General features: G+C 48.1%; 1 protein-coding gene across 2 annotated transcripts; it reads left to right on the top strand.

Annotated features, from left to right (window-relative positions):
- Positions 1-218: 218 nt before the first annotated feature.
- SCARA3 (scavenger receptor class A member 3) lies at positions 219-57,451 on the top strand. Of its 2 annotated transcripts, none has more exons than XM_075341308.1 (6): positions 219-576; positions 19,926-19,982; positions 20,619-20,738; positions 23,897-23,995; positions 31,956-32,999; positions 52,713-57,451. In XM_075341308.1, exons 1-6 carry the CDS (start codon positions 570-572, stop codon positions 53,165-53,167), a joined length of 1,782 nt encoding a protein of 593 aa, XP_075197423.1. In that variant the 5' UTR covers positions 219-569; the 3' UTR covers positions 53,168-57,451. The 2 variants fall into 2 exon arrangements, with proteins under 2 accessions (XP_075197423.1, XP_075197422.1); XM_075341307.1 differs by having other exon boundaries at positions 19,908-19,982.
- Positions 57,452-121,896: the final 64,445 nt, after the last annotated feature.

Below are 121,896 nucleotides of genomic sequence, written 5' to 3'. Positions count from 1 at the left end.
TAATGCACACAGCGATGTCACAGTACAGGGGTAATACACACAGTGATGTCACAGTACAGGGATAATACACACAGTGATGTCATAACCTCCTTCTGGCTGTACAGCATAGATATAATGTCGCACAGAGGGACCATCTCTCTGGACCACCCCTTTAAGTACCTGTCACTTTTCTACAGTGACGTCACTGGCCTCCTCCCCTCCCCCTCCAGGACCCTACATTTGTTTGCCATTAGTTGGGTGGGAGCAGCGGGTCCCTGTTCTGGGTCACATTTCTCCTCGCTGCAGTGGAAAACATCCCATCTCTCTGCAGAGCCGGGAAGTATCGGAGGCGGCGGAGCCGGGAAGTATCGGAGGAGGCAGAGCCGGGAAGTATCGGAGGCGGCGGAGCTCGGGGCTCTCACTCCGGCACTGACTGTCGCGATGAGCTGCTCGGCGCTTCCTGTCGGGACTGATCCCCTGAAGACGTGATTGTGGGAGCGATCGTCTGCAGAGCGGATGAGAAGAGGAGACTGAGGCGCCTCCGTCCTACAGAAGCGCCCGATCTGTGCGGAGCTGTGCGGCCGGGAACAATGAGAGGTAGGATCGGCCGCTGATCGACCGCCGACTTCTGCAGAGAGGGAGCCGGCATCGGGTAGTGAACCGCTGCAGCCGGTCTGCCTGGGGGGGGACAGGGGGTGTGCTCTGTTATCAGCCATTACAGGCTAGGAAGGGGCTGTTATTAGTATGGGAACTACATCTATTGCTCTCTGTTATCAGCCATTACAGGCTAGGAAGGGGCTGTTATTAGTATGGGGAACTACAGCTATTGCTCTCTGTTATCAGCCTTTACAGGCTAGGAAGGGGCTGTTATTAGTATGGGAACTACATCTATTGCTCTCTGTTATCAGCCATTACAGGCTAGGAAGGGGCTGTTATTAGTATGGGAACTACATCTATTGCTCTCTGTTATCAGCCATTACAGGCTAGGAAGGGGCTGTTATTAGTATGGGGAACTACAGCTATTGCTCTCTGTTATCAGCCTTTACAGGCTAGGAAGGGGCTGTTATTAGTATGGGGAACTACATCTATTGCTCTCTGTTATCAGCTATTACAGGCTAGGAAGGGGCTGTTATTAGAATGGGGAACTACATCTATTGCTCTCTGTTATCAGCCTTAACAGGCTAGGAAGGGGCTGTTATTAGTATGGGGAACTACATCTATTGCTCTCTGTTATCAGCCATTACAGGCTAGGAAGGGGCTGTTAATATAGGGAACTACATCTATTGCTCTCTGTTATCAGTCTTTACAGGCTAGGAAGTGGCTGTTATTAGTATGGGGAACTACATCTATTGCTCTCTGTTATCAGCCATTACAGGCTAGGAAGGGGCTGTTAATATAGGGAACTACATCTATTGCTCTCTGTTATCAGTCTTTACAGGCTAGGAAGTGGCTGTTATTAGTATGGGGAACTACATCTATTGCTCTCTGTTATCAGTCTTTACAGGCTAGGAAGTGGCTGTTATTAGTATGGGGAACTACATCTATTGCTCTCTGTTATCAGTCTTTACAGGCTAGGAAGTGGCTGTTATTAGTATGGGGAACTACATCTATTGCTCTCTGTTATCAGCCTTTACAGACTAGGAAGTGGCTGTTTGTAGTATAGGGAACTATATCTATTGTTCTTTTTTTTGTATCAGCCATTACAGATTAGGAAGGTGCTGTTATTGGTATGGGGGTTACTACAGTGGCTGTTATTAGTATAGGGAAGTACATCTATTGCTCTCTGTTATCAGCCATTACAGGTTGGAAAGTGGCTGTTATTAGTATGGGGAACTACATTTATTGCTCTCTGTTATCAGCCATGACAGGCTAGGAAGGGGCTGTTATTATTATGGGGAACGACATCTATTAATCTCTGTTAACAGCCCCTTCCTAGCCTGTAATGGCTGATATTAGTATGAGGAACTATGTCTATTGCTCTCTGTTATCAGCCTTTACAGGCTAGGAAGTGGCTGTTATTAGTATAGGGAACTACATCTATTGCTCTCTGTTATCAGTCTTTACAGGCTAGGAAGTGGCTGTTATTAGTATAGGGAACTACATCTATTGCTCTCTGTTATCACCCTTTACAGGCTAGGAAGTGGCTGTTATTAGTGTAGGGAACTATATCTATTGTTCTTTTTTTTTTTATCAGCCATTACAGATTTGAAAGGTGCTGTTATGGGGGTTACTACAGTGGCTGTTATTAGTATAGGGAACTACATCTATTGCTCTCTGTTATCAGCCAGTACAGGATAAGAGGGACTTTTATTAGTATGGGAACTATGACTATTGTTCTCTCTTACCAGCCATTACAGGTTGAAAAGTGGCTTTTATTAGTATGGTGAACTACATCTATTGTTCTCTGTTATCAGCCATTACAGGTTGGAAAGTGGCTGTCTGTAGAACAAGTGAGCTCATTGTGTTCTCTGTTATTAGCCATTTCTAATAATCTATATTCAGTATCTATTATATGGAAGGGGGTGTAACGTTATTCTCTGTTACTAGCCCTTTAAGGATGGAAGAAAAGTCAATTTATTCTCTTGTCCCTGTTATCAGCCATTACAGACCAGATAGAAAGTGACTGCCTGTAGGGCAGGTGAACGTAATCTATTGCTCCCTGTTATCAGTCTTTTCAGAGCAGAACATAATCTTTAAATCTAAAAAAAAAGTACATTCTTCTCTGTTATCAGCCATCAGGGTAGAGAGCCGCAGATTTCCTGTGGTGGTCTGTCCACAGGTAACCTTCAGCAATGTTTCCTTTATCACTAATGCAGATTAAGAAATGGTGAACTCAGTAGATTGTTCTCTGTTATCAGCTGCTTGAGGGCAGGTAATAACTACAATATATTGCTCTCTGCTATCAGCCATATGACAGCATGACAAATGGATACAATATATTGTCTTCTGTTAAGGTACCTTCACACATAACGACATACCTGCGATCCCGAAAACGATGCGACCTGATAGGGATCGCAGGTAAGTCGCCGGGAGGTCGCAGGTGAGATGTCACACAGTGAGATCTTACCAGCGATGCCGGAACAATACAGGTCGCAGTAGCGGGGCCTTTAAGTCTCTATTGTTTTCTGTTATCAGCCAATACCTCTATGTGCATAATGAGACGTCCTGTGTCTTCATAGCCCGACTGAGTGTGAACACTGCCGGAGGCGGAGATCCCCATAGACATAACAGGGGAAGGCTTGTTACATTGTGTCCAGTTTACACCGTTGTCTTTTAGGTGAAGTCAGACTGATACATTGTAACAAACCATCAGAGCAGGAAAGATACTTGTGCTGCCCATGGGCTCAGGTGAAAAATACATCGCATAACCCCCCCCCCCCTCCTCTCCCTCCCCCACTGTGAGGATCACCAAATTCTGAATGTAAATACAGACAGCTGACACCAGAGAACAATGCCTGCACCTGGATCCTGGCAGGTTCTACTCTGTCCTGGGAGGAGGCAGCGCCACAATCAGCACTCGCCCCTGTACGAGGCAATATCTGCTGCAATTCATAGTAGAGCTACCGGGGCGAACAGAGCGGAATAAAGAAATAGCAGAGCAATAAACAGATGTAGCAGAGCAAAAAACATGTAGCAGAGCTGGAAACAGCTTGTAGCAGAGCAATAAACAGATGTAGCAGAGTGAAAAGCTAACGTAGCAGAGCAAGAAACATGCAGCAGAGCAATAAACAGATGTAGCAGAGCAAAAAACATGTAGCAGAGCTGGAAACAGCTTGTAGCAGAGCAATAAACAGATGTAGCAGAGTGAAAAGCTAACGTAGCAGAGCAAGAAACATGCAGCAGAGCAATAAACAGATGTAGCAGAGCAAAAAACATGTAGCAGAGCTGGAAACAGCTTGTAGCAGAGCAATAAACAGATGTAGCAGAGTGAAAAGCTAACGTAGCAGAGCAAGAAACATGCAGCAGAGCAAAAAACATGTAGCAGAGCTGGAAACAGCTTGTAGCAGAGCAGTAAACAGATGTAACAGAGCAGAAAACAAATGTAGCAGAGCAAGAAACGTAGCAGAGTGAAAAACAAACGTAGCAGAGCAAGAAACATGCAGCAGAGCAATAAACAGATGTAGCAGAGCTGGAAACAGCTTGTAGCAGAGCAGTAAACAGATGTAACAGAGCAGAAAACAAATGTAGCAGAGCAAGAAACATGTAGCAGAGTGAAAAACAAACGTAGCAGAGCAAGAAACATGTAGCAGAGCTGGAAACAGCTTGTAGCAGAGCAATAAACAGATGTAGCAGAGTGAAAAGCTAACGTAGCAGAGCAAGAAACATGCAGCAGAGCAATAAACAGATGTAGCAGAGCAAAAAACATGTAGCAGAGCTGGAAACAGCTTGTAGCAGAGCAATAAACAGATGTAGCAGAGTGAAAAACTAATGTAGCAGAGCAAGAAACATGCAGCAGAGCAATAAACAGATGTAGCAGAGCTGGAAACAGCTTGTAGCAGAGCAATAAACAGATGTAGCAGAGTGAAAAACTAATGTAGCAGAGCAAGAAACATGCAGCAGAGCAATAAACAGATGTAGCAGAGCTGGAAACAGCTTGTAGCAGAGCAATAAACAGATGTAGCAGAGTGAAAAACTAATGTAGCAGAGCAAGAAACATGCAGCAGAGCAATAAACAGATGTAGCAGAGTGAAAAACTAATGTAGCAGAGCAAGAAACATGCAGCAGAGCAATAAACAGATGTAGCAGAGCTGGAAACAGCTTGTAGCAGAGCAGTAAACAGATGTAACAGAGCAGAAAACAAATGTAGCAGAGCAAGAAACATGTAGCAGAGTGAAAAACAAACGTAGCAGAGCAAGAAACATGTAGCAGAGCTGGAAACAGCGTGTAGCAGAGCAATGAACAGATGTAGTGGAGCAAGAAACAAATGTAGCAGAGCAAGAAACATGTAGCAGAGCTGGAAACAGCTTGTAGCAGAGCAATAAACAGATGTAACAGAGCAGAAAACAAACGTAGCAGAGCAAGAAACATGTAGCAGAGCTGGAAACAGCTTGTAGCAGAGCAATAAACATATGTAACAGAGCAGAAAACAAACATAGCAGAGCAAGAAACATGTAGCAGAGCAAAAAACAAATGTAGCAGAGCTGGAAACAGATGTAGCAGAGCCAAAGACAAATGCAGCAGAGCAAGAAACATGCAGCAGAGTGAAAACAGATGTAGCGGATAAAGAAACATGTAGCAGAGTGAAAAACAAATATAGCAGAGCTGGAAACAGATGTAGCAGAGCAAAAAACAAATGTAGCAGAGCAAGAAACATGTAGCAGAGCAATAAAGACATGTAGCAGAGTGAAAAACAAATGTAGTGGAGCTGGAAACAGATGTAGTAAAGCAAAAAACAAATGTAGCAGAGGTGGAAATAGATGTAGCAGAGCAAGACACAGAAGTAGCAGAGCAACAAACAGATGTAGTAGAGTGAAAAACAAATGTAATGGAGCTGTAAGCAGATATAGCAGAGCAAAAAACAAATGTAACAGAGCAATAAACGGATGTAGAGCAATAAAGACATATAGCAAAGTTGAAAGCAGATTATAGAGGCACTGGAAACAGATGTAGGAGAGCTAAAAAAAAAATGTAGCGGAGTTGGAAACAGTTTTAGTGCAGCAAGAAATGGATGTAGCAGAGCAAGACACAGATGTAGCAGAGCTAAAACCGCTTTTTGGCTTTTTTAAATATAATACATTGTGGTCCAGCTCTTTAAAGGTGCGGCTCACAATGAAATTTATTAAAGGTGCGGCTCACAATTCAGTTTATTAAAGGGACGGTTCACAATTCAGTTTATTAAAGGTGCGGCTCACAATTCAGTTTATTAAAGGGACGGTTCACAATTCAGTTTATTAAAGGGACGGTTCGCAATTTAGTTTATTAAAGGGATGTCTCACATGTCAGTTTATTAAAGGGACAGCTCACATTTCAGTTTATTAAAGGGACGGCTCACAGTTCAGTTTATTAAAGGGACGGCTCACAATTCAGTTTATTAAAGGGACGGTTCACAATTTAGTTTATTAAAGGGACGGCTCACAATTAAGTTTATTAAAGAGACGGTTCGCAATTTAGTTTATTAAAGGGACGGCTCAGATTTCAGTTTATTAAAGGGACATCTCACAATTCAGTTTATTAAAGGGATGGCTCACAATTCAGTTTATTAAAGGGACGGCTCACAATCCGGCTCATTCATCCTCTGCTGTCTCATCATCGCGGGCTTCTCGACTCCACTTTTCCTTTACTGACCACAAACTGTAGAAAAACAAGACACAAACAGCTGGAGGCCTGAAGAGAGGCTTCACCGCCTCCTCCGAACAGGAACTGGCTGCCTCCAGGCAGCTGCGAGCCCCGCCGGCCACATGGCCCGATGATGGGGGCCGCAGAAATATTTATCACGGTGGTCGTCAGCTGGAAAATCCATCTTACCATCAGAATGCAGGTTATTCTGGATCCTGGGTATTCTCCTATCGGGAGGGCCCAGAGTGCAGTGTTTTGTTCCCTGTTATCAGCCCCTGTAGGCTAGAAAGTGGGATTACCATAATCTATTGTTCTCTGTTATCAGCCATTTCATGCTGGGAAGAAATTGTGAATACAAAGTAGTTTGTTAATATCAATCATATACCAGGTATTCTCTGTTATCAGCCATTACTGACTGGCTGCCTGAGGACTGATGACCTTACCATGATACGGTGCCAGTCAGCAGAGCCGTACAGGGAGCTGCCCCCAATAACTGCGACTTATATCAGGAAAACACTAATAACACATGGTATACCGGTAATATATACTGAAAAAGGATGTGAAAGCAGTGGCCATATACATCAGTGTAAAGCAATACTGTCATATAATAGCTAAATAAATACCGCCATACAGTGCTCAAATAAAACAGAGATACACTGTTCTGCTCCAGCACTATGCTTCATTGTCGTGCCCAAATAATACACAAAGTGACCACATAAAATGGAATAATGCGGCTGTACAGTCCCTGGCGGTCTGGGGTAAACTGTAATATATAATGTACTTTAGGGGTTAATATAACATAAGTATAGGGGAATGCAAAAGGGGGTTAGGAAGTAAATATCTTTTGGATCTGACGTGGTAAAGAGGGTTATATGCCTGATAGTCTACGGAGTATAAAGTGTTAGTATCCCTGATAGTCTACGGAGTATAAAGTGTTAGTATCCCTGATAGTCTATGGAGCTAAAAGTGTTAGTATCCCTGGTAGTCTACGGAGCATAAAGTGTTAGTATCCCTGGTAGTCTACAGAGTATAAAGTGTTAGTATCCCTGGTAGTCTACGGAGTATAAAGTGTTAGTATCCCTGATAGTCTATGGAGCTAAAAGTGTTAGTATCCCTGGAAGTCTACGGAGCTAAAAGTGTTAGTATCCCTGGTAGTCTACGGAGCATAAAGTGTTAGTATCCCTGGTAGTCTACGGAGCATAAAGTGTTAGTATCCCTGGTAGTCTACAGAGTATAAAGTGTTAGTATCCCTGGAAGTCTACGGAGTATAAAGTGTTAGTATCCCTGGTAGTCTACGGAGTATAAAGTGTTAGTATCCCTGGTAGTCTACGGAGTATAAAGTGTTAGTATCCCTGGTGGTCTACGGAGTATAAAGTGTTAGTATCCCTGGAAGTCTACGGAGCTAAAAGTGTTAGTATCCCTGGTAGTCTACGGAATTAAAAGTGTTAGTATCCCTGGTAGTCTACGGAGTATAAAGTGTTACTATCTCTGGTAGTCTACGGAGCTAAAAGTGTTAGTATCCTTGGTAGTCTAGGCAACTAAAAGTGTTAGTATCCCTGGTAGTCTAGGGCGCTAAAAGTGTTAGTATCCCTGGTAGTCTAGGCAACTAAAAGTGTTAGTATCCCTGGTAGTCTAGGCAACTAAAAGTGTTAGTATCCCTAGTAGTCTAGGCAACTAAAAGTGTTAGTATCCATGGTAGTCTAGGCAACTAAAAGTGTTAGTATCCATGGTAGTCTAGGCAACTAAAAGTGTTAGTATCCCTGGTAGTCTAGGCAACTAAAAGTGTTAGTATCCCTGGTAGTCTAGGCAACTAAAAGTGTTAGTATCCATGGTAGTCTAGGCAACTAAAAGTGTTAGTATCCCTGGTAGTCTAGGCAACTAAAAGTGTTAGTATCCCTGGTAGTCTAGGCAACTAAAAGTGTTAGTATCCCTGGTAGTCTAGGCAACTAAAAGTGTTAGTATCCCTGGTAGTCTAGGCAACTAAAAGTGTTAGTATCCCTGGTAGTCTAGGCAACTAAAAGTGTTAGTATCCCTGGTAGTCTAGGCAACTAAAAGTGTTAGTATCCCTGGTAGTCTAGAGAGCTAAAAGTGTTAGTATCCCTGGTAGTCTAGGGAGCTAAAAGTGTTAGTATCCCTGGTAGTCTAGGTAACTAAAAGTGTTAGTATCCCTGGTAGTCTAGGCAACTAAAAGTGTTAGTATCCCTGGTAGTCTAGGCAACTAAAAGTGTTAGTATCCCTGGTAGTCTAGGCAACTAAAAGTGTTAGTATCCCTGGTAGTCTAGAGAGCTAAAAGTGTTAGTATCCCTGGTAGTCTAGGGAGCTAAAAGTGTTAGTATCCCTGGTAGTCTAGGTAACTAAAAGTGTTAGTATCCCTGGTAGTCTAGGCAACTAAAAGTGTTAGTATCCCTGGTAGTCTAGGCAACTAAAAGTGTTAGTATCCCTGGTAGTCTATGGAGCTAAAAGTGTTAGTATCCCTGGAAGTCTACGGAGCTAAAAGTCTTAGTATCCCTGGTAGTCTAGGCAACTAAAAGTCTTAGTATCCCTGGTAGTCTAGGCAACTAAAAGTGTTAGTATCCCTGGTAGTCTATGGAGCTAAAAGTGTTAGTATCCCTGGAAGTCTAGGCAACTAAAAGTGTTAGTATCCCTGGTAGTCTAGGCAACTAAAAGTGTTAGTATCCCTGGTGGTCTAGGGAGCTAAAAGTGTTAGTATCCCTGGTAGTCTAGGCAACTAAAAGAGTTAGTATCCCTGGTAGTCTAGGCAACTAAAAGTGTTAGTATCCCTGGTGGTCTAGGGAGCTAAAAGTGTTAGTATCCCTGGTAGTCTAGGCAACTAAAAGTGTTAGTATCCCTGGTAGTCTTGGGAGCTAAAAGTGTAAACGCTCCCATTTGAGGCCTCAGATAAAGCCTATGTGGATTTGTCACACAATGACTCCATCCTGATCATGATCCAGGAGGAATCCATCTGACCACTCACTAAATACGGTAGTTTAAATCCAATAACCCTGTAATGGAAATCACTCTGTGGTATGACTCTCGCAGGTATCACCCACCATCTGAGGGCAGCCTAGAAGCTTGTTGGGGTCTGGGGTCTTCCTCTGTTCAGTCCAATAGGGAGAAACATCTACATAGACTTCAGATTATAGCCCAACTTCATATGAGCCATCTCGTTCTTGACTTTGACCACCACATTCTGATCCAAAAATCTAAGGGGGGGTAATAAGTGGCCACTATGAGGGCCAGGAAGAAGGTTACGTGAAGTAAACAGACCAAGCTCCACCAGAAACAGTGGGTCATTCTGAGCCTCACAGGAACCTTTTGAATCTCCATGAGTGTGGTCTTTTGGTTGACCACGATGACCTTCCAAGAATCCGGGATCTCAAGAGCTCAGGTGAAGGAATCAAGGCCATGGATAGGACTTGTGGTAACTGAAGGTGCTTATAATAAGTGGTTCTAAGGTGATTTGAGGCTGGTTGCCAGGAACTTGGCAGCTATCACGATAGGTAAGGAGTCCAGGACCTACTTGAACCACAGACTAAAGCCTGCTTTAAATGGTACGATCGATTGTGCGATTTCACAATCGATCGTACCCGCCCCCGTCCTTTCTGCGTCACGGGCAAATCGCTGCCCGTGTCGCACAAAGTCAGTAACCCCCGTCACACATACTTACCTCTCGTGCGACCTCGCTGTGGGCGGCGAACGTCCACTTCCTGAAGTGGGAGGGACGTTTGGCGTCACAGTGACGTCACACGGCCGCCGGCCAATAGAAGCGGAGGGGCGGAGATGAGCAGGATGTAAACATCCCGCCCACCTCCTTCCTTCCACATAGAGCCGGCGGCGGCCGCGGGAGGCAGGTGAGCTGGTCATCGTTCCCGTGGTGTCACACGGAGTGGCGTGTGCTACCACGGAAACGATGATCAACCAAATTAAACGATATTATGGAACCTAACGAGCAGTACCCGACTCACGATTTGTGAGCGATACTGCGTCGCTAGGAGGTGTCACACAGGCCGCCATCGCCAGCGATGCCGGATGTGCGTCACAAAAACAGTGACCCCGACGATCTATCGCACGATAGATTGTCTGGTGTAAAGCAGCCTTAAGAAGCAAGAACCTGCAAATGCATGGCGTTTGGCCATATAGACCACATTTACCACCTTGCATATGATGTAGAGATCCAGATGGACCTGGGTCTGAATTACTGGAAAGAAGAATTATATTGGTGGTAAAAAAGTGACGTCATTGACAACCACCAAGAAATGTGGAGTGAAAGGTACAAGAGATCCACCAGATCAGGCCCAGTACAATGGGTCATTCTAAACCTCACTTATCTTGGAGGGTCCTTGACTTCTCCATGAGTGTGGTTTTTAGGTTGACAATCTGGGTTCTCACGTGCAGGAACCGAGGCCAATGAGTGGACTGGTGGTAACTGGAGGAGCCTCTAATAAGCCATTCCAAGATGAGCCGTGGGGGAGTTGTCAGGACATTGGCAGCTATCACAGTGTTATGTCGTAGACACAGATGGTAAAGACCTTAGTTGAGCTTGAACTACAAAATATGAAGTAAGAACCTATAAAATGTGTGATGCAAGACAAGGTTGTCCATATAGACCCACATTTACCACCTCAAAATGTGGACGTAGACATCGAGATGGACTTGGGACTGAATTACCCCAAGGAAGGAGAAAGTGACAGTGACATTGATGGCCACCACAAGGACTATAAAAAATGGTCCGGGGAGTGAAAGCGCCATCAGATCAGAGCTAGTACAATGGGTCACTCTAAGCCTTATTGACTTTGAAAGGTCCTTGACATCACCACAAGTGTGGTCTCTGTTGACAGTGTGAGATCTCACGTGCAGGAAACTAGGCCAAGGAGTGGACTGGTAGTAATTGCAGGAGCCTATAATAAGCCAGTCCAAGATGGGCCGAGGGGGATTGTCAGGACCTTGGCAGCTGTCATGGTATTATGTAATAGAAATAGATGGTAAGGACCTTCTTGGTTGAGCTTCAACCACAAGATATGAAGTAAGAACTTATAAAACCTGTGGTGGAAGAGAAGGTTGTCCATATAGACCATCATTTACCACCTCAAAATGTGGACGAAGAGATCAACATGGACCTGGAACTGAATTATCTAAAGAAAGAGGAATGTGACATTGATGGTCACCATAAGGAATACGAAAAAGGGTCCAGGGAGTGAAAGCTCCATCAGATCAGAGCAAGTACAATGGGTCACTCTGAACCTCACTGACCTTGGAAGGTCCTTGACATCTCCATGAGTGTGGTCTTTTGGTTGGCAATATGGGATCTCACGTGCAGGAACTGAGGCCAATGAGTGGACTGGTGGTAACTGCAGGAGCCTATAATAAGCCATTCCAAGATGAGCTGTAGAGGAATGTCAGGAACTTGGCAGCTATCGCAGTATTATTTCATAAACACAGATGGTAAAGACCTTTTTGGTTGAGCTGCAGCCACAAAATATGAAGTAAGAACCTATAAAACAAGTGGTGGAAGACAAGATTGTCTATATAGACCCATATTTACCACCTCAAAATGTGGACGAAGAAATCAAGATGAACCTGGAACTGAATTACCCCAAGGAAGAGCACATGCGGATTGATGGTCATCATTAGGACTATGAAAAAGGGTCCGGGGAGGGAAAGGTCCATCAGATCAGAACCAGTACAATGGGTCACTCTGAGCTTCACCCATAAAATATGAAGAACCTATAAAACGAGAATAGAATACAAGGTTGTCCATATAGACCTACATTTGCCACCTCAAGATGTGGACGAAGAGATCGAGCTGGACCTGGAACTGAATTACCCCAAGAAAGAAGACATTGACATTGAGGGTCATCATTAGGGCTACGAAAAAGGGTCCGGGGAGGGAAAGGTCCATCAGATCAGAACCAGTACGATGGGTCACTCTGAGCTTCAACCATAAAATATGAAGAACCTATAAAACGAGAATAGAATACAAGGTTGTCAATATAGACTGAGTTAGAGATCGATATGGACCTGAATTACGCCATGGAGAATTGAGTGAAAAAAATAAAAATGACATTGATGGCCACCCCGAGGGTCAGGAATCGGGTAAGTCCTACGCATTTCACCTACAGCATCACTTACTTTGTTCAGCATCTTGGAACCCTTAGCAGCACTTAAGGAAAAGGGGTGCTGTAGTCATCAAAATGAGTCAAAAACATACAAAAATGAGAGTAGAATCTTAGTTCTAAGTCTTTTTGGGGATAGTCATGAGCCCAGTGCAGTACAGAGGATCATACAAATGCTGAAGAAACCTAATCGGCCACTTGGCGGGATAAGTGTATCACACATGGGCTCTTCTGGCCCCATGCGTTTGTCAGCTATTTGGCTGATATCACCCTGTTATGTAATTTGCACAGAAATTCCACACAACCCATGAAACGCGTGGTGAAAAACAAATTTGTCCATGTTAGCCCATATGTGACAGAATGTTGGCCGGTGTCAGGGCATTATGTAATATACACAAACGTTACAGGCCCATTTATGGATGGCTTATAGCCAAACACTAGGGAACTGTGCCGGAAGAACCTGAGAAATGTGTGGAGAAACCACCATAGATCGCCTCGGAGGGGATCAGTTTCTGCCTTTCTCCTCGTTTAGCGTAAGAGCATCAGATTATTGAATAATGCAGGGAGCGCGGTTACATCTAATCCTCAATTCCCAGTTGTCACACTTGCTGGAAAAGAATCCCACCCTGCAGAACAGATGATGTCACCCGCTATTCCTGGCCGCAAGTCTCCATCATGTTATCCCGCACCTCTGCCAGAAAAATGATGTCGACAAGTGAAAAATAATATTGGCCTAAAAATTAACTATTAGTTAGAAATCTAAAAATGTCACGTGTAAAGTTATTTAATGGATTGGGAGAAAATTTCCCATAGTCTCCAAGTCCTGGTGTTTGACCATGGGGTCGAAGAGATAGAGACCCTTGGTGGATTTTCCTCAAAACGCACATGATATTACGTGCAAGCGAGATAACCAAGACAGATCTTTATTGTAGCCAAAAAATATTCCTTTTCTCTTGTAGAAGACTGCAGATTTTTTCCATGAAGCGTCCAGCAGTCGTCCCCATCATGTTCACCTTACATCTATCCTGGTATTGTCGTTAGTTGTTGATCTTCTCTGTGAAGCTTCCAGTAGCTGTCCCCCATCATGTTCACCTTCCATCTATCTTAGTATTGTTGTCGGTTGTGGATCTGCTCTGTGAAGCATCCAGTAGTCGCCCCCCCATCATGTTCACCTTCCTTCTATCTTGGTAATGTTGTTGGTTGCGGATCTTCTCTGTGAAGCCTCCAGCAGTCGTTCCCCATCATCTTCACCATCCATCTATCTTGGTATCATCGTTGGTTTCAGATCTTCTCTGTGAAGCCTCCAGCAGTCGTCCCCCATCATGTTCACCTTCCATGTACCTTGATATCGTCGTTGGCTGCGGATATTCTCTGTGAAGCCTCCAGCAGTCAACCCCCATCATGTTCACCTTCCTTCTATCTTGGTATCGTCGTTGGTTGCAGATCTTCTCTGTGAAGCATCTAGCAGTTGTCCCCCATGATCATGTTCACTTTCTATCTATCTTGGTAATGTTGTTGGCTGTGAATCTTCTCTGTGAAGCCTCCAGCAGTCGTCCCGCATCATGTTCACCTTCTATCTTTGGTTTCGTCATTGGTTGCAGATCTTCTCTGTGAAGCCTTCAGCAGTCGTCTCCCATTATGTTAGCCTTCTATTTACGGTATGTTAGTATCGTCGTTGGTTGCGGATCTTCTCTTTGAAGCCTCCAGCAGTCGTCCCCCATCATGTTCACCTTCCATCTATCTTAGTATTGTCGTTGGCTGGAGAGCTTCTCTGTGAAGTCTCCAGTAGTCGTCCCCCATCATGTTCACCTTCTATCTTAGTTTCGTCGTTGGTTTTTGCAGATATTCTCTGTGAAGCCTCCAGCTGTAGTCCCCCATCATCTTGGTATTGTTATTCCATCACTTTGAAATCTTTCTCTTTACGCTTCACCAACAGCACCGAGGTTTATCCGGACCCACAAATATGCCTTCCTTCAGTTTTGCTTAGGACAGTCCCTGAAACTTGGTACTTAAAAGTCTCTCCTTCTATCGGTAGAGCTTCATCAGTCCAAGCTTAATGTGAAGTGGTGGCAGGAGAATTTTAGTGGGAGCAACTCAACTATGTTCTTGAGTCCAGGTTGCAAAAATGTTCTCGGCCAACTTTTTGGCTCCAGTCATGAGTCCTATCCCGCTGCCCTGTTCACACAAAAACCATGAGTACATCGTGTATCATCCTTGTTGCCCAAGGAGCAGAGAGAACTTTGAGGTCACCACATATTGACCATCCTTGATCCTTGTAGTTAAGTTTGTTGAGAATAAAGTCTCATAGCGTTCCTTCAACTCCATTGGACGCGTTGCCATTGTTCAGAGTTTTTTTGGATGAATCAAGAGTCTCCACATTGTTCTCAGTGTTACATTTTCCCATCAGCCCATGAACATCACTGCAACACACCAGAGCACCGTCTTGGCAAAACTATGGAAGGAATTTCTTTCGGAACCCCATGGAATTCTGTTCTTTCGGAAGCCTTTGGAGTCAGTGTTTGTGAAAAACCTATATGTGATGGAATTTTTTGATATTTTACGGAGTTCGGATATCAAAGGTGTACAAAAATCACATCCTACTTTTCAAACACTTTTAGCCTTGCAAACTCTAGGACTTCTTCTGCTGAGTTTGATGATGTCATCACACAAATGCTAAGATTCTATGATGTCATAGGTGATACATTAGGTGAGGACTTCAGGGCAGACTGGGCGCATCTGTACAATGACCAATCCAATTTCTGAATCATCTTCTACTGTTCTCATCAAGGGTTTTCCACCATTTTCTTCTTGTAAAAAAGTTTGTAGCAAAATTTTGTAACGTTCTACAATTTTAAACGACTCTAGACATTTTTTTTTTTTTATAAAAGAGTTACCGTATCTGGCTTGGCTTAGAAAATATGGAAATGAGGTTTAAAGGGGATTTGTCACCAGATCAAGCATGGCCAGTTTTTGCCATTATTCCATTCCCGCTGTTCCCTTGAGAATAATGGCTTTTGTTTTTTTAAAATCCGCCATACGGTTCCAGAGATATGAATCCTTCTATTTAGAGCTGCCATTTATGGTCTTTACTAAAGAGGCGTGGCTACATGGTAATTATGCAGAGCAGTCTTTAGACACGCCCCCCAGAAAACACACCCCATTCTGGTAGACCATAAGAATCTGCACTAAATAAAAAGGCCCATATCTCTGGCATCGTATGGTGGATTAAAAAAAAATAAAAAGAGGAATGCTCAGGAGAATGACAGGAATGAAATAAGAAGAAAAACTGGTCATGTTTGATCTGATGGCATGTCCCCTTTAAGATTTGTGAATTGCAACTTTTTAAAAAAGTTTCCAAAAAATCTCAAAAATTTCATAAAGCTGTTTTATAATGGTAGGGGGCATATGAGAGGGGGGTCTCACGTTATTAGGCTATGTGCGCACGTTGCGTTCTATTACGCAGTGTAAATAGTCACTGCATGTGCGTCTCAGAACGCAGCCGAAAAGCTGCGTTCTGAGACGCATTCGGCAGAATGCAACGTGCGCACATTCCTGCCGAATTCATGCGTTCTGGATGCTTGCTCTGCCATGGGAAAAGCATCCAGAGCGCACATTTTTGACAGTGCGGTCCCACTCGGCTCTGCAGCATCCCCATATACTTGCAGCAGAGCCGACTGGGACCGGAATGTCAAAAAGAGCACATGGCTGGCTGTGGGAGACAGCAACGCAATCAGGATGAACTCGGATCACCTGCCTTCATTGTGATCGCGCGGCTCTGTGCGTGTGCCGTGGCTTGATTTGCGGTCACAGGTGAAGGACTTACCTGTGACCGCAAATCTGAGTGACTGAAGTGAGCCGCGCGATCACCGGTGCCGTCACTCAGGTTACCGCGGCCAGCTCGAGTGCTCCACCCGAGACCTGTGGCCGCGGGTAACCTGAGAGACGTCTCTGCTGACAGTGCGGCTCACTTCAGTTTCTGCGTGGAGCGGACAGGAGAGGCGGTGTTGTACAGCCGCTCCTGTCAGCTTCATGTAGCAGAGCTGGATGCGTCGCGGCACCTCGTGGATTACGCCGGACCTGGAGGGGTGTTTGGGGATTTTAATAAAGTGGTGAAAGAGGGTGTTTTTTGTCTTTTATTTCAAATAAAGGATTTTTCGGGTGTATGTGTTTATTTACTTTCACTTACAGGTTAATCATTAGGGGTGTCTCATAGATGCCTGCAATGATTAACCTAGGACTTAGTAGCAGCTATGGGCTGCCATTAACTCCTTATTACCCAGATTGCCACCGCACCAGGGCAGTTCTGGATGAGCCGGGTAGAGTCCCGGGACTGTTGCATCTAATCCATGCGACAGTTCCGGGCATCTGCTGGCTGATATTGTTATGCTGGGGGGCTCCCCATAACGTGTGGCTCCCCATCCTGAGAATACCAGCCTGCAGCCGTGTGGCTTTACCCTGGATGGTATCAAAATTGGGGGGGACCACATGCCGTTTTTTTTTTAATTATTTATTTATTTATTTTACTGCATCACATAGACCCACCCACCGGCGGCTGTGATTAGTTGCAGTGAGACAGCTGTCACTCAGCATGGGGGCGTGTCTGACTGCAACCAATCATAGGCGCCGGTGGGCGTGGGAAGCAGGGATTACAAGATTGAATAAGGGGCGGCCGGCATTTTCAAAAGCAGGAGAAGCCGCCGGAGCAGTGTGACAGATGTGCAGCGCCGCGCCCGTGATCGGTCAGTGATCGGTGAGTATGAGAGAGGGGGGAGAGGGATAAACCGTCAGAGAGAGAGAGACCGATAGACAGAAAGAGAGAGAGACCGACATTACGCACAAAAGAAGGGACATGTTGCTTTTTAGAACGCAGAGATTTGGCAGCAGCCGAAACGCTGCGTTCTACTACGCAACGTGGGCATGGATTATGCACAATATTCATAGATTGTGCTGGGGACGCAGGACGCATGCAGTTACGCTGCAGTGCAATACGCAGCGTAACTGCATGAAAATACGCAACGTGCGCACATAGCCTTAGGGGCATTTTTAAAGTCACTTTTCCGTTTGGCCGCCATTATTTGCATTCAATTTATCAAGCTGTCAGATGAAGTTTGATGAATTTGGTGCATCTTAAGATCTTGAAAATGAATGACCCTGTTTTTTATTACATTTAGGCTTATTCTTTGTTCTACTTTTTCCTGTTTTGCGCCAAATTCTTCTATTAGGTCTATTTTCTATTTGTTCGTCCGTGGACGTGGTTTTCAGGATCTGATTTGTTATCTCCTTCCCAGAGTGACTTTTTTGGGTCAGAAATTTGGATGCAAATGTGCGACATTTTAACAGGACATAAACTAAAATACGTGCTCCTAAAAGGTTAAAAAACATAAAAGACAAAAAAAAAACAAAAACATTTTTTATTTTGTGACACATTTCATAAATGTGAATCCACCATTATTCTATGTCCGCACACTGCAGTACCATAAAACTGCACCCTATGCGTTTTTGTTTTGTTTTTTTTTTGTTTTTTTTATTCAGTGAGTGAAAAATAGTGACCTGGACTGTAACCCCGTGGGTTTAAAGGTAACCGAGTGCCGGGTAAAAAAAAAGCAAAGAAAAAATTAATAAAGCTATACTTACTGAGTCACCAGCGCGCCTGTAACTGCTTCCTTAGCCGCTCATTACCTTTATTGCATATGCACTGCTTCCCCCGCCCACCGATGTCTGTGATTGGGTGCAGTCAGACGTGTCCCCACACTGAGTGACAGCCTGTCTGACACTTCCAATCACAGACCCGGTCTGCGAGTCTATCATACAGTAAAAATAAATAATTAATTAAAAAAAATAATTAAAAAAATTGACATTGGGTCCCACATATTATGCACAGATAAAGCTCATGGCTACAGGCTGCAGCCCCCAGCCCTGCGCTCACCTTGGCTGTGTATCAAAATAAGAGGAACCACATGCAACAAAAAAAGCGGCATGTGGACCCCCCAAATTTAGATATCCAGCCAAGATAAAGCCTGACAGCTCGGGGCTGGAATTCTCAGGCTGGGGAAACCTATGCTTACTGGATCACCCCAGCCTAAAATAGCAGCCTACAGCCTCCCAGGATTGTTGTATCCATTAGATGCGACAATCCCAGCACTTACCCGGCTCTTCCCGATGGCAATCCGGGTAATAAGGGGTTAATAGCAGCTCACAGCTACCACTAAGCCCTAGATTAGTAATAGGAATCATCTACGAGACACCCCCATTATTAATTTGTAAGTGAAAGTAAATAAACACAAACACCCAAAAAATACTTTATTTGAAATAAAAGACAAAAAAGCCCCCTCTTTCACCACTTTATTAACCCCAATAACATCCCTGCATGTCCGACATAATCCACACAAAAACCAACAACGATTCCAACTCTGCTACATCTGAAGCTCCCAGCGAGTGACATAGAACATGACCGCCCGCTGTGTACTTCAGGTAGAGAATTAATGAGCCGTGCGATCAGCGGTGACGTCACTAAGGTTAGCCGCGGTCACAGCTGGAGGTTCCCACGGTCATCCACCTGTCACCACAGGTAACTTGACCTCAGGTGACTTTAGTGGCCTCACCTGAGGTGAGGTCACTAGTTCTTTGAGGTCCCCTGAGGTTAGGTTACCTGTGGTCACAGATGGAGGGTCATGGGAAAGTACAGCACCCTGGAGAAAGTGCGGTTCCTGGGAGAAAGTGCGGCTCCTGGGAGAATGTGCTGGGTTAAGCTTATAGCCCACGCTGATTGTTCTGTGAGTGGTGACTACAATTGCTCAGGACTCCCCGAAGAAATAAAGTTTTATTTCTCCCGGGTGCCGCACTTTCAGTACAGTGGTCAGGCACCTTCATAATACTATTAACCTACAGATTAACACTATATATGCAGGTTAATAGCATTATCCGACCTTAGAGGTTCCCTTTATTTTTCACTTTAGAAAGATAAGAGAACTGGTCTAAAAATCGCAAAACACAGCTTTTTTGACACCAGAAAATTGGGAAGAAAGCCTTAATAAATGTCGTCCAAAGTTATTTTTCTCACCATCTCAATGGACAAGCTTCAAGTACTGGAGCTATGGGGGATTTTGTGTTACCAGAGAGGCGCTCTGATGTTCTTCTTACTTATTACAGATGATGCAGACATCCATGAATCTAAGGACTGCAATGCATGGACTGTATGGGGGTCTCCTAACCCAAGATTGTAAGCCTCATGGTCATATATGAGGCTGTTGAGTTTTGGTGAGGAGACCCTCATAGAATCTGGGCATTGTGGTCCATGCTTGGACCAAGTTTCACGGACACCTGCATTAGCCCTAATAGGTAAGGAGAACATCAGAGCGTCACAGAGCTGGAGGGCCTGGCACATCCATGCGTGCCCATCGATTGTATTGAGAGCAGTACAAAGTGTCGTCATTTTCCCTGTGGTCCTCCTAAAGATTGGGAATTGCTTAGACAATCTAGAATCAACGTTTTATATGCAACCGATGAGACTTCATATTGATTTGCTATAAACGGAGGCAGACTTCTTTTGTCTTTCAGACGAGGAGCTCCTACAAGAGGAGGATGACATGCCCTCGTCTAGACACAGGCAGAATGGTAAGGACACAACCGATTGTCTTCTCCTTCTTCCAAAGGCTAGCCACAGACACAGGTCTACCTCTGATCCTAGAAACCAGTCCAACTCTTGTTGTGCTCCATGATGTGGGATAGCTTGAAGTTCACACTTATTGAGTAAACCAGTGTGTGAACCATTACTGGTGCCAAATGGCACATTGATGTCTTATAGCAATCTGAGTCTAGTTTGGGCTGGTACTTGGCTACAAATAGCTCAAAATCAGCCCCATTGCTTGCACTGTCATAGTCCTTTAGGCAGCGATACCGAATTCCTTACCTACCTCATTCGGATTGCGGTACGGACTTCCTGGTCAGTGGTCTCTGAACTTCAGATGTCTCGTCTAATCTTCCTCATACTTAGGCTGCTCTTCAGAGAAAGCATTATGATCCGGCTCAGCTCCATTGCCAAACCACAGCAGGAGGTTGGAGTAAGAGCAGATGCTGAGCTGAGCCGGCAAACGAGGCGGCAGAAACAAAACTATCAACAATCAAGGGTTTCAGGCGTCTGATCGGCAACGTTTTCTTAAAGGGAAATTTTCATCCTCAAATGACCCATCATTAAAGTCATGCTTTTGTTTTAAATATATATCAGCCGTGTCTGTGATCTCTATATTGTAGGCAGGGCCAGGACCAACTGTGCCAAGTGTCAGAAGAACCTGTCCCTCCAGAACTCGGTGAGAGTTCTCTACGTCTTTGTGGTGATCCTCATCATCGCTGTCATCGTGTTAGCGTCGTTGGGTGAGTATCTCAACATCTACTTAGTGATATTAATACTAGCAATGATATATTAAAGGGGTTATCCACTTAGCATGACCCTGTCCAAATAAGTCATAAAGGGTCCATCTACCCATCTACTCTTTGGGTTTCCCTACGTAGGGACACCAGATGAGCGTCTCAGGTTATGGTGGACACCTCACGCATGGATGTCAACGGGAGCTACATAACGAATACTTTGTGCCTGCTTCCACCAGTGAGGTCAGCTCATCTGGACAAGGAATGCCCAAAGTGGACAACCCCTTTAAGACAACATCCCTAAATCTTAGTGTGTTGCAGTGCATGTACAGATCTGTGTAAAGATCACATTGGATCCTCCATCAGTTTTGAGATGTATTGTTTGCCTCTTACATCTTTTCCATGACCTTCGCCTTAAGACCCACCTCTAACAATAATGCTGTCCTTGCATCAAAAGGGCTGGAGACAACTAAGACTGGAGCCTTCTCTTCTGTATGGGCTGCCTCTATATTGTGTGTGACCATGAGCGTGTTCACGAGAGATGCTGCACAGGAGACTTGGTTCCCATGTTGCACAGACTTGTTTTACTAGCCTTCAACTTAAAAATTAGTGGGATATGATCAGGATTAGGGGGACACCACCTGGACTGGGGAGGTGAGATCGGGGTCTTGTTGAGGTCGGGATTGAGTGGGTGTGACAAGTTATGGGATCTTTCTGCAGACCTATTTTGAAGCCCCCAATTTAGCAGGAACCCCAAGTATCATATGCCATGTATGATACTGGTGTCTTCTTACGTGCAATATGGATCTTTGGGCCTCCCTTAGTCGTTAAGACCTGGGTATGACTTCTACGTCTGCATCACCTAGAACTAGAGAAGCTTACTATTTGGTTCCCAGTTCTCCTGCCAATCAACCCAATGATGGGCCGTGCAGCACAGCAGGCACCGCGTCCCTCTCCTCGTTTATGTAGAAACAGCACCATGAATGAGGCTGTGGTCGTTTCGGGACCATCCACTCAGTTCCATCACTGGAAATGTTTGCAATGACGTTGTTTCCGCCCAGACGTGAGGTTATGGGACCAGACAGAACGTAATAAACGCCGTAGCTTATGACCTCCGCCTAATCAAGCCCAGTGATGGGAAACACCAAATCTGTCCAACCGGTCAGAGGCCGATGTGGAGACACGGGAGTCAGTGGGTGCTCTCGTCCGCTGGCCCGGCCACCTTTAGAAAGACAGCATGGCCCAGGGCTCATCCCAACTCAACGCCCAACCTCCTTAACCGTTGGCGGAACACTACTCAGACAACACAGGATGAGGGAATCACAATATTCAGACTTTGTTGGATCACCAAAATATTAACGGCTCATAACCAGCAAAACACACAAATGTAACAGGCAACAGAGTCTCCCCCTTCCGCTGGCTCACCAGGGATTAGAATGTCCATGCCTCAGAGCTTCCAGGGCTACCTACTCCATTCGAGCAGCAACCCGCTTTCGGTGGGCAACTATCGAGAATGGAATAACGCCAGATTTAGGAAGCTGGCTGAGGTCTGCAAAGCCTGTAGTCAGGTGACTGGATTGTCCCAAGCTGGATTCCTTCCTTATGTAGTCCTTGATATCAAAGCCAAATCCTTGCATTCGATGCTGAAGTCCATATAGTATTATAATCCAGGTTTGGTTATGGCTTGCCAATCAGATCCGTAGATCCTAGATTGGTAGCATGTAGCAAGAGTCTCTTGTGTGATGATCTAATCCTGGCAGCTGGAGTCGAAATCCCTATACTGTGGATATGGTCTCCAATTGGAATCAAAGTCCCTATATGTAGCCAAGTGAGCCTGTAGTCAGAGCCAAAGTCCCTAGACCGAGAAGGTCCGTGCCTCAGAGCTTCCAGGGCTGCTTACTCCAATCCAGCAGCACCCCGCTTTCGGCGTGCAGCCACCGAGACTGGAATAACGCCAGATTTAGGAAGCTGGCTGAGGTCTGTAAAGTCTGTAGACAGGTGATCAAATTGTCCCAACCTGGGTTTCTTCCTTAAGTAGTCTCTGGTATGATGATATAATCCTGGCAGCCGGAATCAAAATCCATAGACTGTGGTATGGTCTCCAATCGGAATCGAAGTCCCTAGACTGTGGTATGGTCTCCAATCAGAATCGAAGTCCCTAGATTGAAGCCATGAAGCCAAGTGATCCTCTAGTCGGAGCCAAAGTCCCTAGACCGAGTCCACAAGGCATCCTGGTTCTGATCCCCTAGCCAGCTCCTAAGAGCTTAGATTGGATCATGCAACATCCATCAACATCTGGTGACTCCAAGAAGTCCCCTTTTATAGCCATAACCTTCCCTTAGGATAAACTGTGCCCTTATCGAATTGGTTGTACAAGGTTGCTTCTCTTATTGGATGAATTTCAAGCTATATTCAAATATCCAGAGACAAGGGTGAGACAGGTAAGTTACATCACATCTAGCAATTCACTTAGCAATACAATGGAAAGTTCGCATAATTGAGTTATCTGTGTGTCTGGCCTTCAGTGGCCAAAACAATTACACGAGTCAACAAAAACTTCAATACTAAACTCCCAAGAGTCTTGTAGAACAATGAGGGATTATCCCCCATCTATAAACAAACTGTCTTCATGTCTGGCTGAATGTTAAGAAAGTTAACACATGAGAGGCACTCAGAGTCCATGTCGTCACAGCCGACAACTGAGAAATGGCGAATATGGTCCATTGTAGGCTGAGAGGAAAGGAGGACGTCCAATATATCTGTATGATCTGTCCTCCTAAATTCCAAAATAGCAGGGCTGAACTCGGCACACACTCCTTTAGGGTGGAAAGCTTTGTGCTTGGGGCCTATTTACAAATCCTGAGTCTCTAGGATTCTACATCATTGTATCTACGGCACTTCGGGTGTCAGTTTTCTTCTAGTTATCATTATATTCATGAAGCAGGCAGCTTAGGATGAGCAGAGACATATTGCACAACTAATTCCATGAGCTCGAAACTTTGTGCAATAATCGTGGGATTGTGCGAAGAAAAACAAAAATTCCATCCCATAAAGCTGTACTGGCCCTTTAAATGAAGTTGTCGCAGATACATTTTTAGCCGGGTAAATAGGGATGACGACATTGGACGTCTGGCGATGAGTAAATTTCCTTCTCTTATTTACAGTTTTCAGGAAAGTCAATTCCCTGTACGATGACTTCAGCTCTGCAAAGTCCGGATATGAGAAGAAGATTGTCTCCGTCCAAGTGGATCTTCAGGAGCTTGGTAAATATGGGGATTTTCTACTCTCGTATGAACAGTTGGGTTCCTTTGCTTCCATCCGCCAAAACTCTGAGCACACGGCCATATTACGTCTTAGTACAAACAGAATTATAATGTGACACCTGTCAGAGTCTATAAGTCTGCACTGTGCAAGAACGAGAGTCTACAAGTCCGTGCTGTTCCTCTACTAGAGTCTACAAGCCCGTGCTGCACCTCTATGAGAATCTACAAGCACGTTCTGTACCTCTACGAGAGTCTATGAGCTCATACTGTACCTCTAAGAGAGTCTATGAGCCCGTTCTGTACCTCCTACAAGAGTCTACAAGTCCGTACTGTACCTCTACAAGCCCATTCTGTACCTCTACGAGAGTCTACATGTCTGTGCCGTACCTCTACGAGAGTATTTGAACTCATTCTCTACCTCTACAAGAGTCTATGAGCTCATACTGTACCTCTAAGAGAGTCTATGAGCCCGTTCTATACCTCCTACAAGAGTCTACAAGTCCGTGCTGCACCTCTATGAGAGTCTACAAGCCCGTGCTCTGCCTCTACAAGAGTGTACAAGCTCATGCTGTACTTCAATGAGAGTCTACAAGCCCGTGCTGTACTTCTACAAGCCCATTCTGTACCTCTACGAGAGTCTACAAGCCTGGGCTGTATCTCTACAAGAGTCTACAAGCCTGTGCTGTATCTCTACAAGAGTCTACAAACCTGTGCTGTACCTCTACGAGAGTCTATGAACTAGTTCTCTACCTCTACGAGAGTCTGTGAGCTCATACTGTACCTCTATGAGAGTCTGTAAGCCCGTTCTGTACCTCATATGAGAGTCTACAAGCCCGTGTTGTACCTCTACGAGAGTCTGAGCTCATACAGTGCCTCTACAAGAGTCTATAAGCCCATGCTGTACCTCCTACGAGAGTCTATGTAGTAGTTCTCTACGAGAGTCTATGAGCTCATACTGTACCTCTACGAGAGTCTATAAGCCCATTCTGTACCTCTACAAGATTCTATAAGCCCATTCTGTAACTCTACGAGAGTCTACAAGCCCATGTGGTACCGCTACGAGAGTCTGAGCACATACTGTACCTCTACTAGAGTCTGCAAGCCTGTGCTGTACCTCTACGAGAGTCTATGAACTAGTTCTCTACCTCTACAAGAGTCTGAGCTCATACTGTACCTCTACAAGAGTCTATAAGCCCGTGTAGTACCTCTACGAGAGTCTGAGCACATACTGTACCTCTATGAGAGTCTATAAGCCTGTGCTGTATCTATATGAAAGTCTATAAGTCCGTGTTGTACCTCAACATGAGTCTAAAAGTACTGTACCTTTATAAGTCCATGCTGTACCTCTACGAGAGCCTACGAGTCAGTGCTATACCTCTACGAGAGCCTACGAGCCAGTGCTGTACCTCTACGAGAGCCTACGAGCCAGTGCTGTACCTCTACGAGAGCCTACGAGCCAGTCCTGTACCTTTACGAGAGCCTACGAGCCAGTCCTGTACCTCTACGAGAGCCTACGAGCCAGTCCTGTACCTCTACGAGAGCCTACGAGCCAGTGCTGTACCTCTACGAGAGCCTACGAGCCAGTGCTGTACCTCTACGAGAGTCTACGAGCCTGTGCTGTACCTCTACGAGCCAGTGCTGTACCTCTACAAGAGTCTACGAGCCAGTGCTGTACCTCTACGAGAGTCTACGAGCCAGTGCTGTACCTCTACGAGAGCCTACGAGCCAGTGCTGTACCTCTACGAGAGCCTTCGAGCCAGTGCTGTACCTCTACGAGGGCCCCAAACCCCAGGATACCCCAGGGAGATAAAAATAGTATTGTAATGGCCATGCCTTCATAAACTAAAAAGCTAACGTCCATTGTGTTGTTCATCCTTATAGTACCTGCTATTGAACGTGGCAGTGGATCTGCCCCTTGGTGCTCCCCCTCCCTTCTGGGATGTCACATTGTTACCAGAAGCCAGGAGCAGGCCATTCCCCCTGATCTGTGATGTGACATCCCAGAAGGGAGTAGGAGCACCAAGGAGCAGATTTACCAACACATTGAATGCCAGGTACTGTTATGATTACAAACAAAACTATGGACTTTTGCTTTATAGTTTTTGAAGGCATGGCCATTACAATATTTTTTTCATCAGATTACCCCTATGAGCAAGAAAAGAAATGATTAAAGTAGGACATTGGATATAGTGTTGCTAGAATTAGATTTAAAGTTAGTAAGGGTAAATTGTGATCTTTTAAAGGTCCCTGTCTTCACTTTTTGTTTTTAAAGGACCTTTCACGTGCCACAAATATTGCATATGGTGGAAATGTCGCTGTTCTCCCGAGTCCGGTGCTATTTTTCCTTTGTTTCTACGCCTCTCCATTCCTGAGATATGGCCTCCTTTTCCAGATATGCAAGTCTGGTCTTAATAAACAAGTGGGCGTGGTCCTCAGCCCTTCTCAGTAGATGTCTACTTGGGGACCACGCCCACTTGAAAAACAAGACAAGATTTATACAAAGGGCCATATCTCAGGAACCGTGTGGCGCAGGAACAAAAGAAAAACGGCTGCGGATTCAGGAGAACAGCGGCTTTTACACCAGGTTAAAAGAAAAAAGAAATGGCATATGATTGGTTCGTAGCCAGTCTTTAATAAGTGCAGGATAAACATTTGTAATAATTAGTAAACAGTAGATTGTAAACAAGGTGTTAATCCTCCATGTGTGACATCGCGATCGCACATCTGGCGGCTCTCGGTTACTCATTATCATCTGCGGTGAACAGTAAATCAGCGGCCGTGTAATCGCCGCGCTGCGTTCTCGCTCTGTTTCCAGGCAGGGTCAGCTGTGTGTTGTTTTGCACATTTTATGGGGATTTGAAAGTTTCTCCAAAATCTGTTTTCACTTAAGGTCCTCCGTTTCCGGGAGAAAGGACCTCAGCGGTGAGATAAGCGTCAATATAAGAGCCGGAGTCCTCCCCTCCTGTTACATTGTTAATGGTTGAGTCTAAACAGTTAAATCCTCGGCACATTTGCCGTGCAGGACTATGGAAAAGTTGGTCGACCAAACGTATGGCGACTGTGCGCAGCATGGGACCGGCTCCAGGGCTGAGGACTGACCCTTCGGTCACTTCCAAGGTTCAGCCCTCACATCCTGTTCCCCGAGTTATTTATGAGCTGCGGGGATTCATGAGGCTCGTTAACAAATTACAGGAAAATACCCAATTATACGGCTACGGTCAACAGATACCACAAGGGACAAAACCGCTGCGAGTCCAGCAGAAAGGGGGTTTCTAACACACAACATTGAGTGAAAATGTCCTAAAACGTCCTCTGGTTTACCACAATTCATTTTACTAGACCCCAATTTATCATTTGTATTTTTTTGGAATTTTTCATTTTTGTCCCTTTTTTTGTCCCAATTTCTGCAAAATGGTCCCCCCCGGTCCATGACGTTTGCACAATGTCAAAATTGTTGTTTGTTTATTGTGACTTTTTTTTAGCAGAAAATATTGCAAAAATGTCATAAAAAATAAAATATTCTGCTTTACATAAAAGCACTCCGGTGAGAGGAGGACCGGAGTACATTTGGGGAAAAATGTTTTGACTTTTCGAAAAAAAAGTTCAAAGTGATGAATCAGGCGTAAACATCTGAAATTCCTAAACCCCACCCATAATGGCGAACTAGAAAAACAAACACATGAACACATAAAAAAGTGACTTTATGCATTTCTTTAAAGGAAAAGATGGCACATATGGAGGAAATGAAAAACAGGCGAAAGAAATAAATAATCAAATGCAATATTGTGATCTGAGGTCTCTCCAGGCCCCAGAATGTAATACAGATGGGTTAAAATTCTGTATACTCAGCTGCCCCCAACAGACAACAAGGCATCTTCTTTGGTCCAGTTATTGGTGCAGTCGGCATTGGGCCATCTTCAGCATCTCCTGCTCCAACTTTGTAGAAATGTTACAATGTAATGCGATAGGAGATACCAGACATGCCGGTAGAGACTGAAGATGGCCCAGTGAAGACTGCACTGAGAGACAGGAAAATTGCCAATGACAAACTACTATTTTGCTAGATTTGTGCTGATAAAATCTTCTTTGGTCCAGTTATTGGTGCAGTCAGCACTGGGTTATCTTCAGCATCTCCTGCTCCAACTTTATAAAGAAGTTACAATGTATTGAGAAAGGAGATGCCAAACATGCCGAATGTCAGAAGAGACTGAAGATGGCCCTATTTTTCATGATTTACGCAGATGAAATCTTCTATAGTCCAGTCATTTGTGCAGTCGGCATTGGGCCATCTTCAGCATCTCCTGCTCTAACTTTGTAGAGAAGTTACAATGTATTGAGAAAGGAGATACCAGACATGCTGGATGCCAGAAGAGACTGAAGATGACCCTATCCCTATTTTGCTGGATTTGTGCTGATTAAATCTTCTTTGTCCCAGTCATTGGTGCAGTCAGCATTGGGCCATCTTCAGCATCTCCTGCTCCAACTTTGTAGAGAAGTTACAATGTATTGAGAAAGAAGATACCAGACATACCGGATGCCAGCAGAGACTGAAGATGGCCCTATTTTGCTGGATTTGTGCTGATAAAATCTTCTTTGGTGCAGTCATTGGTGCAGTCGGCATTGGGCCATCTTCAGCACCTCCTGCTCCAACTTTGTAGAGAAGTTACAATGTATTGAGAAAGTAAATACCAGACATGCCTAACGCCAGAAGAGACTGAAGATGGCTCTATTTTGCTGGATTTGTGCTGATAAAATCTTATTTGGCCCAGTCATTGGTGCAGTCAGCATTGGGTCATATTCAGCATCTCCTGCTCCAACTTTGTAGAGAAGTTACAATATATTGAGATAGGTGATACCATACATGTCGGACACTGGTAGAGACTGAAGATGGCCCAGTGAGGACCACACTAAGGAAGACAGGACAATAGCAAATGACAAACTACTATTTTGCTGGATTTGTGCTGATAAAATTTTCTTTGGTCCAGTCATCGGTGCAGTCGGCATTGGGCCATCTTCCTACAACTTTGTAGAGAAGTTACAATGTATTGAGATAGGTGATACCAGACATGTCGGACACTGGTAGAGACTGAAGATGGCCCAGTAAAGACTGCACTGAGGAAGACAGGAAGATAGCAAATGACAAGCTACTATTCTGCTGGATTTGTGCTGATAAAATTTTTAAAATATTTTTTTTTGTGAAGTTCGAGATGAATTGGATTTGCCTCGGTCGATTTGCATTACATGGTCCCTAGTAAAATCAATGAACCCAGGTCAGAGAGTCCAGAGTTGAAGTTGCTCTTTGTTTCCGCTCTTTGCCTAGAACAGTAGCTAAATGGTTCTCAATGGGAGGTGTCATTAAGTTATAGACCAGGATTTGTAAAAAATAAAAAATTGAGGCATTTCACCAACTTTTTATTTATCAATTTTTACCAAGAATTATAGACATTACCTGGCACATGTGGGAAGATCATGAAAAATGTCCAGGAACACCCCTCAACACTTCCATCTTGGGGCACAACTGAAAGCTCTGCGGCAGGGCCCTCCATCCATCACATGCTGTTCATAATACTAATATTTTCTTATGTGGCTTAGGGCCCTGCAGACGCCAGGTCATATGTTTGTCCAATGCCTTTGCCCAAATCCCATATATTGGTAATAGACATGTTTCAAACCTATGGAAATAGAATGTACAAATATTATATGTGACCGTAACCATAGCAACCAAACGTCTGACGAGAAACCCTAAATCAATACCTACCCCTAGACCTCAAATCCAAAACCCCTTAAATACAGACACCCAGGCTACACTTCTACATACAGACCCCAGACCAAACCCCCTAAATACAGACCCCCCATACCAATCCCCTAACTACAAACCTACAAAACATACCACATAAACACAGATTTCCTAGACCACACCCCCTAAATTTAGACTCCCAGTAAACTCCCCTAAATGCAGACTCCCCCAGACCACACCCCTAAATACAGGACCCCCCCCAGACCACACTGCCTAAATACAGACCTAAAAAAAGAGAGAGAGGGTGCTCCTGTGTGGGATCTTAATGTACCGAGGTATGTACAATGTGAGGTGCACACTCACCTGATACTGTTGTACGTCAGGTACAACACTGATAGTGGTATTGAAGGGGGATCGCAAGTTCACCGCTCCTTGTCAGCAGGGATCCAGTCCTCCTGACTCCGCAGGACTCTGCTCACACGATCGGGGTTTCCACGTGCAGTGTGCAGCCGCCGGACCGGCGTCTCATAGCAGCTCCTCCTCCGGGTCGGATGGTCCCGTGATCACAGATGCGGTGATACCCCAGCCCCTGGTGTTAGATTCAAACGGATAGTACGATCCTGGTTCTGGCTGCAGCAGCCCCATGAGCTCCCATAGGGAGATAAAGATGCAAGGAAAAAAAAAAATGCACGGTTTCGCTGCGCTGCTCAGAAAGGTAGTGATAAGGTTATTTGGGATGTAGATTTATTAATTATTTACATGCCACTATGCGTTTCGGGGGTACAACATCCCCCTTCCTCAGGTAGTGCTACCTGAGGAAGGGGGAGGTTGTACCCCCGAAATGCATAGTGGCATGTAAATAATTAATAAATCTACATCCCAAATAACCTTATCACTACCTTTCTGAGCAGCGCAGCGAAACCGTGCATTTTTTTTTTTTTTTCCTTAAATGCAGACCTAAACACCAAACACCCTAAATACAGACACTTAGGCCACAACCCTAAATACAGACCTCAGACAACACACCTAAATACAGATGCCCCCAGACTACAGCCCTAAATACAGACCCCAGGCAACACACCTAAATACAGATGCCCCCAGACTACAGCCCTAAATACAGACCCTTAAGTAAACCCCCAGACCACGCCCCTAAAAACAGATCACCAGACAATACCCCCTAAATACAGACTCCCTGAAAACACCCCTAAATACAGACCCCACCTCTAAATACAGACCCCCCCCAGATCAAATTCCCTGAATACAGACCACACTACTAAGTACAGATACCCGCAGACCATATCCTCTAAATACAGACCCCCACCCAGACCAAACAAATTAGAGACTCCAGACTATACTCCCTAAATACAGACTCCCCAGACCATAGCCCATAAATAGAGAGCCCAGAACAATTCCCCTTACTGCAGACCCCACCCAGACCAATTACCCTAAATACAAACCCCAGATTGCACCCCCAAAATACAGACCCCAGACAACACCCCTACATATAGATCCCCAGAGCACCACCCTAAATACAGATCCCCCAGTCCACACCCCCAAAATACAGACCTACCAGACTGTACCCCAAAATACAGATCCCTGCAGAGAAAATCCCCTAAATACAGGCCCCAGCCTGACCAAATGCCCTAAATAGAGACTCCAGAACACACCCCTTAAATATAGACACCCACCCAGACCAAATCCCCTAAATACAGAGCCATAGATGACACCCTCTAAATTCAGCCCTCAACCAAACCTCCTAAATACAGACCCCAGACCACTCTCCTAAATACAAACCCCCTAAATACAGACACACACCCAGACCACACACCCTAAATACAGACCCCAGATGACACACTTACATACAGACCCCCAGATGAAATCCCCTAAATACAGATCCAAGGCAAAGCCCTTAAATACAGATCCCAGACCAAACCTCCCAAAATGAAAATTAAACCCCAGACCAAGTCCTTTAATCCGGACTTCAGAATCCCTTTAATGTAGCCACACACTGTTCACCTTTAACACGAACCTGGACCAGATTTTCTTATCACAGACCCCACACGAAAATCCCTTTAAGTCAGACAAAGATAAACCCAGGCAATCTCTCAGATATTAACGAGACTGGAAAATCTGTGTTAGAAGATATTAATTGGCCGGATTTTGGCAATTATCTGGTTCCCGTAATAGCAGCAAATTTTGATAATGATGTTTTTCGCTCATTAGACATGAAATCTGTTGGAAACTGCTCCTTCTGCCATGACGCCACCTACTTGGGACTGGAGATCAGCAAACTTCAGGGGGAACTGGCGGAGATCCAGAAGATGCTCTCAGCCCAAGAGGTTCAACTGGACAAGACGTCTGAGAATCATCAGCTGCTTGTAGCCGCCAACGGCAAAATGGACAACCAGATAGAGAGGGGTAACTTCTCCCTTCGACAGATCAATCAGACGTTGGGGCTTTTCTTGTCACAGGTCAAAGGGTGGCAATCCGCCGCGGCCGAGCTGGAAGCCTCGGTGAAAAATTTGGTCCAGGAGAGGTATGATATCACATCCGCGGTGCAGCAAATAAATTTTACTGTTGGGCAAACCTCGGACTGGATCCAGGTCATCCAAAGGAAGACCGATGAGGAGACGTTCACTTTACAAAAAATTGTCAGCGACTGGCAAAATTATAGCAAAATTTTTGGGGGTTTTAAATCCACGTCCGTCAAAACCATCGACCTGGTCCGAAATATTCAAAGCAGTATCACGGCGACAGCCCAACGTATCACCATGAACACCGAGGTCATGCACGATCTGGTCCTACAAGTGATGGGCCTGCAGCTACAGTTGGACAACATCACTTCTTTCCTTGACGACCATGAGGAAAACATGCAAGATCTCCAGTATCATTCCAGGTACACCCAAAACAGGACTGTGGAACGGTTCGAGAGCCTGGAAGGGCGGATGTTTTCTCACGAAACGGAAATTGGGACTATATTCACAAATATCAATGCTACAGACAACCACGTGCACAACATGCTGAAGTACCTGGACGATGTGCGGCTCTCCTGTACTCATGGCTTCAACTCTCACGCCGAGGAACTGTACTACCTGAACAAGTCTGTCAGCCTCATGCAAGGGGCCACCGATCTGCTGAGAGAGAGGTTCAGTCTGATGAACGCCCGCCTGGATTTCGATGTTAGGAACCTTTCAATGATCATGGAAGAAATGAAACTGGTGGACGTCAAGCATGGGGAGATTCTCAAGGATGTCACCATCGTGCAAGGTAAGAGGGTTAAGGGTCTTCTTCTCCTTAAAGAGGTTCTTCAACTCAGTCTTGGAGTCTGGATAAATTGTCTTTATTCTTCAAATAGTCTGTCTGAGATTAGAATCTCAGGGCCAGGGCTAGTGATGGGCGGACATAGACTGTAAAAGTCTGGATGCATGTGTGTGTTCAGAAGTATCCGTGCACCGACCCTAGGGCCTAAGTTGTCAGGGACCTCTGGGTACAATTTGGATCTGGCAACTCGGGTAATAAAAAAAAAAAAAAAAAAATGAAAAATAAAGAAAAAAAATAGAAAAGCACCCGTGTTATACTTACCAGTCTCCCACGCAGCTGTAACACTATTTCTGGGGTGCTCATACTACTTCCGAGGCTGCTCATTAACCTCATGCATCTCTGGTTGCAGTCAGACAGCGCCCCCACTCTGTATGATGACAGCATGCCTGACTGCTTGCAATCACACATGCTGTCTCTGTCTGTATATTGAGGTAAAAATAAATAAATTAATAAAAAAAAAATTAGTGTAGGGTCCCCCCATATTATGATACCCAGCACAGATAAAGCATACGGCTACAAGCTGCAGCCCCCAGCTCTGTGCTTATATTGGCTGTGTATCAAAAGAAGAGGGACTGACATATGGTCTCCTCCAATTTTGATACCTAGCCATGATAAAGCTCAGGGCTGGTATTTTAATACCTGAGGGCCCAATAACCATGGGTCTCCCCAGCCTGAGAATACCAGCCTCCATCTGTTGGCTTTATCATGGCTGGGTATCAAAATTGAGGGGGTGACTGCCCGCCATTTTTTAAAATTATTTAGTAAAATAATTTAAAAAAGCTGCATAGGTTCCCTCTTATTTTTATACATAGCCAAGATAAGCGCATGGCTGGGGGCTGCAGCAAATAGCCGTCGGCTTTACCTGTTTCGAGTATCATAATATGGGGGGACCCTATGCCAATTTTTTTAATTTATTTTCACAAAAATGTACATAAACAGACAGTGTGTGCAATTGCAAGCAGTCAGACACGCTGTCACACAAGGTGGGGGCGCATGTGACTGCAACCAATCACAGACACCGGGACTGCTGGTGGGCAGGGGAAGCAATGCATGTGCATGAGGTTAATGAGCGGCCCCGGAAGTAACACCTCGCCGGAGACTGGTAATTATAACACGCTTGCTCCAATCTTCCTATCCTGTCTACCACCATATTAAAGTGCTGAATTCTGATCCCCATAGACCTACAGTGCTGGCCAAAAGTATTGGCACCCCTGCAATTCTGTCAGAGAATACTCAGTTTCTTCCTGAAAATGATTGTAATCACAAATTCTTTGGTATTATTATCTTCATTTATTTTGCTTGCAATGAAAAAACACAAAAGAGAATGAAACAAAAATCAAATCATTGATCATTTCACACAAAACTCCATAAATGGGCCAGACAAAAGTATTGGCACCCTCAGCCTAATACTTGGTTGCACAACCTTTAGCCAAAATAACTGCGCACAACCGCTTCCGGTAACCATCAATGAGTTTCTTACAATGCTCTGCTGGAATTTTAGACCATTCTTCTTTGGCAAACTGCTCCAGGTCCCTGAGATTTGAAGGGTGCCTTCTCCAAACTGCCATTGTGAGATCTCTCCACAGGTCTTCTATGGGGTTTAGGTCTGGACTCATTGCTGGCCACTTTACTAGTCTCCAGTGCTTTCTCTCAAACCATTTTCTAGTGCTTTTTGAAGTGTGTTTTGGGTCATTGTCCTGCTGGAAGACCCATGACCTCTGAGGGAGACCCAGCTTTCTCACACTGGGCCCTACATTATGCTGCAAAATTTGTTCATAGTCTTCAGACTTCATAATGCCATGGACACGGTCAAGCAGTCCAGTGCCAGAGGCAGCAAAGCAACCCCAAAACATCAGGGAACCTCCACCATGTTTGACTGTAGGGACTGTGTTCTTTTCTTTGAATGCCTCTTTTTTTTTCCTGTAAACTCTATGTTGATGGCTTTTCCCAAAAAGCTCTACTTTTGTCTCCTCTGACCAGAGAACATTCTTCCAAAACGTTTTAGGCTTTCTCAGGTAAGTTTTGGCAAACTCCAGCCTGGCTTTTTTATGTCTCGGGGTAAGAAGTGGGGTCTTCCTGGGTATCCTACCATACAGACTCTTTTCATTCAGACGCCGGCGGATAGTACGGGTTGACACTGTTGTACCCTCGGACTGCAGGGCAGCTTGAACGTGTTTGGATGTTAGTCGAGGTTCTTTATCCACCATCCGCACAGTCTTGCGTTGAAATCTCTCGTCAATTTTTCTTTTCCTTCCACATCTAGGGAGGTTACCACAGTGCCATGGGCTTTACACTTCTTGATGACACTGCGCACCGTAGACACAGGAACTTTCAGGTCTTTGGAGATGGACTTGTAGCCTTGAGATTGCTCATGCTTCCTCACAATTTGGAGTCTCAAGTCCTCAGACAGTTCTTTGGTCTTCTTTCTTTTCTCCATGCTCAATGTGGTGCACACAAGGACACAGGACAGGGGTTGAGGCAACTTTAATCCATGTCACCTGCTGCAAGTGTGATTTAGTTATTGCTAGCACCTGTTAGGTGCCACAGGTAAGTTACAGGCGCTGTTATTACACAAATTACAGCATCACAGGATTTTTCAAACAGCGCCAATACTTTTGTCCACCCCCTTTTTTATGTTTGGTGTGGAATTATATCCCATTTGGCTTTATGGCAATTTTTTCTTTTCTTTTCATTAAAGACAAATTAAATGAAGATAATACCAAAGAATTTGTGATTGCAATCATTTTCAGGAAGAAACGGAGTATTATCTGACAGAATTGCAGGGGTGCTAATACTTTTGGCCAGCACTGGGTCCGGCATATGAGCAGATATCCAAGATCAATTCCAGGCCTGAAACAGGCTTTTTTTTTTTTTTTTTAATCCAGTTGGATCCGACGATCCCTGGTATCTGTAAGTCCGCCCATCATTACTCAAGGCATAAATGGCACTGGAGAATCAAAAAGGCAAAACATTGTCCAAAATCTATAGGATATTATATACAGCTAACATACCACAGCAATGGACAGGATCGGAGTTACCTCTGATCCCAGGTGTTTTACTTCTTAGAAGCCAAACGCAGACTTAACAACGACATCTGGGGAGTTTGGCAAATGATCAACCATTCGCTACATGAGCTCTGCCATAGATAAATAAACCGTGGAGGTCAGAGAATGTCCCCATAAACCGTGGAGGTCAGAGAATGTCCCCATAAACCGTGGAGGTCAGAGAATGTCCCCATAAACCGTGGAGGTCAGAGAATGTCCCCATAAACCGTGGAGGTCAGAGAATGTCCTCATAAACCGTGGAGGTCAGAGAATGTCCCCATAAACCGTGGAGGTCAGAGAATGTCCCCATAAACCGTGGAGGTCAGAGAATCTCCTCATAAACCGTGGAGGTCAGAGAATGTCCTCATAAACCGTGGAGGTCAGAGAATGTCCCCATAAACCGTGGAGGTCAGAGAATGTCCTCATAAACCATGGAGGTCAGAGAATGTCCTCATAAACTGTGGAGGTCAGAGAATGTCCCCATAAACCGTGGAGGTCAGAGAATGTCCCCATAAACCGTGGAGGTCAGAGAATGTCCCCATAAACCATGGAGGTCAGAGAATGTCTCCATAAACCGTGGAGGTCAGAGAATGTCTCCATAAACCGTGGAGGTCAGAGAATGTCCTCATAAACCGTGGAGGTCAGAGAATGTCCCCATAAACCGTGGAGGTCAGAGAATGTCTCCATAAACCGTGGAGGTCAGAGAATGTCCCCATAAACCGTGGAGGTCAGAGAATGTCCCCATAAACCGTGGAGGTCAGAGAATGTCTCCATAAACCGTGGAGGTCAAAGAATGTCTCCATAAACCGTGGAGGTCAGAGAATGTCCCCATAAACCGTGGAGGTCAGAGAATGTCCTCATAAACCGTGGAGGTCAGAGAATGTCCCCATAAACCGTGGAGGTCAGAGAATGTCCCCATAAACCGTGGAGGTCAGAGAATGTCTCCATAAACCGTGGAGGTCAAAGAATGTCTCCATAAACCGTGGAGGTCAGAGAATGTCCCCATAAACCGTGGAGGTCAGAGAATGTCTCCATAAACCGTGGAGGTCAAAGAATGTCTCCATAAACCGTGGAGGTCAGAGAATGTCCCCATAAACCGTGGAGGTCAGAGAATGTCTCCATAAACCGTGGAGGTCAGAGAATGTCCTCATAAACCGTGGAGGTCAGAGAATGTCCCCATAAACCGTGGAGGTCAGAGAATGTCCTCATATACCGTGGAGGTCAGAGAATGTCTCCATAAACCGTGGAGGTCAGAGAATGTCTCCATAAACCGTGGAGGTCAGAGAATGTCTCCATAAACCGTGGAGGTCAGAGAATGTCCTCATAAACCGTGGAGGTCAGAGAATGTCTCCATAAACCGTGGAGGTCAGAGAATGTCCCCATAAACCGTGGAGGTCAGAGAATGTCCCCATAAACCGTGGAGGTCAGAGAATGTCCTCATAAACCGTGGAGGTCAGAGAATGTCCTCATAAACCGTGGAGGTCAGAGAATGTCCCATAAACAATGAGAGGGGTCACATAATTCAGACTGAAAATCTCCATATAAACAGGGACATATATAGCATGTTGACATAAAAAGTACCAGTTAACACCCCCAAAATTTGACACTCATAGCGTGCCCCCATAAATGGTGTCAGAGTGTGGACCCCTAAGACGTGCTGGTCAGACAATGCTCCCGTAATATTGCCAGTCAGTGTTTTAAAGTAAGTACACCATGGGGTACCCTATTAACAGTGCCAATCAAAGCGTGCCCCATATACATTACTAGCTGGAGTGAACCCCCATAAACAGTGTTAATCAGACAAGGCTGTTATGAATGATGCCGGTCACAGGGTGCCCCCAAAATAGAGCCTGCCCGAGAATTGTCCTGTAATGTCAGAATCACAGAGACCCCAGTGCCTGTCAGTGCAAATTAGAGAGCGCTCTGAACCCAAACCGCAAGGCTGAGCCCCCGCGGCTCCAGGGCACAGCACCCCACGGGCACATCACACAACAAGCGCAGCATCCTACGGGTACAGCATCCCACGAGCACAGCCCCCCACAGGCATAGCACCTCATGGGCACAGCACCCCACAGGCACAGCATTGCATGGGCACAGCACTCCACGGGCACAGCACTCCACGGGCACAGCACCACACGGGCACAGCACCCAACAAGCACAGCACCTCACGGGCACAGCACCCCACAGGCATAGCACCTCATGGGCATTGCACCTCATGCACACAGCACTCCATGGGCATAGCACCCCACAGGCACAGCATTGCATGAGCACAGCACTCCACGGGCACAGCACTCCACGGGCACAGCACCCAACAAGCACAGCACCTCACGGACACAGCACTTCACGGGCACCGTACCCCACAGGCACAGCACCCCACGGGCACTGCACCACACAGGCACAGCACCCAACAAGCACAGCACCTCACGGACACAGCACTTCACGGGCACCGTACCCCACAGGCACAGCACCCCACGGGCACTGCACCACACAGGCACAGCACCCAACAAGCACAGCACCTCACGGACACAGCACTTCACGGGCACCGTACCCCACAAGCACAGCACCTCACGGGCACAGCACTCCACGGGCACCGTACCCCACGGGCACAGCACCCAACAAGCACAGCATCGCATGGGCACAGTATCCCACGAGCACAGCATCCCACAAGCACAGCACCCCATGGGCACAGCATCACAGCAGCAATGGCCGCCATGCAGCACCAACACCAAGTGAAAGGAGCAAATTAACTCACTGTCTATGTGATCTCAGACAGAAAGCTGGGGGTAAAATGGGCTGAGCCCGGACCTCTGACTGGCTCCTGCGAGGCTCTGTGTTTGCTGCATGAGTGCTATGGGGCATCAGGTCGCCCCTCTGATGGTGCGGTATCACTGAGGTAGTGGTGGCCGTACAAATGAAAGGGTCCTCCCATCTCCAGGACCCTACCCGATGTGTAGTAGGTGTAATAATATTATCACATAGCTCCAATTACACATGTAGGATAGTTCTCCTGATATAGACATGTCTCACCTCATGTGCAGGGCATTAGAGCAGCTTACGTATCCATGGTTACATACACTCATATAGTGATAGTCAGTAGCTTGTGGTCGTAACCATGGATACCTAAGCTGCAAGAGGTAAGACACATAGCTAATCAGGAGAACTATACTACATTTCTAATTGGCGGTATGTGATAATATTATTATTACACCTTCTCATACATATTGGGATAGGATCCTGGAGATGGCAGTACCCCTGCACCCCCTCAGAGGGTCACCGTGACATGCTAACGGCTCCATACAGTCTGATCAGAATGACAAATCAAGGACCTCGCTGCAATAGATCAAAATAGAAATGATGGAGGTGCAGTGCAGGGCTTCTCTACAGCTGTTATATTGCCTATAAACAGTGCCCGCAGAGAGTGCCCCCTAGATACAGCATCAAGAGGAGAGTGCCCCCCAGATACAGTGTGAATAGAAGAGTGCCCCCCAGATACAGTGTGAATAGAGCGTGCCCCCCAGATACAGTGTGAATAGAGCGTGCCCCCCAGATACAGTGTGAATAGAGCGTGCCCCCCAGATACAGTGTGAATAGAGCGTGCCCCCCAGATACAGTGTGAATAGGAGAGTGCCCCCCAGATACAGTGTGAATAGAGAGTGCCCCCCAGATACAGTGTGAATAGAGCGTGCCCTCCAGATACAGTGTGAATAGAGAGTGCCCCCCAGATACAGTGTGAATAGAGCGTGCCCCCCAGATACAGTGTGAATAGAGCGTGCCCCCCAGATACAGTGTGAATAGGAGAGTTCCCCCCAGATACAGTGTGAATAGGAGAGTGCCCCCCAGATACAGTGTGAATGGAGAGTGCCCTGCAGATACAGTGTGAATGGAGAGTGCCCTCCAGATACAGTGTGAATAGAGCGTGCCCCCCAGATACAGTGTGAATAGAGCGTGCCCTCCACCCAGATACAGTGTGAATAGAGCGTGCCCCCCAGATACAGTGTGAATAGAGAGTGCCCCCCAGATACAGTGTGAATAGAGCGTGCCCCCCAGATACAGTGTGAATAGAGCGTGCCCCCCAGATACAGTGTGAATAGAGAGTGCCCCCCAGATACAGTGTGAATAGAGCGTGCCCCCCAGATACAGTGTGAATAGAAGAGTGCCCCCCAGATACAGTGTGAATAGAGCGTGCCCCCCAGATACAGTGTGAATAGAGCGTGCCCCCCAGATACAGTGTGAATAGGAGAGTTCCCCCCAGATACAGTGTGAATAGGAGAGTGCCCCCCAGATACAGTGTGAATGGAGAGTGCCCTCCAGATACAGTGTGAATAGAGCGTGCCCCCCAGATACAGTGTGAATAGAGCGTGCCCTCCACCCAGATACAGTGTGAATAGAGAGTGCCCCCTAGATACAGTGTCAAGAGGAGAGTGCCCCCCAGATACAGTGTGAATAGGAGAGTGCCCCCCAGATACAGTGTGAATAGAGAGTGCCCCCCAGATACAGTGTGAATAGAGCGTGCAACCCCAGATACAGTGTGAATAGAGAGTGCCCCCCAGATACAGTGTGAATAGAGAGTGCCCCCCAGATACAGTGTGAATAGAGCGTGCCCCCCAGATACAGTGTGAATGGAGAGTGCCCTCCAGATACAGTGTGAATAGAGCGTGCCCCCCAGATACAGTGTGAATAGAGCGTGCCCCCCAGATACAGTGTGAATAGAGCGTGCCCCCCAGATACAGTGTGAATGGAGAGTGCCCTCCACCCAGATACAGTGTGAATAGAGAGTGCCCCCTAGATACAGTGTGAATAGGAGAGTGTCCCCCAGATACAGTGTGAATAGGAGAGTGCCCCCCAGATACAGTGTGAATAGAGCGTGCCCCCCAGATACAGTGTGCATAGAGCGTGCCCCCCAGATACAGTGTGAATAGAGCGTGCCCCCCAGATACAGTGTGAATAGAGAGTGCCCCCCAGATACAGTGTGAATAGAGCGTGCCCCCCAGATACAGTGTGAATAGAGCGTGCCCCCCAGATACAGTGTGAATGGAGTGTGCCCTCCACCCAGATACAGTGTGAATAGAGAGTGCCCCCCAGATACAGTGTGAATAGGAGAGTGCCCTCCACCCAAATACAGTGTGAAGAGTGCCCTCCACCCAGATACAGTGTGAATGGAGAGTGCCCTCCACCCAGATACAGTGTCAATAGAGAGTGCCCTCCACCCAGATACAGTGTGAATAGAGAGTGCCCCCTAGATACAGTGTGAATAGGAGAGTGCCCCCTAGATACAGTGTGAATAGGAGAGTGCCCCCCAGATACAGTGTGAATAGGAGAGTGCCCCCCAGATACAGTGTGAATAGGAGAGTGCCCCCCAGATACAGTGTGAATAGGAGAGTGCCCCCCAGATACAGTGTGAATAGGAGAGTGCCCCCCAGATACAGTGTGAATAGGAGAGTTCCCCCCAGATACAGTGTGAATAGGAGAGTGCCCCTAGATACAGTGTGAATAGGAGAGTGCCCCTAGATACAGTGTGAATAGGAGAGTGCCCCCTAGATACAGTGTGAATAGAGCGTGCCTCCTAGATACAGTGGGAATAGGAGAGTGCCCCCCAGATACAGTGTGAATAGGAGAGTGCCCCCCAGATACAGTGTGAATAGGAGAGTGCCCCAGATACAGTGTGAATAGGAGAGTGCCCCCCCAGATACAGTGTGAATATGAGAGTGCCCCCAGATACAGTGTGAATAGGAGAGTGCCCCCCAGATACAGTGTGAATAGGAGAGTGCCCCCTAGATACAGTGTGAATAGGAGAGTGCCCCCTAGATACAGTGTGAATAGGAGCGTGCCTCCTAGATACAGTGGGAATAGGAGAGTGCCCCCAGATACAGTGTGAATAGGAGAGTTCCCCCCAGATACAGTGTGAATAGGAGAGTGCCCCAGATACAGTGTGAATAGGAGAGTGCCCCCCCAGATACAGTGTGAATAGGAGAGTGCCCCCCCAGATACAGTGTGAATAGGAGAGTGCCCCCAGATACAGTGTGAATAGGAGAGTGCCCCCAGATACAGTGTGAATAGGAGAGTGCCCCAGATACAGTGTGAATAGGAGAGTGCCCCCCCAGATACAGTGTGAATAGGAGAGTGCCCCACCCAGATACAGTGTCAATAGGAGAGTGCCCCCAGATACAGTGTGAATAGGAGAGTGCCCCCCAGATACAGTGTGAATAGGAGAGTGCCCTCCACCCAGATACAGTGTGAATAGGAGAGTGCCCCCCACCCAGATACAGTGTCAATAGGAGAGTGCCCCCATAGACAGTGCCATTCACAATATCTGACGCGTCAGAGAGAGCCCACATGAACACTATTATTCAGAGAGTGCCCCCGTAAGCACTACTAGTGAGAGAATACCCCCGTAAACAATGTCTGACAGAGTGCCCTCATAAATAGTGTCAGGGAGTGCCCTCATAAATAGTGTCAGGGAGTGCCCCCATAAACACCACTAGTCAGAGAGTGCCCCCATAAACACCACTAGTCAGAGAGTGCCCCCATAAACAGTGTCATACAAAGACACCTTATAGATACTACTATTTAGAGAGTGTCCCAATAAACAGTGTCAGCAGAGTGTCCCCATAAACATTACTAGTCAGAGAGTGCCTCCATAAACAGTGTTATGCAGAGTGCCCCCATAAACAGTGTTATGCAGAGTGCCCCCATAAACAGTGTTATGCAGAGTGCCCCCATAAACAGTGTTATGCAGAGTGCCCCCATAAACAGTGTTATGCAGAGTGCCCCCATAAACAGTGTTATGCAGAGTGCCTCCATAAACAGTGTTATGCAGAGTGCCCCCATAAACAGTGTTATGCAGAGTGCCCCCATAAACAGTGTTATGCAGAGTGCCCCCATAAACCGTGTTATGCAGAGTGCCCCCATAAACCGTGTTATGCAGAGTGCCCCCGTAAACAGTGTTATGCAGAGTGCCTCCATAAACAGTGTTATGCAGAATGCCCCCATAAACAGTGTCATACAGAGTGCCTCCATAAACCGTGTTATGCAGAGTGCCCCCATAAACCGTGTTATGCAGAGTGCCTCCATAAACCGTGTTATGCAGAGTGCCTCCATAAACCGCGTTATGCAGAGTGCCTCCATAAACAGTGTTATGCAGAGTGCCCCCATAAACCGTGTCATGCAGAGTGCCCCCGTAAACAGTGTTATGCAGAGTGCCCCCATAAACCGTGTTATGCAGAGTGCCTCCATAAACCGCGTTATGCAGAGTGCCTCCATAAACAGTGTTATGCAGAGTGCCTCCATAAACAGTGTTATGCAGAGTGCCTCCATAAACCGTGTTATGCAGAGTGCCCCCATAAACCGTGTTATGCAGAGTGCCCCCATAAACCGTGTTATGCAGAGTGCCCCCATAAACCGTGTTATGCAGAGTGCCCCCATAAACCGTGTCATGCAGAGTGCCCCCGTAAACAGTGTTATGCAGAGTGCCCCCGTAAACAGTGTTATGCAGAGTGCCCCCGTAAACCGTGTTATGCAGAGTGCCTCCATAAACCGTGTTATGCAGAGTGCCTCCATAAACCGTGTTATGCAGAGTGCCTCCATAAACCGTGTTATGCAGAGTGCCTCCATAAACCGTGTTATGCAGAGTGCCTCCATAAACCGTGTTATGCAGAGTGCCTCCATAAACCGTGTTATGCAGAGTGCCCCCGTAAACAGTGTTATGCAGAGTGCCCCCGTAAACAGTGTTATGCAGAGTGCCCCCGTAAACAGTGCCGGTTACAGTTTCTAAACAATCCGTGCAGTCATAAACCCTGGCAGTCAGTATATGAGCCAAGCCAACCTGCACGGGGGCTGCCTCCCCTTCATTCTCAGGGTTTATGGGGGTCCTAGACCTCGGAGCTCCCCGATCAGCAGCTGTATTATGGGCAGCCCCTGTAACATGCAGATGTCGCACGGCTTGGTTTATTATTCTTTTTGGATTTCTGTCAATAAATAGGATTTATGATCAATTCCAAAACGTCTCGAGTTTCACCAATGAGTGCGAGGAGCGGCGAGAGGAGCCGAGGATGACAGCGAAACGCTGAGCAGGTCCCTCATAAAACGGGCCTGTGACTCAGGACCAGACTCCACAAGTCGTTAACGCGTTCACCGCTCACATTCACCCCTGGTGGGAAAAGTGACGGCCAAGTCTGACATCACCGCGCAGGAACACACTGCAGACGGCTCCCACTCTGCAGAGAATATGTACATGTAATGTACCAAAACAACAGATCCGCTCCAACCCATCCAATCCACACAGGCTAATCAAACCATAGAGGTCCATAAATGAAGCTATGAGTCATAGAGTTGAGCGGAGTGGCAATAATCCAGGTCCGGCGGATCCCCGGCGGGTTGATAAAGAAGTCCGGATCCGATCCGGAATTCGGCACCATATATGTCAATGGAGAGTGGAATCCGGGACGAGAGAGAGAGAGAGAGAGAGGAAAGAGAAAGAGAGAGAGAGGAAAGAGAGAAAGAGAGAGAGAGAGAAAGGAGAGAATGAAAGGAGAGAGAGAGAGGAGAGAAAGAGAGAGAAAGGAGAGAGAGAGAAAAAGGAGAGAGAGAGAAAGGAGAGAGAGAGAGAAAGGAGAGAGAGAAAAAGGAGAGAGAGAAAGGAGAGAGAGAAAGGAGAGAGAGAGAGAAAGGAGAGAGAGGAGAGAAAGAGAGACAGAGAGAGAGAAAGGAGAGAGAGAGAAAGGAGAGAGAGAGAGAAAGGAGAGAGAGAAAGGAGAGAGGGAGAGAAAGGAGAGAGAGAGAAAAAGGAGAGAGAGAGAAAGGAGAGAGAGAAAGGAGAGAGAGGAGAGAAAGAGAGACAGAGAGAGAAAGGAGAGAGAGAGAGAGAGAAAGGAGAGAAAGAGGAGAGAGAAAAAGGAGAGAGAGAGAAAGGAGAGAGAGGAGAGAGAGAAAGAGAGACAGAGAGAGAAAGGAGAGAGCGAGAGAAAGGAGAGAAAGGAGAGAGAGAGAGAAAGGAGAGAGAGAAAAAGGAGAGAGAGAGAGAAAGGAGAGAGAGAAAGAGACATAGAGAGAGAAAGGAGAGAGAAAGAGAGAGAAAGGAGAGAGAGAGAAAAGAGAGATAGAGAGAGAAAGGAGAGAGAGAGAGAAATGAGAGAGAGAAAGGAGAGAGAGAGAAAGGGAGAGAGAGAGAGAGAGAGATCCTGATTTTGCCAATCTTGGTCCGCTCAACACTAGAAATGACCCAGGGAAAAAGAATTGAATACATGAAGAAAGAGAGCAGCAAATACCTATGGAAAGTCCTGACACCCGCTGCAATCTATCAGTAATTAGAAAGAAATCCTGCCACTTAGTGAAAAGTAAAATCTGCTGGTTCAACTGATGGTCAATAAAAAGGTGCCACACAAGAAACATCTCATGATGGGTAAAACCAGTGAGCTGTCTCAAGATCTTGTTGTTGCAAAACATACTGATGGCATTTGTTACAGAGGGATTTCTAAACTACTAATGGTTCCAGTGAGCAATGTTTCGGCCAAAATCCAGAAGTGTAAAGAACGTAATTTCACCATAAACCGGCAGCGATCAAAAGCTCCCCGCAAGATAACAGACAGAGGAGAGAAACTAATTACCAGAAGAGTTGTCCAAGAGCAAAAAAATAACTGTGGAGAGCTACAGAGAGACCTGGAATCAACAGGTACAATCATTTCAGTGAAAGCAATAAGTAATGCCCTCCCCCTCCACGACCTGTATGCACGCTCCTGTATGCACGCTCCTGTATGCACGCTCACCACACAAGTCTCCATTGGTGAACAAAAAGGAGGTTTAAGAGCATTTAAAGTATGTGAAATACAGGGAGAATGGGACCAAAACTGATCTCTTTGGAGGCCAAAATACACACCCTGTTTTGGAGGCCAAAAGGCAACTTGCCTCAAAAACACCAACAATAGTGAAATGTGGAGGTGGAAACATCTTGGTGTGGGGCTGTGTTTCAGCAGACGGCACTGGTTAGTTTCATGTAATTGAGGGAAGGCTGAATGGACAAATACGAGACATTCCTGATAAAAATCTGCTGCCATCTACCAGTATAATTAAGTCACTGGCATTCCTATCTCTATATTTACCGATGATTCGGTTTTTGCCTGTGCCTATGCCGCTGAGTTGTCCTTGCAGTCACGCTCGTGCTGCGCAATCCCCTGCTCTCCTGCATGGCCATTCTCCTGCTCTATGGTCCTTTGGTCTCCTGCATGGCTGCCCATGGGTTGCGTGGTCCTCTGTACTAGTGCACAACTGCCCACGTGCGTTTCGGCTCCCTCCTGTTCTGCTTGGGGTCCCCACTTAGCCTTCCTCATGCTGCGTGACCCTCTGCTCTTCTCATGGACACCCATGTGCTGCATGATCCTCTGCCCCTGCTCTCCTGCATGGCCATTTTCCTGCTGTTTGGTCCTTTGCTTTCCTGCATGGCTGCCCATGGGTTGCGTGGTCCTCTGTACTAGTGCACAACTGCCGACGTGCGTTTCGGTCCCCTCCTGTTCTGCTTGGGGTCCCCTGCTTTCCTGTGTTGCAGCCCATGCTGAAGTCTCTCGACCCCAGGGCCTCCGCTGGCCTCATGGGTCACTGGTCACTAGCCTAGGGTGTCCGCGCTCCTTGTAACTTTAAGGGGCAGCGCTGAACTGCCGGTGTTCCTATCACTATATTCGCCAGCATTCTGGTGCTTGCTCCTGCGTTCTCCTCTCACCCGCATAGCAGGGACACTTACGCCATTACCTCCTCGGCCGCTGCTTGTCCTTGTGGGCACGGTCCCCTGCTGTCCTGCATGGCCATTCCTGTCCCGCTGTCATGCAGCTCCGCTAGGCTGCCACAGTCATGGACACTGCCCTGGTAGTGGCATCTGGCAACCAAACCCAACCTCACCATCAGAGGCTCCGGTGAATACCTAATAGGTGCCTAGTTAACCGCCTCCGGCGTAAGAGTGAGCCAGGCTCCACTTGTGGTCCAGTGGGTCCACGCTTGCTCACAAGCTCGTGTGTGATGAATCCAGTGTGGAGCATTGTAACGGGGTGCCGGGGGTGGCTCGGGGGTTGTAGTCGTGGCCCCTTTTTCTATCAGGCTAACCCCCGGCTCCGCCGTCAATATTGGGACAGGAGATTGCTTGGTGGGGCAGAGTGTGGTGGTACAGAGAATGCTGTCAGATGTAGAAAGACTTTGCAGACGGAGACCAGTTGATTCAGAAGGCATGTTTATTGCACGCATCTTCACAACAGAGGCAACAATCTGATAGCGTCGTTTCACAACTTCTGCTGGGGGAGAAAACCTCTTCTTGTCGTCTCCTCTAGTGGGGATGTGCCCGGCTACTCTACTTCACCTGGGCTCCCACTCCGGCTACCGCAGACTTGACCCACCCAACTCTGTTTCACCATAGAGGACACTTTCTCTTTCTCTTTCCTTCGCTAGCTGTCCACCTAGCTCCCACACTCTGCCCCCGCTGCTCCTTCTCCCCTGTCCCGGACTCGACTGCCTCAACCTCAAACTTTTTCTCTACCATACTCTCTCTCCCTCCCCCGTCTGCTGCCGGCTCCTCCTTTCTCCTGCCCTGTTTCTATGGGGACAGCCGTCCCACCCGGCCACTAGGGGAAACCCATCTATACAGTAGAAATACAGTAAAACATAAACATTAATATTAACGGCTTTGTCTACCCCAGCGGGGGTTTCTTCAGGGGGGAAAACTGCGCCTCTTTGTAAGGGGTCCGTCCACCCCTTACATTCCTCCCCTCTTTTTGCCGTAGCCTCCCGGCAAGGCTTGCACCTGCAAAACCCGATCTTAGCAGTAAGACAAATTTTCCAAAACCTTAAAACTTTCATATAAAAAACTCAATCAATGAGCGCACAAGTCCGGCGCCCGGAGTCCCTCCAAGGGAGCTCCCGGTCTTTGCAGTAGATTTGCCCGGAGGCCGTAACAGGCGCTCCCGGTCTTTGCTGGTCTTCTGCCCAGAGTCTCTCACAGCACTCCCGGTCTTTGCAGGCAGGAGCATGAACAATAAAGTTTTCCTTAACATCGCAGAGGGAGTCCTCGCACAGTTCGGCATCAGGCTCCTTCTGGGCTCGGCAACTTAAACATGGTTACAACCTATAAAACTTCACCGGTTCTTCAACACTACCGGTTCTTAGCACAGATATGTCCCCCACCTCTGGTCACGGAGATTCACACGGGGTGATAAGCTCGTAGCCATTCGGCCCGCTGGGCCTTCACATAATCGGAGAGTGACTGACCTGGCAAGCGGCGCAGCCTCAGGAATGGTTCATAGTTAACCGGTGTCTCCGATACTTCTGGCTCTGGCTTTGGCCCCTCGGTTCCCGGCGGAGGTGACGGGGTAGCTGGACGGGACGGCTGTGGACTTCCGACGACGACCACCGGGTGTGTCACCATACTTTGACGAAACGCCAATACCGCCGGCGTCTCCTTTTCCGGCTCAGCTATCGGTCCAGTAGTGACTTCTGGCGACACCGCCAGCGTGTGTCTCGGCCGGCATGTCTCAGCCAGCACCGGTCTCTGTTGTGTACGTCTCCGGTACTGACACTCTTCCCATTCAATCTCTTGCTGCCACTGTGCGGCCTCTTGTGCAGTGGGCATCCGGGTCACTCCTACGGCGAATAGGCCCCGGGCATCCCACTTCTCTCCGGAATTTCACTTTTTCTCCCGGGTACAGTGTATGTAGACGTTGGGGCAAGCCCTCAGTGTCCAGGTTAACCCGGTTATAAAAAAAATGATCCCCGGTCTCTTCGTCCTCTATGAACCCATAGCCCTCCGCCTGATTGAATTTGACCACGGTGCCAACGGTGCACTGCCGATCAAACTCTTCGCTAAGGGGACCGGCCATCATCTCATGGGCCACGGTCTCGGCCAGTAACCTTTCTTGCACCGGATCGGTTTCAGGCGGTGGGAACTGTCGTCGGGTCAGGGGCGCCGACTTTACCGGCTCCCAGAAGAATCCCCACTCATCTTCCTCTAACTCCCGGGCATGTGGCTCTCCCGGAGCCGGAACTTCTGTGGGGGCTGGAGGACCCACCTTGTCTGGTGTAATCACCTCCGGACTCTGGAGAGGTGCTCCCAGCATTTCGCTTCCCGGCTGTAGTTGCGTCTTGTAGGTGGCCCGGACTTCAGTGGATGTTTCATCGGTCACGGCGTCCCATGAAGTGACCCACGTTACTTTTGCGGGCCGCTCCGGACCTCCTGGCACAGCCGGTAGTTTAATAGTAAGGGCATCCTCGGCTGCAGTCTGCCTCGGGCGTTCTCTCCCCAGGCTGGTTGCCACCAGCGTGCCCGCTGCAGCTCGCTGCTTCATCTGAGTCTCCATCTCACTTAAGGTCAGTTGTTGAGTTGGCGTCTCTTGCAGCTCTTCCTGTAATGGCGCCAGGGACGGTGGAGATGCTGGGGAAGGTGGAGGCGGGCCTTCTTTTCCCGCTCTTGCATACACTCCACCCCCAGTCTCGCACATCAAATCGACCCAGCACAGGCGACACCTCTTTTTCTCTGTAGCGCCGCCATCTTCACATGTCTTCAGCAACATCTTGGGGCCAGCACCTCCCCTCTTTGGGCGGCGCACTCTGTACTTCTTTTTCTTCGCCGGCCAGCTCAGGGTTCTTCACTTGGCGCCAATTCTTCGCGCGCTCGCTGTACTCATAAAGACGGCGGCCATCTTACCGCCGTCTTGTGCCTGGTCCAACGCCTTAGGCACCACTTGGTCTCCATCTTTTTGGATCGGGACCCCCTGCAGATAATCCGGATCCTGCCGACTACGCCAGTTGTAACGGGGTGCCGGGGGTGGCTCGGGGGTTGTAGTCGTGGCCCCTTTTTCTATCAGGCTAACCCCCGGCTCCGCCGTCACTATTGGAACAGGAGATTGCTTGGTGGGGCAGAGTGTGGTGGTACAGAGAACGCTGTCAGATGTAGAAAGACTTTGCAGATGGAGACCAGTTGATTCAGAAGGCACGTTTATTGCACACATCTTCATAACAGAGACAACAATCTGATAGCGTCGTTTCACAACTTCTGCTGGGGGGGAAAACCTCTTCTTATCGTCTCCTCTAGTGGGGATGTGCCCGGCTACTCTACTTCACCCGGGCTCCCACTCCGGCTACCACAGACTTGACCCACCCAACTCTGTTTCACCATAGAGGACACTTTCTCTTTCTCTTTCCTTCGCTAGCTGTCCACCTAGCTCCCACACTCTGCCCCCACTGCTCCTTCTCTCCTGTCCCGGACTCGACTGCCTCAACCTCAAACTTTTCCTCTACCACACTCTCTCTCCCTCCCCCTTCTGCTGCCGGCTCCTCCTTTCTCCTGCCCTGTTTCTATGAGGACAGCCGTCCCACCCGGCCACTAGGGGAAACCAATCTATACAGTAGAAATACAGTAAAACATAAACATTAATATTAACGGCTTTGTCTACCCCAGCGGGGGTATCTTCAGGGGGGAAAACTGCGCCTGTTTGTAAGGGGTCCGTCCACCCCTTACAGCATGACAGTGATGAAGGTGAAACGAGGGAGGACATTTCAGAAAGACAATGATCCCAAACACACAACCAAGGAGAGAGAAAATAAATCTGCTAGACAGGAGGAAACGTATGGAAGGAACCAAAGCTCAGAGTTCATAGAAGGAGCGAGGATGTGAGGAGTGTGTGTGGAAGAATGGGCCAAAATCCACCTGAGCAATGCAGGCGTCTCCATACAGGAAACTTCAACACCAACAAAGGCTTTTTTCCCATGTATAAAATAATTTTCAGTAAGCGTGTTCAGTACTTTTTTTCTGTGTAAATTCTCATTATTACACATGACTTAATTTATGCAGATCTATACTTTTAATTCTTTGCCTTTTTGATTTGGATGGGTTGTTACCAACATCTGGTGAGAAATTCACATCAGTAACACCTTTAGAAATATATTTAATTGGTGACATGTTCAATACCTATTTCACCTGCTGTAACTGCTATAATCCTGGTACTATATACAAGAATATAACTACTATAATACTGCTCCTATGTACAAGAATATAACTACTATAATACTGCTCCTATATACAAGAATATAACTACTATAATACTGCCCCCTATGTACAAGAATATAACTACTATAATACTGCCTCTATGTACAAGAATATAACTCCTATAATACTGCTCCCTATGTACAAGAATATAACTACTATAATACTGCCCCTATGTACAAGAATATAACTACTATAATATTGCCCTATGTACAAGAATATAACTACTATAATACTGCCCCTATATACAAGAATATAACTACTATAATACTGCTCCTATGTACAAGAATATAACTACTATAATACTGCTCCTATATACAAGAATATAACTACTATAATACTGCCCCCTATGTACAAGAATATAACTACTATAATACTGCCTCTATGTACAAGAATATAACTCCTATAATACTGCTCCCTATGTACAAGAATATAACTACTATAATACTGCTCCCTATGTACAGGAATATAACTACTATAATACTGCTCCTATGTACAAGAATATAACTACTATAATACTGCCCCCTATGTACAAGAATATAACTACTATAATACTGCCCCTATGTACAAGAATATAACTACTATAATACTGCTCCTATGTACAAGAAAATAACTACTATAATACTGCCCCTATGTACAAGAATATAACTACTATAATACTGCTCCTATGTACAAGAATATAACTACTATAATACTGCTCCTATGTACAAGAATATAACTACTATAATACTGCCCCTATGTACAAGAATATAACTACTATAATACTGCTCCTATGTACAAGAATATAACTACTATAATACTGCCCCTATGTACAAGAATATAACTACTATAATACTGCCCCCTATATACAAGAATATAACTACTATAATACTGCCCCCTATGTACAGGAATATAACTACTATATTACTGCTCCTATGTACAAGAATATAACTACTATAATACTGCCCCTATGTACAAGAATATAACTACTATAATACTGCCCCTATGTACAAGAATATAACTACTATAATACTGCCCCCTATGTACAGGAATATAACTACTATATTACTGCTCCTATGTACAAGAATATAACTACTATAATACTGCCCCCTATGTACAAGAATATAACTACTATAATACTGCCCCCTATGTACAAGAATATAACTACTATAATACTGCCCCCTATGTACAAGATTATAACTATTATAATACTGCCCCTATGTACAAGAATATAACTACTATAATACTGCTCCTATGTACAAGAATAGAACTACTATAATACTGCCCCCTATATACAAGAATATAACTACTATAATACTGCCCCTATATACAAGAATATAACTACTATAATACTGCCCCCTATATACAAGAATATAACTACTATAATACTGCCCCTATGTACAAGAATATAACTACTATAATACTGCCCCCTATATACAAGAATATAACTACTATAATACTGCCCCCTATATACAAGAATAGAACTACTATAATACTGCCCCTATGTACAAGAATATAACTACTATAATACTGCTTTATGGTATAGTCATTTGTTGTTTGAACTATGCTTTTAATAACAAAATCCTTACGAATAAATGATTAATATTAGAGGATTTGCTTTTTCAGGTGCACCAGGACCTCCAGGACCAAGAGGAATTAAAGGCGATATGGGAGGAAAAGGACCTTTAGGTTTAAAGGGGAAAAAAGGTGACACCGGTGAAGCAGGTGCTCCAGGTGCTCAAGGACAAAGAGGGATTATTGGTGAGACTGGACCTATTGGCGAAAAAGGCCCTATTGGAATTAAGGGAAGCTCAGGAATTAAAGGTGACAAGGGCAGTATGGGCCCACCTGGTCCGAAAGGTCAAAAAGGAATAAAAGGTGATCCGGGTCCTCCTGGACCTGATGGTCCTCTGGGTGAGATAGGACCACCAGGCTTACATGGACTGCCGGGATTTACGGGACCAACTGGAGTTAAAGGGGATGATGGACCGATGGGACTGAAAGGAGAATCTGGTATTCCAGGTCCTCCCGGGTTGCCTGGACTTCCTGGACCAAAAGGGAAAGCTGCCGTATCAAAATGAATGTATTTCCAAAAAAACTTGATGAACACAGAATGACCCATGAATGGTGGAAAGTCTTGACTCGATGATGTAGATCACAAGATGTTGGTCATGGAGATAGAAGGCTGCCCGGAATATAATCAAACCAAATCACATAAAATGTAGATATATTTTTGTAAAGCTCACTCGTTATTTTCTTCCGTTATCAACATTGTATCTATCAAGACCTTAAGACTTTACTTACCAGCCCCAACCGTCCAGCTGCCCGTCCATCAAGAAGCTTTCCAAGTTTGCCAAGTGGTCTTAAAAAAATAAGTCTCATAAAAAGTATTCTGATTTTTGTCCGTCTTGGAGCCATATCCAGAGCTGATTTCTAAATTCTGCCGGTTGACCTTGGGAGCAGACTACACTTCATGGTTAGATACATTCTCTCCTGGAACCTCTGCTGAAAGTCACCAGTGAGACATTATTTTAGAAACTAGCAGAACATTTTCACATTTTTCAAAAGTTTTCGAAATTTACTAATGTATAAATGATACTATTTAGGAGTTTTAATATCAGAAAATTAAAGGGGTGTCCTCAAGTTTGGAAGCTATCCCCTCCCTATCCATTAGATAAGAGATACCTTCCCAATCCCTGGGGGTATGACCTCTTGGATCACCACCGATCCTGGGAATCGAAGCTCTGAAGTGCTCCGTGTGAATAGAGTGGCTCTGAAGTGCTCCATGGGAGTGGAGCGTAGGTCGATCATGTGGGAACTGAGGCTTCGAAGTGCTCCGTGTAAATCGAGCTTTGGTCGATCATGTAGGAACCGAGGCTCTGAAGTGTTCTGTGTGAGTGGAGCATAGGTCGATCATGTGGGAACCGAGGCTCTGAAGTGTTCTGTGTGAGTGGAGCGTAGGTCGATCATGTGGGAACCGAGGCTTTGAAGTACTCCGTGTGAGTGGAGTGTTGGTCGATCATGTAGGAACCGAGGCTCCGAAGTGCTTCGTGTGAATGGAGCATTGGTCATCATCTGGAAACCGAGGCTCTGAAGTGCTCCATGTAAATGGAGCTTTAGTTGATCATGTAGGAACTGAGGCGCTGAAGTGCTCTGTGTGAATGGAGCATTGGTCGATCATCTGTGAACCGAGGCGCTGAAGTGCTCCGTGTGAATGGAGCATTGGTCGATCATGTGCGAAACGAGTTTCTGAAGTGTTTTGTGTGATTGGAGCGTTGGTCAATCATGTGGGAACCAAGGCTCTGAAGTGCTCCGTGTGAATCTAGTGTTGGTCGATCATGTGGGAACCAAGGCTCTGAAGTGTTCCGTGTGAGTGGAGCATTGGTTGATCATGAGGGAACCGAGGAGCTTAACTGCTCCATGTGAATGGAGAGTTGGTCAATCATGTGGATTGCCGCACCATTTTTTGTTATAGGAGGGCCGAAGAACATCTAAACACATCAAATGCACGATCGACCACTGCTTCACTTACATGGGTCTCTTCAGAGGTCTCATTTTTGGGATCAGTGGTCGGACCCCCAACGATTGGAAAGATATTCCCTATCCAAACTTTAGAATACCCCTTTAAGTAAACACTCCAATCAAAACTGAGGTAGTCTAGTGAAGAGTCCGAGGGGGCGGGTCATGGCACAGTGATTTGGACGATACCAAAGAGAGGCTTCCGGTGTCTTGCCCCGCCCCCCTGACCAGTCATTGTATCAGCCTTTCCCTTTCTGCTCCTTTAAGATTTTCACACTTGTGTTTTTCTGGAATTTTGCCTTCTTATTTACAGTTTTGCAGCCTCCCTTATAGGCAACTTTACACAATGTTGATTAGTTTATCTGCACTTGCTGGCTGAGTGCTCTTGAATTGAGTTCTGTATGGTCTATTGAAGACTTTCTACTGTACAAGTTCTAAATGAGGGACCAAAAGAGAAGTGAATGTGAGCAAAGATGACTGCTATAATGCTAAAGAAGAAGGAGACCAAGAAAAGGCAAGAAGAAAAAAAACAATGAAAAAGAAATATATGATAATGAAGGTAACGAGAGTGTTCTATCAAAGAAAAGTCCAATGTCAAGAGAAAGTGAAGACTACTGCAAAGTATTGTTCTAATGTGTTATTGTCATATAGTACACCTGACAAAAAATCATGTCTGGTGCCAGAGAAGACAAGTAGGGAATCAGAAAATGTAAGTTTGGTGCCAGGGAAAACAAGTGGCATTTCAGAAAATATACAGTGCCAAGGAAGACAAGTGCAGTACTTGAGAAGATACAGTCATGGTACCAGAGAAGACAAGCATGACACCAGAGAAGACAAGCATGACACCAAAGAAGCCAAGCCTGCCACCAGAGAAGACGAGCATGCCGCCAGAGAAGACGAGCATGCCGCCAGAGAAGACGAGCATGCCACCAGAGAAGACAAGCATGCCACCAAGAAGACAAAGATAACACCAGAGAAGACAAGCATGCCACCAGAGAAGATGAGCATACCACCAGAGAAAACAAGTATGCCACCAAAAAAGTCAAGCATGGCACCAGAGAAGACACACATGGCACCAAGGAAGACAAACATGCTACCAGAGAAGACAAGAATTACACCAGAGAAGACTAGCATGCCACCAGAGAAGACAAACATGCTACCAAAGAAGACAAGAATTACACCAGAGAAGACTAGCATGCCACCAGAGAAGACAAGCATGACACTAGGCAAGACGGGCATGCCACCAGAAAAGATGAGCATACCACCAGAGAAGCTAAGCATGATACCAAAGAAGATGAGCACGATACCAGAGAAGATGAGCACGATACCAGAGAAGATGAGCACGATACCAGAGAAGACATGCATGATAGAAGAGAAGACAGAAATGCCACCAGAAAAGACAGGGATGCCACCAGAGAAGACAAGCATGGCACCAGAGAAGATGAGCATGCCACCAGAGAAGAAGAGCATGATACCAAAGAGGACAAACATGACACCAGACAAGACGAGCATGCCACCAGACAAGACGAGCATGCAACTAGAGAGGACAACTATGACACCAGAGAAGAAGAGCATGATACCAAAGAAGACAAGCTTGTCACCAGAGAAGACGAGCTTGTCACCAGAGAAGACGAGCTTGTCACCAGAGAAGACGAGCTTGTCACTAGAGAAGACAAGCATGTCACCAGAGAAGATGAGCTTGTCACCAGAGAAGACGAGCTTGTCACCAGAGAAGACGAGCTTGTCACCAGAGAAGACGAGCTTGTCACCAGACAAGACGAGCTTGTCACTAGAGAAGACAAGCATGTCACCAGAGAAGACGAGCATGCAACCATAGAGGACTAGCATGCCACCAGTGAAGACGAGCATGGCACCAGTGAAGACGAGCATGCCACCAGAGAAGACGAGCATGCAACCAGAGAGGACAAGCATGCCACCAGTGAAGATGAGCATGCCACCAGTGAAGATAAGCATGATACTAAGGGAAAGTGAAACAGAATACCAGAGAAGACAATGATGGCACTAGGGAAGAGGCAAGTATAGTAACAAAATGAGATATGTATGGCATGTAGAAGAGGAATACGGTATATGGCACAAGAGAAAAGATACATTTGGTACCAGAGAAAACAAGTATAATATCATGTGACAAGTGACGTCCAGGAGAAGTAACAGGGTTACCGAGGAATGTACCACACCGGAGAAGAGACAGCTATAGTACCGGGGAAACAGTGGTTCTGGTTATGGCTTCAGAAGCACCGTGTCTACCAGATATCATTCCAGGTCTTGGTTGTGATTGTCTTCTTTCGGTAATAAGGAAGCCCTGATAAAAATAATATGGATGATGAGTTTTCTTCTGGGTTATGGGCAGAGGAGGAGAATAAAGATGAGACACAGGAGACTCGGATGTGTTGGTGTCCTGTACATCCGTTTGGTTTCTGACCTCATATTGACAGGTTACATCTCAAAGCGACACATAAACTACTACAGAGACGTCTGCTCATCTCCGCGCACGTTGTCGCACCTCCTTGTAGTGGTGGTCACTGTTATTTTTGGTGTAATATGAGGGTGGTCGGATTATCACAATCTCCTGAATGATATGGAAAATGAGGGGTCGGTGTCTGGAAGACGATGTGCAATGTCCAGTGAACGGTAAGATTTTACCATAAAGCTTTTCTCCTTAAAGTGAGGAGGTTTTCATAATCTAAACATGAAAATGTCTCTATGTAAATGTGCAACTGGATTGCACTCGCGATGTACCCGATGCTTCTGTGTTACTGTAGGTCGCAACGTGTTATTTACATGTTATCTACATGTTTATTCAAAGAGAAATAAAATGGTTTAAAATATCTGAATTTTGTTGTTTTTTTTCACAGTATGTGCACCTACAACTGACTGAAATGTTGCTTCTGGAGCTGCAGGTTCGGTGCTCAGTGGGTATTCCCCTACGTGTGTTGGAGCTGCAGGTTCAGTGCTCAGTGGGCATTCCCCTGTGTGTGTTGGAGCTGCAGGTTCGGTGCTCAGTGGGTATTCTCCTATGTGTGTTGGAGCTGCAGGTTCAGTGCTCAGTGGGCATTCCCCTGTGTGTGTTGGAGCTGCAGGTTCGGTGCTCAGTGGGTATTCTCCTATGTGTGTTGGAGCTGCAGGTTCAGTGCTCAGTGGCCATTCCCCTGTGTGTGTTGGAGCTGCAGATTTGGTGCTCAGTGGGCATTCCTCTACGTGTTGGAGCTGCAGGTTCAATGCTCAGTAAGCTTTCCCCTATGTGTGTTGGAGCTGCAGGTTCGGTGCTCAGTGGGCATTCCCCTGTGTGTGTTGGAGCTGCAGAGTCGGTGCTCAGTGGGCATTCCCCTATGTGTGTTGGAGCTGCAGGTTTGGTGCTCAGTGAGCATTCCCCCGTGTGTGTTGGAGCTGCAGGTTCAGTGCTCAGTGGGCATTCCCCTATATGTGTTGGAGCTGCAGGTTCGTGCTCAGTGGGCATTCCCCATGTGTGTTGGAGCTTCAGATTCCCGTGCTCAGTGGGCATTCCCCATGTATGTTGGAGCTTCAGATTCCCGTGCTCAGTGGGCATTCCCCATGTATGTTGGAGCTTCAGATTCCCGTGCTCAGTGGGCATTCCCCATGTATGTTGGCGCTTTAGATTCGGTGCTCAGTGAGCATTCCCCTATGTGTGTTGGAGCTGCAGGTTCAGTGCTCAGTGGGCATTCCCCTGTGTGTGTTGGAGCTGCAGGTTTCATGCTCAGTGGGCATTCCCCAAGTGTGTTGGAGCTTCAGATTCCCGTGCTCAGTGGGGATTCCCCATGTATGTTGGAGCTTCAGATTCGGTGCTCAGTGAGCATTCCCCTAAGTGTGTTGGAGCTTCAGATTCAGTGCTCAGTGAGCATTCCCCTTTGTGTTTTGGAGCTGCAGGTTCGTGCTCAGTGGGCTTTCCCTGTGTGTGTTGTAACTGCAGGTTTGGTGCTCAGTGGGCAATACCCTGTGTGTGTTGGAGCTGCAGGTTTCATGCTCAGTAGGCATTCCCCATGTGTATTGGAGCTTCAGATTCCCGTGCTCAGTGGGCATTTCCCATGTATGTTGGAGCTTCAGATTCAGTGCTCAGTGAGCATTGCCCTATGTGTGTTGGAGCTTCAGATTCAGTGCTCAGTGAGCATTCCCCTTTTGTGTTTTGGAGCTGCAGGTTCGTGCTCAGTGGGCTTTCCCTGTGTGTGTTGGAGCTGCAGGTTCAGTGCTCAGTGGGCATTCCCCTACGTGTGTTGGAGCTCAAGGTTTGGTGCTCAGTGGGCATTCCCCTACGTGTGTTGGAGCTCAAGGTTTGGTGCTCAGTGGGCATTCTCCATGTGTGATCACCCAAGGTTTTGGGTTCCTGACAAGACCATCCTTTAGGGAGAAATCATGATCCAAATGCCACCCATAAAAGACAACAGTTTTCTCTATGGTGAGGCAATAGAGCCCCAGCGTTAGACTTGAGTACCAGTCTGAGCTTTCAGTCATAGCCTTTAACCATTGCACTGATACTTGATAGTTCCCTTTAAAACATTGGTCCTAGTTTAGCAGTGTCCCCATAACTATGGAGGCAAAAAAAGTTGTGTTGGGGCACTCGCCGGGTGAGATGGATCTTCCAAGCCCAAGCTCCAGGTGAGCACAAAGGCCACAGGCATTGGTGCAGAAGGTGGGTGAAGCAGGCAGGGCATAGATAGAAAAGGGACTGGACACCACAGACAGGTAGGCAACTGTGGAATAGGAAGCAGCAGATAGGAAGATGTCTTGGTAACCGCAAGCAGGTTGTGTGAAACTGGAAACCACAGGCAGGTAGGTTAGTGTGGCCCTAGAAGACGCACACAGCCAGGAAGACCTCCTGCTAACCGCAGGCAGGTTGTGTGATATCGGAAGCCGCAGGCCAAGTAGGTAGCGATACTGGAAAACTAAGGCAGGAAGGTGAGTGTGGACTTGGAAGACGCATACAGCCAGGTAGACATCCTGGTAATCATAGGCATGTTGTGCGATACCTACTTGGCCTGCAGTTTTCAGTATCGATATTGGAAACCTAAGACTGGTAGCTTACTGTGGACCTGGAAGATGCAGAGAGCCATGAAGACATCCTGGTAACCTTAGGCAGGTTGTGTGATACTGGATGCCGCCAACCAAGTAGGTAGTGATACTGGAAATCACAGGCAGGTAGGTTATTGTGGAGCTGGAAAACAAAGGCTGCCAGAAAGACATCTTGCTAACCGCAGGCATGTTATGCAATACTGGAAGCCAGCGGTCAAGTAGGTATCAATATTGGAAGCCGCAGGCAGGTAGGTAATTGTAGACCTGGAAGATGCAGACAGCCACGAAGACATCCTGGTAACTGCAGGCAGTCAGGTAGGTAACTGTTGTCCCGGAAGCCACAGGCAGCCAGAAGGAAACCCGGGAGACTGGAGACAGCAACTGTGCACAGACTGAAAGAGTTGCTAGAAAGTCTTACTATCATTCCCCAGGAGTGAGCCTTTGAAGCCCTTAGGTTTGGGAAGCTCATCACATGGGAGCACGCCAGGGTACGGCAAAGCCCAACATGAAGCACAAGTCTAGTGGACCGGGATGGAAAGAGCAGAGCCCAGGCCCAGGACAGATGTGTAACTGGTTGGCGTAGGAGTAGAGTGCACAAATTTGTAATGCGGCAATAAAACAATGCATAGCTGAACATATCCTTTAAGTTTGGCTGTCATCAAGAAGCGGGTTGTACAAGTTTCGGGTTTTTACAATAAATAAAATAGGAGGACTGATTCTCTTTTGCATTTTGGGATCCACATTAGCATTCATTCTGGACCCTCAGACATGGAATCTCAGCAACCAAAATCTTACATCTTGTTTTTGTGGCCATACGTCCAAGGCCTTGGTCCTCCAGCCTAGGGTCCATTAAATGTTATCAGGATAGTTCTCCTGGGTGCCCAGAACATATGATTCAACTTACAAATGAGTGGACCACCAACATTTCTAGACATCAGATAATCACATTTCCTATCATCAATGAATATGTTATCCAATATCTTGTTTGGTCAAAATATGGATTCAATAGGAAATGTGAGTGAAATACACTCCTTCTATGCCATTGGACTTCCAAACTAAAAAGATTTGTTTTACAAGCACTTGGGAAATCAATACAGCACACACGCTCTGCTGTCTACTGAAAGTTCTGCTTTATTACATCATGTGACCAATTTATATAGTATCCCAAACAAAGAAATAATTGTGTTATGGGGTCCTTCTCCAATATCACACAATCAACAGAGCGACAGATCAGCGAGCAATCCAAAGAACATTTATTCAAAGCAAGATCAGAAAGTTCATAAAAATAATCCACCACACAAAGGGTAAAATAGTCCAGTAATGGCATAAATGTCCCGAGGATGAGTCACAGCCCTTTTCCAGGGAAATCGGGGTGTCTCAACGCTCTCTGGGGTGCTGCCTGTAGCCACAGCTTCTAGCCCCAGAGGATGAATCTTCCTGCTTGTCTTGTAGTCCCCAGTCAGACTGACTAATCTCCAGGTAAAACAGAGAGTTTAGGTGGATCCCAGGCACCCTCCCCCAGACTTAGTGACAAAAGCCTGGCAGGGGGTGATTACGGGACAATGTACACACAAGGAATACAGAATGGACAGAGCAGCACACCCAAAATATGAACCTACAGAAAACTATACACAACCCCCCCATATTCCACCATCACACTGTGCACCAAGAAGAGTCACAGGGGTGTGTTTAGAAATGCTGGCTGAGCCTTATGACATCATTCAGTTATAAGACAAGATGGTTTCTACAAGGACAAAATGGTTTGTATTCTCTCACACAAATTGGGGGGACGTTCAAGTTTGTGAATTATCTGAGAACTTGTGGACCTTCAAAACCTTTCCAAATACTGATAACTACAATAGCCTGCCCCCTCCCGGTGGTCCCCTCTACTCACACTCCAAGAGTCGACTTAGCCGAGAGCCGGCTCCTTTGTTTTGTTGTTGTTTTGTTTTTTTTAAATGGAAGATAACACCAATTTTACAATATTATTTTTCACTTTTGATCGTGGAAACGTCAAATTTCTTTAGATTTTTTTTTATATTTTACAACATTTGAACAATAGAGTTTGTCGTAAAAAACCAAACCAATAGCGTTTGTGTCATAGCATTTGGAAAGCCATAACGTGTTTTTTTTTCCTGTTGACGGAGCTTCAATCGGGGCTTGTTTTTAGGGAGTTGTACTTAGTGCTCGTTGGCACCATTTTATGGTTTATAGGACTTGTTTAAGTCTTATAAATCTTTGTGGAGCAAGACGAACAAAAACAACTATTCTGCTGTTTTCAATTATTTTTTTTTTAATGTCATTCTTCATGGGGGATACAGCAAAGAACTTATTATTTTTCTATGATTCACTTTCAATATTTTTTTTTAGGGGGTGGGGAGGGTTTACCAGTTCTTTCCATAGTAAAACATTTTAAGATGATTATTTTTTTTCTTACAAATCATTGACCTTTTTGAATATAGTCTTTGAGATTTGATCGCTTTCATCGTACACAGCAATAATTCTGCAGGACAGGGTCTAATAGGCTCACTGAATTAAGGTCACCAAACACATTAGATGAAAGTCATCGGAACTCACCAATTTTGGGTGGAACGACCACACAACTGTTAAGGCCTCACCTGGTGAGGTGAATTCTCTGAAGGGTTATGGAAGAGATGAGGGTCAATGGGTGCTCTCGTCCGCTGGCCTGGCTGTCTTCACACCACACGGACCAGGACTCATCCCACTGAAAGTCCGGACTCCATTCCCGTTGGGAGAACACTACTCAGACAACACAGGGTGAGGGAACCACACATTGGTAAGACTTTATTGGGTCACCAACAGGCAAAAACATATTGTACATTCCCAGCAAGAACACAAGATGGTACAAGCGACAAAGTCTCACCTTTCCACGCCAGGGATTAGAGTCTTCATGACTTCAAGGCTTCCGGGGCCAACAATCCCAGCCAGCAGTACCCTGCTTTTAGCGGACACCCACTAAGAGGAGATAGCGGCAAGTTTAGGAAGCTGCCAGAGCACAGCAAGGTATGTAGCCAGGCAACCAAAATTGTCCCAACCTGGTTTTTCACGCAAATTTGTGGGCTCAGCGTTGAGCAATGAAGCAGTTCTGTAATCCTCCAGCTGAAACCATGGATCCTAGGCTGAAGTCTTGTAGAAATAATTCTGGTGACAGGAGCAAGGCCCCTTTTATTCCTCTGATTTCTCATTTCACCTGAATTGTGTCCTACAGGATTGGTGGAGATGGCCGCTCTCTCATTGGTCACTAATTCAATCCAACTGCATAATTGTTCTCTGAATTATGTAGTCGGAAGGGCTGAGGCAGTTCACATTTACAGACAATAGAGATATGGTCATTCTGACATGAGACAATGGCTAACTACTCTTGATTTACAAAACAAAGGAACCATACATCTGGCCTAATGAAGGACAGTTCACCCTCCTCACAAGTGGCCAGACGCTGAGTCGTCACATGGGTGAGCAGCACAGACTAGAAGCAATGATGCAGTGAAGCTGCACTTTCAGTGTGGGACATAGATCTAAGAACTGGAGTTGAGGTCACACCAGGAAAGAAAAAAAATGTATACACAATCTGGAATTTTGTAGCAAGGAAGTAGTTATACAAAGGAACAGAAAAGGTGGAAATTTGCGATAGCACCAGGCTATCAGAAACAAATTATTATTATGTATATTGAGTGCAGAGATGAGTTTAAGTTGCAACTTCAGACACCAGGGGGAAAAGTGTAAAAGCCTCTGGATTAACAGGACTGAGCCTGGAATTAATAGGTGGTTGCTGGACTGCAGACAGGGCTTGCAGGGCAGATGATTAGACATGAGGCTGGAGCAGCGTCAGGCAGAAGCTGAGGCAAAATCTTGGAAAGAACCCTGTGTCACATGGTGCTTTACTTCTTGAATACTCAGGCTGTACACACCTGCTTGAGCCGGCCTTAAAAGGCCTTAGTTGATGATGTCAGAGGTGTTTGCATGGAAGCCACAGTAACCTTGTCGCGGGCGGAGGAGGGGACGCCGCGCTCTCCCTACTGCTCGGGTCCGGCTGCCGCGGCTGCTGCGGCCTGCTGCGGCCTGCTGCTGCTCGGTGGCTCGAGCGATGGGCCGGATCCCGGGGACTCTAGCGGCGCTCCTCGCCCGTGAGTGAAAGGGGGGTTGTTGGGTGTGGGAATTGTTTATTGTCCGTGACGCCACCCACGGTTGTGGTGATTTGTTGACACCACCGCTGCTCTGTATGGGGATCCCGGGAGGGATGGTATGGAGCAGCCAGTTGTTGTGTTGCCCCTCCGTGGGTAGGGGTTGGTGATCCCGGGGCCCAGTGATGAGGTGGGAGATGCAGGGCTTGGTGGGCGCAGGGACACGGGGGCAGCGCTGTGCCTTGCGGCACTGTGGTACTCAGCCTGAGACGATGACACAGTTCTCGGTAAAACACACGGCTGGAAAGACGGTTCCCACGGACGGCTGCACTTGCTTTTCCCCAGTAGTTGACAGTGACGGTCCCTTTTCCTGCACCTAAGATGATGATGGTTGCGATGGGTTCCCACCGGTAACCCGCTCCTCGGCTTCAAGCTGGGCCGAAGGAGCCCTACTTTGCCCGCAGGCGCTGGCCCTGAGAAACTGGTGCCCTGGCGGTGGCGGTGTCTCTCTGTAACGGTTGGACTGTTGCCTTCAATCGGGACTTGGTTGTTTGGAGACAGACGTCCCCTTCACTGACGGATTTGTCAAATTATGGCGACTCCTAGCCTTGCCGGGATCTGAAAGGCCCCTGCCCTGGTGCTGGCTGTTCTTCGTATACTGCTCCAGACCGCCGGGTCACCACCCGTCCGCGGTCCTTCTAGCAACCTCCGAGCAGTCACCCCTGCGGACTATCACTGCCGTCTGCTGACCTTGCTGTCACTGTCCGGGACACACACCCGGACCAACTTCAGGCTTTACAAACTGTCACTTTCCCTTTCCTCTACCACTTCACTGTTTACTCAAGCTCTTCCCTGAGCTAACTGTTTACTCCTTTCCGTCCCTAGCTGGACTGCCTGGTTTTCCCGCCTCCAGAGCTGTGAACTCCTCGGTGGGCGGAGCCAACCGCCTGGCCCACCCCCTGGTGTGGACACCAGCTCCTGGAGGAAGGCAACAAGGATTTTAGGTTAGCCTTGGTGTTCCTAACTGGGGTGTAGGGTGTGGTGGTGTGATGACCTGTGACCCCTGGCTTGCCCAGGGCGTCACAACCTGAAGCAGGCTAGCACATATGGACCCGTCCACACGAAAAGGAGCCTTAATCCGGTATTAGAAATGGGAGAGGTGAGTAACACTGACTCTTCCCCAAAATAATTTGTCGGGATAGAGTAGTATCAAGTAGTTGGAATTTCCAAACCTGATCATTTTCTTTTAGGAAAATAAACCTCTGGCAGACTTGTCCACTGGTGGCATGTTCCACTCCATTCATTAAAAACAGAAAAACACTTGCCTAAGGCTGGGGCCACACGGGGACTAATGCGATCCTCACATGACTCTCGGCACACTCTGGCAGCACAGTGGGAGCCAAGTGTCACTGCAACTGAGGTCCGATCATGCGATCGGACCTCAGCTGCGGGGGACAGGCCGGCACTCAGAAGGGGCGGGCCGGCACTGAGGAGGGGCGGGCCAGTGCTGAGGAGGAGAGGGCCGGTACTGAAGAGGGGAGGGCCGGCATGTAGGAGAAGAGGGAGGGATTTATATTCCTCTCTCCTCCGTAGCCGGCTATTGCCATTCTCGCCCTGCACTCGCAGTACACCGGTGTATTGCGAGTGCAGTGCGATCTTTCTCTCGCCCCATAGACTTGAATGGGTGTGAGAGAAAGAGACTCGCATTAGTCGCAGCATGCTGCAATTGTTTTCTCGGTCCGATTGGGGCTGAGAAAATAATTGCTCATGGGTGCTGATACATAGGCTAATATTGGTCCGAGTGGAATGCGATGTTTTATCGCATTCCACTCGGTCCTTTTTTCATGCCGTGTGTCTTAGGTCTATGACAAATGCTCAGGGGAATGGGGGAGTTGGGAGAATAGCTATCTGCCAATGAAAAGGTTGGACAACAACTATCTCACCTACGGCCAGTTTTAGTGACCTTTTCAGACATGGCCTCTTGTGGACTATTACTGATAGAGCCAACTGAATCACTCACCACTGGTGTTGTTAAGGCGGCGAGCGGGAGTGAACCCACTAGACCACAGGAGGTACCAGGGCTTGACTAAGCACCTGCCACGAGGCAGATGGCATGTACCACTCGCAGGACAGTGACCAGGACTGTGGCAGCTGACCCTCAGGGCAAGAGACAAACTCAAGTTCGGACTCGGGTACAGGCAGGATGACTGAGGAAGACAGGCAGGTGGGTATGAACAGGTATGGTGGGCACAGCAGGGACAGATAAGTATGGTAAGACGGACACATGTACAGGTGACAAGACAGAAGCATGGCACCTGACAACTAGCTAGCAGACTGGTAGCCAAATTAACTAAGGGCATTACGCAGGCACCTCCCCTAATGGGAGGGTGCCTTAAATACATAGTGCCTATAGCTGAGAGGCATTTCTGGGAAAAAAGAGGAGGGCTGATGTGCGTGCGCCCTAACCGTATTCCCAGGAAGACTGTTTGGCATGCACAGGCCCTGTGGGAAGAAAAGAGCCTGAGCACATGTGGACGGCCGCAGGGTAGTGGGGAAGTACACAACCCGACTATACAGGAAAGAAACAAAGCCTAGTGCTTGAGCTAGGACTGGTGAGTAACATTGACTCTTCCCTGACAACTCATTTTAGAGAGAGAAGGATTGGGCAGTTGGAATTATAACATCCAATCCTTTTATTTTACTGGAAATAAACCTCTTCCAGACGTGTCTGGTGGTGGCTTTCTCCACTCTGTTCTTAGAAGTCACAAAAATCCACTTGGCCAGACCAAATGCTTGTTTATGGCCGAATCATGACAGACCGGTTGTCTAATGTATGGTTTCCGTCATTGTCCTTGTAAATGTCTGAGGTAATGTCTCTTTTACCAAACACTGAGCTCATAACTAACACACAATGTCTCCTTACTGCCATATTACATGAGGGGTTTATAACTCGGGTATAATTTAACATAGAAGATTACAAGGTTTGCAGCTTTTTTGGTTAATGCTTCCGAAATCTATAGCTGAGCTCATTGAGACAACAGTGATTACTGCACATCAGAGATCTACGAAGATCTGAAGAGGAACCTCCTATGTCCCTGAGGTCGAGCACACAGGCACCATTCATCATTACAGTTTATCTTCAAGTATATTTTCTTCCATTGTTTATTTGCTTTAAGCCGCTTTCCATGTAGTCTATATACCGTAGTCACTTTTCTTTGTTTTGTAGTCAGTAAACTTTTAGTGACCATACTGTATGTCGCGCCCAGGGATATGGGGTACTCGGTCCCGGACAGTGTACGTCTTGGGAATATCACGGTGGTGGCCGTTGCCCGACTCCATGCGCTGGGCCCTTTTTGTAATGGGGGATTTAGATTAGTGTTCATACGTGACGCCACTTGCGGTGTTGCGGCTATATATATATATATATATATATATATATATATATATATATGGAGCCGCCGCTGCAGAATGTCACTACTGGGGCTGGTGGTAATTGCAGCCTGGATGGTAGGCCCTCTGCAAGTGTACCGCCCCGTGCTCGGCAGCCGAGCCGCTCGGATCCGGTCCTTCAGTGGGTGGCTCGAGGGTCTCCGGACCTGGCAGTCTCGTGGTCACTTCAACTGAAAAGGGGTTTGTGGTTTGGGGACGTAGATGTACGGCCGGAGCCGTGTTAAGTTCGTGACGCCACCCACGGGATGTGGTGAAGGTGGACACCTCCGCTGCAGTTACGGGGCACCCGGGGGAGATGTTTGGCAGCAAGTTGTTAACCCCTCCGTGGGCAGGGATGGTGGCCCCGGGACCCGTTGGGAGGATGATGTTTGACGGTGCAGGAAGATGGGCGACCGGAGGGTGCTGATGTACTCACTATTAGTAAACACACGAGTCTCTGGTAAACCAAGGTGATGATGGTCGGTGCCCGCAGCCGGCTGCATTCTGGTCCCCCACCCGGCTGGTGGTCTCTGTCTTTCTCCCGCACCTATGTTGGATGGGGGACTGCCTGTGCTTGCAACTTCAGGAGTCCGCTCCCGGCTTGTTGTTGCCTAAGGAGCCTTTGCCTGCACACGCTGGCCCGTGGGATCTCTGAGCCGTGGTGGTGGTCGCTTATCCCCCTCGTCGGTCTGTTGCCTTCAGTCGGGACTTTGGGTGAGACAGGACCTCTAGTCCTGGCCGCAATCAGTTAATTAGCTAGACCCCAGTAGCTTCTGGACCTAGCTTCAGGGTCTGAGTACCCCCCTTTGTGCTCCGGTTTCCGAGTCGGTTCCCCGGGTCGGTACCGGCGGGCTACAACCCTGTCCCGGTCCACCTCGGTTCCACCGAGCCGTCTTCCCGGCTCCTGCAGACGGAGACCACCGTCTTCCTCCTAGCCAAAGGTACCAGGGTTCCTACCCCGGCACCTGCTCAAATTGGTTTCCTTCCTCTGCTGGAGCTGCACACAGCTCCAGCCCACACTCCTCTCCAACTTGAACTCTGAAACTGTCCTGAACTTTCCCGCCCCAGGCTGTCTGAACTCCTTGGTGGGCGTCTTCCAACCGCCTGGTTCTGCCCCCTGGTGTGTCCATCAAGCCCTGAGGGGGGTGACTAGGGTTTAAATGTTTGGCTGTGTGTTACCTATGAGGGACAGGTGTAATGCGGGGCCCTATTTTTGACTACCTGGCCCAGCCAGGGTGTCACACAAGCAGAGCTGGGCCCCAGAGGATGGGTGTTGTGACGGGCGTCGGAAGAAGGTAGTCAACATAGAGGTATAGTGCAACTAGTTTTTACTCACTGCTGGTAGGTGGTAACAGGTTACCCGAGGCCGGCTGGTTTCGCCTCCAGGTCCCCTTCGTCCCAGTGCCAGTTCAGTACTCTGGTACCTTCTTCCCCTGCACCTGTCTCTGGTAAATGGGTCTCCGTGGCGTAGAGTAACTGGTGGTCCCCATCTGATGGTTTGACCACTTCTGTCTGCCTGACGTTAGTGTGAACCCTGTGGCGTTGGAGTCTCTGGTCCTGTCCCCGGTTTTCCCTTTGCTACTGAGTCTTTGGATTTTTAGGGTCAGCGAGGTCCTTGATGGTCCCATTTGCTGTGCAGGTGTTAACAGGTCGGCTTGAAGCTCTTTCCTGTTCTTGGGTCCTGTACCAGTCGGTGCGTAGTTCTGGGAATCCTCCACCGGCAACTACCTCTCCTGGGTACCAGGTTACCATTCCCCTGATTCAGGAGGTTGCTTCACTTCCACCTTCACTCCTCTATTCCATCAATTCACTCTGACTCCTCTCCACAGTCTGCCCCTCCTACCTGGTCAACTAGTGGACTGGTTTGGCTCCACCTCTAGTCGGTCATCCATTGGTCCGACCCTAGCTAAGTACCATTGTATGAGGGATTGTTGGGGAAAAACTGGGATTACCTGGGTTTTTGGTGTTACCGGCACTGGTCTCCGGGGGACCTAGGGGGTAGCCTCTGCATCCTTGTGGGGATGCAGAACCTTGTACCACCCTGATGGCTTCAAGGGTGCTACACATAATTTACAGCAGGATAATGATTTTACATATTGTGATACAAAACATGTACATAAATAATACCTAGAGAAACCAATAGTTCTTACAATAATAGTCAAATAAACGGAGTATATTTCTTCCCTTCCCGCCCTAAGGCCCATTCTATATAATACCTTGGAGGTTCTATAGACTCTAGGAACAGTTGGGATCTTAAGCGTCATGTTTATTGACTCCAACACCGCTCTCATGAGTGTATCTCGCTCGGGGAGACCTGGTGACAGAAGGTCACAGCACTTTGCCGCTGGCAGATCACTACTGTTATTTAATAGCATCTCCTTGCTTATGGTGCTGCCTGGCTGCTGGCTGTAGCTGCCAATCTCAGGTGTGGCTCTTTGAGATCACTCCCCTTCCCTGTTTAAATCATTTGATCTGATCACGTGATGTCTGTGATAGAAACTGAACCCCTCATTTCTATGTGGTCCACTTTGGAAGGAGTGAGCTCTGAAAGCAGTCTGCTGTGTTGTTGCAGCAATGGTGTTTTCTGCACTGAAGCCGCCTGGATTGTCTTTTCCTTTACATGTCTATTTCCCCTGTTTGTTTTCCTTCCGCTGTGTTTCTGTATTGTACTGGCGAGACTAGTGATCTCGTCGGCCTGCTCACTAGACATGGTGACTGGAGGACTACCTGAGGGCCTAAGGTATCCAGCTCGACAACAGGTTGCAAGAACCTGTATAGGGAAACTAGGGAGCTAAGGAGTCAGCTTGAGGTGAGGTCAGGAGGTATCCCCTCGCCCCTCTTCCTTGCGGCAGGGACCTCCGTTGTATCGTGACCTCTGTGTTCCCTGTGTGTTGTAATATCTTCTGCAGGTTTACCGGGTACTAGGTAAACCCTACTAGTCATGTGCATGACAACCGCTTCCCTTTCCTATGTAGCTACCCTCGTCCTCCCACTTACTCCAAACCTGAGCCATTGAGTCACCCAAAATCGTTAACAACGAGTTGTATACCAGAGAAATGATTCCCTTCATTGATTTTGCCTTTACTCCGAATTCTAACAGCCCATTAGGAGAAACAAAAACTTCAGAGATGGCTTCCTAAGCCCTTATTGTGTGTCTTAGTAACAAGTATTGAAAGGGAACCAATGTTTTTGGCTCTGCCTGCAATAGGGCAGAGCGAAGTGCCCCTGCGTGAGCAAGCAATGTCTCTGCACAGACGTGAGATTTTGCCCTGCTTCGATCATTAATGGAGGACAGTGATCAGCTCCGAAAGAGCCACAAAATAGGACGCCCATCGGACCAGACCCAACAATTAGCATACATGGTGGGAAATTTTATAAAGGTACTTGTGGGGTCTACAAGGCAAATCAGGGGACAACATGCACCTTTATAGAATACAGTAGAGGTGCTGCTTAAGGTGCTAGTTTTGGTTTAGAATGCAAAACTCTGATGACAGGTTCCCTTTAAAGAATTCACAATTTCACAACAAATTAAACCCCAGTTTTAGCTGTTCGAACGACTTAAGATGAGAATGTGATACCCTGGACTAGCCAGGTAGTCACAGGTAGGCCCCCTGCACAAACACCAGCCCCTAAAAAGGTGTAATTAGCCAACCTAAAGACCCTGAGTCACCCCTCTCAGGTCTTGACGGTCACATTTGGGGGCGGAGCCAGGCAGTTGGCCACGCCCTCCGAGGAGTTTGGATAGCCTAAGGTGGGAAAAACACAAAGCAGATGAGTTCGGTAGGAGAGGAGAGTAGTAGCAGAGTGTCAATGTCTGTCAGAGATCTGGGTAGGAACCCAGATTCCCTGTGACCAGGAGGCAGACGGTGGTTGCAGGAGCCGGGAAGACAGCTGGTGGAGCCGTAAGGGACCGGGACAGGGTAGTGGCCTGCCGGTACCGAACCGGGGAGCCAACTGGAAACCTGAGCACCAGGAGGGGTACTCAAACCCAGAACAAGATCCAGAAGCCACTGGACCACGTCAAATTCACTGACTGAGGTCTGGACCTTAGGTCCTTTCCTGTCCCAATATCCGAAAGACGACAACAGCCCACCGAGGGGGATAGAAAGCCACCGCACAGGCAGAGAGATCCCACGGACCAGCGCCTGCGGGCAAACGGGTTCCCCGACACACATAAAGCCGGGGAGCGGACTACCATTGCTGAAGCATAGGCAGTCAAGTTCTACCACAGAGGTGCAGGAGAAAGGCGGGAACCATCAACCTGAGTAAGGGGCACAGCGCAGCCGGCTGCGGGCACCGACCACCATCCTTTTTGGTTTACCAGAGACTCCGGTGTATCTGTCATAGTGAGTACAACAGTGCCCTCGGGCCGCGCACCGCACCACACCATCCCGCCCGCATCTCACAACCACCGGGCCCCGGGACATCACCCCCTGACCACGGAGGGGTCAACACCAGGCTGCATAACACCGTCCCCGGGAGCCTAGTTAATGGCAGCGGTGGTGCCCACATTCACCACAACCCGTGGGTGGCGTCACGAACTTACATCCCTAAACGCCACGGCCTCGGCCGTGAACTTTCCCCACCGAAATCCCTACACGTAGCACCAGCTTCCCTTCAGAGCGACGTTACCCCCGGGTCCGGGAGGAGCTCGAGCCACCCACCGACGAGCACGGATCCGAGCGGCTCGGCAGCCGGCCGAGCCCCAGGGCGGTACAAGCATAACTGATGTGCATATTTCAATACCCAAATCTTCCACACTCCAAATCCCTCAAATCGTCGAAACCTCTCCAAATGGGAGTTATTCCAGATGGGCATGTATGCTGAGCAGTCTGTCATCCCAACAAGTCCCTTACATTCCCTTACATGTCTACCAAATTTTTTTAGACGAGTGTTGGATCAAAATTGGCAATACAAATTTATGGGTTGGTGAAAAAAATCAGACTGCACAGAAGAACGGACTAGCCATGTAAAAACATTGGGTTATTCCATTTTTTTCCCAATTTCAATGGCTATTGTCATGCGGTATGTAAAGACAGAACAGGGCCCCCTAGACTGGCTCTGAGACCCGAGACTTTGTGCTGTCCCGTATCTCAGAGGTAGGCTTGATGGTAGCCAGGTCTGAGCCACCAGCGTGACCCTGAAATCTGTCAGAGCCCTGATCTTACTCCCCTGACCCTGGGACCGGTAACCAAACCCCACAGGAAAGATACTGACAAGGGAGAACAAAACCTCGTACACACTTCACTCAAACATAAAGGAGAGACAATATGTGTACAGGGGAATAAAGAAAAGGGTAGGAAATAACACACAACAGGGGAACTTCCACCCCACACAAAATAGCAACTACAGATCACCGTAAACTGGATCACTACTAAGACCGGGATCGCTGAAGCTATCTTCAGCAATCTCTTAACACACTCCCCAGCCTTAAATAGGGAGAGACCAGCTGTGGGTGGTAATCAGCAACCTGGCTCTCAGAAGAGTTGCACACTGCTCCAAAAAGGATTTACTCCTGCATGGCTGGAAACAGTAAAAACAACTCAGCCGACGCCCAGCAAATCTGAGCACTTAAGAGAGACCACGTTGCCTGTCAGACTCTGCAATGCGAACAGGGTCTGACGCCGTTGCTATAATCCGCGAGTGTGGATCTGGTCAGTGCATGACAGATATAATATGTAGGAGGTCACGTTGAAGATTTAATATGCTTCATTTATGATAGGCAAAAAAGATGGCTAACCGGCTGGTAAAGCCCATAATAAGACTCATGGAGCTGGGGTTCTTCTAAAATGGTTGTAGAGACAGACAAATGCTCCTAATAAGCTTTGGGACATTAATTTGCATTGTTCAATCCTCCAGCGATATGAAACACCTCATTACATTTCTATGTCCCCAAAATCCCTACCTAGGACAGTGGTGCAAAATGCCATCTTCTCTTTGCCTCATCACAATATTCACCTTTTTCATTGAGCCTCATTTCCCTCTTGGCTGCCATGCTGTTTGCACTGGTTGTAATGAGGTTTCATTGACTCGAGTTGTCCTTGCCATATAACTCTCACTATGTGCCGCTCATTCCACTGTCAGAAGTGGTTTTCCAGGCAGCACAAACAGAGATTTAGGGTCTCAACATGTCTTGGGAAAATGTGTCTGTGGTTGTTCTTAGTGACCACATGTAAAAGCTGGATGATGACCACAGGAAGGAAGGAGAAACCCTTCCACCGCAGGATGTCAAGAGGAGACTGGAACTTACTCATTCTGTCCAACTCATCTCAGACGAAGAATAGAGACATTGTCCTCCTCTGGGGCACTCACAAAGTCACACACAGTGGGCTTCAGATGGCATACAGGAGTTGCCTTAGTACTGGTTGACTGGTCACAAACTATTTCCTGACCTAGAGGTCTACATCGTGGTGGTCACATGCCCCAACATTTCTGTCTGAGTGGCCAAGATCTCTGGGCAAATGTCACTCGGTGTCAACATGATGCTGAAACATCCTGTGGCAGTGCCTCACCTCTTATGGGCTGATGTAGTCCTATGTCCTATACACGTCAGCGGTGGCAAAATGACGTCGGAGTGGCCACTTAGGGGGCATTATTATTTTTTATGGGGAACTAGAGGGGAGGGGTGTGTTTTTATGCATGTTAAAGGGGGCATTATTTGTTTGAGGATGGCACTTTAGCGGGATTACTTCGGAGTTTGGGAGCACAATCTTTGTGCCTCTGGGTACTGGAAATCTGCATTACACCACTGGTAAGAGGGCTACCCAAATGTTTAAATGAGGACTCTTACTGGAGTTAATTCACAAAAACAGACAACCAAGCACCCGGCAGAGGAGTAGAGGTGTGGGAACTTGATTGCTAAATCTGATAGTCTCAGCTCCTAGGTGATTTGGCTAGCCCACCCCAGGGCTTTGGGACACCCGGTGTCGGGCCGGACTAGTCCGGGGGTAGTCTGTGGTGGCGGGGCCCGACTCCGTGACCCTGGCGGGGTCAACTAATCTGGCAGTAGTGGGGGTGGTAACTTTAATTAAAGTTTGTGGAATTATATTCGTGACGCCACCTGTGGATTGCGGCTATGGAGCCGCCGATGCTGGATGAGACCTCCGGGGCTGATGGATTAGCAGCTGGGATGGTTCTGTTCCCCACAAGTGGAGCGGTACCCCGGGGAAACCGTTGGTGCTTATTAAAGTCTATGGTGCTTTGTGGATAGTGCAGTGCAGGGCGAAATAATGGAGGCAACACCAGGGGGTGCAGTTTCAAGGTTTTTACTCACTGTTCCAGGGCTGCAGCAAACTGGTTGCCTTTGGATTGCTGAAATTCACTGTCAGGGACCTCCATCGATCCCGGGTAGTTCTTAGAGTAAATGCCGGTGCACCCTTGGTTGTGTCTCCTTCCTAGACTGACTTCAAAGCCTTGACCTTTATAGATAAACTCGTCTCGGCCTCCACCATAGGGTCTGGACAAGAAGGCTTGCCTGGATGGAATCTTGCCCTTTTCCCAGGGGATCTACAGTGGGTTGTGACCCTGGGCCTTCGGTGTTTACTTTTGGAAATGTCTTTCTCCCTTAGTTTCTAGGGACCGTCCCTGGATGCAGCCTGATCCCTCCACCCGATGTTCTAGTGGAACAGGCCACGAGCTTGAAAGCCTTCCGTGGCCCTGGAATCCGCTCTTCACAGTCTGTGGTGTCACCTGGGCCCCAGGGTCTCCACCAGGAAGCGTCACTTTCTGTTGCTTTGCTGAGGTATCAACCTCTCTCTCCTTCCAACTCCTCACTCTCCAACTCTCCACTTCTGATCTGACTAATTTGACCTTCCTGTATCTGCTCTCACTTTCTGTTGGCTCCTCCCACTTTCCCTGTTGCCAGGCCCCACTCTATGGGAGAAGAGATGGGTCTTACCTCCCCCCAGCATGCAGCATGGGGGTAGCTGCCACTATCTCCGGTCCCAAAATATGCCTAACAATAGGTGTAGTGTGAATTTGCCTGTGGACCGGCGTTTACCCTTGTCCTTACCCAGGATGGGACATCACACCTCTGGAGGGGGTGCAATGTCTCTGTGGCGACAAAAGCCTCAGGGGCACCACAGATTCTCCTGGATCTCTCTGCGGCATTCGACACTGTGGATCACCAGCACCTCCTCACCATGCATTGCTCCATGGGGTTCAAGGACACCGCACTCTCCTAGTTCTCCTCCAATATCTCTGACTGTTCCTTCACTGTATTATTTGTCAGATCTTACTTCTGTTAGCATACCCTTACAATCAGGGTTCCTCAGTCTCCCCCCTCATACTTCTGGGGTTCCTCAAAGCTCAGTCCTAGGTCTCCCCCTCCACTTACTGTCGAGGTTCCTCAAGGCTCAGTTCTAGGTCCCCCCCTCTTACTGTTGGGGATCCTCAAGGCTCAATCCTAGGTCTCTCCCCTCTTACTCTCAGGGTTTCCCAAGGCTCAGTCCTAGGTTTCCCCCCTCTTACTGTTGGGGATCCTCAAGACTCAGTCCTAGGTCTCCCCCTCTTATTGTTGGGGTTCCTCAAGGCTCAGTCCTCAGTCTCCCTCCTCTTACTTTTGGGGTTCCTCAAGGCTCAATCCTAGGTCTCCCCCCTCTTATTGCTGGGGTTCTTCAAGGCTCAGTCCTAGGTCTCCTCCCTCTTACTGCTGGGGTTCCTCAAGGCTCAATCCTAGGTCTCCCCTCTCTTACTGCCGGGGTTCCTCAACGCTTAGTCCTAGGCCTCCTCCTTTTCTCTCTATACATCATCCCTATTGGACAAACCATGAGCAGATTTGGTTTCCAGTACAGTCTGTATACCGATGACCCCCAATTATACATCTCTTTTCTTGACATCACCCCCACCTTAAAAGAAAATATTAATGATTGTCCATGTCATCATTATATCTGAAACTGAATGCCTCCAAAACTGAACCTCTCGTGTTTCATCCCGCTACTAACATACAGTACCTATATCTAATATTGCAATTTCCTGGGGTGATTCAACCATAACTCCCCAGCAGCACGCTGGATGTTTTATATTTGTCACAGAACTTTCCTTTCTTCCCTATATCCATTTTCTCGCTCATGTCACCTGCATCTTAGAAACATCTCTAGAATTTGACCTTTTCTCATATGTGAAACTGCAAAAATCCTTACTGTCGCCTTACTCATTCTCTTTGGACCATTGCAACTCTCTATTGATCTGTCTCCCTCTAGCCAAACTTTCTCCTCTCCAATCCGTCCTGAATGTGGCAGTCAGGGTCATATTTTTGTCCAGCCGCTTCACAGATGCCTCCACCCTGTGCCAGTTATTGCACAGGTTACCCATCTGCTACAGATACGTATAAACGTATGTCTCTCATCCACAAAGCTCTCCACTATTCTGCACCATCCTATGTCTCCTCCTTTATCTCTGTCTATCACACTACCAGTACTCTCCATCTGCAACATATCTAAGACTAGTATAAAGGTGTGTGGCGCCCCTGCGGTTTCAGTCGTCACAGGGTACTGCACCTCACTTAAAGTGCAGTATTCATCTCGGGTAAGGAGGGGGTTAATCACCGATGTTTCCACAATTCACCTTACATACAGCTTAGGTGCCTTCTCACTGGGGACTGAACTAGGGTAGGCTGGGGGTGGCCATCACAAAGCATGAGACCTTCCTAGTCACTAGGACAACCATCTGGGGGGCGGGCACCACTTGGGGTAGAAGTAGAAGCAACCTGAACACAATCTTCAGTCAAGTCGGAACTACAGTTCTGGCGACACGACACCACTTTCTTCTTTCTTCACAGTACCCGAGGCTTTGAGCGGGAGGCTCAGCCCAGGTTCCTCACTTCTGAAGGGGCATCCCTTGGGAAAGGACACTTTCAAACACCGGTGACTACCTCTAAGTTATCCGGGAACAGCTGGAGCCCATCACGGTGGAGACCGGCACCTCCCGGGCAACTCACGGACAGTGAGTAAAGACCTGGAACTGCAAGTACTGTGTCCGCCCTTCATTGCCGGTGCTGGCACCCTGTGCTTCAACACCAACAGCCACTACTACCTATATCATCTTCCCTGGGGCCTAGCTTCATCTGCGGGAAGCTGAACTATCCTAGCGGCAACACCACCCACCCCAGAGGAAAGAGACCACAGCAACGGCTAATCCCTAGCCGCATACCGCAGGTGGCATCACGAGAGAACTACTACTCCCAACATCCTTCATCCCCATCATCCCATCCATCTTTTTGTGGACACCTTGGGGGTCACGAAACTGGACAGGGCCACTCGTGACATCCCCTGACCCTTCACCGGCCCGATGACGAGTATTTCCCCAGGTCTCGTGGGATGCTCCCGGTGTTGCTCGTAGCAACTAATCAGAGCTCAACTTTAATTTTAACAAAGTAACCAATCAAAGCTCAGCTTTAATTTTACCCAAACAGAGCTCAGCTTTCGGTTTACCACAGTAACCTATGAGAGCTTAGCTTTCGTTTTACCTCAGTAACCTATCAATGTTCAGCTTTCGTTTTACCACAGTAACCTATCAGAGCTCAGCTTTCGTTTTACTGTCGCGGGCGGGGAGGACGCCGCCGCTAAGAGCTCGCTAACGCTCGGGTACGGCGCTGCAGCGGCTGCTGCTCGGTGGCTCGAGCGGTGGGCCGGATCCAGGGACTCGAGCGGCGCTCCTCGCCCGTGAGTGAAAAGGGTGGTTGGTTTGGGGAATTTAGTCCGTGACGCCACCCACGGGTCGTGGTGAAGATGGGCACCACCGCTGCTGGTGACGGGGATCCCGGGAGCGATGGTAGGGAGCAGCTGGGATGTTGTTTTCCCCCTCCGTGAGTAGGAATCGGTGGTCCCGGGGCTCGGTGATGTGATGGGGAGGCAGGGTAGGTGAGGTGCAGGGTTACAGAGACAGCGCGGCGCGGTGCTGGATGGCACGGGTGTACTCACTCAGTAAGAGATGCACAAAGTCCTCGGTAAACCAAACGGCTGGATGGACGGGTCCCGCAGCCGGCTGCAGTGTCTCTCCCCGGACAGGTGATGGCGGCTGTCTTTCCCTGCACCTTGATGTACTTAGTTGACTACTATGGATCCCCAACGGTAATCCGCTCCCCGGTGTATGGATGCCGGAGGAGCCCGTTTGCCCGCAGGCGCTGGCCCTTGGGTCTCTAGCCGTTGGCGGTGGCTGTATACCCTCACTGTGTGGGCGGTTGCCTTCTATCAGGTCTTTGGCTGTTAGGAAACGCCTGGGGTTCCGGTCACACTCGGATTTGACTATTGTCGGCGGCTCCAAGCCTGGTCGGGGTCCGATGGCCCTGCCTGTGTGTGCTGGCTTCACTTCGCTCCCCGGTCGGTACCGGTGGGCCAATGCCTGACCCCGGTCCTACGGTTCCGCGTTGCTTCACCACTCCTGCAGACGGCCACCACCGTCTGCCAACCTTGCTGTCAGTGCCTGGGCCACAAACCCAGACACCCAAGTGCTTGCTCCTCTCACTTCAAACTCCAACACTCAACTGTCACTTTTCCCGCCTCCAGGCCTGTGAACTCCTCGGTGGGTGGGGCCAACCGCTTAGCTCCGCCCCACCTGGTGTGGACATCAGACCCTGGAGGGAGGCTAGTGTCACTGTCTAATGGGGGTGGGGGTGTTTGTATGTTATCTGTGACGACCTGGCTAGTCCAGGGCGCCACATTACCTCAGCAGTATAAATAGCAGCCGCCGTCGTCTCCTTCCTGTCAGCATCTGCAGAGGGCGGTTGTGTCTTGCGTGAATAAAACATGGCGGCTGTGATAGTGGAGGAGACACACAGGATCAGGCACAGAACCCCGCGGCCGTTGTGCGGGGCGATATCCGCTCCTTGTTGCAGTGTAGACCCATTCGAAGGGTCGGATGATCACATAGCCTCTCTCCAGTCATGAGGAAGAATGGTGGCTTTGTGATCGGGGGGGGGGGCATAATTATTATTTCATTACAAATTAGCTTGGCCATGCTTTACACTTCAGCATTGCTTCTTCAGATGTAGGATGTCTGGTAAGATGTTTCATATTTCCAGCTCACCACTGGGGGGTTCTCATTGTACTGGGGAATGGGGGGCCAGAGGTCGGGGTGAGGGGTCGGAGGGTTTTTGGTCAGCGCTGGGACATGTGGTTCTTGTTTCTCGCCTTTATGAAGTAGAGTAATTATTAGACTTGTATATATTATCTATTAAAATGTGCATTTTTATGGTGGAAACATAATCCTGGCACCGGGGCCTGGAACGCTCTGTCCCCTGGACCGTAATGCTGGAAAATCACAATGTGCCAAAAAACGAAGCGCCCTCGGTGTAATTCCCAAATAATACGTGTCACAGTCACTTGTGTCATGGCAGAGCTGCCTCGATGAGCTCCACTCCGCGAGTGAGGGCTGTCAGGTCTCTTATTACTGCGCAGCTTTAATTTGTAAGAACTGGGCAAAGCCGGACCCCAATAACAGCCCAAATAACAACCAGTCATTCCAAGCACAGCACATTACACGGGAACCCAGAGGAGAAATCATAATTAGTGTTGAGCGGACCCGGATCGGCAAAATCCGGATCCGCACGGTTTGAGCGGCCTATCCGAGTCCGACCCAGATGCGGGATTCCGGGTGCACGATCCGGATCCGTTTGTTTTTTTTTGTTTTTTTTTCTCTCTCTCTCTCCTCTCTTCTTTCTCCTCTCTCCTCCCTCCTCTTGTCCCCGAATTCCACTCCCCATTGACATATATGGGGCCGAACTCCGGATCGGATCCGGACTTCTTTCTCAACCCGCCGGGTAGCTGCCGGACCCAGATTTTTCACTATCCGCTCAACTCTAAAATTCATAAATCATGAGTCCAGAACCTGGAAGAGGTAGGATACATATAGAATAATGTACAGGAGGCGTTGTCACCGTGCCCACTGATGATGGCCAGTGCGGCGCTTTCTGATGAACTGGATTAGTAGGCTCAGCCCAACCAAAAAGAGACGGTGTTTTAGTAAATACCAGTTCACACAATGAGTAAAATCAGCCAGTATCGATGGTCGAAAGGCAGCAGAGCGGGCCTGGAAAACACGAAAGATGGCGATAAGAGAGGAGTTTATTGCTCTTATGTTACACAACATTCATATTCAGACAGGCTTAGAAAATAAAAAAATATTGGAAATGATTCCTCAACAACTTGTCCAGAATCATTTTATTTATATTTATTTATATTAAAAGCCAACCAAGAGTGCCAGTGCTCCATATTCACGAATGACCATCTAGCATTACCTATTTAGAATAATTATTTACTACAAAGTATTTAGTATCCTCCAGAGCTGCACTCACTATTCTGCTGGTGCAGTCACTGTGCACATACATTACATTACTGATCCAGTTCATATGTATTATACCCCTGAGCTGCACTCACTATTCTGCTGGTTGAGTCACTGTGTATGTGGCGCCCCTGGGGCTTAGTCGCCACAGGGTATTGCATATGACTTAAGATGCAATGCTTATTCTGGGTAAGAAGAGGTTAACCAATGGTGTTTTCTAGTTCACACAACACAATGAGTCAGCCAGTTACACAACTCAGGAAGCCAGACAGCCTGTGAAATTCCCAGTTGCTGTGTCAACCACTAGTGAGTCATCAGAAAGGTGGGGGCTGCCTGGGGAAGTGAGCGAGCACACACAGTTTCACTTCAGAACAGTTTCAGAGACAGAACTGACAGCTTGAGACAAAGAGCAAGGCCCCTGGGGGATGCTGAACGTCTTCCCCCAGAGTGGGCGATCGGGTACCGGGCAGACAGAGAGAAGCAGGAGACTACCGGGTGGAGCTGTGAGACAGAGGAGCAACACAGTAGCCAGAGGGTGAGCGCCAACAGCCCCTTCGGAATCAGTGCCACACAGGGTGCAGAGCCCTAGGGCAGAACATACTTCAGATTGGACTACCAGAATCTGCAGGGAAAGGGGATTTCACATCCCATTGCCCACCACCAAAAGTCCCGGGGCACCAGCAGCATATAGAGACAGGAGCCATGGCCACGGTCGGGTCCATAACAAGTTTTGCGCTGCCTGCGTACGGGACAGCAGCTAAAGCCAAGGACATTGGGGTCCCCAATTAGCTTACACCACGGGAATCCACACTACAGAGCGCAATGGAGGAAGGTCTCACACGCTCCACCACACCGGTGGTGACCTCTGATTCATCCGGGATCGGCTGGGGCCCATCATGGCGATGACCGGTACTCTGCGGGCGCAGCACACGAACTGTGAGTAAAACACCTGGAACCGCAATCGCTGCCTCAGCCTCTTCGGCGCCAATGGCCCTTTCCAGGTCACCACCGTCCTTTCTGGGGTTCACTCCACCTGTGGGAAGCTGGACTATCTGAGCTGCGGTAACATCAGAACTGGAGGAGAGCGACATCTCGCAGTGGTGGCTAATCTCTGGCTGCGCACCACGGGTGGCGCTGCAAAGCAAACCCCCATCCCCTATTACCCGTCACCTTGCACCCCTCTTTGATGTAGCCGAAGGGGCCACGGAGCCCGGTCAGGCCATTCACAGCAACCTCAAATACCAGTCAGTGACGAGTAAGCCCTGCAGGTCCCGTGGAGCGCTACATGTACATATATTACATTACTGATCCTGAGTTACCTCCTGTATTATACTCCAGAGCTGCACTCACTATTCTGCTGGTGCAGTCACTGTGTACATACATTACTGATCCTGAGTTACCTCCTGTATTATACTCCAGAGCTGCACTCACTATTCTGCTGGTGCAGTCACTGTGTACATACATTACTGATCCTGAGTTACCTCCTGTATTGTACCCCACAGCTGCACTCACTATTCTGCTGGTGCAGTCACTGTGTACATACATTACATTACTGATCCTGAGTTACCTCCTGTATTATACCCCAGAGCTGCACTCACTATTCTGCTGGTGCAGTCACTGTGTACATACATTACATTACTGATCCTGAGTTACCTCCTGTATTATACTCCAGAGCTGCACTCACTATTCTGCTGGTGCAGTCACTGTGTATGTGACGCCCTGGACTAGCCAGGTAGTCACAGGTAGGCCCTTGCACAAACACCCTTCCCCTAATAAAATTACAGCAGCCAAACTAAAAACCCTTGTCACCTCTCTCAGTGTTCAATGGTCATACCAGGGGGACAGAGCCAGGCGGATGGCCACGCCCACCGAGGTGTCCAGAGGGCCTGAGACAGGAAACAGTCAGTCAAAGTCAGGAGTTGAGTTTAGTCTAGAGTGTGTGGTGGAGCTGAAGTTCAAGTGCAGCAGGCCTGAGGCATCTGCAGGAGCCGGGAAGATGGCTGGTGGAACTGTAAGGGACCGGGACAGGGTAGTGGCCCGCCAGTACCGAACTGGGGAACCAACTGGAAACCGGAGCACCAGGAGGGGTACTCAGACCCAGAACGAGGTCCAGAAGCCACTGGACCACGTCGAATTTACTGATTGGGGTCTGGACCTTATGTCCTTTCCCGTCCCAAAACCCGAAAGACGGTAACAGCCCATCGAGGGGGATAGAAAGCCTCCGCACAGGCAGAGAGATCCCACGGGCGAGCGCCTGCGGGCAAACGGTTTCCCCAACACACATAAAGCCGGGGAGCGGACTACCGTTGCTGAAGCATAGGCAGTCAAGTTCTACAAAAAGAGGTGCAGGAGAAAGGCGGGAACCACCAACTTGGTGGGGGACCAGACGCAGCCGGCTGCGGGCACCGACCACCATCCTTTTTGGTTTACCAGAGACTCCGGTGTATTTCTCAAAGTGAGTACAACAGTGACCTCGGGCTGCGCACCGCACCGCACTAACACGCCCGCACTTTGCAACCACCGGGCCCCAGCACCATCACCCCCTACCCACGGAGGAGTCAACACCAGGCTGCGCAACACCGTCCCCGGGAGCCAAGTTAACGACAGTGGTGGTGTCCACACTCACCACAACCCATGGGTGGCGTCACGAGCTTACATCCCTAAACACCACGGCCTCGGCCGTGAACCTCCCCCACTGAAATCCCCTCACGTAGCGCCAGCCTCCCTTCAGAGCGACGTGACCCCCGGGTCCGGAGGCGCTCGAGCCACCCACCAAACGAGCCCGGATCCGAGCGGTTCGGCTGCCGCCGAGTGTGGGGCGGTACACATCGACTGGCGTCACGAACAGGATTGAACCCATCCACTTACCGGTGGAAGTGCGCCTTGAAGTAGAAGTCAGCGGTAACCCGTTGAAAAATGTCATAATCCGACATCTTTTCACTATCCCTTGGCGCGAAGTTTCCCGCCAGACCCGTCTTCCCCGCGAGAGTTGAAACCCCGCCCTATGGGAATAGAGCGGTGCAGAGAAGCGTGCGGCTGAAAAGTGAAGCCGAGAAGAGAGATCGCCATGTGCCGCGAAAAGACCAAGGGGGGGCGGGTGAAGACCTTGTCTCATGTGACTGAATGGATAAAGAGCAGGCACTCCAGGACTCTGCCACCCGTTTGGTTCCTGGACTCCAAGACAACAGCATGTCCGCCCCGTCCGGCAAGCCAGAATTCCCGGAGCCCGCGCCTGGAACAGCGGCGTGGGTGGAAGCTCGGACGACTCTGATGTGCGGCCGACTGCAAACACAGGTGAGGTACCTCATGGAACGATGGGAGGCCGAGATGGGGGAGATAGCTTCAGCCGTGCGGGCACGTGAAATGGAGGCGAAGTTGGAGGAGCGGGCGAGCGACCCATGCCCCTATGTCCCCGAGGGATCGGCCGGCGTGGCTGAGGGACCCGGTCTGCCCCTGCTTCCCCTGTTGCTTCCTTCTCTGCCCATATCGGTTGTCGCTGCTTCCCCGCTCGGTCCGCTGCCCCTGACACCGGCGGCGGAGCCCGTCCCATCAGCCTGTGAGGGCCTGCCTGTGGAGGCAGCCCACGGATGGCCGCTTGTTTGGCCCGCACCGATCCCGCTGCCATGGAAGGTGCCCGTCCCCCGAGCGGACCCATCGGTCCCAGAAGTGTCCGTGCCCCAGAAGGTCCAGGCCCCGGCAGTCTCCCCGGCCAAGGTGGAGGTGGCTGTTGCCCGAAGACCCGCCCAGCAGGCAGAGCTGGCTGCTCCCTGACCCCAGGAATTGGCTGAGGTGTCGCAGGGTTGTTGCTGCAAGGCAGAACACCAGGCCGCGACACAGCGGGGTTTCCCAGTGAAGGTGCCGGTCATAGCCGGCACAGGGGAACTCCGGCTGGGCCCAACCCTTGCGCAGAAGGAGCAGGCAGACGCTCCAAATTGGGAGCGGCAGCAGCGCCAGCTGGGCCGGGAGATTGCGGCCTGGGAAAAGAACAAGGCAGAGGTGCTGGCCCGGACCATTAAAGAAAAAGAAAATCTCCGGAGTGCTACCTACTGGGTGAGGAGCCCGACCTACGAGGGCCAGGTCCGGTGGTTTGACCCCCAGCATGGATGGGGGTTCATCTTTGAACCGGGCCTGGAGGCCGAAATATTCGTTTCCCGGCGAGATGTCTACCCTTACTTCCCGATGGGTCACCAGGAACGTGACCTGGAACCCGGGGAACTTGTCACCTACACCCGGCACTGCGGGGAGAGGGGCTGGTTTGCCCTTAATGTCAGAAGGAGGGTGAGCCGCGATGTCACGAGGCGGCCCTAGTCTCCTCCCCCACCGTACAGTCCTGAGGTGGAGCTGGAAGAGGAGTATGAAGAAGCAAAGAGGTAGCGGATTCCGGCTACCCCGCTTGTTCTTGAAGTCGCCGTTGAGACAATACTGCCCGTCCCCGTTGGGACTTTGTTGATTTGTCCCGTTTAACCCATAGACAAGGCCGAGAACTTACAGGCCACCCAATAACTTTTGGGTTTGTAAATAAGTCCCGGACCACCCTTTAGGCCCCACAGCCTCCGGAGAGGCAGACTGGAGGAAGGGCCTGTGGGAATGTGATGGCCGAGGCCCTGCCACCAATGAAACCGGTGATGACCCTCCGGGTCAGGGGTCCCCTGGACGTGGGGTCTCGAGACTGCCGGGTAAGGAACTTTTTACCCGGCCCGTTGGGCAACACCTGGACCCGTTCCTGTTCCTGGACTGCGGAAAAGGGGTGCTGCCTGTTTCTTAGAGGCAGCATCAAGGCTAGGTTTGCTTGGGTGGGCAACTGGCAGGACCCGGTCCCGTTATTGTTAATAAAAATGTTATATATGTGCAATGTTCAAGAAGGTGCCTCCCGCAAGGGATGATTTCCAAAAATTTGCTTGAAATGTAAAAAGTTTAGTATACTTGTACCTGTTTTACCAGTTTTATCTTTTTCAGTAAACAAAAATAAACCGGTGGTGGTCGGGCAGCCCGCAGACGGTCTGCATTAAACCAAGGGGTATTGTGACGCTCTGGACTAGCCAGGTAGTCACAGGTAGGCCCTTGCACAAACACCCTTCCCCTAATAAGGTAACAGCAGCCAACCTAAAAACCCTTGTCACCTCTCTCAGTGTTCAATGGTCACACCAGGGGGGCGGAGCCAGGCAGTTGGCCACGCCCACCGAGGAGTCCAGAGGGCCTGAGACAGGAAACAGTCAGTCAAGGTCAGGAGTTCAGTTTAGTCTAGAGTGTGTGGTGGAGTTGAAGTTCAAGTGCAGCAGGCCTGAGGCGTCAAGTCTGCAGTGGCAATACTGACCGGTGCCGGGGTCGTAGCCCTGGTACCACGGCAAGGAGGCAGACGGTGGTTGCCACCTGCAGTGGCCGGGAAGACGGCTGGTGGAACTGTAAGGGACTGGGACAGGGTAGTGGCCCGCCGTTACCGAACCGGGGAACTAACTGGAAACCGGAGCACTAGGAGGGGTACTCAGACCCAGAACGAGGTCCAGAAGCCACTGGACCACGTTGAATTCACTGAATAAGGTCTGGACCTTAGGTCATTTCCCGTCCCAAGACCCGAAAGACGGCAACAGCCCATCGAGGGGGATAGAAAGCCACCGCACAGGCAGAGAGATCCCATGGGCCAGCGCCTGCGGGCAAACGGGTTCCCCAACACACATAAAGCCGGGGAGCGGACTACCGTTGCTGAAGCATAGGCAGTCAAGTTCTACAAAAAGAGGTGCAGGAGAAAGGCGGGAACCACCAACCTGGTGGGGGACCAGACGCAGCCGGCTGCGGGCACCGACCACCATCCTTTTTGGTTTACCAGAGACTCCGGTGTATTTGTTAAAGTGAGTATGTGGCGCCCTGGACAAGCCAGGGGCCACAGAGAACAACACCTACACACCCCACACTCCCGGTCAGGCACACCGAATTCAGACACAAAACCCTTGTTGCCTTCCTCCAGGGGCTGATGTTCACACCAGGGGGTGGGCCAGGCGGTTGGTCCCGCCCACCGAGGACTTCACAGTCCTGGAGGCGGGAAAAGCAGACAGATTAGTTTTGGAGGTGAAAGTGAGAGGAAGGAGAAGTAGTAGTGGAGCAACTAACTGACAGCGTCCGGGTGTGTGGCCCGGGCGGTACAGCAAGGTTGGCAGACGGTGGTGACTGTCTGCAGGAGTGGCCTATCGGAGTTACCGTAAGGACGTGGACGGGCGGTGGCCCGGCGGTACCGGACTGGTATACAAAGAGAAGTCAGCACCATCTGGCAGGGGCTTACGGACCCCGGCAAGGCTAGGAGTCGCCGTGAATTTGCCGAATTCGTTAGTGAAGGGAACCTCCTGGGTTTCCCAACAGCCAAGTTCCGACAGAAGGCAACAGTCCAACCAGAAGAGGGAGACACCGCCACTGCCAAGGCAACCGTTTCTCAGGGCCAGAGCCTGCGGGCAAAAAGGGGCTCCTCCAGCCCATATCCAAGCTGGGGAGCGGGTTACCAGTGGGAACCGATCTGAACCATCTACCGTACATAGGTGCAGGGAAAGGCAGTCACCATCAACCTGCCGGGAGAAACAACACCGCAGCCATCTGTGGGACCCGTCCATCCAGCCGAGTGTTTTACCGAGAACTGTGTCCTCATCATTGGGCTGAGTGAGTACCACCGTGCCGTGCGGCACAGCGCTGCCCCCGCGACCCTGCACCTCACCAGGCCCCGTAACCCGCCTGCCATCCATCCCTACCCCATCACCGGGCCCCGGGACAACCAACCCCCTACCCACGGAGGGGAGAACTAACAACAAAGATGCTCCCTGTCACCGCTGCCGGGATCCCCGTCCAGAGCAGCGGTGGTGTCACCATTATCACCACAACCGTGGGTGGCGTCACGGACAATAAATCCCCACAATCAATCCCCTTTTCACTCACGGGCGAGGAACGCCGCTCGAGTCCCCGGGATCCGGCCCACCGCTCGAGCCACCACCGAGCAGCAGCAGCCGCTGCCGGACCCGAGCAGTGGGAGAGCGCAGCGTCCCCTCCTCCGCCCGCGACAAGTACAACAGTGCCCTCCACCGCACACCACCAACACGCCCGCACCTCGCAAACACCGGGTCCCGAAACCATCACCCCCTACCCACGGAGGGGTCAACACCAGTCTGCATAACACCGTGCCCGGGAGCCTAGTTAACGGCAGTGGTGGTGTCCACACTCACCACAACCCGTTGGTGGCGTCACGGACTTACATCCCTAAACACCACAGCCTCGGCCGTGAACCTCCCACACCAAAATCCCCTCACGTAGCGCCAGCCTCCCTTCAGAGTGACATGATACCCAGGTCTGGAGGCGCTCAAGCCACCCACCAAACGAGCCCGGATCCGAGCGGCTCGGCTGCGGCCGAGCGCGGGGCAGTACATGTACATACATTACATTACTGATCCTGGCTTTATTGATCCTGATTTATCTCCTGTATTATATATACCCCAGAGCTGCACTCCCACTGGTGGTCCCATTGTGTTTTGGGGAATACAGCAGGCAGTTGTGTGCCCCCTCTGCATTATCCTGGGGGCTGATGCCACTATTCAGCACATGAAGCCGGGTCGATGACACATTGATTGGTTCTGACTCGTGATTTTTGCCTCGGGCGCACAGCGTTTAGCTGGGTGGGTTCTGCGTTACATCTGATGATATTCTGCGCCCCCGTCATAATTAGATCCTGGAGGTTTACATAACATCATATACATGGTGTAAGCCTGGAGGAATGTTAACCAGCTGACACTCAGTCCGGAGGGGCTCTCTTCGGTTATGTACAGGCTGCTGGGCACAGCATTGTGTGTAGAGCTGGTGAAGTCTCGTGGGGTGCCCCTGGAACTTTTTTCATTTTTTATCATATACAGTCATATGAAAAAGTTTGGGCACCCCTATTAATGTTAACCTTCTTTCTTTATAACAATTTGGGTTTTTGCTATTTCAGTTTCATATATCTAATAACTGATGGACTGAGTAATATTTCTGGATTGAAATGAGGTTTATTGTACTAACAGAAAATGTGCAATCCGCATTTAAACTAAATTTGACCGGTGCAAAAGTATGGGCACCCTTATCAATTTCTTGATTTGAACACTCATAACTACTTTTTACTGACTTACTAAAGCAGTAAATTGGTTTTGTAACCTCATTGAGCTTTGAACTTCATAGGCAGGTGTATCCAATCACGAGAAAAGGTATTTAAGGTGGCCACTTGTAAGGTGTTCTCCTATTTGAATCTCCTATGAAGAGTGGCCTCATGGGCTCCTCAAAACAACTCTCAAATGATCTGAAAACAAAGATTATTCAACATAGTTGTTCAGGGGAAGGTACAAAAAGTTGTCTCAGAGATTTAAACTGTCAGTTTCTACTGTGAGGAACATAGAATGGAAATGGAAGAACACAGGTACAGTTCTTGTTAAGCCCAGAAGTGGCAGGCCAAGAAAAATATCAGAAAGGCAGAGAAGAAGAATGGTGAGAACAGTCAGGGACAATCCACAGACCACCTCCAAAGACCTGCAGCTTCATCTTGCTGCAGATGGTGTCAATGTGCATCGGTCAACAATACAGCGCACGTTGCACAAGGAGAAGCTGTATGGGAGAGTGATGCGAAAGAAGCCGTTGTGGAGACACGGGGCTCAGTGGGTGCTCTCGTCCACTAAAACCCGCCGCCTTTAGAAAAACACACCGTGGCTCAGGGCTCATCCCAACTGAACGCCGGCCTCCTTAACCGTGGGCGTAACAATACTCAGACAACACAGGGTGAGGGAACCACAATAATTAGACTTTATTGGATCCCCAAACAATTAACGGCACATAACACATAACCAGCAAAACACACAAATGTAACAGGCAACAGAGTCTCACCCTTCCGCTGGCTCACCAGGGATTAGAATGTCCTTGCCTCAGAGCTTCCAGGGCGCTTACTCCAATCCAGCAGCACCCCGCTTTCGGCGGGCACCCACCGAGAAAGGAATAGCGCCAGATTTAGGAAGCTGTGTGAGGTCTGCAAAGTCTGTAGCAGGTGACTGGATTGTCCCAACCTGAGTGTCCTCCTTAGGTAGTCTTGGTATGATGATATAATCCTGGCAGCCGGGGTCGAAATCCCTAGGCTGTGTATATGGTCTCCAACCGGAACCGAAGTCCCTAGATTGAAGCCATAAGATATCCTGATCCTCTAGTCAGCTCCAAAGAGCTTAGACTGGATCCATCAGCATCCATCAACAACCCCCTGGTGGCTTAAAGAAATCCCTTTTATAGCCACAGCCTTCCACTTGGATACACTGCGTCCTCATCGATTGGTTGGACAAGATCGCCTCTCCCATTGGATGAATCTCAAGCTGCATGGACAATGTTCATCCAAATGATGTCTACAGAAAGACTGAGGATATCTACATGAAGTCTGCAAGTCACAGACTCGACAATGGCTACTAAGGTAATCACATTAGCAATTTAGAACTACAATACAATGATTGCTCCGAAGGGTCTGGTCCCAAACAATAGTTTAGCAAACATGAGTTAACACAAAAGAACAATACATCTGGCTGAATGTTAAGAAACTTTAACCCATGAGAGTCCATGTCGTCACAGCCGTTTCTGCAAGCACGCCACAAACAGAGTCACCTGAGGTATGCAAAAGCACATTTGGACAAGCCAGTTACATTTTGGAAGAAGGTCCTGTGGACTGATGAAACAAAGATTGAGTTGTTTGGTCATAGAAAAAGGCGTTATGCTTGGAGGCAAAAAACACGGCATTCCAAGAAAAGCACTTGCTACCCACAGTAAAATTTGGTGGAGGTTCCATCATGCTTTGGGGCTGTGTGGCCAATGCCGGCACCGGGAATCTTGTTAAAGTTGGGGGTCGAATGGATTCAACTCAGTATCAGCAGATTCTTGACAATAATGTCCAAGAATCAGTGACGAAGTTGAAGTTACGCAGGGGATGGATATTTCAGCAAGACAATGATCCAAAACACCGCTCCAAATCTATTCAGGCATTCATGCAGAGGAACAATTACAATGTTCTGGAATGGCCATCCCAGTCTCCAGACCTGAATATCATTGAAAATCTGTGGGATGATGTGAAGCGGCTGTCCATGCTCGACGACCATCAAACTTAACTGAACTGGAATTGTTTTGTAAACAGGAATGGTCAAATCTACCTTCATCCAGGATCCAGGAACTCATTAAAAGCTACAGGAAGCGACTAGAGGCTGTGATTACTGCAAAAGGAGGATCTACAAAATATTAATGTCACTTTTATGTTGAGGTGCCCATACTTTTGCACCGGTCAAATTTTGTTTAAATGCGGATTGCACATTTTCTGTTAGTACAATAAACCTCATTTCAATGCAGAAATATTACTCAGTCCATCAGTTATTAGATATATGAAACAGAAATAGCAAAAACCCAAATTGTTACAAAGACAAAAGGTTAACACTAATAGGGGTGCCCAAACTTTTTCATATGACTGTATCTGTAGCAGCAGCTTCCTATCGGCTGCTGCACTTTACAGAGCTCTTTCTAGTACATCCATCTGTATAGCTCAGATCTGGAGTGTGGGATTTCAGCTCTGAGGCCGCGCTGTATTAGTTCAGCAGGGCACCTTTCCATTCTCACATTACTTCCCAGCGATGGATCCCGCGGTTTCGTCCGGAACATTCCAGGTGAATTGTAACATAAATATTTTTTTCTTGTAAATACAAAAATCAAACATCGAAAGTGATTACAAAATGTTTACGCAGCTTCTCCCATGAAAAATATTATTCCCGGCCTCACCCTTCACTTAACCCTTTATGCTCCTAAATCCACCCTCCTCTGGAAAATGGGAAGATGAAAGCGGATGGCTATTATTGATGACTCTTACGTACATGCGCCTCCGTAGAAAACCTGGAGAAAAGCGTCAGCTTTCTTCCCTCGTCCCCCACAAGACGCTAATGTGCGACCCGAACTGCTCGGATCCGGGGTTGCTGTGGCTCGAGGGTCCCCGGACCCGGGGCTCAGCGGCCTCTCAATTTAAAAAGGGGGGGGGGTTATTTAGAAGGGATAGTTTGTGACGCCACCCATGGTTCGCGGCAAGGGGAGTACCGCCGCTGCCGATGGGAGTATCCGGGGCTGATGGAGCGGGGGCAGCTAGATGGTGATCCCTCCATGGGTAGGGGAGGCCCCGGGACTCTGGAGGAAGGTTGGTGGATGGTGCAGGGTCTTGCGCAGGCAGGCAGGACGCAGGGAGGGCAGTGTACTCACTCAGGATGTGTAGATGTTGGTGCGACCATTAAGTAGACTCTGACACAGGAGTAAACCAAGTCTCTGGGTGCCGCTGCCACTCTCGGAAGCTCGTCCGGGAATCCGTCCCAACTGGTATTGCTGGTGGTCCGGAGCCTGCCTCCATGCACTATTGTGTAGATGTTCCTGAGTGACCCTTCAGACTGAAGCTGTCCGGGTCCCGCTCCCTATAATTAAATAGAGGAGCTGTGCTCTCGATGGCTGACACTTGGGATCTCAGTGGGCCGCATAAGCTGGAAAGCCCTATCCCCCTCACTGTGTTGGAGCCTTTGATCTCTGAGCTCTTGGGGAAAGTTCATAGAGAGACTATCCTCCACAGGTTAATTACCACGTTGCGTGAAGCTACTCTCTGATCTAGGGTCCTGTACCCCGCTGTGCTCGGTATCGGTCCGGTTACTGGACTTTCTGGTGCCGACTGTTCTCCAAAACCACGTCTGGGCACCCTTTGCAATGCCCTGTGACCCGGTCTCCGACTACTCCGGTCCCAGACCACACAGGGAGCGCCAACTCCCTCAGCTCCTCACTCTCTGAGGGCTACTACACATCTGACCTAATCCCTCCCACCATCCTGCCTGACCCCTAGGCGGGTGGCCCTATTCCAGCTAGACCACCCACTGGTGTGCCTGACAGGGTGTGGTGTGAGGTGTGGCTAGGATTTGAGTGCTGATGGAGCAATACCACTAGTTAGGATCCCAGGACCATGGAGGATGGGTTCTGCACCATAAGGAAAGGAGTGCAGTTCCCTGTGACACCCTGATAAGATCAGGGGCGTCACCCTAACCCTCCTTAAGGTGCAAATATCAATCTAATAAGTTCAGAAACAGTCCAGATTATCATGCTCTCTAAGGATCCTTCACACAACCGTGCACATCACCAGCGTTTGGCACTGTCCGTGGTGAAGGCGCGCATGTCTGTGTGTTTGCCGTGTGCTGTCCTTGTGCTATCCGTGTGACACCCAGACAGCACACAGACAACATGAGCTTGTATACTTCCCTGTTCCCGGCGCTGCTGTCTCCCGCGCTGCTATTACTTCTGGGTCCATGCTGAGTGCAGTGAATATTCATGAGCTTAATGAGCGGTCCGAAAGCAACAGCAGCACCGGAGACAGGAAGTATAAAAATTTTTTTTTTTTTAGGTGACTGATGTCACACAGATCACATCAGAGTCCGATACATGTGACACCCATGTTGCCGGAAGAAAATGGACATTACTCATACTAGAGACACGGATTTGTGAAGGAGGCCTAACTCTTGATCTGCTTTAGGTTGTGCCTCTTCATCAGGAAATTACCAGCACTATATGTGCAGGAACTTCCTTTCTCTCGCTTCTCAGCATGTATTGCTTCTGCCAGTGTCCAATGTGTGAAAATGGACGTCACATGTAACAGAGACACGGATGTGAAGGAGGCCTAACTCTTGATCTGCTTTGGGAAGTGCCTCTTCATCAGGAGATTACCAACACTACAGGTGCAGGAACCTCCTTTCTCTCACTTCCCAGCATGTATTGCTTCTGCCAGTGTCCAATATGTGAAAATGGACATCACATGTAATGAAGGCACAGATGCGTGGAGGCCTAAGTCTTGATATGCTTTGGGTGGCACCTCTTCATCAGGACATTACCAGCACTACAGGTGCAGGAACTTCCTTTCTCTCGCTTCTCAGCATGTATTGCTTCTGCTAGTATCCAATGTGTGAAAACGAATGTCACACATACCGGAGACACGGATGTGAAGGAGGCCTAACTCTTGATCTGCTTTGGGTGGTGCCTCTTCATCAGGAAATTACCAGCACTATATGTGCAGGAACTTCCTTTCTCTCACTTCCCAACATGTATTGCTTGTGCCAGTGTCCAATATGTGAAAATGGACGTCACATGTAACGGAGACACAGATGTGTGAAGGAGGCCTAACTCTTGATTTGCTTTGGGTGGATCCTCTTCATCAGGACATTACCAGCACTACAGGTGCAGGAACCTCCTTTCTCTCGCTTCTCAGCATGTATTGCTTCTGCCAGTATCCAATGTGTGAAAACCAACGCCACACATACTGGAGACACGGATGTGAAGGAGGCCTAACTCTTGATCTGTCTTTGGTGATGCCTCTTCATCATGCAATTACCAGCACTATATGTGCAGGAATTTTCTTTCTCTCACTTCCCAGCATGTATTGCTTCTGCCAGTGTCCAATATGTGAAAATGGACATGTAATGAAGGCACAGATGCGTGGAGGCCTAACTCTTGATCTGCTTTAGGTTGTGCCTCTTCATCAGGAGTTTACCAGCACTACAGGTGCAGGAACTTCCTTTCTCTCGCTTCTCACCATGTATTGCTTCTGCCAGTGTCCAATGTGTGAAAACGAATGTCACACATACCTGAGACACGGATGTGTGAAGGAGGCCTAACTCTTGATCTGCTTTGGGGGGTGCCTTTTTAATAGGAAATTACCAGTACTATAGGTGCAGGAACTTCCTTTCTCTCACTTACCAGCATGAATTGCTTCTGCATCTTTGTTTTGACTGTTTGGTCCTGTTCAAAAATAAATCCTCAATTTCAAAACAGATTACAGCAGGGCTGTGCATGATTGACAGCTACATTATGTTCAAAGCACAGAGGGAAAATATCTGCAGTCTGTGCTTGATATAGATCAAAGTAGGAGGAGAAGGTCACAGGTCTGCATGTGATAGATCAGAAACAAAACGTAATCATTTATTTATTTTATTTATCTTAGTCATATAGCACACTCATATTCCGCAGCACTGTACATACATCATCATCACTGTCCCCATTGGGACTCACAATCTAAGTTCCCTATCACTACGTCTTTGGTGCTGGGAAAGAAACCCAGGTAAAGACAGAGAGAAAATCCGAATGCGCGGCTTATTCAGGTCACAGAACACGTTGTTACTGAGCTGTAACTCGGCTTTCTTAAGAGTCAGCAACAGTTATATACTAAATACCAAAGAAAAAATCAGCAATGTTGTGATATATAAAAAGTAAGGTTTATTTAACCCATAAAACCAAGGCTGGCTGACCCATAGGTGCAAAAATAGTCACAAAAAACACTCCGGCAACGCATTTCTGGCCTCCACAGCCCTTAGTCTTAGCTTGGCCAGAAACGCGTTGTCGGAGTGTTTTTTGTGACTATTTTTGCGCCTATGGGTCAGCCAGCCTTGGCTTTGTGGATTGTATAAACATTACTTTTTATATATCACAACATTGCTGACATTTTCTTGGAGTTTTGCTATTGTTGAGTTTTCCTCCGTGCACTGGACAGGTGAGAAGAATACTCCTCTCTCTTTCTAACAGTTTTACATTGTATAATTACTGAACTTTCCCACTGACATCAGCGGTCTCAGAATCTATTATTGCTGTCCCATATCCGCCTGTCATGGGGCATGTACTGATAGAACATGGGCTCCTAGGCTGGCCGTCAGACTTGAGACCCTGCGATGTCCCTTATCTCAGAGATAGCCTAGATGGTAGCCAGGTCCGAGCCCTCAGTGTGACCCTGTCTCCTGTATGAGCCCTGATCTTCTTCCCCCCTTCACCCAGGGAGCAGGCCAGAAACCCAGAAACAATACCCCACAAAAAAGACACAGAGAAGGGAGAACGAAACCTCATACACACTGCACCCAAACACAAAAGAGAGACAATATGTGTACAGGGGAATAAAGAAACGGGTAGAGAACAAACTCACAACAGGGAAAAGTTCACACCTCACAGAAAAGCAACTGTAGTTCACCATGAACGGAATAACCACTGAGACCGGAATCGTTGAAGCTATCCTCGGCGGTCTCCTGCTACACTCCCCAGTCTTAAATAGGAAGAGCCCAGCTGTGGATAGTAATTAGCAACCTGACTCTCAGAAGAGTTGCTCTCTGCTCCAAAAAGGATACTCCTGCACTGCTTGGAGCAGTGAAACAACTCAGCCGACGCCCAGCAGAGCTGAGTATTTAAGAGCAACAGGTTGCATGTCGGACTCTGCAATGTGAACAGAGTTCGACACCGTAGAGTAGTAATCCGTCTGTGTAGATCCGGATGCCGACCTTTCAGTCTGATCACTAGAAGTCGGGTGAGTAGACGGAAGTTTTACTGGAGTCATTGCGTTTGACAAATAAAAAATAGAAAAATCTCCTCATGGTCATCATGCGGTGCCCAATTTGGGCATTGGGTTCAGATAAATGGTTGAGCCCATTGAAGGCATAGAATTGAAGGAAAACTGTCACGATGTGACTATGGGTGTCACGCCCGGTACAAGTGGTCTCCCAGCGAACGGCGCAACTCAGCAGAAATGCCTGGGTGGGAGGGTAGAACCCCCGAAGAGCAACCCTACAGTAAGGGTACACAATGCAATGGTAGTGTCATGCGATGTTCAGCTTTGCATTCGCTGGTTGTCATGGTGGCGTCGGACTCTGTTCACACCGCAGAGTCTGACAAGCAGCCTGAGATCTCTTAGTTGCACAGCCTGTCATGGACGTCGGCTATGTTTTGCTTCACTGCTCTCCAGTACAGCAGGAGTTAATTCCTGCTGGCTTGTGCACTGCAGCTAGGAGCTCAGGCTGCTAATGACCACTCACAGCCGCCTTCACCCTTAATAAGGTTCTGGATCCTGTTGCTGGCCGCCGGATATAGCTTCAGCGTTGCTCCTGCGTATCGTGCCTTATTGTTGTGATCCAGAACTCGGTGACCTGTTGTGTGCTGTGGAAATATCCCCGTTGTTAGTTTATTTCCTCCTGGGTTTGTACTGTCTCTCCCCTGTGTCTGATTGCAGTGTGCATGAGTTTGGTTATGAAAAATTGACTCTTCAGAGAGGAAGAGGATTTGAACGCTAGCGCCACCTATTGGAAGTTGCAATCCTAAAGGTCAATATTGACCCTTTAATGAGCCTTGTGATATATCTTAGGATATAAGTGAAACCTGATTCTATACTTGCAAAATCCTGTTTTGGGGTGTTGCCCTTCCTAATTTGGCTGTGTGTATGGAGTGGGAGAGGTCTGCATACACGGTGTTAAAATTTACAAAAAAGTTACAATTGTCTGGTGCACTACAAAAAAAACACCATAACCAAAGGGGGAACACCGGTGGATAGTATAACAACGGGGGGCCCTGGTGCTACGAAGGGGGAAAATGGGACAATGCCTGCACTCACCTGTAGCTGTACCCTGCACTCATAGGCAAGCCCTATACAGATTCCACACCTGTTGCCGAGCAGGATACCTGAAACCCTAGGAAAACCCTGCAGTAACCCTGGCTAATGAGTTGGCAGGTGAGGATCGCTAGTCCCACCACTGCACTAATACAATACAAGGGAAACGTAGATACACAGGGTGAAAAGGTTACAACACAAACTGCATGGCTGGAGCTAGACTCCAAGGCAGCAGATGGATGGGCTCAGGTCAGAACCCCAGCAGCTCCTTCCACCTAGGCGGCCAGGACAGAATGGATTCCATCAACACCAATGGTTGATGGGAAGTTCCACTACTTAATGGTAATGGGAAAAGACAGAAAATGAAGGAACATTTAAAGGCCAATTATAAAAATATCAACTTTACTGAGTACAAAATTTTTTAAACAAAATCCTAATTTTTTCAAAATTACAATATGATGGTGCTAGATGTTATAATGGATGAAAACCCACATATTACTGAGGGACCAAGGCAACTAACACAAGAATAATGGGAAGTCCAAAAAGGGGCTATATATATATATATATATATATATATATATATATATATATATATATATATATATATATATATGTATATATATATATATATATACAGTGCCTACAAGTAGTCTTCAACCCCCTGCAGATTTAGCAGGTTTGATAAGATGCAAATAAGTTAGAGCCTGCAAACTTCAAACAAGAGCAGGATTTATTAACAGATGCATAAATCTTACAAACCAACAAGTTATGTTGCTCAGTTAAATTTTAATAAAATTTCAACATAAAAGTGTGGGTCAATTATTATTCAACCCCTAGGTTTAATATTTTGTGGAATAACCCTTGTTTGCAATTACAGCTAATAATCGTCTTTTATAAGACCTGATCAGGCCGGCACAGGTCTCTGGAGTTATCTTGGCCCACTCCTCCATGCAGATCTTCTCCAAGTTATCTAGGTTCTTTGGGTGTCTCATGTGGACTTTAATCTTGAGCTCCTTCCACAAGTTTTCAATTGGGTTAAGGTCAGGAGACTGACTAGGCCACTGCAACACCTTGATTTTTTCCCTCTTGAACCAGGCCTTGGTTTTCTTGGCTGTGTGCTTTGGGTCGTTGTCTTGTTGGAAGATGAAAGGACGACCCATCTTAAGATCCTTGATGGAGGGGCGGAGGTTCTTGGCCAAAATCTCCAGGTAGGCCATGCTATCTATCTTCCCTTGGATGCGGACCAGATGGCCAGGCCCCTTGGCTGAGAAACAGCCCCACAGCATGATGCTGCCACCACCATGCTTGACTGTAGGGATGGTATTCTTGGGGTCGTATGCAGTGCCATCCAGTCTCCAAACGTCACGTGTGCGGTTGGCACCAAAGATCTCGATCTTGGTCTCATCAGACCAGAGAACCTTGAACCAGTCTGTCTCAGAGTCCTCCAAGTGATCATGAGCAAACTGTAGACGAGCCTTGACATGACGCTTTGAAAGTAAAGGTACCTTACGGGCTCGTCTGGAACGGAGACCATTGCGGTGGAGTACGTTACTTATGGTATTGACTGAAACCAATGTCCCCACTGCCATGAGATCTTCCCGGAGCTCCTTCCTTGTTGTCCTTGGGTTAGCCTTGACTCTTCGGACAAGCCTGGCCTCGGCACGGGTGGAAACTTTCAAAGGCTGTCCAGGCCGTGGAAGGCTAACAGTAGTTCCATAAGCCTTCCACTTCCGGATGATGCTCCCAACAGTGGAGACAGGTAGGCCTAACTCCTTGGAAAGGGTTTTGTACCCCTTGCCAGCCTTGTGACCCTCCACGATCTTGTCTCTGATGGCCTTGGAATGCTCCTTTGTCTTTCCCATGTTGACCAAGTATGAATGCCGTTCACAAGTTTGGGGAGGGTCTTAATTAGTCAGAAAAGGCTGGAAAAAGAGATAATTAATCCAAACATGTGAAGCTCATTGTTCTTTGTGCCTGAAATACTTCTTAATACTTTAGGGGAACCAAACAGAATTCTTGTGGTTTGAGGGGTTGAATAATAAATGACCCTCTGAATAAACTTTTCACAATTTAAAAAAAAAAATAAAAAAAGAAATAACATTCTTTTTTGCTGCATTTCACACTTTCAGGCTGATCTACAGTCCAAATGTCACAATGCCAAGTTAATTCCGAATGTGTAAACCTGCTAAATCTGCAGGGGGTTGAATACTACTTGTAGGCACTGTATATATATATATATATATATATATATATATATATATATATATATATATATATGTAATATCATGTAGCTGACATAAAAGCCTCTAGCCGCTATGAAATCCAGAAAGGATTTTAGCTTAATACATCCAATTCCGTACAACTGACCATGTCAGTCTAAATATATCTATGAGGCGGCATAAATAGTCAGCAAAGATAGATCAATCGCCCAGAGGCTTACTCATAACTCAAGCAGTGGTCAATCAATAGTCCCACACCAACATGAAAGACCCTCCAACGCGCGTTTCGCGGAACAATAGATGTTTTGTTCTCATTACTGTTGCTGCCCTCGGACTTCTAGGGTCAGTGAGGTCCTGAATGGTCCCCTCACTGTGCAGATGTTTAGCAGGCCTGCTTGAAGTGTTTTCCTGACCTAGGGCTCTGTGCCCAGTCGGTGCTATGGTTCCGGGAGTACTTTGTCGGACTGAACCGGCAACACCACGCCTGGGCCCTCAGGTCACTGTTACACCCCGTGTCAGAGCAGTCGCATCCGTCCCCTCTCTCCTACTCTCCTCACTCCTGTCTGACTGTCTGTTTGTCCCCTCCCACCTGGTCGTTGTCTAGTGGACTGGACCGGCTCCACCCATGGGTGGTTATCCATTGGGTCCAATTCTAGTCTGTCACCAGTCTGTGGATGGGGGAAAACAGGGATTTTAATGTGTTTTGCTGTTACCGGCACTGGTCTTCCAGGTCCATGGGGATAAGCCCTGCATCTTTGACAGGATAGAGTACCTTGTAGTGCCCTGAAAGGTTCAGGGGCGCTACACATCCAGCTCAACCCCTGCCTTAGCGTAACTACCTCTTGGAGCTACTCCGGTAAAAGTGGAAGAGAAGTGAACCTGAAGGTGATCGTCAAAGACTTTGTGTGCTGAATGCTATATCAAGACAACACACTTAAGCTTTGTACCTGTTATCTCACTTGTAAAGTTGCAAAGAACTGTTGAAAATGGACTCTTGGCCTCGGTGTCTGTCTTTACTGCGGATGGGACCTGGTTCGCCAATGGCAGCGGCAACATGCGGCCTAGTAAAAGTTACGACCTGCACCACACAAGTCCACGCACTCAACCGGGTCCACAACTACAACGGGTACTGCGCCTCGCCCGCGACTGCCACGCCGGGCTGCCCTCACACAACGCTGTTATTGAGCGGTATATACAGGTTGAACGCATTATGGACTGGCGGGTTAATCTCCGTATACTTCAGGCGGATAGATGTCAGTGTGACGAGCTCTGCTCGTAGCTGCTGTTTTGGACAGGAGTTGGATCGGCTCGGTGGCCTCTTCACGGTTTGCTGGGAAAGGCTTGGCTCGGCCTCTGCAGACACATGTTTCTCATTAGACTCGGTTTGGTTTCAGAACATGCAGAGGTCGAGGGATCACACATTTACAGCTGATCCTTCTCCGCAGATGTTCAGGAAGACATTCAGAAGAAAACAGGTTTTATGCTGAATTAAACAGCGGGAGAGCTCACTATAACGAGAAGATTACATACAGTAAGAGGATATATACAGATCACATAAAGCCGAAAGTTCATAAATCATCTTTAAAATTCTATCTAGCTGTGTCTTGTCTATATCTTATTCAGGACAGATGATCGATGACTGACACAGAGGAGCTGCAACTGTGTGAAGAGTCAGCAACCATGGATGAGCGACGCTGAATGGTTGTAATAAGTATAAGAAGTGTTCGTCAATGTGTTTGGGCTGCACCATTCTCCAAGGTCTGCAGATTACAATCTGTAAGCAGATTCCTCCACCCACCTTTTCCTCTCGACTCTTTATTTTATTATTTATGGCTTTAATAAAAATGTAAGTCACATGAGTCAGACTGACGGAGCAAAGGGAAAGGGGCGCGCAATAGATGAGTTTATATACACTGGTTACTAACAAGAAAAACGAAAGAAAAATAACTGAAAAACAAACAAAAACTGCTATAAACATGAAATAAAGTAAAATAAAGTATAGTAGTTATATTCTTGTACATAGGAGCAGTATTATAGTAGTTATATTCCTGTACATAGGGGCAGTATTATAGTAGTTATATTCTTGTACATAGGGGGCAGTATTATAGTAGTTATATTCTTGTACATAGGGGCAGTATTATAGTAGTTATATTCTTGTACATAGGGGCAGTATTATAGTAGTTATATTCTTGTACATAGGGGCAGTATTATAGTAGTTATATTCTTGTACATAGGGGCAGTATTATAGTAGTTATATTCTTGTACATAGGGGCAGTATTATAGTAGTTATATTCTTGTACATAGGGGCAGTATTATAGTAGTTATATTCTTGTACATAGGGGCAGTATTATAGTAGTTATATTCTTGTACATAGGGGCAGTATTATAGTAGTTATATTCTTGTACATAGGGGCAGTATTATAGTAGTTATATTCTTGTACATAGGGGCAGTATTATAGTAGTTATATTCTTGTACATAGGGGCAGTATTATAGTAGTTATATTCTTGTACATAGGAGCAGTATTATAGTAGTTATATTCTTGTACATAGGGGCAGTATTATAGTAGTTATATTCTTGTACATAGGGGCAGTGTTATAGTAGTTATATTCTTGTACATAGGGGGCAGTATTATAGTAGTTATATTCTTGTACATAGGGGGCAGTATATAGTAGTTATATTCTTGTATATAGGGAGCAGTATTATAGTAGTTATATTCTTGTACATAGGGGGCAGTATTATAGTAGTTATATTCTTGTACATAGGGGGCAGTATTATAGTAGTTATATTCTTGTACATAGGGGGCAGTATATAGTAGTTATATTCTTGTATATAGGGAGCAGTATTATAGTAGTTATATTCTTGTACATAGGAGGCAGTATTATAGTAATTATATTCTTGTACATAGGGGGCAGTATTATAGTAGTTATATTCTTGTACATAGGGGGCAGTATTATAGTAGTTATATTCTTGTACATAGGGGCAGTATTATAGTAGTTATATTCTTGTACATAGGAGCAGTATTATAGTAGTTATATTCTTGTACATAGGGGCAGTATTATAGTAGTTATATTCTTGTACATAGGAGCAGTATTATAGTAGTTATATTCTTGTACATAGGGGGCAGTATTATAGTAGTTATATTCTTGTACATAGGGGCATTATTATAGTAGTTATATTCTTGTACATAGGAGCAGTATTATAGTAGTTATATTCTTGTACTTAGGGGGCAGTAGTTAGTAGGTATGACCATAAGCTTTAAGCTGTCATTATAGCCATGTCTATCAGCTAGATTGATTACTACCATATCATTGATTACTGGCATAAACCTCATCTGTTGGTACAGGAGCTCCCTGACCACAAATCTCCTGTCTGGCAGATCCTTGTTGGCACCGCTCTTCTTGAGCTGCACCACATTCCTGCTTTTCAATGTGTGCCTTAGGATTTATATTCCCATTAGAAGAAGCTTGGTGTCACACTCCATTACGGAGCCAAATGGGGCGCACGGTGAGACAGACAGAAAGGAGTAATCTGCCACTAGGGGACAAACAGGAAGGCTAACCTCTGACACTTACCCTAAGCAACCCTGAGCTCCCTGACATCCCTGGATGGGTTCTTTCGCCTCCTGCGGTGATTACGTTTCTACCCTGACTTACCCTAAGTTCAGCCCTGACTAATGCGAAGGGCAGCAGGTACACTAGTCCTGCTCTATTATAAAGACACAAAAGGCAATTAGATAGATGGGGTAAAAGAAACTTCCAGGCAGCTATCACCAGAAACAAGTCCAAAGCCACCTTTTTTTCCACGGTTCACACCACCACATCGATACCAAGGTATAGCAGGCTATCACTGGCAACTACCCAAGCTGATAGGCGAATATTTATACCATAGGAGAGTGGATAAAACAAAACAGCTGAGCTGGGCCATGATGGAGAGCCTTAGGAGACAAAACTTCAGCTTTAACCCTTGCAGGGAAATCTGCACGACTAGTAGGAAAGTAAAGCAGCTCCAACCAGAGCAGGTGCGTGTATATCCAGGCACTGTGACCTTCTGACCTCAAGAACAGGGGAGGCCACGTTCTGTCGGGATAGTCCCATGACATCTGGGGACCTGGGTCTGTTTTATAATGGTATTTTTGCACATATTTGTTATTTAAGATTCAAATAATCCACAGATCCACAGTGATTCACAATACCAAAATTGTAAATGTGTCGCCCAGGGATATGGGGTACTCGGTCCCGGGCAGTGTACATCTGTAGGGTGTCACGGTGGTGGCCGTTGCCCGGTTCTGTGCCCTGGGACCTTTTTGTAAAGGGGGTATATTTACAGGGGATTATAATGTTCACTTGTGACGCCACTTGCGGTGTTGCGGCTATGTGTATGGAGCCGCCGCTGCACAATGTCCACTGCTGGGGCTGGTATTAATGGCAGCCTGGATGGTAGGCCCTCTGTAAGCATGGCCAGGCCCCAGTGGATGGTGATGTGACAGATATTTGAAGAAGGTAGTCTATACAAAAGTTCAGTGCAACTGGTTTTACTCACTGTCCGGTGATGGTAACTGGTTGCCCGAGGCTGGCTGGTTTCACCTTCAGGTTCCCTTGTACCCAGTGCCAGGTTTGTAATCTGGTACATTCTTCCCCTGCACCTGTCTCTGGTTACTGGGACCCTGTGGCGTAGAGCAAATGGGGGTTCCCGTCTGGTGGTATTGTTCCCTGCTGTCCGCCTGATGGTATCGTGAACCCTGTGGGGATGGAGTCTTTGGTCCTGTCCCTGGTTCTCCCTGTAATACTATTGTATGTACTGAGGATTTCGATTGCGTTAGGGCAATGACAACCAGAGATGAGTTCTTGGTGCAAAAGACGTTTTATAATATGTAACCGCAATATGTAAACAGAACAAAATATACACAGTAATATGTAACCGCAATATGTGCACAGAACAGAATATACACAATAATATGTAACCGCAATATGTGCACAGAACAGAATATACACAATAATATGTAACCGCAATATGTAAACAGAACAAAATATACACAGTAATATGTATGTATAATCTTTCTTTATTGAGAAAAAGAAAATAAGGAAAAACATACAGGAAAAACATACAAACGACCAAGGGTATACAAATATCTTTCTGTGCGGCGCCATTATCTGAATAGCATTTCTATTACATCTTAAACTTTGTAACTTAGAGTCTTTAAGGCGCTGTATCAAACCCTGCATTCCGTTCTATCTATATTAAAAAAAAAAAAAAATACATATAACAACCATCAATTCCTTCTTGTTCTATAGACTATTTCCCAACTCGTGCGGGTCGCTTCTCCATTAACCAGAACTTAAAAGGAAGAAAGAGAAAGAGAGAAGAAGAATGGTCAGGAGTGAAATAGAAAAGTTAGCTAAGAAGACAAAAGGGGAAATGGGAATGGTAGACATTTTAAGGGCTTGGGGGTGGGGAGGTAGGGGGGAAACGCCATCTATGGGGCTAGTCTTCACTTTTCTACTAACCGTTTATAATCCGAAGACACCTCTAAAAAAGTGTCTGATATTCGTTTGAGCCTTTAAATATAATCCATGGCGTCCAAGTTTTCAAAAATCTCTCATTACAACCCTCTGCCTCTGCCATTAATTCCTCCATGTGTTGTATATGCTCAAATTCCTGTGTCCACTCCCTCAAGGACGGGGCCTCCTGTGATCTCCAATGCCTGGGTATAACTGCCCTTGCCGCCGCCAAACAGAACCGCAGAATATCCCCCTTTTGGGCTTTAATGGACCCGGGGAGCATCGACAGTAGGGCAATTTGTGGGGTCTGAGGAATTCCTACCCCTGTTATTTTCGTATATGTTTGAAAGATTACCTCCCAAAAGGGCTTAATTTTAGCACAGTCCCACCATACATGTAACATTGTGCCCCTGGTTGTTCCACATCGCCAGCACATCTCCGTAACAGAACGAAAAATTCTATGCAACCTTGTCGGATACTGATACCATCTTGATAGAATCTTATAATTTTTCTCTTTTGTGTACCCTGCAATTAACATTTTATGAGTAAATATATATGCTCTCTGCTTTTCTGTGTCCGTGAATGTCGTCTCCATTTCTTCTTCCCACTTTGTCATATATTGGGGATCAGAGCTCGCAGAGGGAACAGCTTGACCAATCATCTTAAATATAAGCGACATCAGATGTGGGGGTATAGAGTCCTGCATAAATAGTTTTTCGTAAGGTAAGGCTAATACCTCTGATGTGCCCTCCATTTCCTGCATTTTAGATTTAACAAACGAGTTGAGTTGCCTATATTCCATCCAAGACAACCTCTGAGGGGGATCTATGTTTTGCATTACCTCAAAGGATCTCAATTTTGACCCCCTAAGGGTATGGTAAATCCTGCCATCCTGTTGCGCATTCCACCTCAAAAATTTGGCCCGACCGACTCCCAGGGGGAATTCTGGGTTGGATATGATGGGAGCAAGGAGAAAAGGGCAGCCCACCAAACCCCCACTCCGTTTTACCTGGTCCCATGTCCTCAGAGTGGCTTTAATAAGAAAATTCGCCGAGGACAACCTCACCCCTTCCCTGGATCCCAGCCAAGGTAGATATTTTAAAGGGATTGATGAACTTTCCTGTTCCAGTGTGACCCATTTCTTAATCTTTTCATTAAAATGCCAGTCGAACATTCGGACCATCAGCGCCGCCCTATGGTATCTGCGCAGGTCTGGGAGTCCAGTGCCCCCCGCGGTAATGTGCCGTGTGAGCGTATGGTATTTTATTCTGGCTCTGGAGTGACCCCAGACGAATTGAGTCAGGGCGGATCTGAGGGTCCGAAAAAACCCAGCCGGGGGGAGAATCGGGACGGCTTGAAATATATATAAAAAACGCGGGAGGATATCCATTTTGAACGTATTTATTCGACCGAACCAAGATAAGGGTTTTTTGTGATACGCTCGAAGCTCTTTGACTGTCCGTGTCAGAAGTGGTAAGTAGTTCTCAGCGTACAATAGACCCACATCTGCAGGGACGCTTATGCCCAGGTATTTCAGCGCTTTGGGTTGCCATTTAAATGGGAAGTTGCTTTTAGCTAATGAAACCTCATGGGGCTGCAGAGTGATGTTTAAGGCCTCCGTTTTCGAGCAATTAACTTTGAAATTACTTAAGTCCCCGAATCTCTTGAACTCTGCCATCAAAGATGGGAAAGAGATATGTGGCTGAGATACGTATATCAGCAAGTCATCCGCATATAATGCCGTCTTATACATGTTCCCCCCTACGTTTATGCCGTGTACATTGGGACTTCTCCTGATCGCATTGGCAAGATGTTCCATTATGATTACATATAGTAATGGGGAAAGAGGGCACCCCTGCCTTGTTCCATTTCTGATTTGAATCGGCTGTGACAAAAAGCCATTTGCCTTTATCCTAGCCGAAGGACATGTATAGAGAGCCAGTACTTTATTCAAGAAACCAGGGCCCATCCCTATCTGTTTTAATGCCGCCCTCAGGAAGTCCCAATGTACCCGGTCAAACGCTTTTTCTGCGTCTATTGATAATATACCCAGGGGCTGGTTCGTCTTTTTGGCATGGGCTATAAGCAGCAAAGTCTTGTTTACATTATCCCGCGCTTCCCTCCCCTGTATAAATCCTACTTGGTCTGTGTCAATGATGGAGGGGAGAAGGGGAGCCAGCCTGTTCGACAGGATCTTGGAAAATAGCTTTATATCTATATTGAGTAGCGATATTGGTCTGTAGTTAGATACTATAGTGGGGTCCTTGCCGGGTTTCGGAAGGACCGTGACATGGGCCTCCAGTGACTGAGCCGCAAAGGGAGTTTCCTCTGAGATTGCATTGAAGACCTTAGTTAGAAATGGGGTAAGCAATTCTCAAAATGTTTTATAAAAGGTGGGGGAAAATCCGTCTGGGCCCGGACTCTTTCCATTTGGGGTATTCTTAATTGCCTCCCCCACTTCCTCCTCCAAGAACTGGTTGTCCAGTTGTCGTACTTCCTCATTTTTCAAAGTTGGCAAGGCAGTGTCCGCCATATATCTCTCGATGCGCTCAGTCAACCTCTGTGGTGACATGTCAGAGAACCTCCCTCGGATGTTATACAGTTCCGAGTAAAAGCCCCTCAGGTTTTCCACGATCTCTGTCGGGTTGCTCGTTTCCCCTCCCCCCCGCCTCTGCAGACTGGGTATAAATGTTATAAGATTACGGGAATGTAGAAGATTAGACAAGGATCTGCCGCATTTATTCGAGTGCTGGTAAAGAAAGCGCCTATAATGGTTACGGTATCTGAGAAATCTTTCATTCAGCATAGATCTAAGTTCCTCCCTGCATTTTGTGAGTTCAACCAATGTTTCCCTCAACCTTCCTTCCTTGTGTGCCGTTTCCAACCCATGGATCCTGTCTAGTAATTCTTTTATTCGGCTATTCCTTATTTTTTTGATGCGTGCCCCATGCTTTATCAGCACCCCTCTTATCACGCACTTGAATGCCTCCCATTGCAGGGGCATCGAAGTGGGGTCTGTTTCGTGAGAGGACATGAAGACCCCAGCTGATTCCCTGATATCATTCATGCAGATTGTGTCTTTAAGCAGGTTATCATTGAGTCTCCATGTCCACTCACGCCTCCGACCGTCTGGGGGAGAAAAAGCCAAAAAGATGGGGGCATGATCGGACCAAATGATGCTTCCAATCGAGGGGTCTGGCCTCCAGGCCAAGACGCATTGGCTCACTAGAAAGAAATCTATGCGGCTATACGAATCATGAGGGGCAGAATAAAAGGTGTAATCCCTACCCGTAGGGTGCATGCTGCGCCACACGTCATTGAGCTGCATCTGATGTATGTCTCGCTTTAGGGAGGTCAGTCGCTTCGTGGGAATGCTGCTCCTTCCAGCCGAAGTATCTACCAATGGATTCAAAGACATATTAAAATCACCCCCCAAGATCATTATTCCCTCTGCAAACTCCGATAGAACCTGTAAAAAGGCCCTGCATGCCATCGTCTGCCCTGTGTTAGGGGCATACCATCCCGCCACTGTGTACACTGTATCAAATATCCGCATTTTAACTATAATGTATCTGCCCTCTGCATCCTGTTTCGTGTCTAGGATAGAGTGAGGCAGGTTTCTGTGTATGGCAAGCGATACCCCCCTTGCCCGGGATTCAGTATTGGCGCTGTGGAACCATGTCACATAGTTACGATCTCTCAAGTTTGGGACATGGCCCACTTTAAAATGTGTTTCTTGAAGGAGCAATATATGGACTTTCTGTTTGTGCATTTCAGCTAGTATTTGATTCCTTTTTTGTGGCCCTTTGCATTAAAAGATCCAAATTTTAGTTCCGCCATCTCTATTTTAGCTATTATACCAACAAGGAAAGGATACGAATGGGTGGGGAAAACTATCAGAAAGGGTTAGATTAAGTGTGATTCTTGAAAAACTTATACCAAAAGATATAGGGTAGCCCAGAAATAAAAGAAGGAAAGTAAATGGATATAGAAGTAAAAAAGAGTATTAGAAAAACCAAGAAAGAGAACAAAAAAGAAAGAAAATTTTGTTCTCAAGTATAAGAAAGTGGTGATGGACTAAGGCACCAGCAACTATGTCCTGATGTCCCAGTCCACCTCCTTTGTTGGGGGAGGCTGTATCTAACTATACCTTGTCCAGCACGGTATAGCGCCCCCTCAAGTGCAGTAGACTTTCCAGGGAGAGTTGCTCCCCACCGGCGCGGATCTGCATCCTCTATCTCTACATATATTTCCCAACTGTATTAACTATGTTAGTCCCTAAACGATTTGGGACTTGGTCTTACATGTATTACTATGTCTCTACTCCATAAACCTCTCTGTCTCCCCCATACTATATTATAAACTATATCTTGATATTATTCCCCTTTCATATCAGAACTCCTATATTCGGTTTGACTTTAACTATATCTATAACAATGAGTCATCTTCCAAACTTCAACCAAAATGTCCTGTTCCTGAGTTATCTTTAGGAAAACGCAAAAGTCTCTTTTTCCGCTTAGTGATACTCCATATTTAGCCGAGATCCATAGGAGCCTCTCTCCGCCTTCTCTGGGGGGCTTCTCTGGGAGGGTCCACTCCGGGGGCCCCCGGAGGTAGGTATGGCCAGTCCCGAATCGTCACTGATGGAATTTGGAGGGCTGCGGTGAACGCAGGTATGCCCCCAGGGTGACTGAGGACGTGCATCCTTCCCGCCCTCCGGACTCTCAGGCGGAATGGGAAGCCCCAGGTGTACTGTATGTTCCGCTGGCGTAGTATGTCCAATAAGGGTCTCAAAGCCTTTCTCTTCTGTAGAGTCCACTTGGACAGGTCAGGCAGAATAAGAATCTTTTGCCCTTTAAATGAGATATTGTCAAGTTTCCGTGCTTGGGCCATAATATTATCTTTCAACTTATACTTGTGTACTTTACATATAACGTCTCTGGGGAACTCTGGATCTATTGCTTTAGGGCCAAGCGCTCTATGAGCCCTGTCTAGTTCCAGTGGAGAATCTATAGGTACATGCAGTATGTCCTTGAAAATGTGGCATAAAGTCTCATCTAGGGCTGTATATTCAACCGACTCCGGAATGCCGCGTACTCTAATATTATTACGCCGGTTTCTGTTTTCTGCATCATCTAGCATTTCTGCCAAGTACTGAAGTTGTATAGTATGGGATGCATATCCAGCCTCCTGTTCTGTTGCCTTTACTGACAATGCCTGTACTGTGGATTCTGCTGTTGTGACTCTTTCCCCCAACTGTTGTACTTCATCTTTGATTCCAGATAGTTCAGCCTTATATGAATTCTCTAATCTGAATATATATTCTTCCATATCCTTTTTTGTGGGGATGTTTTTAATATGAGAACTCAGTTCCCCTATGGCCCGCCATATCTGGCTAATATCATGGCCCCCCTGCACCCCTTCCTGACTAGTGGTTAGTGACATGTCAGTGTTTGGGAATTTACCAGGGGCTGGGAAAGTCACTGTTGTTATATTAGGTTGCAGCATGAGATGTGTCTGAGCTTGGGTGCCTGCTGCATATTCCGTACTGCTCCTTCCTTTGGCCCCCTCCTCTCCTATGTTCTCAGACCGCTTCTCCTCAGGCAGTGGATGGTACCCTACCACGCTGCCTGTCTGCTCTCCTGGCTCCGGCGTCTCGGCGCCATATTGCTTTTCCAGCACGGCCACCCCACCTGCTCCGTCATCTTTGTGCTGGCCCGCACTCACCGCTCCCCGAGCTGCCTCCACCTGCTCCGCTGCCTCCTCTGCCCGCGTCGCCCGCTCAGCTGCCTCTATCTCTGCAGCCGCCGCCATCTCCCTGCAGGACGCGCGGCTGCTTCTGGTGGTTATTGCAGCATCGGCCATATTGGTATCGAGCCCTGCTGCCGCTGTCTTCACCATATACCGGCGAATGCTCTGACCTGGGGTGCCTGCACGGGACGCGGTGAGCTGGGGGTTTTCCTTCCTCCGTCTGTTGCCCATTCGTCACTTTAGGGATCCTGTATTGTTGCTCTGATTAGATGAATCCCCGCGCCGGCTGAGGAGCTGAGGTGTCGCACGTCTTTATCCCTCCATGGCCAGGCCACGCCCCATACACAGTAATATGTAACCGCAATATGTGCACAGAACAGGATATACACAATAATATGTAACCGCAATATGTACACAGAACAGAATATACACAGTGGAACATAAACACAGTAAATACCTGCCGGGTTCTGAGCAAAGGGGAATTCCCGGGACCGCACACCGGACTCCCCCAGGGAGACCACCAGGAGCGAACCCCTATACAGGGGCTGTCCGGCAATCACCCCAGAAGGCCCAAATGCACAGCAGCCGGGACACGAAAGGGCAACAGGTATAGTCCAAAAAATGTCCGTACGTGATGTCAGTCCTAGGGTGGATATGAACGGAAGGGACCGGGCAGAAGTGCCGACCAGAGACGGCAGACAGAGTACGAGCACAGTTGGATGAGAGGTGAAGTCCAGAGCCGGTGTCGGGTGTTTCAACCGGATCCAAACAGCAATCAGGAGATGAGAGCAGCGGGGCAGGAGTACACAGGAAGCAGTATACTCAGGCAACTAGACTAAGCTTAGGGGCGGGCTTTTAAACAGATGAACAGGAAGTAGGGCAACAGAACAGAAAACTCCATGGTAACAAATGGCAAGATCCTTCAGAAGAAAACTAGAAATCCCGGAACTCTGACACTCCCTTTGCTACTGAGTCTTCAGAGTCTTGGGGTCAGCAATGTCCTTGATGGTCCCCTTGCTGTGCAGGTGTTAATGTACCGCCCTACGGTATTTAGTGCTATTTTCATACACCCTTTCTTAATGCAAATGTGGGACAAGCTAGTAGAGTCCACTGACTACCTGGATGATCAAATTTTTCGGGTTCTTGAGATTCTAAATGCTACCAATGCTATACAAAAACAATTAATTGTAGTCACTAACCAGCATACTATAGTGCTAGACTTTGTGACAGCAAAAGACGGCGGAATGTGTCAAATAATTGGTCCTGCCTGTTGCCATTACATTGACCCTGCAGGCAACCTCCAGGTTAGAGCAGATATACAGAAAACAAGTGAACTTAGGGATAAATGGTTAAAAGAGCACGATGCCAACAAGGACTCCTGGTGGGGAAATACATTTTCTTTTATGAATCCAGCCAATTGGTTTAAAGGCATAGCAGGTTGGATTTCTGGCATTATACAAACCTGTATGCAAATATTGTTGTTCTGTCTACTGCTTTATATAGCTGTAAAAACATTGATATATGCATTACCTAAACTATTGAATAATGTATGTTCTAAGAGTCCCAGCATTGAACCCTCTGTAGTTTACTACGGACCCCAAATGGCCTCTGCTGACCGGGAGTAGGTGTCCACACTGAGGGTGGATGGGTGAAGTGGTAGGAAGACCCCTCATGGGTACTAGGCCCATGAGCCAGCAGCTCCTGTTTGGACGCCTACTGACCGTGTAGTGAAGGTTATACCATTTACAAAAGGGGGAAATTGATATAGAAGGGTTAATAGTTTCTCTTTTTCCTTATTAAAGATTTATTGTTATTAGTAAGTATATCTGATGGTAGTTCATAGTCATTATGGAGCCTACGGAATAAGAGACAGACTCAAGGATTATTATGGTTTCTAAATGTTCTTCTTATCTCATATGCATGACTCTACATTTTTGTTTTGCTAAAACTTAAAGGTCATATGAACAATTAGTAAAGTTCAGCTCGAAGTTTTTTCTTTTTCTTTTGCAATATCACATTGATCTGTAAATGGTATAAATAAACTGTACTTTGATGAAATAAACAGAAGAAATTGATCATGCCCACATGGATGCTGGTCTTTTCTCTCCGAGCGCTCGATCTTGATTAGGTCTGAAGAGGTCTAACTCAAGAGAACCTCACTGGTGATCCCATAAGCTGACTTGTGACAAAACAGAACAGCTACAACAGCTGCGACCGCCGAGCCGCTGGGGTCCGAGCTCGCGTGTGTCGGTGGCTTGAGCACCTCCGGACCCGGGGGTCACGTCGCTCTGGAAGGGTGTTTGGCGCTACGCGCGGGGAGGATGTGGGTGTTTGGGTTTTGGGATGATCGTTCGTGATGCCACCCACGGGTTGTGGTGATGGTGGACACCACCGCTGTGGTGAAGGTACAGGGACTCCCGGGAGCGGTGTAGTGGCGCAGCTAGGTGTTGACCCCTCCGTGGGTAGGGGATGTTGGTCCCGGGGCCCGGTTGTGCGAGGGCCGGGGTGCAGGGCTGCGGTGCGGCGCGGTGCCAGATGGCACTGGTGTACTCACGATTAAACCACACAGTCACTGGTAAACCAAACGGAGGTATGAACGGGGCCCGCAGCCGGCTGTAGCTTCCTAGTCGGGTTGGCAATGTCCGCCTTTCTCCTGCACCTATGTTTGCAGTGTGACCACTATGCCTGGGCACTGGTAGTCCGCTCCCCGGCGTGTATGTGTCGTAGGAGCCCCTTTTGCTCGCAGGCGCTGGCCCTTGGATCTCTGGCCTCTGGCGGTGGCTACTATCCGGACAGGTTGGGCTGTTGCCTTCAATCGGGACTTTGGTGGGAATGAACCCCTGAGGTCCAGACCGCAGTCAGTTAATTCGACTATGGTGGTGGCATATAGCCTAGTTCGGGGTCTGAGTACCCTGTCTGGTGCTCCGGTATCCAGTTAGCTCCCCAGTTCGGATCCAGCGGGCCACTACCCTGTCCCGGTCCCTTACGGTTCCACCGGTCGTATTCCCGGTCTCCTGCAGGCGGTCACTGCCGTCTGCCTGCCTGACTGATCTGGGGTCCTAGGCTCCAGCATGTTTTCCTGCCTCAGGTCAGCAGACTCCTCGGTGGGCGTGTCTTTCCGCCTGACTCCACCCACCTGGTGTGCCTGTCTGACTCTGAGGGAGGCAATCAGGTCTTTGTGGTTGACTGGTGGTACCTTTCTAGTGTGGGGGTGTATGTGGTGAGTGTAGTGACCTGTGACCCCTGGGGTCCAGGGCGTCACATTAACAAGCCTGCCTGGAGCTTCTGCTTGTCCTAGAGTCCTTACCCCATCGGTTCGTAGTTCCGGGAGTACTCCACCAGCAACTACTCTCCTGGGCACCAGGTTACTGCTCACTACAGGACAGTCCGTCTCCCCACCTTCACAGTCTTACTCCTACTCCATTACTGTCTCTTTCTCCTTCACCACAGTCCGCCCCTCCCACCTGGTCAACTAGTGGACTGGACTAGCTCCACCTCTAGGCGGCCATCCATTGGTCCGACCCTATCTGGGTACCATTGTATGGGGGATTGTTGGGGAAAAACTTGGATTGTGTAGTGTTTGTGCACCGTCCCCGTGGAAGCAGCCGAGCTGCTCGGATCCGGGTTCGCTGTGGCTCGAGGGTCTCCGGACCCGGGGGTCATGCGGTCACTCAAATGAAAGGGGGTATTTACAGAAGAGTTGATATATAGTTTGTGATGTGTCGGGGCGGGGGCTGCTCTGGGAGATCGCGCTCGGATCCGGTGCCTTCTCCTCGGTGGCTCGAGTGGGCCGGACCCAGGGCTCGAGCAGCGCTCCTCGCTCACGAGTGAAAAGGGAAGGAATTGGACTTTTTGGGATATATAATGGTGATAGTGGGCACCACCGCTGCTGGTGACGGGGTTCCTGGGAACGATGGCGGGGAGCAGCTAGGTGTTGACCCCTCCGTGGTTAGGGGCTGTTGGTCCCGGGGCCCGGTAGGAGGGAGGATTCCGCAGGATGGGTTTTGGCAGGGTGCAGGGTTGCGGTGCAGCGCGGTGCCAGGTGGCACAGGTGTACTCACTCAGATACAGATGGACAGAGTCTCTGGAAAACCAAATGGCTGGATGGACGGGGTCCGCAGCCGGCTGCGGTGTTCTCCCTAGACGGGTTGATGGTGGCTGTCGTTTCCCTGCACCTGTTTTGTATCTTGACTCCAATGCCTGGGCACCGGTAGTCCGCTCCCCAGCGTATACGTGCCGGAGGAGCCCATTTGCCCGCAGACGCAGGCCCTGTGGATCTCTGGCCCTTGGCGGTGGCGCTTATCCAGAACGGTTGGGCTGTTGCCTTCAATCGGGACTTGGGTGGGAATGAACCCCTGAGGTCCAGACCACAATCAGTAAATTTGACTTAAGGTTGGCTTCGAGCCTAGTCGGGGTCTGAGTACCCTGCCTGGTGCTTGGCTCCAATCGGCTCCCCGTTTCGGTACCGGCGGGCTACCGCCTGACCCCGGTCCTACGGTTCCGCTGACCTTCACCAACTCCTGTAGACGGCCACTACACTGTTGTGTTTTCCCGCCTCCAGGCCTGTGAACTCCTCGGTGAGCGGGGTCAACCACCTTACGCCGCCAACCTGGTGTGGACATTAACCCTGGAGGGTGGCAACAAGGGTTTAATGTGTGACTGGTGTGACCTGTCCAGGGAAGGGGGGTTGTGTGATGTTGTGTCTGTGACCACCTGGCTAGGCCAGGGCGTCACAGATGCCACCCGTGGTGTACGGTAATTTGGGCAGTACCGCCACTGCCGCTGGGTGTACCCGGGGTGATGAAGTGGGGCAGCAAGATGTCGCAGCCCTCCACGGGTAGGGGGGAAACCCCAGGACTCGGTGTAGAGGGTGCCGTGGGGTGCAGGGGTCACTCTCGTACTCAGTCCATAAGTAGACAATGACAACCGGGTAAACCAAGTCTCTGGGTACCGCTGCCGCTGAGGGGAGCTCGTCCGGGTCCCGTCCCCAATAGTTTTGCCTGGTGATCCGTGACCTGCCTCATGGCACTTAGTTTGACTTCAACTTGGTGGCCCAGTAGTATGGAACTAGCAGGGCCCCACTCCCTACTATGGCTAAGTATGGGAGCTTGCTCTCAGGGCTTGGGATTTTCTGGACTGTTTTGGATTGTAAAGTCCTATCCCCCTTGTTGCGCTAATGCCCCGATTCTGGAGCGGGTGGGAACAGATCATAAAGGCTCCGTTCTCCTCAGGTGAATTGCAGGGTTGCCTGAAGCTACTCCCCGACCTAGGGCAACACTATTTAGATAGGGACCTGGAACCAAGAAGGAGGTGGATATTGCACAGAAGGGCAGCTTGTGCAGTACCCTGTGACGACCTGATAGTCCAGGGGAGTCACAATTGTGCAGCACCGGCACTGGGTTTCCGGGTCCCTAAGGGGGTAGGCCATGTATCCCGGTGGGGATGCAGTACCTTGTAGCTCCCTGATGGCTTCAGGGGCGCTACATAATGACAGATCAGCAGTGGCTAAGGAGAAGCAATGGGAGAAGACAAAACCATAGTAAGGGCTCACACGCAAATGAAAACTTTGTGATAGGATCTTGGATGGAGACAGAGATATCTATAAATGCAGAGTCAGGGCCTTTGGAAGTTACAGGATTCTTAAGTTTCCTCGTAAGTTGTTGACCACCCAAAAACAAAAGAAAAAGATAGAGAACAGTAATTACAGCCTTCAGAACAAACGGAAATACGAGCACGGCCTGGGCTGTGAGAACGAAATGTAAGTGGTGGTTGTAGGGTAGAATCATAGTCATCTCTTCTCGATGATGTCCACAAAGACATCTGTAAGTATATGCTGGGGAGGAATACTTATCCATAAAAGCTCTGAATGGCCTCCCATCGCCTACATCTCTTCCAAGACAAGCAATGACAGGGCATAAACCACAGACATAACAAGGATAAAGTGAACCATCATTAATCCAGAGCCTGAAGATCCAGAATTCATTCCAACCCAATATACAAATAGGCCAAAGTCCAAAAATAACCCAATGTCCTGGATTCACTTATGGAAGAGTTCGGGGGTGTAAGGACAATGTCAATTCAGCACCAAAAAGCATTTTGCACATGTCATCCTTTAGATGTTTCCTCTTTTGGATATTTGTCTTTTTTCTGTGTGTTAGAACACTAACGATTAGTAACTCAATGTTAGGCCTCGCTCACATTAGTGTTTATATTGAGAAACTCTCAGACCAATGTTGGTCAATGTTACGAGTCAGATCTGTGAGTTCTTCCTCAGCTTCAAATGGACTGCGGAGCAAATCGCTGCATGCACTTGCACCCATACAAGTCTATGGTGCGTGTGAACATCGGACTGCACTGATAACATTATTATTATTATTATTATTACTTATTATTATAGCGCCATCAATTCCATGGCGCTTTACATGTAAAAGGGGTATACATAATAGGGACAAGTACAATAATCATAAACAGTACAAGACACAGAGAGGTCCAGGAGGATAGAGGTCCCAGCCCGCGAGGGCTCACAGTCTACAAGGGATGGGTGAGGATACAGTAGGTTAGGGTAGAGCTGATTGTGCGGCGCTGTATCAGACTGAGGGTTACGGCAGGTTGTAGGCTTGTCATAAGAGGTGGGTCTTCAGGTTCCTTTTGAAGCTTGGCAAGGTAGGGGAGAGCCTGATGTGCTGGGGGAGTCACGGGAGAAATCCTGGATGCGATGGTGGGAAGAGGAGATAAGAGAGGAGTAGAGAAGGAAGGAGATCTTGTGAGGATCGGAGGTTACGTGTAGGTAAGTACCGGGAGACTAGGTCAGAGATGTAGGGAGGAGACAGGTTGTGGATGGCTTTGTATGTCATGGTTAGTGTTTTGAACTGGAGTCGTTGGGCAATGGGAAGCCAGTGAAGGGATTGGCAGAGAGGAGAGGTCGGGGAGTAGCGGGGGGACAGGTGGATTAAGCGGGCAGCAGAGTTTAGAATAGATTGTAGGGGTGCAAGACTGTTAGAAGGGAGGCCACAGAGCAGGAGATTGCAATAATCCAGACGGGAGATAATAAGGGCATGTATTAGAGTTTTTGCGGCTTCTTGGGAAAGGAATGTACGGATCCGGGAAATATTTTTGAGTTGGAGGCGGCAAGAGGTGAAGAGGGCTTGGATGTGTGGCTTGAAAGAGAGATCAGAGTCTAGGATTACTCCCAGGCAGCGAGCGCGTGACACTGGGGAAAGTGAGCAGCCATTGACATTGATGGATATGTCAGGTGGGGGAGTTGAGTGAGGAGGAGGAAGGACAATGAATTCTGTTTTGTCCATGTTCAGTTTTAGGGATCGAGCAGAGAAAAAGGATGAAATAGCAGACAGACATTGTGGGATTCTGGTTAGTAGAGAGGTGATGTCAGGTCCAGAGAGGTAGATCTGCGTATCATCAGCATAGAGATGATACTGAAAGCCGTGAGACTCTATGAGCTGTCCCAGGTGTAAATGGAGAACAGCAGGGGTCCAAAAATTGAACCTTGGGGGACCCCTACAGATAGGGGGCGAGATGAGGAAGTGGTGTGAGAGTGGGAGACGCTGAAAGTTCGGTCGGTTAGGTATGAGGAGATCCAAGATAGGGCCAAGTCTGTGATTCCCAGAGATGAGAGAATCTGTAGTAGGAGGGAATGGTCTACTGTGTCAAAGGCAGAGGACAGGTCCAGGAGGAGGAGGATAGAGTAGTGTCGCTTGGCTTTGGCGGTTAGTAGGTCGTTAGCGACTTTGGTCAGGGCAGTTTCAGTGGAATGATGGGGTCGGAAGCCAGATTGTAACCGTTCAAAGAGAGAGCAGGAAGAGAGGTAAGAGGACAATTCAAGATGGACATGCTGTTCCAGAAGTTTTGAGGCATAGGGGAGAAGGGATATGGGGCAATAGTTTGACACAGAGGATGGGTCAAGGGAGGGCTTTTTGAGGATGGGTGTGATGGAGGCATGTTTAAAGCATGAGGGGAATACACCAGTTGTTAGTGATAGGTTGAAGAGATGGGTTAGGGCTGGGATGAGGACTGTGGTGATGTTGGGGATGAGGTGCGATGGGAGCGGGTCCAGTGCGCAGGTTGTTAGATGTGATCTTGAGAGGAGAGTGGAAAGATAGTCTTCTGTGGAGAAGCTGGATTTGGAGGAAGAAGGCTGAGTAGCTATGATGAGGGGCTGTGGGGATAGTGGGCCAAAGCTTGCTCTGTTGTTGTCAATCTTCTGCTTGAAGAAAGAGGCAAAGTCTTCAGCTGAGATGAGAGGAGAGGGAGGTGGTGCTGGAGGACGGAGGAGAGGAGAGGGAGGTGGTGCTGGAGGACGGAGGAGAGGAGAGGGAGGTGGTGCTGGAGGACAGAGGAGAGGAGAGGGAGGTGGTGCTGGAGGACGGAGGAGAGGAGAGGGAGGTGGTGCTGGAGGACGGAGGAGAGGAGAGGGAGGTGGTGCTGGAGGACGGAGGAGAGGAGAGGGAGGTGGTGCTGGAGGACGGAGGAGAGGAGAGGGAGGTGGTGCTGGAGGATGGAGGACAGAGTTGAAAGTGAACAGCTGTTTAGGGTTGTGGGATAGAGAGGATATGAGGGATGAGAAGTAGGTTTGTTTTGCAGCGGTGAGTGCAGACTTGAAAGTGGTGAGAGCTTGTTTGTATGTAACGAAGGGGGGCAGCTGATTCGAGAGCTGCAGAGATTGTAGTGTTGTATAAAATGGCAGCAGCATCTGCATTGTTTGAAGAAGCAATGTCTGCAAGAGGGAAAAGAGACTGAGAAAGTGAGTGTAAGTCAAGGTGATTGATATTTCTGCGAGGGTGTGAAGGTTTGTGGAGTGGGGGTTGCGTACTTGGAGAAGAGCAGGGAAGAGAATGTGAGTAGGTTGGGGTCAGACAGGGGGAGAGGTGAGTTAGAGAGGTTAGATAGGGAGCAGAGGCGAGTGAAGATGAGGTCCAGCGTGTGGCCATCTTTGTGAGTAGCTGCAGAGGACCATTGGGTGAGGCCAAAGGAGGAGGCGAGTGTTAGAAGTTTAGCGACAGATGAGTGGGAAGTGTCAATGGGGATGTTAAAGTCACCCATGATGATGGTGGGGATGTCAGTGGAAAGGAAGTGTAGTAACCAGGTGGTGAAATGGTCAAAAAAGGCAGTGGCTGGCCCTGGAGGGCGGTACATGACGGCTAGTTGGAGGTTGGAAGGGGAGTAGATGCGTACGGAGTGCACCTCAAAAGAGGGGAGAGTAACCGAGGGTGGTAGTGGAATTGGGGTAAAGGAGCATTGTTGGACAGGAGCAAACCAACTCCTCTACCATGCTTGTTACTGGGGCGGGGGGTGTGAGAAAGTTGGAGACCACCATAAGAAAGTGCAGAAGGAGAGGCTGTGTCAGAGGGGGTGAGCCAGGAAAGGCCGTGTCAGAGGGGGTGAGCCAGGAGAGGCAGTGTCAGAGGGGGTGAGCCAGGAGAGGCAGTGTCAGAGGGGGTGAGCCGGGAGAAGCCATGTCAGAGGGGGTGAGCCGGGAGAAGCCGTGTCAGAGGGGGTGAGCCGGGAGAGGCCGTGTCAGAGGGGGTGATCCAGGAGAGGCTGTGTCAGAGGGGGTGAGCCAGGAGAGGCAGCGTCAGAGGGGGTGAGCCAGGAGAGGCAGCGTCAGAGGGGGTGAGCCTGGAGAGGCAGCGTCAGAGGGGGTGAGCCGGGAGAGGCAGCGTCAGAGGGGGTGAGCCGGGAGAGGCAGCGTCAGAGGGGGTGAGCCGGGAGAGGCAGCTTCAGAGGGGGTGAGCCGGGAGAGGCAGCGTCAGAGGGGGTAAGCCGGGAGAGGCAGCTTCAGAGGGGGTGAGCCGGGAGAGGCAGCGTCAGAGGGGGTGAGCCGGGAGAGGCTGTGTCAGAGGGGGTGAGCCAGGAGAGGCTGTGTCAGAGGGGGTGAGCCAGGAGAGGCAGTGTCAGAAGGGGTGAGCCAGGAGAGGCTGTGTCAGAGGGGGTGAGCCAGGAGAGGCAGTGTCAGAGGGGGTGAGCCAGGAGAGGCAGTGTCAGAGGGGGTGAGCCAGAAGAGGCAGTGTCAGAGGGGGTGAGCCAGGAGAGGCAGTGTCAGAAGGGGTGAGCCAGGAGAGGCAGTGTCAGAGGGGGTGAGCCAGGAGAGGCAATGTCAGAGGGGGTGAGCCAGGAGAGGCAGTGTCAGAGGGGGTGAGCCAGGAGAGGCTGTGTCAGAGGGGTGAGCCAGGAGAGGCTGTGTCAGAAGGGGTGAGCCAGGAGAGGCAGTGTCAGAGGGGGTGAGCCAGGAGAGGCAGTGTCAGAGGGGGTGAGCCAGGAGAGGCCGTGTCAGAAGGGGTGAGCCAGGAGAGGCAGTGTCAGAGGGGGTGAGCCAGGAAAGGCAGTGTCAGAGGGGGTGAGCCAGGAGAGGCAGTGTCAGAGGGGGTGAGCCAGGAGAGGCAGTGTCAGAGGGGGTGAGCCAGGAGAGGCCGTGTCAGAAGGGGTGAGCCAGGAGAGGCAGTGTCAGAGGGGGTGAGCCAGGAAAGGCAGTGTCAGAGGGGGTGAGCCAGGAGAGTTAATAGACCGAAAACTGATTACTCTAAAAACAATTTTTATTTATAAACATTAAAATTATAAGTTCAAGCTATATCTCATTGTATGTAGCTATATCGGTCAGTGAACACACATCCAGTCGTGCAGAGCTAGATATACTCTAAAGGGATATCAGACTAGGGAAATTAAGGATAGCCCAGTGAGGTTCTTTTTGATAGAAATTGTAATATCAACTAAGATGTTAAAAAATGGCCAGGTCATAGATCCCTAGTCCTTCACCTTCCTGGCAGCGGAGGTAAACACCATAATGTTTCGGGCGCCCCCGCTCCTCCTCGGTAAACAAACGGCTGGTTGGACGGGTCCCTCGGACGGTTACGGTGCTGCGGTTCCCTGCAGTTAGCGGTGACGGTCTCTTCCCTGCACCTATGTAAAGTCTTTTGGTAGCGATGGGTCCCCACCGGTTACCCACTCCTCGGCTTCAATCTGGGCCGAAGGAGCCCTACTTTGCCCGCAGGCGCTGGCCCTGGGAAACTGGTGCCCTGGCGGTGGCGGTGTCTCCCCTTCACGGTCGGGCTGTTGCCTTCAATCGGGACTTGGTTGTTAGGAGACAGAGGTCCCCTTCACTGACGGATTTGGCAAATTATGGCGACTCCTAGCCTTGCGGGATCCGAAAGGCCCCTGCCCTGGTGCTGACTGTTCTTCGTATACTGCTCCAGTACCGCCGGGTCACCACCCGTCCGCGGTCCTTCCAGCAACCTCCAAACAGTCCCCCTGCAGACTATCACCGCCGTCTGCTGACCTTGCTGTCACAGTCCGGGGCACACACCCGGACCAACTTCAGGCTTTACTACTGTCACTTTTTACTCTTTCTCTCCAGCTCCTCTACCACTTCACTTCCTTCTACTTTCACTTCCCTAGCTGGACTGCCTGGTTCTCCCGCCTCCAGGGCTGTGAACTCCTCGGTGGGCGGAGCCAACCACCTGGCCCACCCCCTGGTGTGGACAT

This window comes from Anomaloglossus baeobatrachus, chromosome 3, assembly GCF_048569485.1.
Source record: "Anomaloglossus baeobatrachus isolate aAnoBae1 chromosome 3, aAnoBae1.hap1, whole genome shotgun sequence".
In the NCBI taxonomy this organism is placed as follows: domain Eukaryota; kingdom Metazoa; phylum Chordata; class Amphibia; order Anura; family Aromobatidae; genus Anomaloglossus; species Anomaloglossus baeobatrachus.
This window is presented reverse-complemented; position numbering and strand designations above follow the sequence as displayed.

Coding starts and splice junctions, on each gene's coding strand:
- SCARA3 (XM_075341307.1), top strand. Junction 20,739..23,896: donor CATCGTGTTAGCGTCGTTGG/GTGAGTATCTCA, acceptor TCTTATTTACAG/TTTTCAGGAAAGTCAATTCC. Junction 33,000..52,712: donor GGATGTCACCATCGTGCAAG/GTAAGAGGGTTA, acceptor TTGCTTTTTCAG/GTGCACCAGGACCTCCAGGA.